Source organism: Maylandia zebra, linkage group LG7, assembly GCF_041146795.1.
Source record: "Maylandia zebra isolate NMK-2024a linkage group LG7, Mzebra_GT3a, whole genome shotgun sequence".
Taxonomy (NCBI): domain Eukaryota; kingdom Metazoa; phylum Chordata; class Actinopteri; order Cichliformes; family Cichlidae; genus Maylandia; species Maylandia zebra.
In genome coordinates, this window is record NC_135173.1 from 40276310 (window position 1) to 40420488 (window position 144179).

Sequence of the window (144179 nt, forward strand, 5' to 3'; positions counted from 1 at the left end):
CTTTCCTTGGGGTAACCTCACAAACTGCATGGTAATATATTTACAGTCTCTGGGGTCTCACCGATGGGCTACAACAGCAGAAGACCACACCAGGTGCCACTCCTGTTAGCTAAAAACAGAGAATTGAGATTAAAAGTCACTAAAACTGGACAATGGAGGATGAAAAACAATGTCTGGCTTTGTTGACTCTTGATATCTGGTGTAGGGACTATTTTCTTGTCACACTTAGTACCAACTGAGCATTTTTCACGTGCCACAGCCTGCCTTATTATGGTTGCTCACCATACCAATCACCCTTTATCGTCACACTGTACCCATCTTCTGATGGCTGCTTCCAGCAAGGTAACACCGCATATCACAATGCTATCAAACTCACAATCACATCAAACTGGCTTCTTGAACAAACAATGAGTTCCCTGAACTTAAGTGACCTCGACAGTCACCAGATGTCAGTCCAGTCAATCATCTTTGGTATGTATTGAAATGGGAGATTCACATCAGGGACGGATGACAAATCTGCAGCAACCATGCAATGCTATTGTGTCAAAATGGAACAAAATCTCTGAGGAATATTTCCAGCATGCTGTTGAATCTATGCACAATGAATCAGGATGGTCATGAAGGCAACAGGAGGATACAGCATGGTGCTAACAATTTAAATTTCATATTTTTGGAGGAGTTTTCTTTATGCTGCGTTTTCTGTTTCCTATTTTGTGGGATTTGTTAAGAAAGTGCAGAGAATTAACCATTTAAATTAATGATGACATTTTGCAATAACCTATGAACTAAATACTCATTGAGACATTTCTGTATTTAATAGGGGGAATACTAAATTGTAATATCTTGACTTAGACAAATATCTGGTGAGATCAAAGGGTGGCACTTTTTGCTGTTTTGATGATTTGGTTTTCTTTTGTAGACATGTGACTACGGTATCTCACCGAGTCAACCAGGACTTCCTCTGAATACCAAAAAGCATTCACAGTCAAATGTGAGTCTATATGTCCAAAAGCTAAAGCTTGGCCACAACTGTGTCACGCAACAGGATAATGATGTATGACTATGTCATGTATCAGGAACTCTACAACAGAATAGCTGAAAGGAAAAAAAATAAACATATTGCAGTGGCGTAGTCAAAGTCCAGATCTCATGCTGTCTGACATGCTGTGTCAAAATTAGAGATGGCACGATATCACTTTTTTATGTGCAATACCGATATCAGAAATTTGGATATCTGCCGATATAAATATTTATATATAGGGTATTTTATAATCAATAAAACGTTTTTTTTTAAATATCTTGCTGCATTTTGTATAAGTTCATACTCAAGTTTAAAAAAACAAAATAAAACTAAAGCTATTCTGTTATACCTGTATGCAAAAAATACACTGCACCCAAAATATTTCATGGTTCAGCAACACTGATCAATCTAATAAACTTAAACCTACACCATCCTTCCTATTGTGGTATTTTAAAGAGTACTTAGTAGAAATATTAAGCAACCTAACTAATAGGGTTGCCAACTCCTAGCAAAAAGAAAAAAAATAGGGAACCAACCCCTGCCCTCCGCCTCACAATGCTTAATTGACGTAATCAACCTTAATTTAATGCACGTGTAAAGAAAAAAAAATGCACAGAAATCAATTATTTTTCTACAATAATTAAATAGATTCTATATCTTTCTTCAACTGAACTGCAGACTGCACAGATGGTATCTTCCCAAAGGAAAAAGTGTTATAGCTTACTATGTTATAAATTTGACTTAATAGTTCTGATATACAATAATGGACTTCTATACATTTGACATCAGATGAAAACTTTGGTTGTAAGATTCAGATAATTATCACAGACGCGGACTACAGCTTTCTTGGCTGCTGCCTCAAAGCACATTGTGCGCTGTCTATCTTGCGTGCTGCACAATATCGTTTATTATTTAGTATCTACTGATATCTACTGCTAGCTAGTTTATTGTGATGGTGCTGTTTTTTTTATTATGTTGCTCTTTGTTGTTTGCTTTCTCTTCTGTTTTTTCTCTCCATACAAGTGACCCAGGTGTTTTGTTTTTTTGTTTGTTTTTTTTCTTTCTTCCCCCCCTTCTCACCGTCTCTTCTCCCCTTTGGTTTTCTTTCTCTCCCTCTCTTTCTTTCATTCTTTCTCCCTGTCCTATCCCCCAGTCATGTCTGTCCCGTTTGTAGCAACTGAAAATAAAATAAATTCATAATTATAATAAAGGTAAATCAAATGGACCAATATGGCAAGGCCATGATGATCCACTTGGTAAAATAAATCCGCCTGGCATCTTTCTTGGCCTTAAGACAACAATTCTGATGGCTAAAGATCCAAACGGGACACAAAAAAAAAGATTCAGATAATTGTTTATTAAAAGCTAGACATGACAATTAGAAAGAATGTATGTCTTTTTGCCCCCCTTTCCCTGTTAATGCCCTACCTGGCCCCCTGGCAAAATCTTGCTAGACCCGCCCCCGCACAGTTACCAGCCGTCAGCTACTTAGAAAAGGATCCTGGTGCTGATCGGCTGATCAGCTGATCATTGATTAGATTCATGATTGAAGTAGCAGCAGGAGAGGGAGGGAGAGAGAAGAGGCAGTCACTCCATATATCGGTCGTTAAGCTTAACGTGGGAATGCTTTATAAACATTCAGAGATGAACTTACACACTTGCTTTACTTCTCTATGGGAAACCTTTCTCTGAGATGAAATGCCGGTTTGGTAGCGAGGCTACAAATGCTCAACCAGACCCCCAACAGGTCTTGCACGCCACAGCCGCTCTATCACGTGAAGCATACTGCTCCAACGGCTAAGGTTATGAGCTGAGTTACGCCATGTCGCAAGTTTTGTGAGTTGCTTTTGTGATATTTAATGGATCGGATTACATTTTTTATTTCTCTCTGATATTCGATCCAGTAATTTAGGTCAGTATCGAATCGGTCCATCTCTAGTCAAAATTGAAAAATATAAAACGAGATAATATGAAAGATTTATATTCTCACTGGACACCACCTTTTACCTTGCTAGCACCAGGTTATATCCATTATTGCCTTCATAACTGGCTTGATTCTTTGAGAGCTGAATAAATGAATATCTGTGAACCTCACACAACGATGTGACAGAAGTCATACAGAAAAGATTACTTTAAGTTATTACTGCTGAAGGCGTTTCTACAAGTGTTGTGTACTTACTTTTGCACATCACTGTATATTAAAATTTTGGCCTCATTGTTCACTAAAGTTATGCACAATCTAAAAACTCAGTTCCAAAATTCAAAAATTTTCCTTGGATGATATTGCTACAGTTACACCTTCAGAATGACTGAAAGTAACATAATATGATGGCACTGCTTTTTCCTGTGAGGTCACAAACAAATCACTGCAGTGCAGGAGCAAAGCATAAAACATAAAACAATTATTAATAATTATTGTAATGTGTAGTGCCTGTGTGTGGTCAACAGATAATGATTGTTACAACAAGAGTTGATGTTACTCATGTTTTATTGCAAAAATATAGATTTGATAACACACTACAAAAACATCAACACAAACATAATACATGACAGTCTCAAAAACAAACCAATAGCACATCAGTAGCTGAGTATTTTTACTGTGCTTTCAATAAATCACAATGAATTTGTTACTCAGTCGCTTAAAACTGTATGTGTGAACTGATAAAATAATTACATTTGAGCTGGGGACAATTGATTAATCACATACTTGTTTTGTATGTTAACACTTTGTGAAAGCTGCACATCTACATTCTAAGATCAAATACGTGATAATCAAATAAATGTACCTATTTTCCACTTCCTGAGAAGTTAAAAACACAAATGCAAGTAGACAGTGCCGTTGGAAACAGTGTTTGTCCCACTGCAAATATGCATTTGAAGAATTGCTTTTTCTCAAAAATGTTACTCAACAGGCAAATGCCGTGGTCTCGAATTACAATTGTAATTTTATTGACCCACATTAGTCTTTAGGAGACATTTTTCCCCCGTCAGTGTGGTTTTCTATATGGCACAAAATACAAATCCTATGCACTTCATCAGCTGTTGCTAAGATGAAGCTGCCCACTAAAGAAGTGGAATAAGTTCAAGCTTATTCCAAACATCTTTTAAACCAAAAATAAGTTGTACAAAGTCTTTGACTTTATTTGCACAGTTGCTCCAAAGTATAAGAAATGCTGAAACGACTAATCAAAAATAGTAGTAATATTAATATTAATAGTAGTAATGGAAGAATGCTAGAACTGTGGGCCCTGATACAATTCAACTCACTTTCAAGGACTCCTAAACCTATTTTCAGTATGTTCACGTCTGACAACCCCCCCCAAAAAACTTAATCAGTTAGTGCAACCTTTTGTTGTTGTTACATTCCCATGCATTTGTGTATGCAAAAATTAATTTTGCAAATAATGTCAGGTCACATATTGCTTTTGGGTCTTTCATAGAATCCAGTCAAACTGGTATCTACTGGTTTATCACTCAGAGCCCCAGAGAGCAGCCATTTGGCTTTTCTACCTTTAAGCGGTGCTGTAATTTTGGAATAAACCCCCCAAAAACTCATGTATGAGTGCAACAACTTCTAATGGACATTTCTGCCTGGACCAGTGTGGCTAACTTAGATTACATCTTCTCAAACTCAAACAACAAAGATGTTACATAAGACCGGTTGTCTTATGTAATTTGACGCAACAATTTTGTCTCCTGCATAAACACTGCATGGCTGACGGAGTTTCAGCTGACAGTTACTGAAGAGTAAAACCACATAAATCTTTAGTATTTGCTGGTTTGTTGTGCTTTCTTTTTTTTTCTTGGCTAAATGTGAGCAAAAGATAAAGTCTTGCTATTGGGAAAAAGTGCTGAGAATAAAGTATTTGAATTGATGATTTGATAATCTGAGCAGAGCATATAATTAGCTTGACTGTATATTTACTATGGTTTGCAATGCCAAGAAATCAATACCTGTTCTCACACTTTTGGAATTAACAGTGTTGATGCTAAAAAGCTGTCAAGACTGGCTGAGGCCTTGACATCAAGGATTAGTGCTCTGTTGACTTCTTGTTAAAAAGCCAATAATTCACCTTTATTCTAAAAGATGCCTGTCAAACCCTGTGTTTACATCATGAAAGTGTATTGTTGTGCCATACACTCGAAAATATGGTGCTCTACATCAATGATGCTCATATAACTTTGATTTGTATTACAAATATGATTAATTCTTGTGCTTAACTGTAAAAAAATTATGCCATGGTGACCAATGGGAGTGTGAAGGGAACACAGTAATTTTAATAATTAAATAGTAAATAATAAGGATACACTTGCTGACAGTAACATGTCAGTCATCTATCGATATTTTAGTCAAACAAAGGGCAACAGAATTCTCATAAAGTGCAAATTAAATTAGTTCCAACAAGCATATTATCTGACATTCTTCTTATTGCCTGTAGACGTTGTTGGCAAACATGTATAGAAAGTTGAACAGCTGGGGCATAGCATTTTGGCAGGGGAGTAAATAACGGTGCTCAAAAGATGAGAGGCACTTATAAGGGTGTCGTATTCACTAATTTTTCATGCCCCAAGCATAAATTTTAGTTTGAAAATTCCAGTAAGCTGAAAGGGTGGTTGTAAAAAGCCAATAACATGACAACTAGGGAGGGTCAAAACACTGCGAAACCCAAACTAAAAGCAGTATTCGTGAGACTGAGGAAGCCTTATGACTCGCTGGGTCGTAAATAAAAACTGCCCAACACAACTGCTTTTGCTGTACAGTACATGCCTTATATTTTGCACCATGTTACTGATGCCTTCCCCTGCTGAATGAAATACCTGCACAGCCACAATAATCTACATAGGCATGGATGCCAGTTTTACTGCCAAATGTTGCCTGCTGTTAAATGCTTGACATCACTAAATGCATACAGTTCCCCAATAATATGCAACATAGCAACATAGTTTATCAATGTACAAGCCATAGACTAAAGAGGCTATGCAGATATTTATCTTGTACCAGACTTTCACTCTGTTAGAACACTATGACTTTCAGAAACACATAATAATATAGAATATTAACCTGTGACCATTCCCCACTTTACAATCTTTTATGGAAGCAGTCAAGAAGTTTGATCTTGACAGCAGGTGGAAAAGCTTAAATGCCATTACCTAAGAGGGTCCTTACCACCATTAAGGACTTATCCCTTTTACTTATCTTGAACTCTGTGGGGGGTCTGAGTGTTTCAAAGTGAAAGCATGTTCTTTGAAAAAGTGAAATGCCCCTTTAAAACCTTTACATTCTTCTTGTGTGCTTTTCTATACCTTTCATACAATCAGGTGATAACACCTCTTGAACCCCCCCCCCCCCCCCCCCCCCCAAAAAAAAAAGAAACCCTACTTCTACAATCTCATTGCATTTCCATCTGTATACCCCAACACTAGCAGTACACTAACTGATACAAATATAAGCATGTTAGCACAGATATAATGTGAGAACGTAGCTTCTCTTTAGGTGAACAATGCAGTGAAAAAAGGTCAAGTTTTAGCAATAAAGCACTGAGTAGCAATCTACGTATAACATACCATACCAAAGAGAAGTAAAGCAAGGGCTTGATCATTGACATCATTGTATATGTTTATACCATACAATACACCAGAAATTCATCAGTCCCTGTTCATAATTCTCATCTACTTCTAGTGTCAACAAAGCTTTTCTTGCTGCTCTCATTTAGGGCCACTGAAAAATATTTCTAGGTCTTGCACCAAAAAAAATGTAAAATGAAACATAATCACCAACAACATAAGATAAATATTTGCTCTTTTGCATACCCTTCTGGGGACCCTTATCTGGGGACAGTTGTGCTGGTTGCCCCCACTCGATAGCGGCCCAGGTCTATGTAGCAGGAATGCCGATTCAGAATATCTGTCACTATTTACTAATGTGTTCTACTCTGAGATGACTGGTCAATATCCACTTGTCCACATGATAGCAGACAGAAGAACAATGCTCCCTGCTTTAAATATATAATACATTATATACATGAAAGACATGTAGGCAAAGCTGCTCAGTAGTCCAAGAGAGAGTATTATTATAAAACACAAACTGTCCACATAACTTTTGCTCTTTTTTCAAACAAGTAGAAATAAATAAACGATTATCAAGTAGATGAATATTGCCTCCTTATTTTCAGCAGTCCTGTTAGAGTGAGGTTTATTGTGGTGTTGCAGACATGCGTGTGAGAGATTCTCCGCGGCATGGTAAACTGAACAGAGTGCTGATGGGTTTCTGCGGTACCTGAAGTTTGTTGGTTCTAAGTGAAGGCTTGATGAAGATCCGAGTGCACTCTTGAGAGAAGGCTGCATTGAAATCCTTGTAGAAGTTCCCTTAAAATCTGAGGAAAATGTTCCATTAGAATACCAGTAAACAGTCTTGTTGGAATCTTTGTGATCCCTTCCATGAGAATCTGAATGGCAGTTCCATTATTACATGAACAAATGTTCCATCAGGATTGAATGAACCTTTGACGAGTGTCAGTTTGTTCCAGTTGTATTCTACTGGAACCACATTTAAACATGAAGTGGAGTTTAATTTGAAAATGCGCGATCGATGAATGGATGTCAAATTAAAAATGTCCAGTTCCAGTGTGGATCCTACCTTAAGGTTATTTGGAATCTGGATGAAAGATTTACTCATAAGCAAATGCTTCTTTTGAATCTCAGCAAAATCTTCTCCTAGACTTTGAAGTGAAGGTTTTTAAGCGATTTCAGTGTTCCATGTGCTGCTTGCCTGCAATCTGAGTGAATATTTCACTAAAATATGTGTGAATTTTTCAGCTAATAGAACAGTTTACAATTAAAATATGCATTGCTTTGTCGTAACTTCACTGTAAGTGAAAGGTCTTACACATAGAGCAAAGCCAGCTGAATAACATACAATCAGTGGCCTCATTCAGAAGCTGGTTTTAAGGACTAGAATGGTTTTATTGCCACATTGTAGCAGTGCTATACATTCATCCAGAAGAACAGCTGTAGAGAGTATATTTAAGTGTAAATCTTCATGTCTTTATTTGTTTGTTTTCACTTCTCTTTTTTAGGCTCTGTAAGAACCATTCTTAAGATCTAGTATTTTAAAACAGCAAAGGTCAAGTATCTATTCTTGTCTTTCATTGCTTTGGAAGATAATTAAGTAAATGACAGTGAATATGAATATGGATGATTAAAATAGATTTTAGCTTCAGTTTTGCACATGAAGATGTGGTAGAAATGGGTAAAAATCAAAACCACAAGCACATCAGCATGTCAAAGCAAATATTGACATTAATTTAAATAATGATAATGGTTCAATATATGGAAATTAATTCAGTGAAACCTGATGGAACGGTAATCTCGATGGAGAAAGTTGCCAAAGAATCAGCAAGTACTTTTTTTGTTCCACGGGGCTCAGCTCACCTGAGACAGGTTGAAAAGGTTCCCTTCGAGCCCAGTGTATAAACTCACATCTGTGATACAGCCAAAAACTTTATGGTTGCTCTCAGAGTTAGATCTGCTGTCTGTGATTTAGGTATCCAAAACAGTGCCAAGAGGATCCCCAGAGTCATATAATTGAATAATTAAAGTAAAACCATTACTTAAGTTCATATTGAGCTCACCATCATCATCCCTCCAAGTAGCACCACTCAGTCCAGTTCAGTTTGGTTTTAGTGCTGCAATATCCAATATTCCCAATGACACCAACGCAAACTCCACACACAGGAACCAACAACATGTGGATCCTCCAGTTTAGATCGGTAGAACACTGGGTATCCTCGTCCACAGAAAGTGCTAAGCCACTCTAGGTCCAGTACATAGTAGGTCCATATATTGTTTTTCTGTGTTTGTGTGCGAGTGTACGAGTGTGCATGTGTCTGTATGTTTGTATTTCACATCATATGTTTACAGTAGAGTTGGTGCTGTTCATATGGACCCTCATCTCCTGAATGCTAGTAATAATTTTTTTCTGGTGTCCAGCCAAGTTCACGCCTACTCTTCGCAAATCCCTGAAAAACAGCACACAGAAAACAGGGCACTATATTTAAGCATTCTGCTAACAAATAAGGCAATGCATGAGAAAGTTGTTAAAAATAAGCCTGCATTTTGGATTACTTACATAAATAAATTCATTTTTAATGAATGTGATAACCAGTCTTTTTTGTAAGTTAGAAATTATTGTGTGTTTGGGCTTTTGGATACACACTGACTAAAGAGATTTTGCTGTTAAACCAATTTCTCAATCGTCCTCGAGTTATATATGACATTTTTACCAATGTTCTGTAGTTATATTATCTTTATATGAACTCTTAGTTCAATGAAGAGAAAAAGCATTTTGAAGTATTTGCACAGACTTGCAATCTTGTAATGCAGTGCTTACCAAATTTATTAGACCCCCTGTAATAAAAATGAGAAAACACAAATATTTTAGAAATCTATCAAAAACATGTTTAAAAAAAAGTTTTAGGCAAATAACAAACTGAACTCACATTTTTTTATCCAAATTTGAACCGGCAAACTCTTCTCTGAGAGGTCAGAAATTAACCAAGTCTAAAATTCAAGTGCTGAAAATAAACTTTCCTGTTCAGGAATGCAAGTAAAGAACTGTAATTTGGCTTTACTATAATATGCTTTACACTAAATTTGAAAATGAATGGAAAACAACAATAATTATAGCTTAGCATTAAAAATATAATTTTGATTAAAGAGCTTCTGCATAGAAACATACAAAAATGTGGGTAATTATGAATACCTTTCATTTAGGGCAGCACTGGAATAAAACTTACATTGGGTGATGGTCTAATAAAGTTGTTAAGCACTGTAGATAACCTTCAAACCACTTTGTGTGTTCATTAGAGTGTTCATTACATTAAATGGTCTACGGAAAAAACATCTGTGATGCTGTTTAAACCTGGCATTAACATGTCAGCTAAGGACATGAGTGAATAGACCCAGTATACACTGACAATGCATTCAAATCAGATCGCTCAAACAATATGGGATTTGGACTGGGCTCAGTACTGGACCACAGTGTCTTCTGTGTAAGCACAATCTGTAGGTAACTGTTTATGCACTACTGGCGTACTACTCAAGTGTAAACAGACATATATCACCAAGATGTGTTTCAAGCATGTTTGGCATGTTTGACTGGGTTTTTCCTGAAACATGCCAATGAATAGACCTAATCTTGTTTTCTTCTTATAACTTACAACTATAGCAGAATAGGCACATGAAGTGCTTTGCTGCTTCTCACCAGTAAAGAAACAACTGGATACAAATGACAGATATATTAGATTCAATGACAATTGGTCACTGATGTAACTCAAAGATACATTCTAATCCTGTAGATGAACTGACATACTCTGAAGTGTCCACTTGTAAATACCCAGTGGACAGCGATAAAACCCATGTTAATGCCTTACAAATGATTTATATTAAAACCAGGGGGAATGAAACTAAACCTTAAGGTAGACGTCCTATCACCTATGCATTTATATGTATGTGTGCATGTGCATAAGACTCTTACTCTGATGTCATCTGAGCCACTGTTTCCAGTGAAGAGTAACCTCCTTCCATAAACAGTTCAGTGTAACGTCCCATCTTGATGGAGTCAAGCCACTCTCCTACAGTCTGGCTTTGAGTGCTACAGTTCCCTTCTACGCTGGCATGCTCCACTAACAGGTTGGAAACTCTGGAACGTGGGAAAACAGGTAAAGAGAAAGCAAAATGTTTGAACATGAGTCTTCATGAAGCTATTTATGCACCATTACACAACTGCAAATGTTGTCCACTCAAAAGTCTTTGTCATTTGGCTCACTCTTCATGCTTACAAATAAGGCTCTCTCTTATCAAACAGAAATATTTATGCCAACTAACAACATTCTCCACACTATAACTAGAAGAGGCGTGTGGTGTGAGAAAAGGACAAGCATAGCTTGAGTCATTTTAATCTTGACGCCCGTCATATGTCATTGTATGGCTGTTAGATAAGGTGTTGCTTTATTAAATGCGTTCCGGTGTGTGTTTGTGTGTGTGTACAAAAAGAAAGAGGAAAACAAAAGATCTACCATTATTTCATTATCTCCGCAAAGAAAATAACATAATGAAGTGTCTGCATAAATGTCTGCTTCAGAGCAATTATTGCCATTTCATACCATTATGTACTAATGCACTGCACATACATGGAGAGGAAATACTAACTGAATGTTCAAATGTTACGACAATCAAAGGACACCCCACTGACTACATTTCAGACTAATGCTTCATTCTAAGAAAATTAAGCCACTTTATTTCTCTGCTCTTTATTGCTAGTGTGCAGCAGCCAAAGACTACGTTTTAACTATGCTGCTACACAGGACTTCAGTAAGACTCTATTTACATTTTATCTTGAAAGATGAAGTCTATTAGCTTAGAGTGCTGAGCCTAATTTGCTTAAAAATGAATGTGTAAATTAATACACTTCATTTTTAAGAGCCAAGAAGCAGAAGCATCATCAATAAGTGTTTAGAAATGTTTAACAGAAAGCTAACATCATTTCTTAACAAAGACAATAACACCAGCCATTTAGATGATATCATCTGTATGTGTGCGTGCTTGTGGAATAAACTATAACTAATATATATTTTAAATGGTGTGCAAAGTACAGTGTTACATCCTACCTGTGTGAGGAGTTGACAAGCTTTTTTAACGAGCTGGGGTTCCGGATGAATTTGTCTAGCAGGCAAACAATCTCATCAAACTTGGGACGGTTGCTGCGTTCTCGCTGCCAGCAGTCCATCATAAGATGGTACAGGGCCTCAGGACAGTCCATAGGACCTGGCAACCTATAGCTTTCCTCCACTGCTTTTATTACCTTCAGATAGAGAGATGAAGAAAGACAGGCAGGTTAGCTTTACAAAAGCAAACAAACAAAAAACAAACCTGTGTATAATGTACAAACAGTTATACTGTAAGAGCAAAAGATAAATTTCAATCATCTATGCGAGTAGCATAGCTAAAGGTTGCTTTAACTTCATGATTATTGTCTGATTGTAGAGTTTAGGAAGCAGTTTCTTCCTCCTCCCCTATCATCATCAGGGGAACAGATGTTGGGGTGACGGATGAATCCCTAGGACTACACATAAACAGCTAACTCGACTTGTACAGGAACACAGATATTGTCTTTAAGAAGGGTCCAGAGTTGCCTGTATCTTCTTAGGAGGCTCAGGTCCTGCAATGCCAAATGCCCATGCTGTCTATGTTTTGTTACTCTAAGGTTGGACATATGACTATATGGCAGTGTGTTGGGGCAGCAGGGTGAAAACAGCTGATGTCAGGTGTCTGAAAGGAGGTTGCTAAAGAAACTGCTCAGCATTATGTACAATCCATCCCACTATACATTCCTCTCTGATTGCTCACCACAGCACACACAGGAAAAGGCTCATTGCCCCAAGGTGCAGGACTGAGCACTACAGCAGATCCTTTCTACCTGTGGCTATTAGATTATCCAACTCCCATCTGTTTTGATAGTTCAAACACTGAAAATACCCCAAAAAGAGCAAAAAAAGCGAAAAAGAACAACTACACATTAACAACATTAACACTCTATAATACTATAATTTTATACCTTCTCATCTGTTCTTTACGAGATGGAAGGATTAGTATTACTACCATAGTATCACTTGTAATTTATTCTCTGTTATCACTTACTGCGTTTGCTGATGGCATTAATATAATTAACACTGTTCCACTTTGTGCCTATGCGCACTCCTGTACTGCTTGCTGATACTTTTATTTGTGTTTATATGTCAAACTTTTGTCTTTGTGTCTTTATTTTTAGTAACTGAGATTTAGTTTGCTGTTTTTATGCTCTCAGTTTCTGTTCTTATTGCACTGAGCATGTAAAAGACACAATAATTTCAAAACACCATAATCAGGTTTGTTCAAAAGATTCTGGTATGCTGTCCCCGAGGAAATAAGACTCCAAAGCGACTATAAAATGAAAATCTATAACATGGATATATATTGAAGTATGCAGAGGGTACATCCTGTTTGGTGTATCCTGCAATATTTTTTTAAAGGCAGAACCATGACACACTTCAGCAAGGCAAGATTACTTTCAAATTGAGTTCTCCTGAGCAAGATCCTGAATTCTGATACTTGCTCTCTACCCGACCTTATACTCAAATATCCATGAAGTTAGCAACCCAACACCAATGGCCTGTGTGAATCCAGCAAAATAACACAACATTAACACAACTTTGTTTATTTCACATGCCTCATAACCCCGTTAATCATTTCTGCAAGTAACAGGATGCAGTACTGAATCACAGAAATGTTTTGGTGGGGGAAATTGAATTGGATGAATAATAAATAAACCTTAGCTCCCTCCGTTAGACCCTGCAGTGGAAAGCAGGCTGCAGTTTTCAGCCTAGTTCTGCCAGTGCAAGACACTACAGGGAATTGATTTGTTGAGTTTATGACAGCCTTTACTTGTGTCAAATTCACACAGAAGACAGATGTGATGGCACTCCAATACGCTTGCATGTATTAAAGCGCATGCATATGTACTCTTGCACTCTAGCATAAGAGAGAAGCACAGCAGCAAATCACTGCGTGCTGAGGGGGTAGAAAAACTGACTGGCAGGGAGGAAAGATCAGAGGAAGGGAATGAGAGACGAAGTGGGGGAAGAAAGAGAGGGCGGACAAGACGCAAAAAAGTGCATTTTGTAGAGACAAAAAAAGGGACAAGAGAAAGAAGTGAGAAGGAAGAGGAGACAGTGGGCAACAGAAGGTGATAGCTGAGAGAAAGAGAGTGTGAGAGCCTGCACTTTCTTGTGCAGATCAGAGAAAATCCAGCATAACGCTTTCAATTAAACATCAAACGTCTTCTCCTCTCCTCTCCTTCTCATCCTCCTCTCCTTCCCCTCTCTAGATTCGAGACAGACAGCCTAACAACCAAAAGGAGGGTGGAGTCTGAAGTAGGAGTTGGAGAGGTCACTGGAGGGCTGTGCGTGCATATGTTGCCTGTGTGAGTGGGTGGGTGGGAAATTGATGCATGTGTGTGGTGATGAATCAAGTACTGCAAGCTCACACATCACCATCTGATACGACTGCAGTTGTAAAATCCAGCAAATACTACATGCGTTACTCACAAGATTAAAGAAAACTAACTTTTCCTTAAAATGTCTTTAAAACTTACGTCTTGATTGGACATCTCCCAGTAGGGCCTCTCTCCGTATGACATCACTTCCCACATGACAATCCCATAACTCCACACATCGCTAGCCGAGGTGAACTTCCTGTATGCAATTGCTTCTGGAGCCGTCCAGCGAATGGGAATCTTTCCGCCCTGTAACAAAATGCAGTGTTTACCAGATGATCCAAACACATTGAAGCATTTAACGGAACCTGGGGCTTGGAAAATAGAACCTCAAATTTTCGTGTGTTGTGCTGCTTTATTATGAAGAAATCTGATATGTTCACATAAATAAATAGACTCGAGCTACGCTTGTCCAGAGCTACAGCAGTAAATACAGCTGCCGTCATTCAACATTTTCATCTTTTGTGTCATGAGGATGGAAACCAAGAACAGACCTTAATTGAGACACTTCTTCCGCATGTGGTCCAATCCAAATTTCCCCTAATGGATACCAATTTAGGAACACATTCATGATACCAAGTTTCACTTTCTTATACAAATTCCCTATCCTAACTGTCGGGGGCCCTGTGATTCCTCTATTTTTTACTCATCTTCATTATCATGCTTTCATTGCAAAGATAAAAAAAAAAGTTCACAGAAAGACTGCTGAGTTCCACAGGAAAGTGTGTTTTCAGCTGATGAGTGGTGAAATTAGCTTGATGCAGTATTGATGAACACAGCAGCAGGATATCTCAAGCTCTGATTATTTGAAGGGTGTGAATTATGTTATTCTCACTGCTCTGTCAGGGAAGGAGACCCAGACAGTGATAGAGAGAGAGAGCAAGAAGAGATGTAGCCTGGCAGTGAGAGGTGAGTGACAGGATATTTGGCACTAAGGCAGCAAGACTCAGTGCTAATTGAGTGTTGCAGAGACTGAGCTGAGTACTAATTGGACCTCCTCCAGCAGGAAGCAGGCCATCTCTGGCTGACAGAACGCCACTCAGCCTGGGATATACAGCTCAATTTAAGGCCTGCTGCTGTTGTCTGTGTGTGTGTGTGTGTCAGTGTGTGTTAGTTAAAGTGTCTAGGTGTGTATTTAGTGGGAAGACTATTCTGTGTGTCAGTTTTTCACTTAATCCAAAGTTTGATAAGGCAGAGTCATGCTCTGACACAACCCATATTAAATGTAAATAACTTTAAAGACAACAGTGTGCTGCCCTCTTCCCTAACACCCACACTGAGGCAGTCAGGTGATTAATTTATTAGTTGATCAAAAGAAAATTAAGTGAATGCTACTCGCTTGCATGCACCTTTTAAATATCTTTGCTCTGATATATATTACAGTCTTATGTAATTTAAATTGAACAGACTTTGGGCAGTTAGCCTGACAAACAACTTTAAGATATGTAATAACCACTGGCTTCAGAAATTTGTGCAGCTTTACCCGCGTGGTATATGCAGCCTCCGGATCATCTTCCAGGACTCGGGATAGACCAAAATCAGACACTTTACACACAAGGTTACTGTTGACCAGGATGTTACGAGCCGCTAGATCACGGTGGACATAGCCCATGTCAGACAGGTATCTACATTTGTCAACACAAAGGGAAGAAGGGTTAAACACAAACACTGCACGTTAATGAGTTCGAAAACACAGTGTGTTTGTTGGTTTTCTTTATACCTCATGCCAGATGCAATCCCACGCAGCATACCAACCAGCTGGATTACAGTAAACTGGCCATCATTTTTCTATGTAGAAAGAAGGGACAAAGGTGGAAAGACAATCTTAATATTTTGCTTTGGTATCTTTATCTAAACAATTGAATATAGTGTAAATAAATCGAGTCTATAATGTATCACATACGATGTACCACATATGTATTAACAAAAAATAACACGAATAGAAATGAAGACATAAACAGATAAACCTTAAAAAATGGGGCCTATAGAGAGTTTATAGAGCTGGCCTTATAAAAGCTGCCAGACAGGACAGGATAGTGTAACTCTATATATGTCTGTGAAGGTTCTCAGTCATCCAGGTCATCGCAGTCTAAGGAGCTTGGAAAGAAAAGCGTCTGGAAGTTGCTTGAAGACGTTTCACCTCTCATCCGAGAAGCTTCTTCAGTTCTAGGGTCAAATGGTGGAGAGTCCCAGATTTAAACCCAGTGGGAGTTTCCCCCCAAAGAGGGACAACTCTATATATGCACCACATAATAATAATAATAAAACATGTGAACATTTCTGACTTTATTTTGATAGGGACAGTGGGAAGAATGGCAGAAGTAAGCACAGGGGGGGATGACATTTAGCAAATGCTACCCAGGCAGCATCTGCACAAATTATTTACCCATGTTGTATCAAACTTTAGCACTTAACTACTGGTCAACCCTGTATATGTTCTGTTGATTTTAAACCGTGTAAACCTGCAGACCTGGGCCAATTACAAGATAATATAAAGAAAGATGGGAAAAGGCTCCTTTTCAACTTCTCCCCCTGGATTTTGTCAATGGCTGTTATGGTGCCACTGCAGCAAATGTTGGGATTACTTTTTCTGTTTTTCTCTAACACCTACCAACCAACAGCACAGGTTGTGGATCGTGAAGCAGGAAGAAAGATTAAAAGCTGAAATATATTCTCCAGTATTGGTTTGGTTGTAGCCACATAATCACTGATCAATACAGATCTGATTAGCCTATTGTGTCAGCAAGGCAAGTCAGCTTATCTAACCCTAATGCTCTAGTTTTATGTGATAATTATAGAGAATATCCATAAGCACTTTACTCTGAAAATACACTTAATTTACATTTATATATTTCTAGTATTTAGCTCTGGAGCTCACCATTTTCCCTCTATAAGTGTCAGTGATGGTCATCCAATCAACTATGCACTTCAAGTCAGACCTCCTGCTCTATGAAATGACCTAAAGCATTAATATTTCCATGAATCCTGCCCAGAGTTCAGTGTCACCCGGCTGCCTTGAATCACATCATGTTTTATGAAATGACTGTCTCCTGTACAGACGCGTGTCTCCCCAAGTAATTCATCTTTCCCCTTCCTCCCTGCAATACCCGACTTAACCTTTCTGGTACTCTCCCAATCTGTATAGAAGAATGATGCTAAATCGGTTGTTCAAGATTTGAGAAAAATGAAGCATGCTTTTTGCCAAAGAAATAATTAATTCAAGCAACAGCATTGGATGACAATATTAGCTTAATTACTAAGTGGTAAGGTATTACCACTTAGTAATTAAGCTAATATTGAAAACTGCATACACAGTGATGGCTTTTTCCCTGGTATGGAAGACTCTTTCACTAGATTTCCTCTTAGCTTTTTCCCCTCTCATTGGTAGGCTCTCATTGTTAGTTTAAGCTTTTGCTCCTTCCAATCCAAATGTAAACTATCAACATTCCCCTCATCCACTCTTCACATTTTGACAGCAGACATGCAGCTCACAGTTTCAACAAATAGTTTTTTCTATCCACTCGCAGCAGAACATCCCACTTACATGTGAAATGAGATGTTAAGCCAAAGATGTGAGTTAGCAGCCTCACAGTACATTGTCCATAGCTGTGACAGCTAATCCAGGACCCAGTCCAGCCTCTGGTTTTCAAATAGCTGTGTCATTTATACTGGCCTCAGTACACCAGCCATCCATGTAATTACTTCTAAGGGTTTTCTGTGCTGCACCGTCTGCTGGTGGCCCATCTTCCCTGCTTCCACTTTGCCATTCAGGTTTATTCCCCATGACACACAGGACAGTCATATCAGCAGTTTTCACTCACCACAGCTCTGTAACACACACTTATCTGTATTTTTTGTCTCACAGCATCCCCCTTTTCCATGCAGCCAAAATGAGATCATTCCCTTCAGATGAGATTTCTGATTGTTCCTGTCTGCAATGCCTTTCAAGCAAGTAAACCGACACCTCAAACCAGAAGCATTTTACTCTCCCCTTTCCTCCGTTGTTGTTGTTTTTTTGTTTTTAAAAAAACACTTTAACTCTCTTCAGTGCTGAATCCTGATTGAATCTTATGTATTTCATCTCTTCATTAGCAAGACTCTTGAAGAAATTTATAGTTTTTCTCATGCAGGAATTAGACTTGTCTGCTACCTGAGCGTTGTGCCACTGTAGGCAGTGAACAGACTGTTAAGTGGTCTGAAGAGGGAATATTTATTTCAGCCTGCCTCTTCATTAAATTCCACATTCTACTCGCGATGAAGGCAGTACTTTCATTTACGCAGGAAAGGCATTATTCCAACTCTGAAGGCTTAGTGACTTTATATATTCTGGTGAGGTGATCTGTGTCATAGTAAAGGTGAGAAAGCATTTCAATATTTAAATGTGCCTTAAATCTGCCCCATGCAGATGAACTCAGATTCTCTGATTATTCACTACTATTTTGTGTTTCTCATCATGTTATCTTCCTTCCTTGACCTTATCAATGCAGCTGGCCTCTCCAATTGTCTAACCAGGGTCTCCTAACTGTCTCTCATTCTGATTTTAAAACCAGCTGACCGTGCTTTTGAGGTTGTTGCACCCAAACTGTGAAACAGACTTCCTCAGTCAGTCAGGTCAGGCGACTCTTATTTGTTTAAAATGACTACTGAAAACTGTGTATAGGTTAGCGTTCCTTTAATTTTACCCTTTAATTTTTTGCCATAATTTGCGACTTTTTGCATGTATGTTGAAATGAAATCCTGACCGTATGCCTGTGTCTGCATGTTTGAACATGTATACTTATCTTCAATTTGTGGCTTTTATTTGAACTGTGAAGCGCTTTTTAACTCTATGTTTTGAAAAGTGCTATACAAAATACATTACTATTAGTAGGAAATATTACTTTCATCGCCTGAACACATCTGTATCTGTTTTCTGCTTAAAAGCTGTTATAAAACCTGCTTTAACTGCCATCTTTCTGTTATGAACCACTGTTGTCTCAATGTGTGCACCACTGTCTGTTTCCAGCATCCTTCAGTCCATTGAGATGTTACAGACAACACTAAAACTGAGATGATATAATTTCTTGTTAATGAAGCTACGAATTCTGCTTAAAAAACTCTTTGGAGATTTTTGGAGAATCAGAGTGGGTTTGTATTTTATCCAGGGTCGTTTTTTAAGTATTTCTTCCCTCAGACCCTTCTCCTGTATAGTTTACCTTGAGAAAAGTGTCCAATGAGCCATTCTCCATGTATTCTGTGATGATCATCACCGGCTTGCCTGAGAAGAAGAAAAAACAAAATCAACAATAAAATACTTCACGTTAATAAGCAAATATTTTGAAATCATAGTTTTGACATAAGATTTTGTTTTTACCATTTATCTAGATAGCAACACAAAATAAAATATCCTCTAATGATCTAATTCCAAAGTTTATATTATATACAAACAAAACAAAAAAATAGAATAAGGACATATCATGTGTGCCAATTTTTGCTTGAAATATGGCTTACTTCTCAGTTAAAATAATCAATTCTTTATCTGACTTTGTGCATGCAATTTTCCAAAATTTAAACTGAGATGTAAACATTTCTACGCATGAGAACAACCCTTAACAGCAACTTATACGGTGGCCCTGAGAGGCCAAACGGACTGCAGAAAACACCAGCAATAAGAAAAACACTGCAAAAGCACACAAAACACAATGGAAATAGAAAAAATGAAAACGGAAACTGGAAAAAAGAAAACACAAATAGAAAAAAACAAAAACAGAAATAGGAAAAAACTGATTTCCAAAAGCGCAAGGGAAGTGTTTCTGGGGAGACAATAATCTGATGGACCAGGTGCAGGAACCAAAATATGCTAAGAATTGTGCTGGGAGACACTTAAAAGAAGTGGAGGATCTATCGGTTTTGTGAGGAAAGAAAAGATGAGAGGTAAGTGTGTTAGCCTAACTATTAGCCTAAAAATCCATCATTAGTATTATATGAATCATGAGATTAAAACACACACTCTGTCTCCCCAGAAACACTTCCCTTGTGCTTTTGGAAATCTGTTTTCTCCTATTTCCATTTTCGTTTTTCCTTTTCTGTTTTTTTCCCCTATCTCCGTTGTGTTTTGTGTGCTTTTGCATCATTTTTCTTATTGCTGGTGTTTTCTTAAGTTGCCTGTTTGGCTTCTCGGGGCCACCATAAACTTAGCAGCTAGATCAACACTCAGTTATGCAAAAAAGAAAAAAGAAGAAGAAAGAAATATGTTAATCTTCATGAAGGTAAAACAGATTATAGGGTTGAAATTGAATTGTCAGCTTTCCAGTTGCTTTCAAAAGTTAATATATTAGATACTGTTGAACTTGACAAGCAGACTATGACATTAACTAAGTGTAAGTCAGAAAAAAAGTTGAAAAGGAAAACCTGTTAAACTACAGGACTGATTAAGTACAGCATGCAAGTTTAAAATGACATAGCACGGCTTAAGATTCCTATATATCTACACCAAACAACTGCTGTGAGTTTTACTTACATTGTGACATCCAATATGTGCTAGATCCTACAGGATGCAGTTTCACACAAAACACAGTGTATTAAACTTAAATAGTGATACACATGCTGATAACTCACTCTTAGTAACCACACCCTCCAGACGGATGATGTTTGGGTGGTTAAACTGGCCCATGATAGATGCCTCCCAAAGAAAGTCACGTCTTTGCTGCTCTGTGTAGCCTGCTTTCAAGGTCTTAATGGCAACCTGGATCTCTCGTTTCCCGGGCAGCCTCAGCGGTCCACTGCACACTTCACCAAATTCCCCTGAGGGAAAAAAAGGTAAACATTAAGAGTGGCATCAACATTTCAGTTAAACCTGACCTGTAAAAACTATTATGAAATGGCAAATCAACCTTGAAGATACAGATAGATTTTCTTTAAGTAAAGCTGAAATTTTGTGCCTGACACACTGTGTTCGTACAGCTTATATTCTTTACTTTAAGGGGCCAATCTTGAAATTGGCTAAAGCGCTTGAAGCTAATAAATGTGGTCAGTCAAAATTTTTGTCAGTGGAAACATTATTTATGTCTGTGCACAATGTTGCTTTTAAGCACACTCTTAACTTATGCAAACTTATGCAATTATGAATGTGACAGGTTTATGAAGGTTGTAGAAAATACGATACACTGCAGTAGTGTTAATGAGAAAATGTTTCAACACTACAGAAGGCAGAATTAGGCTCGAGTCATTATGCTATTAGTCTATGTGTTTTAATAAGGCATTTTGTGACGTTAAGCTGTTTCAGGGCACCGATTAAACAGGTTTACCTTTGTGGTTCTGAATTAAGGATAACACAGACAGGCTTAAACTGATGCTCCAAATATGAAACAGTGGATCTCCAAGGTGTACACACACAGATGCAGACATTATTTTTTACCCACCAGCACCAATGATCCTTTCAATGGAGATGTATGAAACGTCAATCTCCTGGGCAAATTCATGCACTGCCTGGTTGGGATCTTCATAGGTGAGGGGATCGATATAAGTACGCACCCCTGGAAATTTTACTGCAGAAGCACACACAGAGCAACATTATTATTTGAGTACAATAGATTCATACGCCTAAAAAAAAAGATACATGTATTAATTAGTGCCATTAATTATTCCCAGAAGACAACCATCTTTTCATCCATCCTGCAAATTTGGCATGCAGATAATAAACGCTAATTTTAAACATTTTATTTCACAGTCCAAATCAATATAACACTATCCCACATGGTATTATTTTCCGGACTACTCTGGAGTTGATATACCAATCACAGTTGGCTTTGATTCCATACCAAAAGATGGATAGAGGGTGTCATGCCAAAAATGTGGACAAATATATTAAGCTGTCACAATCTATAAGTCATCATAGCTCTATGTGTTGTCTGCCAACTGTGTGTTTGCTGGTAGCTATGAGCCTGGTTTGTGGCAGTGCCATTCAGTGAATAGCTACTCTAGCAAAACACTGTCAACTGTACTTATAGTACGCACATGCCAAAGGAGATAGCATGACCAGACATGACCGCTGTGTGAACCCTGTACTGTACATGTACTGTAAACTTTGGATGAACTTAAGCCCACATACATAGACACATACAGAACGAGTCTGGGCTTTAACCTACTGTGGCCATTGTGGAAGTGCATCTTTTCCTCTTCGGGATCTTGCTTTGCTTTGCTATAGCCACAGCGCCTAAGGAAGAAGTGATCCAAAAACATTAGTGTCAGTGTCATGTCAAAGTGCTGTTAAATACACACATGTAAAGTCAGCGACTAAGCAATGTTGTCAAATGATACTTGTCTCAATGACACATACACTGAGGGGGAATAACTAAATCTGATGATATTTCTCAGAATGGGACTTTTATTTTGAAATAGCGCAAGTATTTTAACATTTATCACCGTCTCCAAGGTAGACTGAATGAATTCCGGCATTAATGCAGTTTGAGATGAAGGCAGTAAAAAAGAAATGATCCCTGTGGTTTCCTCTCAAAGTGATATCATTTGGCAACTATTTCCTAGTACAAACTAGTACAAAAACACAGGAAAATATACTTTTTGAATAGTGATCTCACAAAATAGCCCAAGCAAAGAAAAGCAAACCCTGCCACCTCCCCCAAGAATCTAAGTGCAAAATAAGCTTTATATTTTCTCACTGAATCTGCTAACCCATCTTTTAAGGTTTTCAAAAATATTGCTGAAAAGAAAAGATGTCAGCAAAGGAATGCAGTTTCCACAAAATATCAATAACCAAGAAAGCCCTTCTCGACATATCAACTCTGACTTTTGCAACAGGAAAAAGAGATCTGTCACTTTTTAAGAAAGGCCAGACTGAAAACAGAACTTTTGAAGCCGCAAGGCTTATGTTTATGTCTATATCATATTCTTTTCCATTATGTCTGTGTAAACCTGGTGGATTAAACCGACATTCATTTGTATGTTTGTGTGTTTGTGCTTAAAACGCTTCTATAAGTCAATATTTTTACAACTGGCATCAGAGATAATCACAGATAACCCAGATTAAACATGTGTAATGAATTTAAACTTGATCCTATATGCAAACACAAAAACACACCACGCAACGAACAGATACAGAGTAACTAATTAAAATATCTGCAATGTAAATTTACTGTTTTATTTTAGTCATTTGTCAAACAAGTATTTTTGATGGTAGAATTTTTCCTATCTTTTAGTTCTTGAAGACAGATGAAGACACGCACACACACACAGCGGGGCCATGTCCAAGTCTTTCCCATCGGACCTCTCTGTAGGGTAACCAGGCTTGGCTAGAGGGGTTTGTATGGGCAGCTGGAGAGGGTTGACTCTGTGTGTCTGTATTTGTGCGTGTGCGTGTTTTGTGTGTCTGCCTGGAGGGTGTTTAGTTTGCTGGATTTGTTGAGTCAAGGGGTTTGAGCATGCCCTCCAACTTCATGCATGTGTTTGCGTGTGTGCGTACATGTGTGTTAACCCATGCATACACCAGTGCGTATGTGCTAGGCTCCACACGTGTTCTGTGCACGCGTGTGTAGTCTGGAGAGTCATGTATGAGTGGGTGTGTGGGAGATGCATTGGTGGGAGGGGGTTGTGGTGCTTGTGCCCTAAATCCATCGTTGGAAAATTTGGCATTCTTCCATCTCTCCTCCCCCACACACAAAACCCCGGAATGATCCGCAATCCTCATCTCTGTTCGGCTAAACCAGAAATCAACTCTGTATCGTTCTGATTTGTTTCTGAATTCTTTCCAACATCATAATTTTATGTTCAACATTAAATACAGTTTTTTAAAATTGTGCATTTACCAAACCTAAACTGTTTAAATGATGACCTAATACTGAAGGAGAGAAGAAAATTTCGTAAATGAAGCAACAATATGCATCTGGGAGAAAAACGAACATGTATTTTCATTCTTAGAAAACCTCAAAATATAGTAGAGAAACTGAAATGTGAGCTTTGACTTAACTACCCTGAAGAAACAGAGGAATACACGAGTTCTAATGATTTTTTACTCTGGCTTTGACTATTTTCTCTACTGTCTATTATCACTCCGTCTGCAGTTTTGTGTCTGCACGTGGGGAACATTCTTTCATAATTAAAAAAATTTGACTTTACTGATAAAGTGAAGGTCATATGCACATGGGGGCATGCGAATGTGACAGACTTGTAGACTGAAAAATGGTAAATGCTTATGAGCAAGGTTGTGCTACCAGATGTGAGGAAAATCCACTTGACTGATATGAATCCAGCCTGTAGTTATAACCTAAAAAGCAACCCTTAATCCTGACCTATCACAAAAGTCTTACTTCAAGCTATGTGTCTAATCCCATAATGCTGCTCAACCACAGAGAAATATCTGGGACAGAAACGAGATTTACTCAGCATAAGGTCAGAAATGGATAAAGTGATGAGGGACCATTATTGAACTAACGTACAATATTGTACATAAAATAAACAGAGAAGAATATGCACTATTATCTGCTTTATTTATTTTTTTTTTTAAATAAGGAGAAAATAAGAAAAAATTGTCTTTGACCTCTTGGACCTCTTTTTTTCTTCTTCCATTGAACATTTCAAATTCTTAAACTGCACTTTCATAGTCCAGTAACAACAAACTTAACCTCAGCATTAAACTTCTCCATCTAGGGGTTAGCGCAGTGGAACATCTGCCTACATTTGACCCAATCCCATAAGCTTCCTGTACCATTCCAACCCTTTGCATGTCCTTCTTCACTAGATCCATCAAATCTCTCTGTGGTCTTCCTTTTCCCCCTGCTTGGGAGCTCCATATTCAGCATCCTTCGCCTAATATCCACTATCCTTCCTCCTCACGTTCAGGCGATCTCAGCCTTGCTTCTCTAACTTTGTCTCCAAACTGCTCAATCTAAGCTGTCCCTTAAAATTAAAATGAAATGAAAGATCATACCTATGCTTCTTCATGAAAGAAGCAAAAATGTGAATGAAACATACAATCCAACTGGCATCTGGAGAAAATGTCCTAGAAAATGTCCAAGCCTCATCTTCTGAACCCAACTCAGGGCTCAAACACATGAAAACATGCATAATGTACGTAAACATACTTATTTATTCCTGATATCACAATTAATTACTGACATGTGACTTTCCCGTCTAATCAACAACAGCTGGTAATAAGTTAACACCATGCCAGATAATTTTAGGCTCGAGTGTCAAAAATATCACACTTTCATGCTGATAAACAGTTTGATTGCCTTCTCACATTTTATTCAACAATGTTTGAGCCACTCCAAAAAAGTTTTACTAATGCCACTGGCAGGAGCCAACACCGTCAAAAACAACAGCACTTGCCACCAGAAAAGTTCAGGATATCCTCAACAACTCAACACAATATCCCTGTCATCAGACAACAGCGAGCTTCGCTGACTCATCAACTGCTGTCGGACTCCTATCCCTAAATTTTACAGCCACCTCAAGTCCAGAGCTGTTTGTCCTACAGTGACCACCGTAGTTAGGATTATGCAGGTAAATTGGGAAGAAAACAGAACTCCGTTGACTGCAATCTACTGACATCTACTGGTTAGATTTTACAGACCGTAACTTTAATTCAATATTTCCAGTAACAGGAACATTATTAAAAGTAACACAGTAGCACTCTCATGCTAATATTTTGTATTTGTTTTTATTGCCATGTGCATGTGCGTGTATATTGGTGATATACACGCACATGCACATGGATATACTTTTATATCATATTTTCTTTTGCAGGTATATAGGTTATGCCTTACCGCCCACTGAGCAGGAATCCAGCAACCACTGCCAGCAGGACCAGAGCCAGTGTGATGGCCACCGCTACTATCGAAGCTTGAGCACGCTCACTAGTAGCAGTTACTGCCAAAGACAAGACATGGGATTACACACAGTACACAAACACAAAACCACACCTGGCATCTGTTGTTGATACAGCCCCAGAACACAGGTGGGAGTTGTGTACAAGTTAAACTTCATTGTATTGTCATTCTCTCCTTCTCTTTGGTGTACTCACAGTAAGGGCTGGTCTGGAATTCAAAGCGCCGGCTAAATGCACCATAGCCTGCTGAGGTCCTGGCTCGTACCTGTAATGCATCATATCATTCATGCACCATACTTCAATTTAATTCATTTGGATTTGCTTGATCTTAGGCAATACTGACAAACTATTTTGTCATTGCTACATATTTAAATATTTTTTCCTTCCCTTTTGTCATCCAGTTCCATTATCATTCTCTTAATTTGTGAAACCCATTTCTGACCTGGAAGATGTAAGCTGAAGAGGGCTTCAGGCCTTCCACCACCATTTCAGTATCCTTGGATTTTATTATTGTGTAACTGGAGTCCTGTTCCTTTAGTTGAAGAAAGAGAATGTTAGCTTAATTTATTCATGTGTTCTACTAACATTTTTGTACTTTTGATTGTCAAAAATGTGTTGCCCCAATAATTGTATTGCCAAATTGTATGCATATAGCTTATTGCTGCTTTCTCTCCGCAGCTACCTGTGGTATATGCGAGCATGAGTGTGTCTAAATGCCTGTGTGTAGGGATCACTTTTCCAACTGTAACCACATCAGGTTTTAACTCAGCTAAATGCTGCCTCCATTAGCCAGATGCCATTAGCTCACCACTGACCACAAACCCTACCCTGCTCTCCAATGTACCTTTATTGTGACCTTAGAAAAGAAGACATCAGAGGATTACAGGCAGAAAAGAGGAAGGGCACAGGAACAATGATCTGCACAGAAGCATCAAATTGCTGTCCCTACTTAAGTCCAACTTAACAAAAAAGGGGGGGAAAAAAGCTATTATGCTGTTACAAAGACTTTTGAAGTCAAAGTTTTCTCACTGGACCCGGCTTAAAACACAATTTCAGTAAGATACACACATCTGTAGCTGTAACAAATTAGGTGTGTTATACAGGGCAAAGGGGAAGTGCTGCTAGAGGTTGTTCAAGCATGGTCAGTTTCTTATATATGGTCAGTTTCTTAAATATATATATATATATATATATATATATATATATATATATATATATATATATATATATATATATATATAGATACTCTTAAAAAAGGTCAGATACAACCAGTGTCACTAGCTATGTACTTTGAAAATGACATTTATCAACAGAAATGTTTATATGATGTGTGTGTGTCTGTGGACTAAAGTCAATATGATATCTATTGTACAACTAAAAGCAAAAGCTTGAACAAGAATAGCCCTACAAATGAGTTTTCTGTTGTATAGTACATTTAATTTCATAGTACATATTGTTCAAAACTGTATACATTAAAACACTAAACTGGAAAACCAGTGCTTTTAAAACTGAAACCTCTACTGTACGAGAGGTTCAGGGAGGTACTAGGAAAACACAGCTGGCCCAAGGGCAGTAGACAAAGGTACACAGCTTTGTGAAAAGATTTTTACCTTTTCAAAATACTTGATCTCATACTCTAGGATGATGCCGTTGGGACGATCAGGCTCTGCCCAAGAAAGGGCAATGCTGCTCTTCCCTGTATGACCTTTCCTCACCACACTCACAGGGGACGGTGCTGCAGAAACAAAGATTCAAAGAAAATAGTACGGTTTGAAGTATCAACATAAATAGCACAATCCAGCAGTTAAATATGATGCAACCCATTGCACTTCTCACTGCATTTCACATTATTAAAACTAAATAACACAGGCATAAAACTCTAATAAACCGTGGCACAAAGGCACGTGGCAAAGTGTGCCAATGTTGTAAAATCTGCTGGATCCCATCAGCATTCACAAGACATCATTCTTTTGAGGACACCTCATCCATTGATGTTTACATGCACATAACTAATTGTCATGCATGCTGTGATTGCTGTAAATCATGAAAAATTTAACTGTAGATTAAAAAACCTAAAGAGGATTTTAAATTTGGCGACAATAGGAAGAGGTTTTTCATGTAACAACTTACACAGTAACGGATATCTATCTTTGCTGTTTGGTGATTTCTTTCAAAGACATAATTTGCCATGTTTTTTCTTATGAGTTTCATGTTTGGAATTTAGGCTCCTCTCTGAGGTTGTTTGCTTTTGTCTGTCAAGCTCCAGCTCAAAAAATGTTATTTTTGGTTACCAAGCAGCTCTGCCTCAGAAGCATGTTTGCAATTTGGCAACAAGGTGCACCTGTGTCTAATTAAACCATCCCTTTATGTCTTGCTGCTGGCTGAGCATGTGCTGCCAGAGAAGCATATGAATTCAACTGTTTAAGTCTTCACATTTGAGTGTCTAGTGTACCAAATTTGGCACACATTAAAGGTTACGAAATACACTGTAAAACTCTTCTAATGTAGAATCAACACAAACAACAAAATAACGACATAAATGTGTCACTTTTATGCACAAGATATTTGTGTATTTCGTTCTTTTCTTTGTATTTCTTTAAAGCTTATATTTTCATTTATGTCTTTTTTCTGTCATTTATCCTTTCAGTTTTGAAGTGAGCTTTGTTCTGCAAGTTTACATCAATTGCAAAGCCATCCTGGTGTAACCTGATCTATTGGTTCATCTCTCAGAGGGACAATTGGAGAGTCTCTGACACATAAAGAGCTTTTAACTAGGCAAAATGCTCCCTCAGGCAACATCCCTATAGCCTGTGTGTGTGTGAATGTTGATGCGCGTGGATGTGCATGTGAATGTGTGGCTACTGCAAATGCTAAACACCGTTTAGGTTTCAATGGCCTCAGCAGAAGTCCACAGAGAATAAATCATCGCTACAAACACAGTAACTGTATCTTGAGTGGATGGTTGCACAGAAGTGTTATCTGGAATATCTTAAAAGCCTGAAACCAGAGACCGAAACTCACACACATACACACACTCAATGCTTAAATGGTATAAAGCCTGGATTCAATGATGAGAGAGAGGGTTTATTTTCCCAGCAGCTTTATGGGTAACAATACACCAAAATCTAAGTTTACACCCTCCAAAAATGGATGCAGTTTTCCATTCTATATTTAATCAAATGTTTTGAAAAGGATTTGTAAAGAGGGTACAGCCTTTTACCAAAGCTAGTGATTTTTAGGGTTATATAAATCATTCTTAGATTTGAAGTAGGGATTTTGTCTCAAAATTGTCATCAAAAATGTTGTCAAACATTATTTTTCACAAAGAAACAATAAGGACACTAATTATAGAGGTTACGTTCCTTTAATGCCTTTAAAATCTTTATTTATCATCATAATCCATCCATCCTTCCATTTTCTTCCACTTATCTGTGGCAGGGTCGTGGTGGAAGCAGCCTCAGCAGAGAAGCCCAGACCTCCCTCTCTTTAGCCACCTCCTCCAGCTTGTCTGGGGGAACACCAAGACGTTCCCAGGCCAGCTGAGAGATATAATCTCTCCAGCATTTCCTGGGTCTGCCCCGGGGCCTACTCCCAGCGGGACATGCCTGGAACACCATACCCAGGAGGCATCTAGGAGACATCCTTGTCAGAAACCCGTTCCTCCCAATCACGCCACTCCAGGTCTCACTGTCATTGCCCACATGAGCTTTGAAGTCTCCCAATAAGGCGACAGAGTCCACAGGGGGAGTACCCTCAAGTACCCCACCGAGGGACTCCAAGATGGCTGGGTACTCTGTATTGTCCTTTGGCACATAAGTGGCTCATCCGGGTGGTGAGCCTACAAGAGGGTGGACCCATGTCTCTTTTTCGGGTTGTGCCTCGCCGCGCCCCATGGACTAAGGCCCAGGCACCAGGCACTCACCGTTGGGCACCCTTAATGGACCTGGCTCCAGGGCTCCAGGGCAGGCCTCGGTAACCCTATCCCAGCCAGGGTGAACTGTTTCCTAGATCTTTCAATCATAGGGATTTTTGAATGACTCTTTTTCTGGTCCCTCACCCAGGACTAATTTCCCATGGGAGAGCCTACCAGGGGATGAAAGCCCCTTGTCAACATAGCCCCTGAGATTACTGGGACACACAAATGCCTCCACCACGACAAGGTTGCAAACTCGTAATTCTTAAAAAATAATTTTTCTGTCAATTTAGACAAACTAAAACTGTTGACTTTTTCTAGACTATAATCCAAACTATAGCCATTCCTATTTTAGTTAGTTGGAAGTATGTGCAAGCTACTTTACATGCTTTCACTGAGCTGTTGCTTTACTTAATGCAAAGTCGGTTTACATTTGAAGCACACATAAAAACAGGAAATGTTGGTCTGCGGCAAACACAGCGATTAAACACTTTTTGGCTCACTTGGTTCTGTCTCTTCCTTATCACCAAATACAGATATATACAATATCTGTATATACCAAAATAGCACTCACACTCAAACAAGTGCTTTAAAACCCAGATTTTCAATCGAGACAGAAGGAGAGGTAATAGAAGAGAGAGACGGGGAGGAGGAGGGAATGCAAGAGGCAAAAAAAAGTGAAAAATGAAAGACGAGGAGGAGACATGTTGAAAGAGTGTAGACGGGACCCAGCAACACTTTTATTTTAACAACAGGGTAAACAGTGTAATGACACTTCTAGCTTTAAACACTTCCACTGCGTGTTATAACTGCTAATGAGCACGTACAGTATGCCAATGAAAACGCAAATGAAGATGAACTCCTGGTGTTTATGCCTGGTGGCTGGTAATGCTCTATTTGCTATCCGTCTGATACTTTTTTTTTCTACAAAGAGTGAGTTTAGAAAAGGTAAAACCCATTCACTGGAGGAATACAGCTATCCAATGTAACAAATAAAAGCAACATTATCACAGTGCTAAACATAAATCTCCCAGACCACTATCTGTCTGCACATCACCAAAATCAATACCGGCTTTCAACGATCTCGTTTTTATCTTATAACTACCCTCTCGGAATGACTGATAGATAGATTGAGACAGAATGAATTGGAGATAGGGGACAGAGATGTCTTCACTAGGGTTGCAAAGTACAAAAGCTGCTATCATCTATTTTGCGAGGAACTTTAAAACTTTAATCTGCCTTTTCTTTTGATGCAATACATTCGATTAGTGGCTTTGCACCAATCCAGCATCTTGCCACAATCCACTTCCCTATCAGCACATCAATATTGACAAAAAAATATAATAGCTGGAATATTTTAATTGTGGCTTGGAGATTTAATGCTGTGACCATAAACTGCTCCAATTTGGTGTATTTACAGAATTTGCATTTGTACCATTCCCATCACTCTCCCTTTATTTTATAACATTTATTTATTGTTGCTGGATTAATTAGGATATAAATGGTTTTTTTTTTTAAATTAGAGGAAGTAAATGAAAATTAATGCACAAACAACTGAGCTATTGGTGCCTTTCTATATTTTGACAATACACACCACACTTATAAGATTCAGTTTCCTAAGTTATATGTTAGAAGGCTTTTTGTTCCTTTTAAACCACTAAATCCTTGAGTTAACCTTCACGACCTTGGTGGATGTTAGCCAATTTGAATGGATTGTTAAAATAAACACACTCTACAACCCTACAAATCTTTTATCTAAATTCATTTAGTACTTTTTGAGCTATCATGTATACAGACAGAAAGAATGCAATGCTACCAACAATATAACCTCTTTGCTAAGATAGTGTTGGGATTGTTGGGAGCCACAATGTTGGGTGAAGAAATACTATGTTATACCTGTCAAACAGTGTGATCTATGGCATTAATCATAGTTTCAACTAAAGAAATAGAAACAAATGATGTGTTTTTGCAACAAAGTGTTCGGAACAAAGTGATTAAAGATACAATTTAAAGTTATGTGTAGAGAAAACGCACTGGCTCATACCTTGAGTTGGGTGTCTTTTGATAATTGAATGACTCATAGGTCAGTGTAAGTGGCTTACAAACAAAAACGATATTCATATGAAAATAGTCATGCACAAGGACTGAATGGGAAGTCTGTCTCCCTGTTAGAAACATCTAAAGAAATGAAAGGTGGTTCAAGACTTTTGCACAGTATTGCACGCTCCACATCAAAGTAAAATAAATAGCTGCAGTGGCAGGCAGCACATTTTTACCACACGCAAGCTAATGTATCATGGTACATTTGATTAATAGCCAATAGCAGAAAAAACGTATTTGGGAGCATTTACTGTGCAAGTGGCACTCAATGTGCCTACAGCAGGAACAAATAACCTGAAATAAGATATTTTAAAACAGACAGAGCTATCCTAATAAAACAAAGCTGTAAAACTTGTGCTTATTAAATACAAAAAGAAACTATTTAGATTTCAAAGCTTCCTTTTTGAGTGTGTAGAAAGAGCAATATGCTAATTGTTTCCACTCAAACATTCATCAATGTCTGAGCAAATACAGAGCTTAAAATGTAACATATGGGAAACAATCACTGGGTTGCAGGGAAACTTGTATGAGCATTTTGGTGGCTTACTTTTCTTTTCAAAATTAATTTCTACCTCATAAAGGCAGGTGCTAGCAAGCCACCTTATCAAATGTATATACCAGTGTGTCAAGGAACATCAAAGCAGTGAAAAATATGTGGGCTTCCATGCTCCAACAGTGCTCTTTGTATTTTTGAATGTATACAAGCAGTTAATGTCCAGACTCTCACTATTGTCTCTTTACTTCCGTCCTCTGCTTATCTTTCCTGCTGTTACAGCTTCTTGCTGTAACCTTTTCTTTCCTTATCACAAGCATCCTATCATTTTCCCTCCACATTTTGCCCCCTCTGCCCTGTTGTTCTCTCGTTCTCTGTCGTACATTTCTCCCGTTTTTCACCTCTCCTGATCTCCTCTTCCCAACAACCAACACTTTATTATTCAGCAGGGATTCGCAGGGACACTGTGAAATCACCTATTTCACGGATAACTTATCGTGTGTGACACTTTTCACACATCAAACAGCAGATCCTCTGACTCTATCTCTCTCCCTGCCTAAGCCTTAGCAGTAGTTTTGTCTCAGTACCTTGTTTTTACTGTCAGAGAGCAGAAGCACACTCTAGACCAGTCACATACGAGCACAACAAAAATGCAGGTGGTTAAACTGCTGATTGAGGTTTTCACTTAGTAATTACATCTGTCACTAAAGAGCAGATGGATCAGAACATTTTAAATCAGTCATTACAATTACTGCCTCAGGATTATTGTGAAAATGATTGTTCCAAATAATGTTAGTCACTTGATACACAGCCTTCCAGTAGTTGAAGTGCTCACTTTGTTGGTTTTGTGAGTCGCATTACACAAACAGCGGTTGGTGCACACTGCTACAAAGAGCTAGGAGCTGTATTCAAAAAACATCCTTGGGCTAAAAGGATCTCTTATTCCTAGGGGTGGACTTACTTCTAACTTTAGTACTCTTAAGTTCATTTGTTGTGAAATGATTCACAAATAATTTTGGTTTTAAAAGCAGATGCAACATCTAGAAGATGTTAGAAAGTTTTCACTCCTAAGTCAATATAATCTACATAAAATCAGCCAAAGCAGCTGCAGGCAACATTCACTGCTGTTATTATTTTACACAAGTACAATGACATAGCACAATTACACAAGTGGCTGTGTCATTATCATGACATTGAAAAACGTTGTAAATGAATCCAAAATGCAATATTTAAAGCACAGTTTCACAGTGTTTAGCATCATAAACTGTATTACATAAACAAAGATGGCTTTCTAAGTGGATTCTTACCTAAAACTAAAATTCTTTCACTAACACAGACCTGTTACTTGTCAATCAAAAGACAAAAGTTCTTTCTTTCTTTTTTTAAATATTTTTGCTTCCAAGCAGAGTTCTTCCTTTCTTGTAATGTTTATTGTAGTGTAGTAGTTCCCTAGGCTTTCTGAAGGTCTTTGGACACTCATCAGAAATGGTCTTATTCTCAAGGATAGAAAACAGGGGGAAAAGGCTGCGGTATGCCAAATTACACAAGAATTGGACTGAAATGCAGTGGCAACAGGTCTGATTGTATGAAATCTTTGGTTCACGTCTTTGTCTAAGATGTAAGGAGGTCAGGGGGGAAATATAAAAGTGAATGGGGTTGAATTTCAGCCAGGACATTAAAAAGAAAAACTGCCTTGCCTTTTGCCTAATATATTGTATTTCTATGTATGTTTACACATGCTTCAATAATTTGTTGCACCGTTTTTCTTTTTTTCCCTAGAAAAATATTAAATGAAGATTGGGTTATAACCTTTGCACAGTTAATGGTATACGTGAGTCTTGGTGACATCTATAGCATTAGGGCCATCTCTCTTTACTAGCCTACTAGTTTCCTCATTTTTTTATTTTTCTCAGCACCTTTAAATACTACTTCAAATGGAAAACCCTACACATGCTGGGAAAGCACAAGTTCACGCTTGAGCCACCTTTCAGAATAGGATGTTGCTATGTTGGCTAATGAATCTAGATAATAATTAGCTGAATAATAACACTGGAAAGAGGTGTTATATCTACTATTTTCTACTTTCTACTATTTTTTTTTACACAGAGTAAGGCATTTAGAGTGCATTTCAGATGGCACGGCCAGGTTGTACATGCATGCTTGTTTATATTTGTACTAATTAGAACTGTTAACCACCAAGCTGCTCTCAGTATGCTCACACGATTCTGTTTTCAAGGTAATGTTAAAAAAACACCCTCACTTACAGTAGCATGTACCAGATACAAGCCAAAGTACAGCAGACTTTATTGGTCTGTGACTCTGTCAGCCATGTGTAATCTAACGTAATCCCTAATCTCCACTTGGTCCAGTGACTGCCTAACTTTAATCCAGCTACAACTGAAATAAACTGCATTTGAGTTGTGTAGTCTGGTGTAATCCACTCAGTGTGCTGACAGCCACAGTGACAACACATTTAGAGGACTGCCAGTAGTCTTGACTGTTAGACAGCCATCTGCCTCGCTCTTTTTCCTGTCCTCCTAAACACAAACTGTACCTTCCTGATTACTTGTACAGCTCCTCCCATTGATACTACTAATAATAACTGCTATTCTTTGGCTGCCAGTAAACCATCTGTTTGGATGGAACAAACACATTCTTTCGACATAGCTTTTTTTTCCCCCCTCTTGCCTTTTCTCCTGACAGAAGCCTTGGGGAAGAGAGTAGTAATTTTGCATTTTTCTCATTGCATTATGCTTTGCGCTACCCATTTCATTACAAGCAAATAAAACTAAAACTAACAAAAGCACATAACTCTTAACCCATAAAAAATAGGTTCCCAGTGGAGTGTGAATCCTAATCTTCATTTAAAAGGAAGCTAACAAAGCATCCAGTATTTACAGCTATGTGAAGTAGCTGGACTCTTTCATTATCCAATATGTGTTTGGCCACTTTAGTGGTTTTCATTTGGTGCTTAAGCTGACTTCATGGTTACAAAGATCTGCTAAGCTGCTCTGGCATCACACATAATGCATACTCCCAAAAATGATGAATGCTGAACATCACACCAGCCTAGGTTTTGTTTTTTTGTTCACACTTGAGCAAACATAGCCCTCACCAACCTAAAATTCAAATGTAAACTTGTATGGCATCAGCATGATCCATCACTGTTGATAGACATGCAGAATAACACCTGCTGCCACGCACGACAGCCCATACACATAACAGAGCTTTCATTATGCCACAGATTCCTGTGAATCTCATTGATGCGCCTAATTGAGAGGACCAAGCTGCTTTTTCGATGACATAGCTGGATGCAAAAACAAAAAAAAAGGCTGTCCACTGTGTCATGTTCTCTCCTTCGCTGCAGGGATAATGCATAAGTGAAAATTAATACAGCAACAGATTTGTTGGACAAATACTGTGATAATTTGATCATCTGGTGTCTTTGTTATCAAACCCAGATTGTCATGCGATGAATCTGGCATGCCAGTTGGTCTGTGGCATTTTAAATAAGCGTGGAGAAGAAGCAGTTATGACAAAACATTTGACTTTTGCTGGAGAATTCAGGATAAGTTCAAATGGAGGAGTGGACAGGTATGGTGAATGTGATGATGAGTCAAATCTGGCGGAACATACCTGCCTGATTGGTTGTCACATTAAGTGACACATACTGCTTTGCATGGCCTTTGGCTAGGTCTGACACTCCGTTGACGGCTTCCAATAAGAAGCTGTAGTTGGTGTGTGACTGCAGGTCAGCCACCATCACTGAGGTGTTCGACAGGCCAGTGCGGCGTGGCAGAAAACGTACATTGGGACCGCACTCTTCCAAGCCCCTTCCGTCTGGCAGGACCTGTCTACAGATGACGTTATATCGCACATCCTTCCTGCCACCTGTATCCATAGGAATGGACCACTCCAAGAAGACGCTGGTCTCGTTGACATTAGAAATAGCATTACGAGGAGCAGATGGAGGGCCTGAGGGAGATGAAAAGGGCTTAGAAGAAGATACAGCTAGAAATACAAAGAAGCATTTGGATAAACAAAAGCCTTGACAGTGAGCATGAGCAAATATAAAGGGGTTATATCCTCACGTGTGCACGCCATATTAGAAGGGTCAGAGTCTAGCTTAAAGTATCCGTCTTCACAGCTGCAAGCAGTGGCTCCCATCTGTCTGGCCACACTGTGAGGTGGACATTTACTACAGGCCAAAGACTCCAGCAGCGAGCGGTAAAACCCCACTTTGCAGACTGAAAGACAGGGAGGAGAGAGGATGTTTGGGGGTGGATAGGGAGATGATAAAAGTGGACATATAAATAGAAAGGAGAAAAGGGGTCACAGAGAGAGGTACAAATACAAAAAAAAGTGGGGGAGAAAAAGACATGGTTATTTCTTTTGAAAAAAAAGGAGGTCAGCATCACACTGGTAGGAAATTTTCCCTGGGTGGTTGCGGTTGTTTTGAGGTTCCTCGTCAGAGATATACAGCAGTTTCATAGTTGAAATTAAAAGAAGCATTTGGCACACTTATATTGTTTCTTTTGAAGTCTGATTTCTTCTTATATCCCTCCGGGGCTTATTTCTTTTAGTCAACCTGTATAACCTTGCTTTTCATGTTTCACTGTTTAATCAAAAAGTTTTCCTCATTGAAGGATTTCCCTTCTTGTATTATCTTCAGTTCAATGATTTATAACCAGCACCTGATTAAGTTTGGACTTGCATCTGCTTCCCAATATCGGTGCCATATGTGCAGCATTTACAAACAAATACGACAAGAACACAAACAGGCAAAATTTACTTTCCTCCCACACAAACACACACACAGACAGATCTCAGGCTGATCTAAGTGGGGCAGGTAGACGGGATGCTGATGCACTGTGAATGTTAAATGGTACTCATACATCAACAGTCTCACAAACCAGCTTAACGAGTTGGCTGTTGTCATCCAGATAAGTTCTGATAAGTGGAGTTCTATAAGTTATTGCAAAGTCAGTGGCATATTTCTATATAACTAAGCAGGACAAGGGGGAGAATTGAGGAAAAAAAGACTTGTCCTCTAAATTTAGGAGCTGGTGTTTCCCCAGTTATTGTGAAGCCCACTCAGATCACAGCTATGATTAAGAACTACATAATTAAACCTCAGGTAGGAGGACAGGAGGACAAAAACTAGGAAACGGAAACAATGCGTGATGGTTAAAAACAGAGATAAGGTGAGAAAAGGAAATGATAGGAGGAGAAAAGCCAAGCTTACAAGGATGAGACAAGGAGAAAGAAGAGAAGAAAGGACGAGACAAAGGAAGACTGGTGGGATGGTTTGTGTGTATGTCTGTGTGTGTGTGTGCGTGTGCGTGTGTGCGTGTGCGTGTGTGTGTGTGTTTCAGTCGTTAGGCAGCAGTGGCTCTGATTCACCTTGACGGAACCTTGGTCTGTTGTCATGGAACATTAGGCCTGAAAAATTCTCCCTCTGCCCTGGATCACTCTAAGTCTCACCTTTGCTTCGCGCACACACACACACACACACACACACACACGCACGCACGCACGCACGCACACATACACACACACACACGGAAACAGGCATTTTATAAAATCTGTTTGGCATTTCGAATGCCTCACATACTGTAATTATAAGTTGGGGCTCAAGATAATGTTTTTGACACATTTATGAAGCTGGCGAAGCTTCAGGACAGGATTACATCTGGTGACATTCTCTATGCTTAACTGCCTTTGTATGGCTTGTTTCATTCAGGTGTTTAAGACAGTTATTCCATGAGATACATTTTTGTGTATTTTTGTTACATGAAGCATTTTAATGTTTCAGCTTCTGTACTGATGGTTACTCCCTTACTTAATGTGCTTTGTTAGGCCAATGATGTACTACCCTCAACATGGGTGTGCGAGCCAGGGCAGTAGGACACACCTAATCTTTTTGTGAGCCTGTTACCACACACACACCTACACACTTGTGGTTGCATATAGATTTATTGCCATTGTCTGGTCTCTAGCTCTCCTTGGCTTCATCCTCCAAACCCCCATGGTCAAATCAATAAAAATGGGATGGCAGCTCATTTCACATACATAGACAAGCATATTTGTGCCCAAACAGTGAAGTAGAGTGTTGGAGAGTAGAGTCAAAGCAGAAAATAAATAAATGAAAAAAAAGAAAAGAAAAACTTCTTTAATAATTTCTGATACTACATTCAGGTATAATGCCAAGATGATGGATTATCTTTATTTATTTTTCATCTCTTTTTGATTTGGTAAGCTCTCATCATCAGGCGTGCGTGTCTGTAACTTTGTGTGCGTGTATGTGGCGCTCCCCAAAGATCACCTGTCAGTCAAACAGTATGGTGTGGGCACAGTGTGGTACTATGATGGCTCCCTACTTGGATTTCCTGTTCAACTCGTTTTGACATTCTGGATGGTTTTTTCTTTCTTTCTTCTTAATTTGTCTGTTGGCCACCGTTGTGGCCAGCTGTCACTCAAGAGAATACACACATATATGATCTCTAATTGTTGGGAAATAGTTAAACCACTCTACCATAATGAAAATCAAATAAATCATTGTTACTTTGACATTTACTGCTTATGCAAAATAAATCTATTTGTTAGCTGAAAAATAGATATATTTTTCCTATTCCACGTTTGATAGACTGATAGACTTTTGCTCCCAGTGTGGCGTCAAAGGCGAGATGATGCGCTCTGATTAAATTAAATTAATGTATGGAAATGTCTTTCCCCTGGAAGTTGTAAATGATTATGAAAATGATATAAACATTTGCAATTAAAATGTGCAAACTGGCATGAAAAAAAATCCATTGGATGCCACTTTAATAAAAGTCAATTCTAGTTGACTAATCACTACTTGTTAAGGTATTTATTATCATTAATTCTACTTCATTTCCATTTCCATTTAGGATAAATAGATTACCCATGCTCTACATGCAAATGAACAAAGAACATGCAGAGAAATTAAGTCTATAGATGCGTTTTTTGAATTGTATGAGTACAGCTGACAACATATATCATGACTACATATCAATATCACTCTCTTCACTTAATTATGTGTTAAAGGATTTGAATGCAAAGGTTTGTGAAGGTCAGAGAAGCAAACTGGAGGTTGGAAATAGGATTAAGTGCTTAAAAAGCCACAGAGAGTAAATTTAAGAACACTGAGAGCAAGAAACAGCTGAGGGGCAGCCTTAAGATCCACAGTACAACTGTCTAGATAGGACTGCATAACATGCAAGCGGTCTACATTAACTTTACATGGCAGCTTGATTACTAAAGGTTTATTAAAAAATAAGTGCTATTTTTAAGTGATTTTTTTTCACTTCATTTATTTTACATTGCATTTACTGTCTGTTTTTGACCAACTCACCTTTTGTATTTCCACAACAATAGCGAGGGACATGCAGGCAGCTGGATTCGGATGAGGTGCTTTAATTCTTTAACCATCTTAAATGCGCAAATAACCGAAAACACATATGTATACACACTAACAGACACACTTCCTGCAGTGAGATTAGTTATGGTCATGCCTGGCTGACTGAAATAGCTCATTCCTCATTGTGAATGCAACCTGACTAGACGGCGTTGGTGGTATTAATGTACGTGTGTACGAGTATGTGTTGCCCTTGGGCAAGCTGTCTTTCTGATGCCACGCAGCTCTTAATGCACAGAACAAAGGGTAATAGGTAATTAATATGCAATACACACTAATGTGCATTTGTGTGTGTTTGACTGTAAGGTTAATACGTAATTAATATGCATCATACACTGGCATCCCAGGCAATTAAGGATCCAGCGGTATCCGTTGATGCTTCTTAACGAACGTCCTCTTTAATTGGAAACATTTCACTGTAAACATGTTGATTTATATGACTGTCTGTCGTTTGGTGGGATTAGAGCGAGTAAGCGATTAAGGCAGAGAGAAGGAGACGTACTGAGATAAGGACTAAAATGAAAGAGAATTTAAAGTTAAGGACCACATACTGTGTCTGAACACTGGATTTAAATTCATTTATATGGGCTTAGAAAACTGTATGGATGCAAATATATTAAAAAAAAGATCTCTTATGTATAATTACATAGTATGTTAATGGATTATTACTGATCATACCAATGCATCAGATTGCTGGAGAACACTGCATACCGGACTACACAGTAAATTGTATATGTAGCTGTTGTAGTTGTTTTTACTGCAGTTATGTTGCACCACTGAACCACCAAACAGCCATAAAAAGATGAAATGAGGATGGAAACACAAATGGCTCACACCATTCTGTGACAACCACTTACGTTTCCATCTTTCCCGTCACTCTTCCAACAGCACACACAGTCAGCAGGACTGACCAAAAAGTAAACTTTGACTGAAGAAATCCAAATACTCACGAGGCTGAATTTCAATGCACTGCCTATATTGTTAGCAGATACTATTGTGAACTAATAAACCAGCTGAGGAAACACAGTAAATATCCTGTTCCTGTGTTTGTCCCACAGCAAACTACTGGCCTAACAATCATAAACACGTGTTTCAGGGTGTGCATGCATGAGATGTTTCATACCTTTATTATTTTTGTATTGCTGTGTTTGTGTGCCTCTGCTTGTGTGCATGTGCCAATGCATGCTCATATTTGTGCATGTTTCTATGTGAACACAAACAAAGAAGGATGATAATACCGTAATAATACACAATCGAGTGAATGGGGTTTTCCTTTCTGTTGGTTGACAGAGGAGGCCATTGTTCACAACTCATTTATTCTCACAATCAGACCACGAGCAGAAACCCAAAGGTCAAGCATCCAGGTCACAATAGCTTTCGAACCAAACCCAATGTATTGGCTCAGTAAGTGTCTAGAGAAAAAGAGTAAATATAAGAAATGTGTGATAAATCATAATATGCTGACTGGATGTCTTGGGAAAACAATTTAACTAGCCATAAAACATACTATAGTGCCCTTTCACCATTTAGCTGACATTAATTTACTTCCAAATATTAGACTCCATCAATGGACCAACAAGCATGAAGAAAAATTGCACAGATCCACAAACTAGGTGTACAAAGGTCGGGATCTCAGTTGTACAACCATGCTCTTGCAAAAAGGGGATAGGACAGTGATATGTGACGTGTATAAAATTAGGTTGTGAATTTCTTATGACTTTTAATTCACAAATTTGCATGTATGGTATAATCCACCTGACTCAACACAAAAAATAGCATGCCTGCATTGCATCATTGCTGTAGAGCTATGATGGTTTTATAAAACGGGTGAAACTCATCACCTTTCTTAAATGCATTATGGGTAATATAGTGCCAAAATGATCAGTACTAAGCTTCCACTGGCTCGGACTCTGGAGATGGCCAGGCTTTCATGGAAAGAACCTTGCTGCTGAATGAAGCATTTTATGAATATTTCAGCAACTGCAGGAATGCGTGCGTGTGTTTCTGCGTGTCTGTGTGGGTGCATGAGCGTTTGCTCTTCCATCTTTGTGAGGACAAATGGCTGGCCCATTTTCTTCAAAGAGATTTTCTTTTAGGGGTATTGTCTGAGTGAGGATGATGCATTTGTCTGTTAGTGTAACAAATGGGATTATGCAACTTGCTATGCTGGTTATGGCTCGGGTCAGAGGTATGGTAATGACAATGAGTCAATTAAGGTCTTCACAAGTATAGATAAAACCATGTGGGTGTGTATGCTTGTTAACAGGGGCAAGGGTAAAAGAGAGGAAGCTCTTCTGGGAAAGTCAGTTTACCCAACAAGCACTCAGGAAGCACTTTAGTTGTCATGACAGCATCACCACGTGGAGATGATGGGGGGAAGGGGGTGGGGAGAAAGCTGGAGAGAGAGCATGATGCAGGAGGAAAGAGTTCAATGAAAGAAGCCATTAGCAGATTCCAGTTGAGCAGGATCTAAAAGGAATAATGGTGGCTCTTTCCTTGATGAATCTAGTCAATTCATAGTTTAGGGGATGATGGTTTCCTGCCACTTGATATTTGCACTCTTTATCTTTGACTGTGATGAGGGATGGCAGAACATTTCTGTATGGGAATCTGAATACTCTAAACTCATATGACATGAATTAAAAAGACATAGATACAGGCTGGAAAGCATCTTACTTGAACTACTGGATGTTTTGGGTCCAGTGAATTCTGATCTAGTTATCAAAAATGGACAACAGAAGTTAAGAAAAATGTTGTCTGTCATCAGAATCTGGTGTAAACAACATGAAAGCACCTAAGTAAGGCCAATCCTACCATCAATGTATAAAGGGTTCTAGCTGGTGGTGGTGGATGGTGTAATGATGTGCAGGATCTTTCCTGGTTAAACTTTGGACCTGTTAGTACCAACTGAGTACAGCCTAAACGAGTATTGTTGATGACCACGTCCATCTGGTTATTACCAGTGTACTCATCTTCTGATGGCTGTTTCCAGAAGAATAACGTGCCGTGTCACAAACCTCAAATAATCTCAAACTGTCTTGAACTTGAAAATGAGTTCACTATAGTGAAATGACCTCCACGGTCACCAGATCTTAATTAAGGATACAGCAGTGATTCATATAATTGATGTGCACCAATAAATATGCATCAGCTGCATGATGCTATCATGCCAATATAGACCAAAATCTCTGAAGGATATTTCAAGCATTTGCTTGAATTTCTGTTATGAAAAATTAAGGTAGTTTTGATGCAATAGCGGGACCAACTTAGTACAAGCAATGTGTTGCTAGTAGCATTCCCTCTTCTCCTGTAGTTTTTTTTCTTATAATCTTACCACAAGAGAAAAAAAGTACTACTTGAAATGGCATGGGAGATGAAAGAAAATGTTCTCCTCTCCTTTTAGGATGTAGGTCTATGCATTACAGGGAGCGCAGAATTATTAGGCAAATGAGTATTTTGTCCACATCATCCTCTTCATGCATGTTGTCTTACTCCAAGCTGTATAGGCTTGAAAGCCTACTACCAATTAAGCATATTAGGTGATGTGCATCTCTGTAATGAGAAGGGGTGTGGTCTAATGACATCAACACCCTATATCAGGTGTGCATAATTATTAGGCAACGTCCTTTCCTTTGGCAAAATGGGTCAAAAGAAGGACTTGACAGGCTCAGAAAAGTCAAAAATAGTGAGATATCTTGCAGAGGGATGCAGCAGTCTCAAAATTGCAAAGCTTCTGAAGCGTGATCATCGAACAATCAAGCGTTTCATTCAAAATAGTCAACAAGAAGCGTGTGGAAAAACCAAGGCGCAAAATAACTGCCCATGAACTGAGAAAAGTCAAGCGTGCAGCTGCCAAGATGCCACTTGCCACCAGTTTGGCCATATTTCAGAGCTGCAACATCACTGGAGTGCCCAAAAGCACAAGGTGTGCAATACTCAGAGACATGGCCAAGGTAAGAAAGGCTGAAAGACGACCACCACTGAACAAGACACACAAGCTGAAACGTCAAGACTGGGCCAAGAAATATCTCAAGACTGGTTTTTCTAAGGTTTTATGGACTGATGAAATGAGAGTGAGTCTTGATGGGCCCGTGGCTGGATTGGTAAAGGGCAGAGAGCTCCAGTCCGACTCAGACGCCAGCAAGGTGGAGGTGGAGTACTGGTTTGGGCTGGTATCATCAAAGATGAGCTTGTGGGGCCTTTTCGGGTTGAGGATGGAGTCAAGCTCAACTCCCAGTCCTACTGCCAGTTTCTGGAAGACACCTTCTTCAAGCAGTGGTACAGGAAGAAGTCTGCATCCTTCAAGAAAAACATGATTTCCATGCAGGACAATGCTCCATCACACGCGTCCAAGTACTCCACAGCGTGGCTGGCAAGAAAGGGTATAAAAGAAGAAAAACTAATGACATGGCCACCTTGTTCACCTGATCTGAACCCCATTGAGAACCTGTGGTCCATCATCAAATGTGAGATTTACAAGGAGGGAAAACAGTACACTTCTCTGAACAGTGTCTGGGAGGCTGTGGTTGCTGCTGCACGCAATGTTGATGGTGAACAGATCAAAACACTGACAGAATCCATGGATGGCAGGCTTTTGAGTGTCCTTGCAAAGAAAGGTGGCTATATTGGTCGCTGATTTGTTTTTGTTTTGTTTTTGAATGTCAGAAATGTATATTTGTGAATGTGGAGATGTTATATTGGTTTCACTGGTAAAAATAAATAATTGAAATGGGTATATATTTGTTTTTTGTTAAGTTGCCTAATAATTATGCACAGTAATAGTCACCTGCACACACAGATATACCCCTAAAATAGCTAAAACTAAAAACAAACTAAAAACTACTTCCAAAAACATTCAGCTTTGATATTAATGAGTTTTTTGGCTTCATTGAGAACATGGTTGTTGTTCAATAATAAAATTATTCCTCAAAAATACAACTTGCCTAATAATTCTGCACTCCCTGTATATAGTGGAAAAAATGTAATGTACTGAACAATTTTGAAAATACACAGAAAAAAATAAAACACTCAGAGTATTCATGTCACACTCAGATCCTTATCGGCACATGATGGTAATTCTACTAAAATGACAGATGCTTCATGATCATGTGTGTATCTCTGTGTTATGCAAGAGACTGTAATACCCTTGTCACCACAGCATCAACCACAAGCCTCACACTGTAAGTGTGAGCTGCTTGTTCACTATCCCCATAAATCCCTAGAGGGAGAAGGCAGAAAGCTTCTTCACATTACTACGCCAGTGAGACTGTTTTTGATGGCAGCATCACGACTGTGGCCAGATCAAGTTTGACATATGCTGCAGTGACGTCTGACAGGCAGGCAAACACAGAGGAACATCAGGGGAGCCATGGCACTGAAACAAAGAATCGTCAAGGGAAATCCAACTCTACCCCTGACACTTAGACAACTATCTCCAAACAAAATATTAAAAAATGTTGAGATGTATCCTGAAGATGCAATATCCTTCCAGTCACAACCAGGTTTTTTTTCTTTATTACAAGTAATTCTGTTAATTAAGGATACCAGTAGTCACACTTGTTTTAATTTGCATCCCGTATCTGCTGTCTTTCTCCTCATCCCCTCCCCCGACATCCCTTTCTCTCTCCCCCAACATTGCTGCCCGTATTGTACCTCTAAGTCTTTCTTCTTTTGTCATGTGAAATCAGTGTAGCCCAAATCCAAACATCACAAAGGCTCAATCCTGCTTCAGTCCACCTTTTTCCCCTCATTCTGAATCCAAAGCATTTAGCTCTTTTTTTTTCAACATCCAACATCCTGGTCATCCTGAATTCCCTTTTCTCCACATTGAATCTAGCCCTTATTCTATCACTGCACGCTTCTTTCAATATTTATTGCATCATTCCACTTCATCATTTTACTCTCACATATACCATTATTCCATTATTTACTTTCAATGCAGCCAACATTCCAGTCAATCTCTAATCATTGCAGCTGTAGATGAATTTCTTCCTATATGAATTTCACTCCAAAAACAATTTATTCAAATATATTTCAGGCCTTATTCCACCATTTCAACATCTCTCATCAACAATTCAATCATGATTGTGTTTTCAAGTATGTGTCCACCATATTGGTGACTGGACTTTTGATCATCTTTCTTGGCTTTCTGTACAAGCTAAATTATACTATGGCTTACTTGTATTTTTAAAGAAAACAATACTGTTAAACACACCACACTTTTTTTGTGCTCAGTTGCAGTATCCAGATGAAATTCATAATCATGCCACACGATTCTCAACCAACCACAATTTAGTAATTCCTCGTGTTAAAAGTAACTTTTTGAAAAACTCTGTTATATTCAGAGCATTGTTTCAGTGGAATAAGTTGCCTGAGGCAATAAGAGAATTGGCTTCAATTCATAATTTTAAAAATCACCTAAAAGCCTATTTAGGCAGTTTTTAATGTATTTGTAAAAATTGTAGAGGGTAATATCACTTGTAATGGAAATTGTGTATTTTGTTTGAGTGTTTTGTTTTGGTTTTCTGCTTTTATATAATTTTTAATATTCACATGTTTACATTTCAGTATTGTAAAACTTTACTGTAGATCTAATTGTTGTAACATTTTATTTGGAGATATTTGATGGCTTGGGCCCCAGGAAGACTAGCAACCACTGTTGTGGAAGCTAATGGGGTTCCTTATAAATAAACAAATAAACAAATCTTATATAAGACTGACAGATCAATAAGTTATGCCAACATATCTACATATTTAGGTTGAGGCCGTCCAATTAGCCTCTGCAGGCCTTTGCTCTGATAGTGGTTTAGCATGGAGGCTTCTCAAACTGTTCTGATGATGTCAAACTTTCTTGGGACTTGTTCTGAAAAATAAATTCAGTTTCCATTGCCATTTCAATATGGTAATGCAGCAAGACAAGGCCATTAATGCACCAATTTAAACATTTGTTTATGTAACGTTTTCAATGTTAAACATTGTTAATGCACATCAAAAATATTTTGCTACATTGTATATTCCAATAGCCAACCGGCTCAAATGTGAGAATTTAATGCCTCCTCTTTTTTGTATGGTTACTGTCATATAAAATAGTATCTTTTGTAAACAAGACCGCAGACTCTAAGGTTGTGTAACTTTTTTGTAATTTTTGTTTTCTGACATTTTGTAGACTAAATAATTTAAATATAAATTGGGTTTATTCTTAACCCATCTGAGGGCTGAGTTGATGTAAAAAAGGAAAATGTTAATTTTACTAACCCGATTTGTGTGACATGTCCTGACAAAGCTAATATATTTGCCTTTCTATTTAGCTCTTATTTAGTTAACCCTTAATTCAAGCATTCTTCCAGTGTTTCTTTCTATTCTCTCTAGTATTCAATCAAACAGGCCTCATTTCAAAGACTAAGTCAGTCTACACCCTCTTCCTTCTTTTCTCTCTCTTCATCCATCTGCCATTTCTATCCACAGTTATCCATTCTCTATCCCCATCACCCCTGGAACAACACTCATCCATCTCTTTGTCTCCATGCCCTCACACCCTGTGGTGAGAAATCTCCAATTTATCTTGTGTCCCCTTGTTTTGCCTTCACTTCTCTCTGTACTCTTCTCATCACTCTGTCTATCCATCAAACCATCTACCCATGGATGTGCTGCCCTCCTCCCTTCAGTCCTATTAGGCTTACAAAGCTGCAGGATAGCAGCAAAAAGGCTGAATGTACATTCATATTTATTATGATATACCATATGTATGAGTATCTGACAAAATTTGTTCTTTTACAAGACATTTATTTATAGAGTGTATACATATATATATATATATGTATTTATATGTATTTTTCATTTTTTTGTGCAGAAGCAAAACAAAAAAACTGGATTTTATGATGCACGATGATGCATAATTTAATGATATTAAGTGTGCTGTCAAACGTAGCACAAAGTTGGACAGTAGCAGAATGGAACAATAAATAAACTGCAACAAATCCAGCAGTGCATGGCCACACAGTTGCTGCTCCACAGGGATGATGCACCATTTTCATAAATCCCTAAGAGCTCAGATTCTCCTTTACATGCTACAATTGTTTGGTGACTGAGTTATTTCCACAAATAGAGATGAACTTTTGAGAGAAAAGTATATGTGTGGGTGCTGTGTGTATGTATCTCCCAGATGCAGAGTAAAGACAGTTGTGTGATGTGTTGATAGTGAAAGAGGCAGATCTTTTAAACTGAGGAAAAAAGTGAGGGAAGAGTCAAAGACAGCTGCAAGAGCAGGAGAGTGCAAATGCACTGGATAGCAGAACCTGAAAAAGAAAAAAGTAGGATGGAGAAACAATGAATGATAGGCAGTCAAAGAAGAAAAAGAAGCAGACATATGAAGGGTTTAAGAAATGCAAGAGCAAAATGACCGGGTAATGGACAAACCAAGGTACAGAGAAAGACACACACCAAAGGAGTGAGAAAAAAATGGACGTGTGAATGAGATAGAGCAAGAGAGGTGAGAAAGATAAAGACAAAAAGGAGGATGAAGAGCTGTCCATAATGAGTTTTGTCCTACATTCACAAAGGCAACATTAAATCATGCTCTACTAAGCAGCACACACACTGCCAATACAGCCAGGGTTTACACATCTTCTCACTCACTGTAGTGTCCTCTGACCTTCAATCCATTGATTCACTGTCTACACATAAAATGTAGTTTTTACCAATGAGGCATCTCTCTTTAAAAAGTGCTATTCGTTTTTAATAGCACATATCCACTGAAAGAGCATACAATTAAAATTAAGGTTCTAAAAATCCAGCTCAACAGATCTGTACGACAACCATTTCTTAGCTAGAAACTACTCCTGTGCTGTCCATAAAAAGACACCAAATATGACTTCTAGCAGTATGGAGTCCAGGAATTCTTTCAGTGTCTGAAAAACAGAAATCAACACTTTACACTCCAATGTGACTGACTGAAATACACATGAAAAAGTGTTTACTAAGGCAGAGAACACATATGGTTACAAACCTGCTACTGAGGAAACCCTGCCATGTTTCTCTCTGTAGACATTTTCAAAGGGTACGTGTCACTCTAACAGTTTCATCTGTATACAAAACTGTAAAGACAAAAAACATCCCCCTGTAGCCTAATTAATAGTGAGGAATCTTTTCTACTCACTTCACTTCAGCTTGCTGTAAATATGGACTACAATTTGCGAAAAAAAAGAGATAAATGATATTACTGCGAGCTCCCGAGATTTGTTTTTATTCCAGAAGGTTTAACTAATGGCAAAAATTTGCATATCACACAACTTCATCTCCTAAGAATTCAGAACACTCCTTGGAGCTTGGAAAGACACCATGAAAACCAGGTAAACCCTGTAACTTTGTTCTGGCACAAGAAGCAGAAAGAAAGAGCCCGTGGAGGCAGTTAGCTGCAAGACAAGGCAGGGTCAGATTTTATTACAGTCACATCAAAATAACACCTCACAACCCTTTACAAAAGTGCACAAAGGGAGTGCTGCTTTTTGACTGTTCTCTTTATAGCTCAGTCTACACCACCGAAGTACCGTTTTAATCTTTTGTGCTGTCCAGGCAAGCTTCATGCATTTGCAAATCCCTTTGCAGTTATATGCTTGCCAAGCCATTTTGGGTGGAAACCTTTTGGAATTCATAGATTTCTTTCTTTCTTTCTTTTTTTTTTTGTATTTTAATACTCTGTAATGATGTCACTGTCCTGTTACTTTAAAAAAGTCATCAAAAAAGTTTTCCTTTGTTTTGCATTTTGTTTTACTTGCAGAATGATGAATGTGAATATGCATAGCATGTAGAGAAAGTGCACAAGGCTACAGAAGTTTGGGAGCTTCCCTCCAGCATAAGGTGCAGCAAAGTACTTTGATGACAAACCCTTTGTAGCCAGGCCTCGTACCAGAGACCTCACAAGACAAAAAAAGTACAAGCTCATGTTTGGTGAGGGCCCGTTTAGCCCAAGGCTTATAATGTTTCTTTCTTAGTTTAGCATGTTAGCATGCTAATATTTGCCTATAGACGGTACTAAGGAATCAAGACTACACCACTCAGCAGATCCTGAGTCAAGTCTTCACATCATTATTTAACAATCCATCAAGTTTTTAGAACCGACTTGAATGCCAACAGCAGCATTGTTAGCATGCAAAAACACAGCTGCAGTCTGTTTAATAAACTAAAAGCGTTAGCGTGACCAACAACGAAAACAGAAGTAAATGTGCAAGTAGGTGTTAAAAAATTTAAGTCCTTGAGTCAAGCATCAAAACATGTAAAATATGTTAACGAGGCACAAGAAGTCACAAAAAGTCTGCGTCATTTTTCAGCGAAACTGCTGTACTTACAGTGTACAGTAATTTTGAATATTCTCCAGGCTTCAGCTGACACAAGTGGTCAAATCAAAAGTTATCAAATGGCAGAAGTCTGTAAAGCATAATTAGCTGTGTATAATTAGGTGGCAAGCTAATGAGTGGTAATCACAGTACTGTAGAGCCATTCTTTTATCTTTTGCATGTGCATTCCAGTCAGTATTCATGCAGTAGTACACAGCAGTATAGCTTCAAAGATGATCCTTTTATTTTAATAATACTGAGACAGTAATTGGTTCTTAATATTCATGATCACAAAAATGCTGTTCTGGAACTTTTTTTTTTTTTTTGCCTTCTCAGCCTGTAACCGTAACAGTAGTCTGGCTGTCTGTACAGTCTGTGGGAGAATGACTTCAGGCAGGCCAGTGGTCTACTGACAGCTATTTCCTAATGATCTCCCCACAGATATTTCATATCTGACAAAGTGAAGCTACTGTAGAGCTACTGGAGAGATGGTTCACTTTTTTACCATTTGATTATTGAGAACTAATCAAAGCTTAGTTGTCTTTTGGTTCTGAAAGAAAAAAAACCCTACTATTAGACCTCTTTCACATATTGTCATCTGCCAATCACCCTCCTTTAACATTCAATCCAGTTTCCACATGCACATATCTAAATCAGAAAAGCTAAAGAATAAAACTTCCACATCAGTAGCTCACAAACAAATCATGTATTTAATCACTAGAGACTGGTACTTACTTGGGAGAAGACTGTGTGAAAATAAAAAGCACAAAGAGTGACCAAATCACACATTTCACTTTACTGTATCACATAGCGTCGTGCCATTGTAACGAATGTTCTCTGAAATTTCTTCTTCTTAAAGTCCACCATGCCGTTCAAAGCTACTCTCAGTTGCATAAGTGGAGTTTAGCGTGCAAATAATTGAGTAATTTAAAGGCAGCGTAGGGGAAGACTGAAGAGGTTGAAAGGAGAGAAAAATACATAGACCCTAGGTACCCATGGAAATAGCAGTTAAGGTCAGTGGTGGGAATGTTTGGGCACGAGCTGGAGCAGAACAGTATGAGAGCAGCAAAGTGCTGCAGGCCACAGGGGAATACCCTCCACTAAGCTAGAAAGAAACACTCACAGACTCACGCAGCAACAGCGTAAGAAGCACTCTTGCTAAAAGAATAAACAGATCCATGCACACACTCAAGCACACTATACTAAAAATAAACATGTGCATGGATATGAAAATACACACAGGATGAAGACAGCAACCAAAACAAACAAACATGTATGTGCACCCACAGCCCTAAAAAGGTAACAAAATAATGTGATGACTAGACAGATTAAGAAACTGGATCTTTAACTTCAATTAATCATCTTAAAAGCTGCTGATTTATTCAAAATGATCTTATTAGCTCAATTTCACAACAAACTTTACCCTCTCACCTTGACAAGATCCGTTGATTTCCTCAAATCCCGGCTGGCAAACACACTTCCCAATGGGCACCAGCCACTCTCCCTCTGTGCTGCAATGCATCCTGGGAGGCTCGTATAAAGGCAGGGAGTTATTGACACAGCGGCCCACTACCTCTACCAGCTGTGAGGCTTCTGAGCCTGGGATTGTGTCAGGGAACTCAGCCAAGCTCTTCACCAAGAATGGGCAGCGTTTGTAGAAAACCCTCACTGAGACTAAAGCAATGCAGGCCCCTAAATCCTGAAATGCCAAGTAGAAGCCTTTCCGGGTCAGAGGACCTAAATCGCGGACTTCAGTGTTAAGCTTCATCACACGATCCCCAAGGTCCAGCTCAGTGAAGCTCTCATCAGCTGCTATGGTATCAATTTTGATGTACCTGCTCTCCTTCATTGCCCTGTCTTCCTCTTCTGTCATCCCGGTACCATCTCTCATCTCTCCTTCCTCCATCTCTTCTTCGTCCCCATCTGTTTCATAGTAATACATATTAAAAGTCTCCTTGCAGGTCCCGACACCCCCTGGCAGGCTGTTGCAGTCTCTCAGGGTGAACTTGAGCTCAATAAATACCCGCTGGGCACCCTCAGTCAGGATCCAGTTGGTGTGGAGCCAGTTGTTCTGGTTTTGCTCCATCACACGGCATACTTGGTAGGTGTGGATGGGAGCATAGTTCTCGTCTACTTCCCCAATCTCCTCCCACTGAAAAAGAAAAAAAAACCCCAAAATATTAGTGGAAAGACCTTGTTCCTTTCAAATGATTAAATGCTTAATATTCCCATGCACATCCTGCATTCAAAACATCACTAAAGTCAATTTTACAACATGCTTAAAGTACAGAAAAATGTTTTGATGAAATGGCTTTAAATTTGTTATATACAAGAATATTTAGTAGCTAATGCATCAATGTGTGAATATTACTTTACTATGGTCACTGCTTGAACCTCCAAAGAGTCACAACATCAATTTAATAGGTGTGTGGGGATAATCGTATTTTAAAACTCAAATTTATATCGGTAGTTTTTAGCATTCTGATTTTTTAAATTAATCCATTAACAGTTACCAACAGTCAGCCCAACTACAGTTTAGTCTTAAACTTAATATTAATATTAATAATGTACCATCTTATTCTAAAAATGTAAGAGTGTAACACACAGTACAATATTACCAAAATGTATAAAGTATAAAACACATTTTTTTTTCAAAACCATAAGTCATCCTTAGTAACACACTTACAGTATTACATCATAACATTTTCAGTCTACTAGGACAAACTTGTCTAATTAAGCATGCTTATAATTCTACATATAACAATGAAGTAAACAGTAAATTCTAGTATGTTGCCTGTATTGTTTAAAAATGTGAAATTATACTCATACAGAGAATCTGACACCGTGGTAATACTTTAAGAATGAGCAACAGAAATGCTTTTCTGAAAGGATTAACGCTGGTGTGGAAATTTTAACGGTGTGTTTGTGTGTGTGTGCATGCATGTTAGTGTGTGTGTGTCAAGGTATAGATAGCAAAATAATCCTCATCACTTCCACCTCATTTCCTCCTACTGCAATAGAGAGAAAGGAATGAGATCGTGTTAAAGGGTACATATGCATTTACCATGAGTGAGGGGTGGCGTTCTTGTCAGCAAAAAAAAAAAAAAAGAGGATTTAACCTGCACCTGTGTGTTCATCTGTAGCACCATATCTCTAAAGGAGAATGTGTGTGTCTGTGTGAATCCATTTCTGCATGTGCATATATGCAAATTACCTTGTCAGCATTCAAGTGTGTGTGAGCATATGCATCCATGCATGTGTGCGTGTGTCAGACAGCAGCATTAATTCCCTCTGCAGGTCTCGTGGGAGATGGCTATTATCTGCATCACTAGCCCTCTCTCATGACTAATATAGGCGCTTCATCATGTCACTGTAATATGGCCAGAGGGACCAGACTATGATCTGGTGTTATGGCTTAATAGCCCATATTAATCAATCCTTGCTGATCCATTGTATACAACCCTCTGTCTTTATCTTTTCGCTCTCTTCTCCCTGTCTCGTTCTCCAGCTGTCTTTTTTTTTTACACTTTCCCTGATTAAGTGTGTCTCTTTTGTTTTGTCTCTTTTGTTTTCTGATTGTAATTATTCAGTTTCAGAATCATTTGATAATGGATGCAGACATTTAAGTATTTATAGATATTGTGTGCACACGCAGTGTGTTAATAGTCTTGCACCTTTATCTTTGTAACAAGCAATTTCACTTTTAGTCTTCCTGAAATTGTTGGAAAGCGAATCATCTTATGCGATTTACTAAAACGCTGTTTGAGGATTTAAACTTTGTTCCTGAGTTCGGCTTAGACCTAGGTCTTGATTGGTGGTTTGAGTGTATTATGCTAATGAGGGTCTTCACATATATGGAGTGCAAACTATTCAAAGATATCTGTTTTTAATTGTGTGCCAGTCCCCATCTCCACCAGACCTCAGCCCAGTCAGTCCCAGTACAGACATTAAGCCTCTTACTTGTTAGATCGCACAGATCCACAAGCCTGCTCTGAGATTTACACAGCTTAACACATACACACACACACAGAGCCACACAGCGTCATTATTGGTATCCCAGCGGGGAGTTGAACAGACGACCTCCTCTCACTCTGCCTTGAACAAATTGGTTCGGCATGTGTGCTTGGAAGTGGTGTTGCCATTGTTGCAATTGGGAGTCCTCCCACTTTGTAGCTCAACTGTATTTATAGAGTTTAATTACTAATGTAAATAGGATATGATACTTGAGCTAACACTTTAAAGTGAATAATCAAACAATTATTTAGCATAACCCATTTACAAGCAAACAGCCACTAAAATGAGTAACAAAATGTTACCAAGGTTCATCCTTTGGCTTTCCAAAAAATGCCGCTGATGTAGAAACAGACTGCTCTAAGACTTTTTAGTTGCACCTACTGGAGGAACACACTTTGATCTGTGCACAGAACAGCACAGCAGTAAGGTTGCAGTTGCAGAACCACATTCATAATGTGAGGGAATGTATTGAAACAGTCAGTCTAAAAGTTAATCACACAATAAACTCACCTAATGCTAGATCTATTTCAACTTTACTTTCTTCCTTCTCAATCACTCCAGAAATAACCTCTCGATTCAGTGCATAGACCTAACTTTGTGTGCAGACTGCCTCTTCATGATGTGAAAGGGGAATGATTTTCTATCCCCACCGACAGTAAACTAGTGGATTTACCAGGTCATGTTTTTCAGAAGACTTAGACAATATCCTAGTACCTCAGAAACAACTGTGACCAATTACATCAATCAGGACAACTTTATGTTACATTGGTTTTCAATCTATTTTCACAAAGCTAATGGTAAGCTAACAACAATATATTTTGTCAAGCAGCAGGGTTTTGAGAAGCACATATATGTCATTACTTTGTCACACTAAAGCACAACTATCTGCATGACTTGGAATTTTTTTTGCCAATTTGGAAAAGCTGCTATTCCTGTAGGAGTGCAAATGGTCCCAACACTCAGTCTAAAGAGATTAAGATCTCTTTCATTTGTGTGTCATTTCATCTCCACTTTGCTCCAAACTAAAAAAAAAACCAACTCCCCTATAGGCATCCTTCTAGCTCCTCATTAGTGTGTGTGTTTAGTTTTGGGGGTTTTTGGACTGTTATATGTGTATTTTTGTGTGTCACATCTAGTCTGAAGACCCCCTGTGGTTGTGCTGAGTGCCTTTCCGGCTGCAAGTCTACAACGCTGTAACCAACTTATTATTATCACCCATTACTGCTGACCATCATGACACTGTAATAGAACTGGCCCTTTTTCTTCTTAACACTACCAGTGCCACTACTCCCCACACACACACACACACACACACACACACACACACACACACACACACACACACACACACACACACACACACACACACCACCTCTTTCCATCTATGGCCTCCTCTCTCATTCCCCTGATTTATTTTTTTTCACCCATGTCTATCATCGTTTTCCCTTTGTGTCCTTTATTCTTACTTTAATTATACAATCTTAAAGTCTAACAAAGTGAATGCAGGTTGCCTTCTTCCTCCTCTGACTTCTCATCTTCCAATATTTCCCTGATTTCAGTTAACCTCTCTAATTTTTTCAAACTACTTTGTCTTTCTTGCAACACTGCAACACTTATTTGGCTTCCCCATTCACTTCAACTTGTCCGCTTTCTTTTCTTTCTAACTCACCTTGTCTTCCTTTCATCTTTCTACTGTAACTGGAAAGAAAATCAGCTAAATAGTATATAATCTGCTGCACAAAACAAGCCTGCTGTAAGCTGTCATTGGGATATCATTTAGCATCTGTGCTCAGCCACAGTTCTTGAAGTCTGTTCGGTACTTTTGGCGTTAGCCTGTCTTTATCTTCGGTCAATTGAGCACAGTGACTCAGTGGATACAGCTGATGAAAAAGAGCTCTCTAACTGGCTGTTCAGCCAAGGGAATCAGTGATTACATCAATTTAGTCTGGTTTTGCTTTTTTTAAATTTCACCTCATAAATGAAACTGTATGGTAGAGTTGAATGACTCTCTGATTACCTAATCAGTGAGCAGTTAAACGTAAAAGATTAATTGTACAGTGTGTTGTTAGAAACTGAAAAGTTCTGAATCATGAACTTCAGAGTGCCAAGTACTGAAGCTGTTTATAATTTCATAAGACTGCAAAACACATAAACAAATGAAGTATTTTGTCACTATAACAAGCCAATTATAAAAGGTATCAGTAATTTTGGGTGTAATAAATATACTTAAATAGCAGTTAATTATGTCGAGGATACCACAAATATCTTGGCCAGTTTCTCTAATTATTATGTGCCAAAGTTACAGTCCTATTCAAAAGTCTGAAACCACCCCTCCTGCCTTTATATTTTGCTTCCAAGGAGTCTGAGGTTCTTGTAATTTTTTTAAAGTGGTCTTGAGCAATTGTTCTCCAGGCTTTCTGAAAGTTTTTATTTGGAAAATGGATACCTTTTCACACATTTTCAGTCCAGTTCTTGTATTTAACCACTGTCAGAGATTTTTTTTTGTTGTTGGTTTTTTTTAGCCACTTAAATCTCACCTATGAATCATTCAGGCAAAAAAGGTCCCTATCTGGAGGAATAGACCAGTGTTTTGTCCACACATAACAGATCATTTAGCAAAGAATTAACTTTAAATTCTACCTTTAGACACTTTCTTACAAGCACCCTGTTGCAAAAACACACAAATTTCTAATTTATTTAGTTAAAGCTATGAAAAATGTCAACAATAACACAGTCTGACAGGCATAAAATAGTAACAGTAAAACAAGAACTAGAGGAAACAACAGCAGATGAACAGTATTTGAAAGTCCTTAAGAAATATGGAACAAGGCCCTTCCCGGGGGTGGCTGTAGAGAAGCCATTCTTAAGGAAGGGAAACAGGGAGAAATGGTTGAAGAATGCTAAATTACAAAGGAACTGGGCTGAATTACGTAGAAATGGGTCTGATGGAGTGATGAATCCAAATTATAAAAAAATGACTCAAATCACAGTCAACACGTAAGAACGAGGTCAGAAGAGAGGTACAACAGTGAGTGTCTAACATGGTGGAAGCTCTGTCATAGTTTGAGGCTGCATTTCTGCCAGCGGTGTTGGAGATCTTGTCAAAATTGTGTGGAATTATCAACAAAGAAATATCAATACTATCTGGAAAGCATGAGAGGACTTTTAAAATGTCCTTCAAGAACCCAGAAGAACTATTCTTGCAGACTACTTAAAGAAATTACAAGGGAACTTGCCTGAGGCTGTATTGAAGAATAAAGGTGGTCATACTAAATATTGACTTTCCAGCTCATTAGAATTGTACAAACTCTGCTTTTGCATTATATATAATGCATGTATGTTTGCACATTTCAATAAAACCCTGCACACACTCCCCATTTTCCTAGCAAAACATAAAGAATTGGTGGCCCAAGATATTTGAACAGCACTGTGCGTGGTGGTCTTTTTTTATGTAGAGCACATAACTAGAATTTATTATATGACCCTAAACATCTAAACATAATTAATTAAACATAAAAGTCATATCCAAACTATCAGTAAATGCTCCTCCACTGGCAATAGGGAGATATACAGTTGATATCAACATTGAAAAAAAGTTCAAATGTTGATGAATCAAAACTCCTCCATGTTTAGCCTCAATTACGACAGCATTTCTTGCTCAGTCTTTTCATGTGCAAACAATTGTCAGTCTCTGGTGCTGAAAAATGAAACCAAATAGTGCAGTTTCTTCACTGGCCAGATGAGGCTTGGCCTCAAGTCAATCCTAATAGAACTTAGGGTAAAATAAGCAGAAAAAAGTAGCATGTTTACAGCCTGTTTTAAAAAGCTGTTTTGGTCTTTCCCCCATTCACATGAACACACAACACCACAACAAGTTCAATAATTGCCTTATCATCCGCTCTCTACCTATGATTACATCCCAGTGAAAATAAAGCTACTATATTTTACCTTTTAGATTTCCAATTTCCAATTGCTATTGTCCTTATTTCGGGAACTTTCTCCTCTATCAAAAATAGTTTAAGATGAAAGCATTCTGTTCTCGAGATCAAAGAAATACTGGTTTCTCATGCTTCTCATGCATATCTTCATCTGGAAAAATCCCATTTTATCGTTCTATATATCCAGTTCTCCCTACTTCTCTTTCCATATTGCCAGAATAAAGATCCAAGTCTCAATAAACAAAAATAACTCTGGGTACCAGCCAGCGAGGCCTGGTGATTTTTTTCCCACTTAGACTTCCAAATTAGATTAGAAACAGCAACTTCCAGAGGTCTTTTTAAACTTCGGTTAATGTTGAGCTTGTGTATAGAGAAAAGATGTGGATAAAGAAGCGAAGAAACAACAACTCTAAACAACAAAGTTCAAGGAACTCATCGTAAACACAAACCAGCTTTTAGAAACAGGATTTTATAACACAGTATTCATGATTTTCCACTCCAAGTATCCAATTTCAAGCTACCATGTAAATCACTAGAGTGTTTCACTCTCCTACTTCAAGACATTTATCTGTTACAGTAATTATGCTGTGTTTGGTGTTACTGCATTCTCTGAAATCTGTCCAAGTTTTTTAAGGTCATCCATCACATTTTAAGACACATTTAAAGCTCTTATTTTAATCCCTTTTGTTTAAATTCAAGTTTAAAAAACTGTCAAATCTTTACTTTAAAAAAAAAAACAATGCCAAAGGAAGCAAAGAGAAGAGTAAGAGTCAAAGGCAAGTAGAGGACAAGAATAAGAAGAAATTGGAGATGAGGAGTCTTGCACATGTTCAGGGACATGGAAGAATGGAAGTAAAGGCAATGATGGGGATGAAGGGAAGAGGAGAAAACCAGGAATAAATCAAGCCATCTGGAACATGAGACTTAAAAAAAATCATTAAATAAATAACTTTCGTGCCTTTTCAAGTACTTATTTAGCCAAAATTTGAAGTGTGAAAGTGTGTGCTTGTGTGAAAAAAAGTCCAAGACTGCAAATAGTGTGCTGTTGTACCAACACTGAACACGTTATAATGGCCAACTGGGAAATAAAGACATGTTTGGTGTGTCTTTGTTAGACAACCCCCCAAAACGAGTCGTCTTAAAAAGCAGCTGAATATAAACATAACAACTAATTAAGACATCGTTAAGGGATCCTTGGATTGTCTAATGAAGTCCTTTATTTCCTCTCTCCATCTCCCCTAAACGTAGTTATTTATGCAGCTGTACTGTTAAAAACCCGCACGCCATAATGAAATCTTCATTAATATGATTGCACATACGGCTGCTTTTGTCAGCACTATCTTTCCCATCTACATACCGCCACAGAGTGGGCTGTGATTTGAATACTCAAAGCTAAGAAAATGCTATGGTCAGCACTATTGGTACGGTGTGTATAGCTGCATCTTTTCAGAGAAGATTTGCCAGTAGGAGATTTTTAATGTGGATCAAATCGATGCACAAAACATTTCTGTTTAAATAAGCCACGGCACTGTAAACCCCCAGATGTTCCACACTTCCATTTTTCACGTAAGTATGACAGACTCAGTTGTAGCTTAATGTCTGATGTTCTAAGGTAGTATTGAAAATCGAAAAGACATTAATCATTTTTAAAGCACCATTTTTCCTCATTAAAATACACTATATAATACCATGAAATAACAATTTAGTAAGTCTAGTAAGTCATTCTCTAATTAGCCTTCACCTTGGGAATACTTGGAAATGGAAAGTCAACTCCTGGCTTGAGAATAAAATATTCCATGGTGACTTTCGATATATTATTCATGAATTCAATTTACCCTGATAATGAACTGAAAGTTCTTGGAAATAAAATGATCTTTCACCTTGATAAAACAAAAGAATAACTTACAGTATGCTTCAGTGTAAACTATAATTATAAGTGTCTTTTGATTTACACACAAATGAGTTTACTTTCCTAATGGGTAAGAAAAAAAAGATCACTAATCATGAATCAAAAACATCATAATTGCTAACAGCTGACTGCAGCATCTGTAAAAATGGAGATTTAGTATTTGCCTAATCTCACCCACACTTTTATAAATCAACACCTTTTCGATACATCTTAGAAAGAGGTATACTCACCCCATTCTTAGGGTAGGCCACCCATCCCAGGTCTCCCATCACAGAGCGGGAATCCAGCAGGTTCACTGTTGAAGGTTGGGAATACAAAGAATTGTTAGTAAAGATGAGCAACAAGCTGATTCATTAGAAATGCAAAAGGAAGAAGAAATATAAATCCTCACTTTGTTTACCCCTCCCTTATTATACCAAGTCACCAAGATAAAATGATTTACACATATTCAGCTAATGAAGGCCAGGGCTTGCTGCATCACAAAGCCTGATTGGTGAATAGACTCAACTGGATGTGCTAAGAACTGATGACACCTTAGTCACAAAGAAATGCTTAAGAAAATAGAAGCCAGACATTATACCTATTACAGATTCATTCATCAGAGCAAATATTTGCCCATGTCAAAGGATTTCTATCCACATTCATTTGTCAAAAATAATTCCACATATAAAATCTATTGAATTAGAATGTGTGCGTGAATGAGAATGTGGGATCTTGCTAACCAAAAACTCCCACACAACTTTGTACGCACAATTCAGTGTCTGCAACACAACTCAAACTCAAACTAATCCATTAAAAAAAAGGAAAACCTCCCTGCTCAGCTTCCCGGCTGAAAGCTGTCAAGTGCAATTACTTGATCACTTCAAATCCTTAAAGTGTGTTTCCATCAACTCTTGTGCAAGACTGGTAACAGCGGAATCTCGCAAGTTGCGTGTGTGCCTTCACATGCTTCTTCCGCATCAAATGCACAACAGGTCTTGACAAAAGAGCCTCTCGTGAAGGCAATTGTCATCTCAGTTTTTTGACATATTTGGAGGCACTAAACAATATTCTCTTTAGTGGCTTGTTAGTTTTATCTCAACAAAAGCACATGTCAACATCTGGAAAATATTAGATGTTTACTGAACCTAAGCTCTCATTATAAACATACTGGATATGGCTGAGATAGGCAGATGTTAACACCCAGGTGCAGAATCTGACTAAATCATTGTGGCCACATGACTGGGCGAGAACAAAGCAGGTTAACACGTAGTATATTAATGATGTGACACAGTTTACAACACCGTATGCTGTCATAAACTGAGCTCATATTCTGTTAAAGCAGAGTTCAGTTTTCTTTATCTCCTCTACGATAACATTTAGCTTGTTCTTTGTTTGATACAATGTGTACTCAAACAATAAAAGAAAAGTCCAACCAAGTGACCCATAGACAAGCTTTTATACTTGAAGCAGATTAAGAGATAGACATTAGAAAATATTGCTAACTGAAGCAAACATTATCTGTATCTACCTACAACAGCAGACAAAGGGGATACTTCTCCTTGCCGCGTCTCTCTACCTGTTTTTATGACTAAGTAGTTCATGTCTAAATTGAAGCCTTTATTCTATTTTGGTTAAGCTCTGTCACATGTTTAACTTCATAAGAAATCTTTTTGCATCTATGTTGTAAACATGAAATCTGATGATGAACAACAAAAAATAAGACTGGAAGTGAAAAACAGAAATTGCATTTGAGTCTAGCAGGGGACTGATGGACACACTATGCATTAGGAGACATTTTTCTTTAACCCATCACAGCTTAGCCAGGTTGGTAAAAACAAATCTTTAAGACTTAACCTCCTAAAAATCTTGGATAAGGTAAAACTTCTGCTGTTCTTTAAAACAGGTTTTCACATGTAACATTTACACAAACCAACCATTAATGTATGTAAAAAAAAAAAAATATCAGCCAACTATCCAAAAACACAATTTCAGAAACATTGGTGACTTTCTGACCAGCTGTTGAGTGTAACATTTACAGTTACATGTGCTGTCATAAAACAACCAAACTACACATGAACCCTGCCCTAATGTAAACAAAATGATAGGCATCCATAAATAATCTGCATCACAAGGTGTACTGGTGTATGCAGCGTTGCTCAATATCTCAGACACAGACGTTCTGCAACCCCGAGCACCACACAAACACACAGACGTAGACACACCTCCTGTCTTACTGTCTTCACTGTTCTACAGAGAATAATAAAAGATGTCCTTAGGAGGCGATTAGACAACTAATTAGGCCATAAAGAAGAGATAAGTGATACTGAACTAGATCATAAGGGATATGTTACCTCTTTCCCTCTCTTGTTCTCTCTAAGGATTAAACCACCTAACAAGTTAGAGCTCGGCTATGACAATGATCTATAGCACTTATTATTAAAAGTCATCTCAGCTAAATGAATGTAGTGATTTAAAGTCTTGAGTGACATTACTTCAAGGATACATATTTTAAATCCTTTGAAGGATGCGGATTTTTAACATTGGAAATACTGATAAAATTCTCCTCAAGTTAAGTGTTGTTGCTGTTAGACAAAGGACATTTATTTTCAGTTACACTGAAACTATGCAGTTTTACTCCTTGACCTAAGTTATCTTTAACAGTCTCGTGTGTAACCATATCTTACCTGTTACTTTTACCTGCACATATGAAATGCGCAATTTTAATTAATGCAGTCCCCTCATCTTTTTTTCTTTTTTCGCTGTGTGTACCTTGTGATGTTTGATTTTGACAATTTACGTGTTAGCTCAGAGTTCTCTGGGATTAATGGTCTGTTTTCTCCTCCCACACAGAGAGAGGCAGACAAATATTCTTTCTTTCAAGCCATTTGGTGTAATTACTCCAGATTCACCATTTCCATTTGATCAATGCCACAGCCAACAAAAAGTAAAGTGAAAGCTTTTAAAATCCGTTTAGGCTCCCAAAACCCCATATCTTCCTCGTGTCACACATCATGATTAATCAAACACAGTAATAATGTAACAGATGTGAGGCTCTGGGATGTACTCTGAATTTCATTAGTTTTTTAAAAATGAGCTGATTAGTTTCAATAGACGGAATTTTCAACATGGTAATGTGTGCACAACTTCCTTTTTATTTATTTTAATTTTTGAACAATTGTATCCTGAGTAAGTCATTTAAATGTACTTAGTGAGACTGGCGAATAAGTGAAAACCAAACATTTACATGAGGTTAGTAGCATGCTGTCAGATAAGAACTTCCTCTTTTTCAAAACAAAACCTGAGATGGGCAAGTGGCCAAAATACCCAAATATTTTTCAAATTTGTCTACACAAGCAAAAAATAAATTCCTTAATTGTATTTTTTTTTAACTAATTACAATTAATTAGTCAAATGAGAGAAGAGGCTAGTTTAATTATGGGCTTCACTCACCTCTCCAATTATGCATGCAGTGCTATGGTGATTATCCTTTGCAATGCAAATATCTGTCAAATGAATCTAACGTTGGTTTTAAATGGTTAACCTCTGGTAAATGGTTCTTGACTGGCTGGGTGTTGAACAGCTTCATTTCTGGTGTTTGGTTAAGTAAAAGTTTAATATCTTTTCTCTGCAAATTAGAATGAGATGAACAGGTTTTAACTCGATAGTTGAAGACAACAAAGAAAACAAATGTCTGCGTATATGCCAGATGTGAAAGATCAAATGCTGGCATGTTTTTTTATTTCCCCTTCACTCACTTCATTGACTCCATCCTGAAGCTTGGCTTTAAAAAGGCTTTGGCTTAAAAAAGGGGGGTATTCAAGTATTTTGACAGCAGGTTTTGATACTAATGACGAATAAATGTAGGTGTATTTTAACCACATGCATATTTTCATTATTTAATGGAACAGTGCACCTTATCACATTAAGGATATATTCATAAATTGAACACGAAACATCATGATTTCCTGGATTCAATAAAAAAGAAAGAAAAGAAAGAAAGATATAATATAAACAATCTTTGTGAACTTTTCATGTGCTGGCCAATGACGCCCTGCTAAACGCTCCAGGACCCCTCAGTGTCCTGTGGCCAAATATTGAGAACTTTGGTGAATATAAACTTTTACCAAATAAATCTGCCATGTGGAGAATATGCTGCTTGATGAATGTGCTCTCTTTCCCGGATAATGCTGTCTAATAGCTCCAAACAATGGTATTCATCTGGAGCTATTAAAATGCTGCTCATGCAGACAATGGCGTGGGAACAGTATTTGGCAGACTATTTTACACTTCTTACTCAGTTTTTTGTGCCTACATTGTCAAATATTTATCCTTATTTTATGCCACTTTACAGTTGCCCACTTTTCACATTTAGTAGGACAGTGTAGGTGTGCATTTGTTCAGATGATAAGAATATTGCAGGTATTTTGCAATATACTGTGGAACTGAGGAAATTTATGAGCGGTCACAGATTAATCTGACATGATAAGTGCTGAAAGAACCAAACATGAACAAACCTATAAAGGAACAAGGCAAGCCCAAACTAAATGAGTTTTCAGGGAAATTAAGTTATTGTCACACCTAAACGTCAGCATTTTAATAAGTGGGAAGCCAAGCGGTCAATTTAATTTTAGAGTCGTTTTACAGTAACTACCGAGAGAGAAAATAAATAAATACAAAAATAAAAATGTGAATTTGCATTCTTCGTCCAGTCTATGGTGAGCACCTTACACGCTAAAGACAAAAATGCTAAAGAGTGATACGGAGATTTTTGCAGCGCACTGTGCGTCTGTTGGCGCTGCCATGTCCTCAGAGGAATGGTTATCAGAAAGAGACATGTTCTGTCCAAAGGTCTTTTTTTATTCGACCCTTTACAGTTTGGGAACACAGAGTCATTGCACACACGGGGCACACAGCTGTCATAAAGATAATCTGTTTGTATTAATATTATATACGACCTCTTTCTGCCGTCAAACGGCTCCAGAAACGAATAGACCAGCCAAGGAGTCTGAGACCGATGGTCTGGGCACCAGCTGTGGTACGAGCAGACCTTTAACCGCTTTTCGGCGCCCGTTAAAGCCTAACCAAACAGCGCTGTCAGTAACCCTAAATCCTTCCTGTTTTAGTTTACCTTCGTTTGCGGGAATGCACCACGCTCCAAGAAATGCCAGGCTCCAAATCCATGTCCATGTCACCAACCGAATGCCACAACTCCACCAACGAGATTGCATGGCGCATCCAAAAAAACCCAAAACCAGCAACAAGATTTTTTTCTTAAACAACAGCAGTTTCGGTCAGAACAGAAGGGGAAAGCGTAGTGAAACCATCTGTCGCGTTATGAGTCCGCTCAGAAAGATGGGGATCATGTTATGCGGCGGCAAGAAGGAGGCAATGAGGAGCCGAGTGCGCTCTGGTTTTGGGAAGGCGGGCAGCGCGTCGGGAGGCGGAGTGAAGCTCAGTCTCTCCAATCACAGACCCTCCACAGGTGAACCCCACTGCCGCTGAACTCATTTCTCCAATAATCGATTACCCCTCACTCATTACCTCTGTTGACCGTAAAAGCATTACTTACCGTTCGTATTAAGTTGCCCTCTCCTGCTCTGCGTTTCTGCACGATTGAGACTTGCTACAAAATTGGATTTGTAAAGAACACAGGTACTTTGAGGTGTTTTTTAAAAAGAAAAAAAAAAACATATCCCCGTTGTTTCAGTCCAGCTGCATTGCTTTCAGTTATGTGGGTTATCAGTGCTTGTATTCAGTTTTTGACAACATGTTTATAACGCAACAACTGCCGTTTTAACTACTGAGAGAATGTTTAAAGACGCATTATTTGACTGCTGCTGCAGCAGTGTTTGCTTTATAATCTTTCAGTAGTTCTTGGTGTATCACGTCAGGGAACAACAGACTGTAAAAGCAAAAGCAACCCTTATTTAGTAGGATAATTTACTGGTAATACAGTTATTGTAGTATTGAACAGGATGTGGATTTCCAATAAATATTGCCTCTGGGCAGCATTTCCAGCCCCTGTGTCTCATATAATCACTGTGGTTTGTGGACTTTATAGATCATTTTCAGGCTACAGACAGCTGACAATGATGGTCTGTCTCGCTCTGTGGTAGCCCTGTGTTAGACCAGTGACTGCTTCTAGTCCTGTGATAGCTGGGATAGGATCCTCCACACTCGTTGACTCTGGATTGGATCGGCGGAAGAAAATATTTTTAACACTATATTTTTTTTCATGCTTGGCATGCAAGACAGTTCTTGACAAAGAGCTATACATCTATGTTGTATCCATCAATGTTGAGGGTTCTTTAACTGATGGTTTCTCACCCCTGTCTTCTTCTTATTTCTTCTGTGTTCTGCAACGCTTTTAGCAGTAAAAAAAAATTAATTAAATATTTTTTTTAAAAAAGAAGAAAGAAACTACTTTGTAACCCTGATTTTTAATAGAAATATACAACTTAGTTTTACATAAACCTAAAGTATGAGTCTACAGGTATACTAATTGTGTAATCACTGATTATCCCATCTAGATGAAGACTTCTTTCTTAAGAGGTTTAATTCAAGGCTTTCAGTTTACTTTTATCTTTTATCTTATCTTTTAATGTCAATTCAGTGTACTAAGACAAACTGGAACAGTCTCCAAATACTTTTTTCATTTTTCATAATATTTTTTATTGAGTTTATTTGCTCCAACTAAAAACACACAAACAAAAAAAGTGCACCATCAGCCATCTCGGTACAATTGTCTTGCTTTCCAGTTAAATGTGCTTTGGTGTATTTGAGTTTTAGTTTCTTATAATCTGTGTTGTAAGATTATAATTCCTCAAACTGCCTAAAATCAGTTCATAATTTTTGAATGTGAGACTTTGAGAAGTTGTATGTTGATTCTGTGATGTGAGCTTTCCTTTCCTTTGTGACCATCTTCTACATTTTCTCTGTTACCTTTATCCATTTAGACCAATTAATGCCGTATCTCTTTGTATTTTTATCTCTGTTACTTATTTGTGTTTTCTGTATGTGTTTTGCTTTTCACTTTTTCTTCCTCTCTCTCGTTCTCTGTGGTGAAATTACATTCTTTAATCACTAAGCAATTCGTGGTGTTATTCACATGTGTTACCCTGCTGACACCTCCTACATTCCTTGTGTATGCACACAGATCTACGCATATATAACACATGGATAGACACAGGTATTGATTTCTCTCTCACCCCAACTTGGAAACACATCAAGATACTCAGTGACCTCGCTGATAGGCGCACAGGGCCCCACGTTTTGTTTTTGCTACAGAAATTGAACAACCTCGGATTTTAAATATTGCATCCTTTTAAATATGTGAAAAAATTGTTTGCCAAGCACAAATGCAACTGTAGGTGTAATTCCAAGGTGGTAGTGTATTGTAGACGTGTAGGGGTCTGATCAGCAGTGACAGCGGGTGTGGAGGTGGTTCTGGGATGCCAGAAACTGTTGTTGTCTCCTAGAGGTGTCGGTTTAATTCTATAAAAGGTCTGTGGAGGAAAGTGTAAGAAAAATTCACCCCGCAAGGAGCCTTACCATCAGATGAATCTTCTCATTTTTGTTGGTTGAGAATGCATTTTTGTTGTTCTACGCCTGTTTGGTAAATGGGTGGAAAGAGTGAGGTTTCACTTTTAGATATTTTTAGGTCAGCAATAATGGAGTTATATAAAAGCAAGGATGGACAGGTGGAATTCCCTAAAATAGACGATGCAGGAAGTGGTAGGCATTCTCCAGATGTATCAGTTTTAGGATACAACAGCTGCACTCAGACTAAGATCCTCAAACAAGATTAGATTAGCCATGAAAATAATAATAATAAAAAAAAGAATTTGTATATATTTTTTTTCTTTTGGGGAATGCAGCATTCATTCCAACATTTATGTTTTGTGGGTCTCTACTAGCTCTGTCCTTTTAGTTGCTAAATACACCACTAAGTTCAGCATCTATTTGTTGACTCTGTGTGTCTTCCATTTCGTGCCAGACAGGCAGTGTACAGTTCATCAGAGCTGTTTTGCGGCCTGTGACAGGCTGGGCTCTGCATGGCAGAGTAATAACTCTCTATGTGACTCTGAGTATCTGTGCTTTTCCTATTAGCAAATGTATATATGGCCAGTTAAAGATATAGAAAAAGACAATACTGCTTCACAACAAATTGCAGATATTGTCCTTTTGATGTCTTGTGAAGTTTTCTTTAATAACAGTATGGCCAGTAAGTTCAAATTACACATATTAGTAAATACACATGCTAAAATAAATAAATAAATAGGCATGCCATTCATCTGAAAACCACAACCATTTCCCATTTTGTTCATTGGTGGCAGAATGTCTTTTTTATCACTACATGGTAGAGCACCATGAAGCATTTTCCAAAACCAGTGGCTTGGTGCAATCAGATGTGATGGTACCTTGGGGGCTGAATAGTCAGCTGGGATTTTGTGTCTGCTCACTCATGACAGTAGGGGAGGGAAAGGGAAAGCAAGGTCAGAGAGGGTCAGTGCAACACACACACACACACACTGTAAATACTGTAGAGGTTTGCCTGTCTCCTCCGCTCTCTCTCTCGCACACACACACACACACACACACACACACACACACACACACACACACACACACACACACACACACACACACACACACATTTGTTGCAGTGAGCGTCTTGTTGGCACAGTACACATTAAACACCTTTGTTGCAAGCCTAGGGAGTCGAGACTGGCCTGGCCTTCCAGCTGAGAAGATCTCACTTTACAACTAAATAGCTGACTCTAGCATGTCTTCTTTTTTGTACATATTTACTGCCGGACCATTTGACATAATATTTCTAGTATTTACAGTAATCCGGTTGGAAGGAATCTAAGCTTTTCAACCTTTTAAGCTGTCCGTATGTAACCAAATGCCTTTTACCCATATGAACATGCAGTCCTATAATTGCAGTGATTTCTTTTATTCTCGCCATATTACTAATATGAAGAACATATAATGTTGATGTGTTTTTCCCAGGGTGTAACCATAAAAAAATAAGTTTATAAATGCATGCACGTTATATACAAACATGACATTACTGTGTATTTTAACCCCAACACAAAGATTCATGCACACACATACAGTATTATCACCCAGTTCCCCAAATAATCAGCTTTTGGACTTGACCAGCTGGCCCCTTGTTGAAGGGAACTCTGGGATTTTTCAGAATACCATGACATTAAATAGTGAAACACTACAACACATTTGGCTTTAAAGGGATATTTCAACTTTATTACAGTATTCCTTCTAGAACATTCCCACCATGATGTGTAGAAACTGTAAGAGAATAGAAATGTTTCTGTTTAGGGCTCAAGAAGAGAATGATGAACATTTTTACTTTTCACAACAGCAAGAGTATTTCTAGTTACTATCATGAATTTTGGCTGCCTTTTTTGGCAAAGTTCCAGAGGCCTTCTGTTGTGCATGCTGGCACACTCGAGCACCTACCATGAAAAAGAGGCACCATCATGTTAACAGCTAAACTTTGTCTTTCCCAACTGCAGAAGGGTACACTGCTAAGCAAGCTGAAAATAGACAGGTTTTCTTTGCATTAGCTGGCTCAACAAAGTAGTAAGTAAGTAAATTAGATCCCAAAGTTATAGTTACAATGGTGAATCCGCAATTTATTTGTTAACCAAGGTATTTTTTTATGTTATTGTCCTCTGCACAATATGGACTGATCAACCTCTGAGGAATTGGTCACAGGGCTGGAAAAAAAATGTTGTAAATTTGGAAGTTGGTTTTCTGTTGCTTCTGAGAAGTGGTTAGCAATGTTTTATAGCAAGAATGTCCTGGGTTTGAGTCCAGCTTGGGCTGTTCTGTGTGGAGTTTGATGTTTTCCCTGTGTCTGCTCGGGTTCAGTCTGAAAACTCTGGATACTCTCATAGTCCAAAAACATACACGTTAGTTTAACCGGTAATTCTAAATTGGCCATATGTGTGAATGCAAGTGTGAATGGTTGTTTGTGTCTCTGTGTTAGCCCTGCAATAGCCTGGTGGCTTGCCTACAATCTGAAGTTGGATCAGTTGTTAAGAAAATGGCTAGATTTACTTCTACAACTTAACTAATATGTATCAGTTTTCTAATGTGGAACATCAGCACAGTGCAGACCAATCAGAAATATTTATTCTGTTCATCTACTGAATGCATGTTAATTCCCCTGTCAAACACACATTTGCACTGTAATTGTATTACTTCCATTTACGGCCTCACAAATGTACAACTCAACAAGCTTGCGAATATAATTTTCTAAAGTTGGCACGTTTTACTGTTGAATTAATTTTAAAACTGAAAATAACCTCCACCTGAACAGGTGAGGTACAACATACATTACTGCTGGAGTCATGTGAAAAGAGAATATTCTGGCTTTAGTCTCACCATAGCTCCCTAACCCATTAATCTTTTTTCATATTACACCCCCAGGTCTGCTACAGGTTCCATAGAGGAAGAGACCTGTCCTAACTGATGCACTGGTAGCTCCAACGGGTTGCTCAGGTTGACTGTTCATTCAGGAGAGGACAAACAATCTGGGAGATAGTGTCAACATCATTAGTTGTTCAACTCTCACGGTGAACCTCCTTGCTGTCAGGTAAGAAAAAGAAGCTGACAACATCATCATGACTCTGTAGAAAGAGCGGGCAGGTCTGACAGATGTTTCCTTATGGCACCGTGCTGTCTAAAAGACAGTTAAGTATCCAACTGTCAAGCGACCTTCAAGCACCACAAATGGACTCCAGTGTAGGGAGGAATAAGGAATAACAGAGCTTCTTCTTTCTGCACTTTTGATGCAAATAAAACAACCTACATTGCCTTTCATAGTTTACTAACTGCTTGAGTAGTTATCTGCCCTCAAACAAAGTTATACATTTCAAATTCTCTGGCCTCTCTTTGACCCCGAAACATGGAGCTCTTGTTTGGGCTTATAAAGAAGGAAAGCGCACAAAAAATGTACACACACACACTCACACTGACATGCACATACGCACACATACACAACCCCCTGGGCATCGTTAAGCCCTGCTTAGCAGCTCAGTGAGGCTGGCAGGCAGGGCTGCTGATATTCTCCCTCTATTTTGGCTGCTCCCCTCTGCATGCTGCTCCAAATCCTACTGCTCTCTTTTCACACTTTTTATCTCCTAACTCAGGACCTACAGAATATATACTTTATATTAAAAAGTGTATGTAGAGGCTGAGGAAGAACTTATTCCTAGTGAAGACTGAAGAGAAAAAAGGGCTCAAGGATTTACTGTAAGATGAGCTGTTGCATAAACACTAAATAAAGACAGTACTTTGATTTATGGTCTTGGTATTGGTGTAAGTCTTACAATGCAGTAAGACTAAAAGTGAAACACCCGTATTGCCGAAAAAGCACAGGAGACAGAAGGAGGTGGGAGCTACGGCATTGTCCTCCAAACTACCAGGGCTAATGCACAGGAGGAAATTAGCAACCAGCCACACTTTGAGAAATACTTTCACAGCATTCTCTCTGGTGAGGTTTTTACTATTGTTCTTACTCTTCTTGAGCTAATCTGAAGGCCACATTAAGTTTTGAGGTCTGCACTGACTTTGCAGGCACACAGTGAGCCTCAGCATCCACTGACCCCGCTCTGTGATGGCCTACCACTTGGTGGCTGAGTAGATGTCATTCCCAATCGCTTCCAGAGCAAATGCAAAGCAAGAGTGGTCAGGCCGTAGTGCGGGTGAGTCCTTCTGGCTGCATACAGGGAACGAATGCTGGGAGAAGTGGCCAGATGCATAATGTGGTATGAATATAAAACATGTGCATTATGTAATACATACAAGTTATTGTGTACCACGTTCCATAAAGCAGTCAGTAGCAGTAGATGGTAAAAGATTTCATTGTGAAGGTTCCTTTTGTTGTTTGTTTGTTTCTTCATTTGTTTTTACCCTTAAATTTTGGGAGGCTTCAGTTCACCTCAACTTCATGCAGTCTAAGTCACAGGACACAGTGTCTTTGTTCTGATTATACAAAAATCAGCTTGGAGGATACATGAGGGTGCTTCAGAATTCAGATTATTTTAAAAATCAGAGCTACCATTTTGAAGTTACATAACACAACCCCCACTCCCTCACCCCTCAGTATTTTGATATATTTTTACTATGGCTTTTCTCCATTTCCCAGAGGCACACCCAGCTCCCCTATCCTCTTTTATCTATTTCATCCTTTTTGTCTTTTCCAGTCTACCCCCTCTTTCCCTCTCTTTTCAGTCAGTCTTACCCCACATCAGTCCATGTACTTTTCTGTCACTTTGCTTTCCTCTCCCACAGCTTTTTCTCCAATACATCCTATGTTATACTCTTACTCTCTTTCTCTTTACTTTGTTCTGGTGGTAAACTTTCTCACTTGTTTTCCCTTCCTACACTTCATTGTCATATCACCACACTTCAAACGTGGTCCTCCAAAGATTCTATTAAAAAACATAACCATAAGCAATGTCTCGAAACCTCTGTGTTTCTGTAATCAGTTAAGAATTTAGAATTATGAAAGCAAGACCAAAGATATAGAAATTCAATTACTTCTGAAAGAAACGGGAAATGTAAAAAGTAAATGACTTCTAAATCGCACCCCATTGTTTGAGCTTTGCATAGACATGTAGCCTTCAGAAGTATAGATGATGTAGGCTCACACACACACACACACACACACACACACACACACACACACACACACACACACACACACACACACACACACACACACACACACACAGAATCCAGGGTAATCCAATCAATTGTAAGTCCAGCTCAGTGGCGTTAACAAAAGGCTGCCGTCTCTCTTTCATTTTATGTCCATCTCTTATCTCTGTTCCCTTTGCACATTTCCACCAAAATACAATGTACACAATTTATCAGCTGCTACCTGAGGGTCAGATTTTCTGATATAGAAACACACAGAAAATCTTGCCCACTAACAGAATCATGTGCGATCATATATTTGAACATTATATCAGTGACAAAACGTGTGTTCATGACTGAATGCTGCTGTTTAAACAATATGAAGTCAGAGGCGCTAGCATTACAGTACCCATAGGACAAGTTCTTTCTTTCTCTCTTTTAATTTGCTGTTAGCTTTTAGGCATGTAGAAGTATCCAGGCATGTCTGAGAGGGAATAAGCTGCATTCAGGCAAACATTAATGTAATGCATTGGCGTGAATGCAACCTTTAAATCACAGGCAGGAAGCAGTGCACGGAACAGGAAGTGCTGCCCCGGATATCAGTTATCCATTATCCAGACATCCACTGTTTTCATCAGAAGCCCCAAAGCTTTAACTGTTATGCCCACAGGCTGCGTTTTCAGACAATTGCCACTGGGTTCCCATACTGCAGTATTAATAGCATTGATCCATCTACGGAACAACAATAAGACAACAAAAATGTGTTCAGCAAACCTCTTATACGTACGTATATTACGTATATTCCCATATCCTATCATGGGTGTGTTTTATGTTTATATTGTACAAACTTAAAAATAACTAATGCCAGTTTTAAAAACTTGAGTAGATTAAAGATTAATTGTGAATGAATTTCTGAAAATGATTCAGTTTAATTTTATTTCATTTATGCAGCGCCAAACCATAACAACAGTCACCTCAAGGTGCTTTATATTGTAAGGTAGACCCTACAATAATACAAAACACTAAAAAAAAACCCAAAAAAATGATGCTGCTTCTTTTCTTTTGCCATACCAGACAGATGAAATAGTGCAGTGTGGAAGTGATAGCGAACAGAAAGCAACAAATCACTCTCAAATGAGCTTCAAAAGGGTAAATGAGAATACAGAGAGTCGCCTCTTGAAATTGCATCACAGCGTTACACTGGAATAGGGGTGGAAATTGTGTCGACCCTAATTTTATGTTTCCATTATTGCTTATTGGGGGCGTAGCCCATGAATACCTTTGACCACAGAAGAATCAATTGACCTGGGAAAGAATGCTGACTGTTCTCTTCCCCACGACAACAGAAACCAGATGTCAGCAGGTGTTAGTGGGGTTATGTCCAATATGGAAGGGGATTATGGCAACACCATCAATACAGCACGTGCCATGGTCCTGGTTTCCTGACTTGTTTTTCAATGACTAATTATTAATTTGAATTTTGGGTAACTACATTGACACAGGCCTTAAATAAGAGCACAGTTAAATGGAACTGCAGAGATTGCTATTAGCATTTTCATTAATTATGAATAATATCTGCATTAATAGCAGATTCATTCCGACCCTCTAACCAGAAGTTAATATTCTAACAATTGGTAATGGGAAACATTTATGGCTTTGCTCCAGCTAGTGTCAGTCACATGTGGGATTGGATCACAAAGGTTCACTAGAATATTCACATTTGTACTGCTTCCGTTCTACTACCACCAACTAAGACAGAAACAAGTATCAACCCCTTGGTTACACATGTACACGTAATGTTAAATCTGAATGTTTCAGGAATGAGCCCCTATAGAGCAGAAATAAACTTGCTGGCATGCGTAGATGCATATAAATGAGGTAACATGAAAGACGTTCCCTGGAGAATTACCATATATTACTCCTGCTTTCCTGTTACATAAAAAAATGAAATAAATCTTATACATGTAGACTTAAATATCTATATCTGATATATATGGTCTAGACTCTTGAAAATGGCTGTTGAATTAAAATGTCTTTAATATAACCTAAACAGCTGGTAAGATTTATATATATATATATATATATAAAAAAACATAAACGAAGCACAAAACGATAAAAAGAAAAGAAAAAACTGAATCAACCAAACAGAAAAAAATTACTGATTACCAATAAACTTCAAAAGCCTGTTTAATGCCTATTTCCCCCCCCCCCCTTTTTTTTTTGAAGTGAGGCATATGAGCATTAAATACACTACACAAAATATACATTTTTTTTACCAGCAGAAATGGGGTTAGAGCCAGAGCTCTTCAGTGACTGTGGTGTCTTGCAGTTAATAATAACACTGTATTTTGCATTTGTACGTATATGAATAAAATGCTTTTACAACAAATCTTTCTGAGAAGAAGTAACCCATGAAATTTTCTTTAAAATACAAATTTGACAAGGTATGTGGTTGTGCTATTCAGACTAGAGACTCCCCCCTAGTGCAACTGACTACAATTTGTCACACTTTGGGATTTTACTATGGTCTTATATCCAGGGTGTCCCTCATTTTCACAAGGGACCAATATTTTTCCATACTTTGCAGAAATGATTCTTTGTGCGTCTATGCAGTATAAAATGCTAGTAATTAAGGGCACTATAGCCAGGTCAGGGGCAATCTTTCTCAGCAGAATCACTTCCTACCTTGCTATTAAAAAAGAAAAAGAAAAGAAAAAGAAAAAAAATCTTTTGTCTTACAGTTTTGCATGTTTTAGCCAACCTTGCATTGCTAGAAATAAGAAAGAAGGAGAATGGCTGTATTTTATTCCCGTTGACTGCACGTTATTTCATAAAATGATGTTAAAATATCTGTTCTTTAAAAAAGGAAAATAAAATATAGATGGATGGGTTCAGTGTATCACCAGATAACTTCTTTGAGAAGCATGATTAAAGCATTTGCTCTTCATATCTGTGGATAAAGCAGAGGTACAATGTCACTTTAAAGGAGGACATATATACTCCGCTGGTGTTGCTCTCTGATGCCTGCATACACAGATGGTTTTGTGAATATGCTGCCTGCCAGGAAAGAGCTGGCACAGCTGGTAGACACTGCAGAGGTTCTCTAAATAACATCTTGTAGATGGGCTCACTTGATCTTCATAGTGTAACGATGCAAAAATAAATCAGTTTTGGTTAATAGCTCGTTTATTACCCTCAAATTTACATCCTTTGGCAAGGACTGGCTTTATAATGAATCCAGTAGTTGAACAAACTGTTAGGGATCAAAAAAAGTTATTTCAGAAGCCAAAATCTGGCAGCATTTTTCATATTAAACTTAATACGTATTACATATAAAGTGAGAGTTATTACAGTATCCTCTAAGGTGAAAACACTAAATGTCTATTGTGTTGAATGTCTGGTTTATTGACCATGCCAAGGATTCCTGAAGGTCAACACCATAAGAAATCTCATGGTTGATGTTGTCTGTGCCATGGTCATAACACATTACAGTACTCATATTTTATGTGAAGAGCAAGAATTTGGGAGGCAAAACACATTTTTTATTTAAAAAGCTGACATTACATTGCTAGCTTGTTTCATCAGGCCTCATGATTTACCTGTCAGGGGAGCAATTGCACAGCTGGCAACACTACAGTGGAGCTGGGAGACCAGCTTGCAGACAGACATATAGGATAGCAATAAAAAGAGACGTAAAAAAAGGACCTGATGGCTTTATGTGTTTTTCATGTACTGCAGGCACTGTGGCCAAAAAATGCTGAAGCGACAGATTTCTGATTGTACACTGATAAAACCTTATAAATGTCAATGGTTTTTGAAGCAGACAATCGCAAATTGATAAGACTCATAATATGGTAATTTTTTTTGAAATATATACAATTTGAAAATAATTAAAATATATTAAAAATAACATCATATAAAAAAATTGAAGAACGGAAAAAAAAATTTAAGTTGTCTCCTCCTTCCACAAAGTGATGGAGTACTTGTTCTAAAAAAACTGTATAATGCACAATAGAATCAAGTTTTAACACGCTTTTTGCAAATCTTTAGGGACCTGTGCCTGATATCCAGCTAATACTTACATAAAAGAAGTGACTTATAAGCTTGTTTTTCCAATCCTTTCCCCCAGAATAAATCATAAAAACATCACAATCCACAATACTTAAAACTATTTACACTGCAGTTATTTCTTATTCCCTAATTCTAGTGTATCGCCTGGTAAGTTTTTGAAGGTAAATATAATTACATCATAATTTGAGCGAAAATACACAAATTCCAAAGTGCTAGCTTTTTAATTTGAAGTCCTCTTATTGCATAAAAGAATCGCATAAAGATCAGTATTCAAATTTCCATTAGACATCATAAAGGCAGTATCTTTGCTTTATATCCACAGTTCTTTGGAACGCCAGTTTAAAAAAGTCTGCTTTCTGTAGTCCAGTGCCTGTTTACAAAGTATATATGCATTTTATTGGCTGAGAAAGTACTGCATTAGATGAGTTGAGACTTTAACTGTAACATAATGAATATCACGTCATTTACTGCTTGAATTTCTTATGTTTTCCTCTCTCACATACAGCATACACAACTAGTAAACATGAGGAGAGGGAAATTGGAACTTCAAAGAAGTATAGGCTAGAAAGAAAGACAGCAGAACCTCCTTCTGTGGCACAAAGCACCCCTGGTAGTTGCCTCATCTACTTAGTTCCAGCACTATGACAGCTCTGTTAGATATTTCTGTGTGGGAAGGTGTTTATGTATATTTTGGTTTATTTCAGTGAATAGTTATGGGCAGTTATGGGACTAGAGGACTGACTCTTGTAGAGAATCAGTTCCCAGTAGTCAAATTCTGAGGCATCGATCTGCCTGAGTATCAATACCGCTTATGGATTCTACTTGCACTTCAGCTACAATCAGCTGATTTCAGTTAGTGTGTCAGAGTAGGGCAACAGCAGAGCAGTCTACAGCGTGGATATGGACATATTTTTATTCCACAAAAGGACGGTGCAGCATTATTCTGCTAACACAGCTTAGGCTCTTTGCAAGCATGTGTGCAGACGGCATGCAAATGCTAAGCTAGCCAAGAATCCATACTAATATCAAAGCTGAGGGAATGCTAATCCTAGCACGGCAGCTAGATCCTGAACTTCAACAGGTAACACAAAACTAATGTAAAGAATAGTATAATTAATTACTTTTTCCTGAGAGTAATTAAATAACAGAATTGAACTGATAAGAAATTGAATTGATATGTGATATCGATAATGGAACTGGAATCACTAAATTCTTACTAATTCCCAACCCTATGTACATGTATAGCTACATGTATATACAGCAGGTTCCCTTAAATGCCATTTACAGTCTGGTAGCTAAATGCTGTTTATCCTGGTGAGGCAGCTCTCGTTCACCATTTGGGGGGAAGAGGCTTTTAACCAGTGGTACACAGACAGGCCCTGTTCCTAACAACACACATTTTAAACTCTGCAAACCCTCCATTCCTAAAAAGAGGTGAAGGAAAGAAAAAAAGATAAGGGGAGGAAATCACTAGGAAAATTCAACAATGGAGAAAGAGAGATGTAACAACTTAAAAAACAAATACAAAAATAAATAAACATATAAGAAGACAGAAAGGGGTGGGGGAAGTGCAAGAGAACACAATTTCGGTTTTGTGATTCATTTCAAGAGAAAGAAGACATAAAAGAATCATACAGCAAAGTAGTGCAAAGTAGCAAGGAGGGGGGAAGTCACTGGGTTGGTGACAGCTTTATTAAGGCTTTTGTGACTCTGCCAGTGGTAATATCTACACAAACTCACACAGAAGCACAGACTGCCAGACAGGGAATACTAGTGCAGAGGAAGTGTGATGTCAGTTGACCCCAATACAAACAAAGACCCACCAGTGTCAAATACATTCACGTGCACACACTCACACACAAACACACACTCACACACACACACCCTTGGGGCACTTGGCAGAGCCTGAGCTTCAAACTGGAAACAGCCTGATACAGGAAACGACTAATTACAATTAGCACGCTTAGACACACAGATACATTTACATGCACTCATTGACATATGCATAATACCCATGCCGCTTTCAAAGACACATACAGAGACAGACAGGTATTTCCAATAACTAAGCAATCATTTGAAATACTACATGGCATTTTCTTACAGGGGCTGTCAACCTACCGCCTCACAGTGTTAAAAAAAGAAGAGACCGAGACATTAAAGACGGAGGAAACAAGCAGACAATGCCACAAGTTAAACTTAAACCTGTCAAATAAATGAGTTCTAAATTATTACTGTGTGTGCATTGCTGTAGACATAAAGTGAGAACAATGTGAGAATCTTTTCTAGTCTTATGAGGAAGACAGAAGAGTATATGATTATTTCTACATCTTTTTGTGGGTTTTTTTTTTCAGTTTGAAAAAATCACGTTGACTCTAAAGATCTATTAGCTGCTTGCTACCGACTGGACAAATCACACCCCAGCAACACCAAAATGTGTTTTTGCTATTTATTTATAGCTGCAGAATAAGATTCTGTGGTAAAAACAAGCGAGTCAACTCTTCTGGAGCTTTAAATATTATATTGTGATTTGCCATATTCTCTTTTTCCTTTCTGCAGAAAATCAATACCAGTGTGTCATTTCTCTGAGGTATGGATAAAAGGGGGGTTCTGACTGGGATTTTCTATTTTTCTGGAATTGTAATTTACAACATTCATTCCATGAATCCTTTAACTCTCGAACAACCTAATAATGCACTGTATTTACTATCAGCTTGTAAATATATTTGCAAATTAGTTTACACAAAAGTGATCAAGGTTCTGTAAATACCTTCTGTTGACATGGGATGTGGCATTAAAAGTGTTCCCTCAAGTTGAAGACATGGCCTGGTTTTGGAAGTCAGCCAATATCATCTAACGCATCGTTAAATTAATCTAAGTGAACTTTGGTATTATTAGATGTTGGCCACAGAAAGTGTAATGGACAATGCAATTTTTAAATCCAGGTGAGCTCACTATTTGTCTATCTGTCTTTTTTCTTAACACCTTAAAGCCTGAAGTATAAAATAACTGTCAGAAACATATATGTATATATATTTTAAATATATATATTAACCATCTGACAAATTTGTTTAAAAAAAATTTAATTTGCAACATATTAGCTACATCTGGCTTTGCCTAAAAGCTAGATGTAGCAATTTTTAGCCTAAATTGCCTAAAAATGTTTTGTGCAATTTAATTAGGATTTTTGGGGAAAACAATCCCACTAATGATGTAGAAGTCTCAAAAACTGTATATATCAAATATATCAGACAGACAGCAATTAATTGTTCTACCTAAAAGAAATAAGTCTCTGATAGTTTTGCATCATTTTGACCTACTAAAATTTTAGGGGCATATTCTTTTTTCTTTGCATATAATGAGAAATTACAAAATACAATGACAAAACCCAACACTTCCATTAAGTGATACTATTGATCTTTAAAGGTGGCACTGTCTCACACTATTGATTTCAGATGGGTGTGTTCCTATCCAAGGCCTTCTAAAGTTTCTGCTGAGTGCTTATCCAGGGGTTTTAGGTGAAGTGAAAAAGAAATATTACTTCTTAAATAACATACTTAAGAAATCAAATTGGAATATATTTTGCTTCTGACCTTGGGTGATCCCGCTTTCCAATGATCTGCGACGCAAGATGACCCTTTCTACCTCTCTTATAGATGAACTGTGAATTAGAGTAAATTACTTTTTTTATAAATGGTAAGTATACATATCCAAGTAAATGACACACCAACGGGCATTACATCACTCCTGCCAGACCTTTTTTTGACTTTCAATAAAATCACTGCTTTTTACTTCAGATTGGAGCGTATCAAAATATGTAACTGCTTTCAGTACTCTACATGCTTAAAGATTACTTCACTGCCTTTAAGGGTATTGATTGTAATTTTTCTTTTTTTGCAATGTGTTGATGGCCTTACAGATTTACTTTGCGTGTAACATACACTGTAATATGAGAGACAAAGTACATCACTGTATTAAAGAGAAACAAGAGTGATCAAATATATGAATGAGTATTTGTTTATTCTCACATAGACATACTAGGTTAGGATTGGGGAAAAAACATAACATTATTAACATACATTGACACAGGTAGAAAACTGACATACAGTGCTGTGAAAATGTATTTGCCCTCTTCCCGATTTTTTTGTTATTTGACAAACCTGTTGAATCAAGAAATCGCTTAACCCTTGTGTGGTGTTCGTATTTTTGTTACTCAGCCAGTGTTCATGGGTCTGGTGGACCCGCTAGAGTTTTGGCTTTCCAAATTAACACTATCAAACAATTTTATGTTAAATTACTCAACAGATGTTTACTTCATCCCAATTACAAGACATATGAACAGCAAACATGGTTAATTTTTTCCCTTTACCTTTGTTAGATCACATTTATGAATTAATGTGCTTCTCGTTTTTCTTTTATATAAAATGTTATAAATAAATCAGTTATAATCAAGTGGAGTGAGTGGAAAGACACAACACATTTACACGTGAAAAAATAATTAATTGTTTAATTTTTCTTTTGAAAGAAACTGAACACGGGTCTCACAGACCCGAACACCATACAAGGGTTAAATAGAAACTTTCTGACAAAGTGAAGTAGGCTAGTAGGATATCGGAAAGAAACACATCATGCCACATGCTAAAGACACTCAATAACAGATGCAAAATAAAGCCATTGACATCTAAGGCTTTGGGCCTGCAGTGAACCACAGTGAGAACCATTATCCACAAATGGAAAAATGGAAAACGGAACAGTGGTGGATCTTCCCTGGAGGGGCCAGCCTATCAAAATTACTCCAAAATTGACTGATGACTCATCCACGAAGTCACAAAAGAACCCAGAACAACATCTAAGTTAATATAAGATTTAACAATAAGAAGGATGTTTAGAAAACTGTGTACTTATTTATTATTTTTTTATTGGCCACATGGAGGCAGCAATAAAAACGGTGCATTTGTTTTGTAAATAAAGAAGGACTATCTAAATAACACCCGCAGAAGACTACAAATTAAAAAATTAATACATTAGACATCAAATAAAATAAAAAATTAAATATAATAAAAAGTGCCTGGAATGCTTTCCAAGATAGGTACCAAGTGGTAAAATTTGCATGTAGAAGGACTTTAATCATAGATAACTCAGTTTACCAGTGTTTGAAAGATAATAAGGATTTGAAACACAGATTTTAGCTGGCTCAAAAACACGTCATAATGGTGTTTCCTATAGTTTTCTAAACTCATTTTAAAAACATATTCTAGCATGTCTGTCTGTGTAAATTTCTAAAGTCAGTTGTTTTGCTAATCACTGTGCAACTTTCTGCTTTATAAAGCAGAAGGTTGCACAGTGATTAGCTCTCCGTGTGTGTGTGTGTGTGTGTGTGTGTGTGTGTGTGTGTGTGTGTGTGTGTCTGTGTGTGTGTGTGTATGCTACCATGGTGGTATGTCATTGCCACAATTTAGCATTCTGTTCCTTTTTCCTCAGCTCCTCTAGGAATTCTCAAGTGACACATGACCGAGCCTCCAGTATAGTAAAAATGCTCTGCAATGCGTCCGTCAGTTTGCTTAGTCGTGCTGTGGTTCCCCCACCACCACCTCAGTGCATTCTTCTTGTAGGTTCTGAACAAGAATACTATTCCTGGTGTGCTTCCACCCAACAAGCAAAGATGCACACACACTGTCACAGCTGCTCTGTCTCAGTCTAAAAAGTCATTGGAATTCAGATCATGCATGTACTTTGGGGTCGTGACTTTCTGCTGTGTACATGGCTCAGAGCTATATAGCAGGGGAAAAAGTGCACACTCTCTGTGATCTCCCTCTCTCTCTGTTTTTGCCTGTCATCCGTCTCTTCCTCAAACACACATACACACACAGGGCTGTTTGAATTCTGATCTTTTTTTGCTCCTAATACCAGACCAAAGCGAAGTGGGCTAAACTTTCGTCTCGTTCTTCAATCAGATAATTACACCTGTCTCTTTCTTCATTTACGTCTCTCATCTTCCTCTTTCTTGGAGATTCAGACAGCACTGACCACAAGTGGAAGATTGAACTGTTTTACGTCAGATGTGTTAGAGAAGCTTTGCTAGCAAAGCTTTCTAAAGACGAAAATTAAATGCAACTGCATTAAGGAGAATTTCTCCTGAGCAACCTATTGTCAAGTTAAGAATAATAATGGAGTTTTCATGACTATTAGATCACAAGATGGCTTCTCCTTGGTATAGATTCTGTGGAGAAAAATCCACAGGAAATCCATTTGTCTCACCACCACAGCAGTTAAGCTCAAACAAATGTATTGCCCCTTTGCTTTGGTAAAACGAAGCACCAATGATAAACTTCTCTTTTTACTCTAGGCTCCACCCCCCCTTTGCCTGATAAAGATGTCTGTCACATCAGCTAGACGCAACCTCCTCCCCTCTTTTAAGCTCTCTTCCCCCCCCCTCATCCCTATCTCTCTGTTGCTCTTCTTCTCCTGTATTTCAATCTTCCAAATTCCATCTTTTTCTTTCTCTGTGGTGAACTGGAACAGGCTATGCGGCATGTTTCCCCACATTTCTGTAAACCCAGATCCTGTTGCCTCTCTTCTTCTCTCTCACCTCCTCATCCTGACACCCTCTGTCTTCATCCTTTTCGTCACCCTCTTTCTCACTCAGCCCTCTCATCCTTCCCCCCCTCCTCTACCCATTTCCCCCCTCTTTGCCTGTATCTCACTCTGTCCTAGTTTCCACAGCCTGCGTTATGAATTATGTGCAACTAGCTTGCCTCATGAAAGAATCATCTTGGCCAATGAATAATAGATGTTGAGGAGAATAGAAGTGTAGGTTACAAACTGTGTTTACCCTCACTGCCTCATCTACTGCCTTATTAATTTCATCGTAGTTAAACAACTGGATAACTGACTCCTTTTTTTAGATGACTTGTTAATGCTAGTTAAGAACAGGAACCCACTATGCACTCAAATCTGCTATAGATGGTAGGGCTAGTATACTGGGTCACTGCTTCACACATCTTTGATTTCATCATATAAAGGACTGACTGATTCAGTTGAGTTTATATTCCATTTAATGCTGTGATTCCCAGTGTTCCGAGTACCAGTTGCAGAGTTAAGTATTATATCAGACAAACCTGTGTTTACTCATTTTCTCCTTCCCTAAAATATTGGCTGAATGTCTCAGTGTATATCCGTATGAGGAGTGAGTGAGAGTGAGAAGTCTAAATTTCTTCATGCACATTCATAGTAATGGGACAGAAATATTTGACAGTTTTGAAAAAACATAATTATAAAATTATAACATTTATGACAGGGGAACTAAAATGTTCATTCAAGGTAAGGAAAAGATTTTGGTCATGGCTGATAACTACCATTAAAATGGTTATGGTGCATGGCACGAAACCTGTACTGCATGGCATTCCCACTATTACTGCATATTTCAGTATTCAAACTCAAAGAAGGTAGAAATACACTAAAAAAATAAATAAAAGGTTTACACTCTAATTAATTTTTAAAAACAAAATATTAGTACAATAAAACGAGACAAGACAGGATCTCTACATCCTCTAGCACAGCAGTCCCCAACCCCCGGGCCTCGGACCGGTACCGGTCCGAGGCCCGGGGGTTTATAACGTGTGTTATAAATAAATCTTCTTTTTTTGGTACCTGTACTAGTTTTATTTTGTTGTATTTATCCGCGACACCTTAAAGGCCGGTCCGTGAAAATATTGTCGGGCATAAACCGGTCCGTGGCGCAAAAAAGGTTGGAGACCGCTGCTCTAGCAGACCATTACATGGGGAAACCTTTTGAATACAAGTGTGCTGATCCACACAGGTGTGCACACGGGTGTTCACTGTTCATAGACATAAACTACACCTTTCTTGGCTGCTATTTCCAAGCACATTGTGCGCTGTCGGTCCTGCTTGCTACACAACAACATTCAATATTTAGTATTTACTGCTGTTTACACTTAGCTAGATTAACGTGATGGTGTTGTGTTTAGTATGTTGCTCAGGTTTTTTTTGCTTGTTTTCTCTTCTTTTTCTCTCAACAGGTGATCCAGGAGATTTTTTCCCCTCTTCTTTCTCTTTTTAAGTGCCTTTTCTCACTGTCCCTCTTCCCTTCTGTTTTTCTTTTCCTTCATCTTGCTTTCTCCCTTTCCTATCCCTCAGTAATGTCTGTTCCGTCTGTAACAACTGAAAATAAAATAAAATAAATAATAACAACAAAGGTTGATCAAATGGACCTATACGGCAAGGCCATGATGATCCATTTGGCAAAGCAAATCCATTGGGTATCCTTGTTGGTCTTCACACAACAATTCTGACGGCTAAAGAACGAGAAAAAAAACAAAAAAAACAAAAAAAAAACAATAAAACAAGACAGCTTAAAATTACCTAATTATGTTAGTGAAGTAAAAGTCAGAGAACCGGTAGGGTCAATAGGATTCTGACTTCAGGGATTTACACAGTTTCATCCCAAGAAACATTTCAGTCCACATAGTAATAGGTATAGAATGAATGAATGAATGAATTGCCCAGCTAACACTGTGATCCCCACTGTTCATCACTATCGTGGATGAAAAGGTGAACATTTACTGCAGACTTGTCAGAATGAAAGATATAGTCTTCTGTATGTGGACTTAGACTAGGCTGACACCATTACGTTCCATCTCACTAGGTATCAAAGGCACACAGAGACTCAATCTCAACGCATTCCCATGCCTTCCCCCAACCCGCTCCCTCTCCGTTTGCACACTTGTATGGAGAGTCTGCTACATTAAGTGCTATTCCAGACCAACTAGTGTTAAGTGTTGAGAGCATTATAAAGTCCTCCAACAGAGAGTCTGCAGGCCTAATGACCACAATTTTCAAAAGTGCAGTGGTTATATATGTCTAAAACAGAACAAAATGCTACACATAGTAACACTTCATAATAATGGCACATTGTTAGCTCATTAAAGTTTATTTGCTAAATTTCTTTTAATATTGACAATAACGACTCAGTTATGTTTACTAAGTGTTTAGTAGATTTTTTTAAGTTATCTCTCAGCATAATTTTGATTCTTTACAAAGTTGTAGCTGATATTCATGAGAATTATTTTAAATTGGCAATGTACAAATAGGCAAGTAAGCAGATCAACAGTATGAACCTCTAGCCAGTGGTTTGTGTGCTGCTTCTATTTCTGTTTGGCTTCTTCACTTATAGCTTACTTTTGGTTTTGCAGATGTTTTTATGGCCTAGTCACACTAGAGAAAAAACAGGATGGCAACCTCCTTGTGACTGAGGAAAATTAGTAGTTGAGCAGTGATTGCATTTAGTTTTTCTTGGAAGTAGTTGTGGCATCTAACCTGCCAACAGTACTTTTCCAGATGTTGCTCACTCAATCTGCGAGTTACCGCTTTTGACCACAAGGCGATTGCACAGGTGGCCTACTATAAGGCAACTTTATAAGGATCATCATTCCAAGCAGATAGTGTGTATGTGCTAACTTGACTCTATTCAGTCATAAACTGATAAAAGACTGATGGCACTTACTGTTGTTTAACCACCGGCGTGAAAACACCAACGCTGCTTTGAAGATATGAAATGACTGGCAATGAAAGGCAATGAGTCTGCAAGTTTATTGCATGGTTGCAATAATTTTGGCAATATTATGGTCTCCAGGCCACTGTATTGCTGAATGTTTGAAGTTTGGCAATACAGCTGTGACAAAACTATATGACTGAAACACTAAAGTCCTCTCCCTTATAAAAAGAAAGTGAATTAGAGCTGGACTTCACACACACCACAAGACATTTTTGGCAAGCTAGCTTCTTGTTGTGGTAGCGCTCCCTGGTCTCTCTGGGTTGTGGGTGAATGGCTACATTTCTCTTAAAAATATTTTCTAGAACAAACACCACCATGGCAGGTAAGTGTGCATTCAAAATTTTACTCAATGATCTCCCCAATACTCAGAGCATGTTACAATCTAAAGAGTCCCACCATAAACACTACCAGGTAGGAACCAAAATTACCTTTCATAAGGAGTTATAATAAATAACTTAAATGTTACACATACATTTTAAAGTGCAGTAAATAATAATGAATTAAATATATAATGCAAAGTCACAAAATAATATTGTACAGCCTAATATGCAACATAAGTTCATTTCCAGTCTACATAAATTAAATGATACAAAATTGAAGGGCAGTAACTAAAGTTACACTAAGATAACAAGCTATCATTAGAAGTCGTTAGTTAAATAAGGAAAAGGCACAAAATGTTGCCATAGATATAAGACCTGCACAGTTGGATATGCAATTAGACAATTAGGCTCCCTGTGCACAGAACATTACCTTGTGAGCTTTTATGAAAATTAAAAGATGTGATGGCAGACATCATGTATTCGTTCTTGTTTATTCAATATGTTGGTTATTCTATCACACACTTGTCATACATATGCTCAACAATGATGCATGTATCCTGTGTACAATCTGAGACTGTCTGGCAAGTAAGCAAGGAGAAAGGGAGCCAGGGGTAGAGAGAGTTGTGTGGTAATTATAGATCAAGAGGATGGTAATTCTACTGAGTCTCTATCCCTATAGATTGGGGGTGGGGGTGAAAAAGGAAAGACAGTAGAGAGGAGAAAGAGGGAGACTCAAGGGGAGTGAAGGAGCGGAGAGAGAGAGCACAGACTTTGGGAGAGAAGTGAAAGGGAGGAGAAACAGAAAAGTAGATCAGCGGGAAGAACCAAAGTGCAAAAAGGAAGGGCGAACAGGAGTGGTAGGAAGTAGAAAGAGGGGAGGTGAGAACAATGATCATATAATCATTTAAGGATATTTTCTTCTTTTTTTAACATTTGCACTTTTCTACCTGTCAGTTATTTGGCTTTTCATTCTGTGACGACACCATTTGATGTGACATAACTAAAAATATCAATGTATGAACTCATTATCCACCAGAGTGAAGGGCACACATAATTTCAACCACTGCGGGTACTCTGACCTTCTATAGGGCCTGTAATAAATTGGCCTATGTTTTTTTTGTCTTTTGGTTGTTTGTCTTACACACATACTGACTCAAGCTTCAACCAAAAGGATTAAGGACAATTTCAGAGCCATTGCCAAAAGATCCTACATTCTAGCCTTTGCTTGTATTATCCATGTCTGCCATAACCTTATTACAAATAATATATCTTGGGTTCATCAGTGGCAAAGTATTTTCTTAAACAATACTGACCAAAAAAAGAAGAGATAAATCTTACTAACCTTATCCCAGATGAAACCAGGGTCATACTGTATGGTATATAAGTCTTCCTATCATAGTCCCTTGACATGCAGCCTAACTTTGTAGGGAATAATATCAGACAACACAGCAAAGCCTTATTATAGCAGATTGGACAGAATCAGACAGCCACACATACTGTAGATATCTGGGATCATGAAAGCAGCTATGTGTTGTATGGGTTGTCATTACATTGTCAAACAAGGTGAGAGAATGTGTATAAAAATGTTAAGCTGTCCATCTGTTTGGGCCCTTTGAGGTGTGACATGGTGGCTGTGACACACTTTGCAAGATAACAAGACAGGGTAGAAATTGTCATACCCAGCTCTCAGTTATGCTCCTGACACATGAGTGCTGTTGATCATGCCATTATCAAGTTAATATTATGCAGCCAGACTGTTGCATAAGGGCGGTGTGAAAATTTAATCAATGATCAGTCTATTCCACCTAACTCATGTCAGTGTGTAATTTACATCTCTCTGTTGTAGGTGGTAAGAAATAGTTTTAACTTTCAGTTAGTTTTGATTAAAATTCTGCTTGTTTGCTTTGACATTTTTGGACTATTTAAAAAAAACATTTGTTTTACTCAAATTTTTTAAGCTGTTAAAAGTTATAATGTGTCTTAATAGCAACACTGAAGGCATTAATTTGCTGTTTATGTAACAAAGTGCTCAGAGATAATAGTTTCATCATAAACAGATTTCCCTTAGATTGTTTCACAATTATATGCACGCTCTTTGGTTCTGTCCACCAGTTCAGAAGTTTTGGCGCGAGATATGTGAAGACTTATCAAAGTGTCTGAAATGTAACATTCCAACTTCCCCTTTAGTGTGTTTGTTGGGCAGCTTAGATAATGTCACTACAGAAAAGAATATCGCCCATTTGGTTTTCACTGCCCTATGCATAGCCAAGAAAACAGTCCTCATGAACTGGAAAAATAAAAATAATCTTGATTCCAGTCAATATAGAAATGATCTATTAGATTACATTAGTCTTGATACAGCCTCTGCCACCACATCAATTGCTCTGGGCTCCTTTGATCAGCTCCATCACCTAGTGGGGGTGGGGGGTCATAGTTTGGTCCCACCTTCGCTGTTGTGATTGGTGTGGGGATAGGGACAGGCTTGGGGCGTCAGGGGATTCCCCAGAAGCGTCTTCCTTGGAGGGCTCAACCCGGGGTTGCGGTCATGGCCTGTTAAGGGCTCTGTTGGCTCTTAGGTGACGGTTTCCTCGTGGCTGCGTGCAGCGGGGCTAGGGGAGGGTCTGTGCTGACGGACGTGGGTTACTGACCTGGGAGCCTGGCTGTCTCTGGGTGTGTCCAGGGCAGGCGGGGTTCTGGGGGTGCTCCGTCTCTGGGCTGGGGCCCTGGCTGGGCCTCGGGGGCTTGGGTCCTGGTTGGTGTGTTGCCAGGGTTGTGGGCGGGTGGGTGTATGGGGCCCCAGTCCTGGCGCAGGGTGCCGCCGGTGCATCAAGCCACCTGGGGGGCTCTTCTACTGGTGGGGGAGGTTGTTACATCTTGCAGGAGCTCTCTTCTCTTCAGGAACTCACTCTGCAGGAGGGGGAGATACAGGAGAGGTGGAGGAAGATCTCAGCCTGGGCGTCTATTGTCTTGTGCAGTTTGGAAGATGAGTGGATGACGGGGTGGGTGCAGTTTTCTCTGTGGTGGGGTTGGGTGGACTCTCCCGGGCTCTGTGGGGCCGGGCGGCACTGCTGTACTGGGTCCTGGTCGGGAGGGGCCTGGGCCCCCTTTTCCCTGGCAGGTTGCAGAGTATGGGGGTGCCTACTGGGGTCAGCAGGGGAGCTGGCCCCAGGGAGGGGTCACTTGCCCCTCCCTTCCTTCCCTCCCCATCTCCAGCTTCCTCCCCCTTCCCGCGCCACCACAATCACCCACACATGCAGGGCCTTGGGGTAAAGATGTGTCACCAAGGTGCAGGGGAGGCATCCCCCCCCTCTGTCCCCTTCTGGCTGTCTCTGCCTCAATTTTATCCCACAACTTAGACATTCACATTACTCACAATCTCATAACACATACATATAGGATCTTGGGGGTGGGGGTGGACACCTCACCCCTGGCGTCGTTGCCCACCTCTCAATTTTAAATACACGTAGACATTGAGGGCTATCAGGAGGGGCTATGCGCTTACCTGCTGCTCTCTGGCAGGTAGCTCCATGCCCTCCTGGGTTTTAAAGGCACCTTAGAACACACATGCATCAACATTACATAAGAGCAGGCGGAGGGAGGTTTGGAGTCTTCACACACCCCCGTTCTCTGTGGGGCCTCCCTGCTGCTGCCGAGTCGGGGCGGTCTGCTTCTCCCCACCCCAGGGAAAAGGGTAACACCACCTGGGTCTGGGTGCAGTTTCCCCCTCCAGGGGCAAGGGTACATAGACCCGGGGCTTAGAGTACGCTTGGGGAGTGTGAATGTATGTACAGTGTCTCTTTATGTCTGTCTCCACGTTGGGTGAGTGCTGAGTAATTGCATATGAGAGCATGAGGGTGGGAATGGATGTTTGTATCTGTGTGTGCCTGTACAGGGAGTGCAGAATTATTAGGCAACATCCTTTCCTTTGGCAAAATGGGTCAAAAGAAGGACTTGACAGGCTCAGGAAAGTCAAAAATAGTGAGATATCTTGCAGAGGGATGCAGCAGTCTCAAAATTGCAAAGCTTCTGAAACGTGATCATCGAACAATCAAGCGTTTCATTCAAAATACAGGGAGTGCAGAATTATTAGGCAAGTTGTATTTTTGAGGAATAATTTTATTATTGAACAACAACCATGTTCTCAATGAACCCAAAAAACTCATTAATATCAAAGCTGAATGTTTTTGGAAGTAGTTTTTAGTTTGTTTTTAGTTTTAGCTATTTTAGGGGGATATCTGTGTGTGCAGGTGACTATTACTGTGCATAATTATTAGGCAACTTAACAAAAAACAAATATATACCCATTTCAATCATTTCTTTTTACCAGTGAAACCAATATAACATCTCCACATTCACAAATATACATTTCTGACATTCAAAAACAAAACAAAAACAAATCAGCGACCAATATAGCCACCTTTCTTTGCAAGGACACTCAAAAGCCTGCCATCCATGGATTCTGTCAGTGTTTTGATCTGTTCACCATCAACATTGCGTGCAGCAGCAACCACAGCCTCCCAGACACTGTTCAGAGAGGTGTACTGTTTTCCCTCCTTGTAAATCTTACATTTGATGATGGACCACAGGTTCTCAATGGGGTTCAGATCAGGTGAACAAGGAGGCCATGTCATTAGTTTTTCTTCTTTTATGCCCTTTCTTGTCAGCCACGCTGTGGAGTACTTGGACGCGTGTGATGGAGCATTGTCCTGCATGAAAATCATGTTTTTCTTGAAGGATGCAGACTTCTTCCTGTACTACTGCTTGAAGAAGGTGTCTTCTAGAAACTGGCAGTAGGACTGGGAGTTGAGCTTGACTCCATCCTCAACCCGAAAAGGCCCCACAAGCTCATCTTTGATGATACCAGCCCAAACCAGAACTCCACCTCCACCTTGCTGGCGTCTGAGTCGGACTGGAGCTCTCTGCCCTTTACCAATCCAGCCACGGGCCCATCCATCTGGCCCATCAAGACTCACTCTCATTTCATCAGTCCATAAAACCTTAGAAAAATCAGTCTTGAGATATTTCTTGGCCCAGTCTTGACGTTTCAGCTTGTGTGTCTTGTTCAGTGGTGGTCGTCTTTCAGCCTTTCTTACCTTGGCCATGTCTCTGAGTATTGCACACCTTGTGCTTTTGGGCACTCCAGTGATGTTGCAGCTCTGAAATATGGCCAAACTGGTGGCAAGTGGCATCTTGGCAGCTGCACGCTTGACTTTTCTCAGTTCATGGGCAGTTATTTTGCGCCTTGGTTTTTCCACACGCTTCTTGCGACCCTGTTGACTACAGGGAGTGCAGAATTATTATTATCTCTGCGACCTGCTGGAGCGGGGGGGCAAGGAGGAGTTGGCCGTCCGACTGCGGTCTGGAGTGTGGGGCCTCCCTACTGCTGCGGAGTCGGGGCGGTCTGCCTCTCCCCACCGCAGGGAAAAGGGTAACACCACCTGGGTCTGGGTGCAGTTCCCCCCTCCAGGGGCAAGGGTACCTAGACCCGGTTTGTAGAGTACGCTTGGGGAGTGTGATCGTGTGTACAGCGTCTCTTTATGTCTGTCTCCACGTTGGTTGAGTGTGGAGTAAGTGCATATGAGAGCATGAGGGCGGGAATGAATGTTTGTATCTGTGTGTGCCTGTATGTCTGTGTCTATATGTCAGGTTGGGTATCAGACGCCACCTCTCTGGGGACATCTCAGGCCCTCCAAGGTTTGGAGGCCTATCTCCACCCACCACCACTTCCCCTGCCAGTGGCGGACTCCCTCAGGTGTCGGTGCGTTGGTGGCTCTTTGTGTCTGGGGGTGGGCGTCCGGGCTCACTCCTTGGCGGCCGCTTATCGGGGCCTGGAGCCTGGGGCTCACTCGGGCCACTTCGGAGGTGGGGTGCCCCTGGCTTCTGCTCTGCGGCTGCTGAGTGAGCCCTCATCTGGGACTCTCCTCAGCTCTTACTGGGACAGTGGCGCGGCTGCCCCTCTGTTGGTCTTCCTTGGTCTCTTGTGTTCTGGGGGCCTCTGGATGTCTGGAGTTTTGATCTCCTCCATACCTGCTTCATACCCTGGAGGACGGGGCTGTGGCCCCCCCCCCACACTCCCTAGCAGATCGTTACATGGAGAAACCTTTGGAATGCAAGCATGCTGATCCACACAGGTATGCACACAGGTGTACACACGGGTATTCACAGACGCGGACTACAGCTTTCTTGGCTGCTGCCTCAAAGCACATTGTGCGCTGTCTATCTTGCGTGCTGCACAATATCGTTTATTATTTAGTATCTACTGATATTTACTGCTAGCTAGTTTATTGTGATGGTGCCGTTTTTTTTATTATGTTGCTCTTTGTTGTTTGCTTTCTCTTCTGTTTTTTTTTCTCCATACAGGTGACCCAGGTGTTTTTTTTTTTGTTTTGTTTTTTTCTTTCTTCCCCCCCTTCTCACCGTCTCTTCTCCCCTTTGGTTTTCTTTCTCTCCCTCTCTTTCTTTCATTCTTTCTCCCTGTCCTATCCCCCAGTCATGTCTGTCCCATCTTTTAAAAAACGAAAATAAAACAAATACATAATTATAATAAAGGTCAACCAAATGGACCAATATGGCAAGGCCATGATGATCCACTTGGTAAAGTAAATCCACTTGGCATCTTTGTTGGCCTTCAGACAACAATTCTGATGGCTAAAGATACAAACGGGACAGGCAAAAAAAAAAGAAAAGATTGTTTCGCTTTTATCTTGAATTTTGGCAAGAGCTTGTTCAAAACCTACTGGTTTCAGCTAACTCACTGAAATTTGATTGCTAATGGATCCAAGAAATTTCTGTAGAAATCATTTTAGGTTACTTGTAGGATGATGAACTTGTGCATCTCCTTGTACAAAACAGAAAAGAACAGAGGAAGGAAGATAATAGTAAAAAGTGAAAGCCAGGCAAGAACAGAGTGCACCAGAAAAAACATGAAAGAGTTGAATGTCAGACATAAACAATCAGAAGTGGAAAAAACCCAGTAAAAAGAAAAGGGGAAAGGCTCGGGTGTAGAATGGCAGAAAGAAGAATGATCAGCGATATGGGGTTAGCTACAGTGACACAGATTGAAAATGCAATAGAGAGAAGAATGGATAGAGAAGGTAGTAAATGAGAGATGAAATAGCAGAAAATACAGTGAAAGCAATCATGGGCAGGCTAGAGTCTGCCTGCTCTCTTGTTTCTTTAGGCTGAGATATCTCAATATTGACACAGCTACGTGTACACAGAACAGTCTCCTTGGATGGAGTCAGGAAGATATACCGCAGCTTGCATCCACACTTTAAAGCTCGAACACCTCATTGATGTTTTTATCCCTCCAAGGATCGACATCAGGACAAAGCCTGAAGTCTCACTCTTCTTCAAACCGAATATTAAAACTCTTTCTTATGTGGCCTGAATATGAAAATCAGATCAGATACCTGGCCTCTACCTCACCTCCTTAGAAGCAACTAGCAACAACTCTGTCCTTTCTATTAAGATCTAATTTTCCACCTCATCTGCAATGTTAAAGATTGAGCATATGTCTAAAGGAGAGATTCTAATATATATAGTAAAGTTCACCTTTGATGTATTTGGAAGTAAGAGTTTTGTTTAACTGTTACAGTTTTACTCAATATATTAATGTAAGTTGTATTCAGTGTATTATGCTACAGTATTTAAAGTGTATTTGAAGCAATTTGTTTTGAATAATTTTGGCAAAAGGGATGTAATGTGTAGTATAATCATGGTACATAAAAAAGTGGTAAGGAAGGTTAATAAGAACTTTGTACATAATGGGGGAATAAGAAGTGCAATAATCGTACATGATGAAGATTAAAATAATCTGGAAACTGTAAATACACTGATACACAGCCAAATGCTTGTTGAATTGTTTCTACCAGCAATTGATTTTCTTTTACTCTCTGCTCTCCTCACCTCTCCTCATTTCTCCCCTTTGACTGGTCAAAGCATCACCTCTAATCCAATGGCTTCATTAAATGATAAAGAATGGCTTTAATGAGCTCCCTTGTCCATTCAGAGGAAGAAATAAAGAAAGAAAGAAAGACAGACAGAAAGAAAAGAGAAGGGAAGAGAAGGTACGAAGGAATGTGGCTGTTATTAAAAACTTGACCAATAATAACTTTAAGGAGCAAAAAGTTTAGTGTCTTATTAAATCTTACATGTAGCTGGACAACTGTTCCTCACAAAAGCCTGCATGCACGACATGACGTCAGTCCACGCTTCATGACACTCCAGCCAGACCATTAAATACCTCAATAGTCTGGATCCGAAGTGATAACACCTTCATTAATACAAATCCAGTTCTCTTTGTCAATACTAATTAGCAAAGTTTGACAGAATTGTTACAGGACAAAGAGCCACAAACTTGAGTAAGGCAAAGTATTTCTGTGCTTCAAAGTTTGTTGTGTTGGGTGTGTTATTTACAAATCAGTTTAAACTCAGAGATGCTTTGAAGTCAAAATCAAATTCACAGTTTTTCTAATACATAAAAAATTGACTTGAAGCCTTAAATTCTCCTTCAGATCGCAGTCATGCATGTGAAGTGTGAGCCGTTAAAGTTTCCTTTAAATAGGTCTGAGAAAGACAGATTGTAAGTTTAAGGTGTAAAATAAATATCGCACATGGGTTCTGACTTGGCCGTGGGTTCTAAGCAAACACAATCAACTGTGCGGACCATGTTCTTCTGTATTTGTATTTGAAATTCATTGATGCTTGTGCAGTAAGTATGTTTAATGTGTATACCAGTAGAGTAATCAGCCCAGCAGTATTTGTATTTGTAAAGAAAACCTCTCATCTTCTCCTGGACTTCTCACCATTGCCATATCCTTGAGTATGTTATGGTCTGCTTGAGTCCCTGTGATGTAAATTTCATCATCACAGGGTGGGTGAGAGGCTAGTATTTGGTCCTTAAAAAAGAACTACTGTGGTGTCTTCAGCAGTGTACATCTGTAAGCAAATGTAATCCCAGCATTGGAGATTCATGCAGCAGGACCTCTGAGACAGTTTATCTTGTGAAAATGAACAGAATTAGGAGCTCCGCTTAGTCGGGGGCATTGTTCTTTGACAGGATCACATATGTTTGCATCCATCCAACCATCAATTTTCTTAACTTCTTATCTAATTTAGAGTCCCAGCAGAAGCTGGAGCCTGTTTTTGTTGACATGGGGCAAGAGGTGGGGTACACCCTGGACAGGTCACCAGAGCAGTCCTAATCACTGCAAGTCACTGAAAACAATGATCCCTTTAACAATTTGATAACACTTATATTAGGAAAACTTTGCTCACATAATCAAGCGTGAACTTGATGCACTAAATTTCCCACACCAACCCTCATTCCCATGTGAAAAAAGAAAAACGCTCCCTCCTCCTAGCCATACCTCTACCTCATTCCTCCCCTTTTGTCTTCCTTGCTTGGGAGTGATGCAAAGGTCTTAAAAGATCAGGGCAGGATATAAAAGAAGAAACGTTGCTCATTAATTAAAGCTACCCAAATCGGATTGAATAATAATGGACAGTGAATACAGAGGGCCGCTTGATTCACCGGATGACAGAGCAGCTGGCCTGAGGTAACTCCCGTGGCCGCCATGTTTGCGTGCAAACTTCCACTTAGTGTTGATGTTCACAGCAGTGTAAACGCACAGGCTAAGGCATGCCTCGGTGTGTGTACAGTCGTCGGGTTTGCGTTAGTGTTTGTTAGATTGTGTGTATGGCGGAGTTCATATTTTATTGACGTAAACTCCTTAGAGGGCGGCTAAAGCTGGCACTGTGTGTGCCTACAGAGAGCTGTGTGTTTTGGCTGAGGGGAACTGTAGCAATCACACACAGATAAAAACATCACAATACAGAGAGCAAGGATACCTCAACGCAGTAACTGAGGGGGATAAGAGAGCATGGAAGCTGTGGTGAGGGTGCACCAACGCACATGCACACACACGTAGACACACCAAATCTGGCTCTGCAGACTTATGTGCGGATACAATTTTACAGGCTCTTGTTATAAAAAGATGGGCGTTTGCATTAAGTACACACACACATAAGAACAAAGATGCAAACACACATGCAGTTACCCATAGGGAAGAGCGTCTTTTCTTCAAAGAGATGCAAGCACACAGTCAGTTTTTATGTAGCATGGACACAAAAAACTTTCACACTCATACATTCTGCATGAGGTTTATCTGACTTTAATAAATCCTCAGTCGCATGCATGGGAAGTTACATAAATCTCTCTTCTCCTCTCCTTACTGCACTGCATGCTGGGAATGTGAGTGAGTGCATGAAGGTTGTTGGTGAGTGTGTGAAGCTGATGACTTGGGACATCTGGACTGCATGTTTTTTCTGACTTTCATTCTTTACACCTGCTTCTTGATGAACTGTAAATTGTAATCAGAGTGGTACTTATTAGCAGAGATGGGCAGTAACGCGTTACTGTAATCTGATTTCTTTTTTCAAGTAACGATTAAAGTAAGGGATTACTATTGCAAAAACGGTAATTAGATTACCATTACTTTCCCGTAGGAACGCTGCGTTACTGCATTACTAAAACCGTGATTTTTTTGCGAGAATGTCTCATGACAATGACGTTAGCAAGTGCGACGTTGTTTGATTCCATAAAAAGTGACAAAAACATTAGTGTCCGTTGTGTGTGGGAAGAAAACTTCTTTGTACAGCGAAAAAAAAAAACCTAAACAAGCACCGAGTGCGCTACGACGTAATGAGAAATTCACAGAGAAACTCACGGATTCTTCCACTGACCGCTGCGGCACACCTGCACCAGGGTAAACCTCCGCCTACCCTACTCCTGCTTTACAGGTGAAAATAGAGCAAAAGGACCGCTAGTCTTTGATGTTATTTCTTTTCTGCTGTGTTTTACTTGCATCTATTTGAAAGACTGAGTGTAAACACAAAAAATATTTTATTTTATGTGCTGGAATGTGCAGAAAATAGGTTTAAATGTTAAACAAATTTCTTCAAGTCAGAGAATGCTGCATATAATAAAATTTTTGCTTGATGCATAAAGTTAAAAGATTAAAACTGATAAAACAAGTTTTAAAAAGAGACTTTTCCATTTGATTACATTTTGTATGATGGATTATGTAGAAAAAGTAGAATTGGGCTGAAAGCTCTATCGCTTTATCACCTATTCAGATTGTAAATCGTGTTTTTAAAAAGTAACTAAGTAATTAATTACTTTTGAAAATAAGTAATCAGTAAAGTAACAGGATTACTTTTTTGGGGAAGTAATCAGTAATTAGTTACTGATTACTTTTTTCAAGTAACTTGACCAACACTGCTTATTAGTGTCCCTTCTACTCAGCTGAGCACTCAAGCGTACTGTCCTGCAAGTGTCATTTACCCAATCACATATTCACACACACATTCGTGACCGTGAAAACATTTCAATAAGGAGAGGCCATTTGGTAGAACTGAACATGATTTATTCAGATACAGAATTCAATTAAGTTATTTGGCTATTAGGCTTAGGTGACCCATCATAGCAGAACAGGATCCTAGCAGGAGTTAGAACAGTATCCTCTGGAGCCTAGACATTGGTGTTGATGATGCTGACAGTGATGAGCACTGAAATTTAAATCGTGCAGAATAGAGGCTGATTAGCTCCCAGAAGGCAGGCAAGAAAATGATTGGACTAGAGTAATGAAGTAATGAAGTATTTATATAGAGTTTGAAAGCATGGAAAAGAGGGAGTGAATAGACTAAAAGCCAGGAAAGCAGCCAGATGATTTCAGGTCTGCCTTATTGAACTGGGGGTGTCTTTCATAGTTAAATACAAAAATACAACACTATTTATGCAAGCTCGAGTAGTATGACATGTTTTGAATTTGGTGTTCAAATTGGGGGGGCGGCTTACTGAGCTTAAGCCCGAGTCATTTTATGAGAAGCCCGGAGTTGTTTGGAGTGCAATTTTTTTCATAGTTAGATGCCTGACTGACAACTGTATAAAACAAAAACTACACACAATATTTGAAGCACATAGCGTACAGTCGTAAATTCCTCCTAATTTTGGTATGATCCGAGCTCAGGCACTAGGCCACTGAGCACAGCACTTACACATGTGAGCGAGGGGGGAGAAGCTGCTGCCTGCGAGTTTGCTGTAGGAGAAGCGGAGCCAGGCAGACAGAGGAGAGCTTAAGTTTGACCAGGTACCAAAGCAAATCATTGGTACTGTACAAATAATGTAAACATGACGGTGTATCGCAAAAGATTGATATCAAACTGATCACTTGACCCATATTACGTTACTTGCTCTTGGAGTGAATCAACAAATGGCGAAATGAAAAAACAAGCAACAATGCTGTTTTTTTTTTTTAGACACTCTTAGCTTACATATGTGTTTATTTCATATTTTCAGTTGTTACCCTCCATGGCTAAACAAAGCCCTCTAAATCGGTTTCAGTAATGTACTGATATACAACAATGGACATAAGGAGCTTCTTTCAAAGAAAAAACTCAGGGAGATGTTATTTTATATATTATTCTTTGTATGTTGTTCAGTATATTTCTATGCAAAACAAGAGGAATTTCAACACACAGCAGTATATTCACAGTTGAATATTTACATACACTTTAGGGAAAAAACATAAAAACATTTTTTTTTCGGTTAAGCATCAATTTAGAGTAAACTTGTTTTGTTTTAGATAAATAAATATTGAAATATCTTTTGAATTAGTTAAATGTCAGAATAAAGAGAGACAGAGCTGTCTATTTTTTATCACTTTCATCAAATTTAGGAGTACATATAAACTTAGTTTATTGTTAATTAATAAGAAAACGACGATTCCATTCTGATAGGTTAGTAGAGTCCATGTGAGTAAATTGGTGGCACACCTGTGGATGCATATAAGGCAAAACACAGAGCCTGTTTCTTTGACATGGGAAAATCATGAGATATCAATCAAAACACCAGTAAAAGAACTGTGGAGCTCCATAAGTGTGGCTCAATTTTGAATACAATTTGGGTGCAATTTGCAATTAAGAAATACAGAGTTTCTCTCTTTACTCTTAAATTTAACAAATATGTTTTTTATATTTATCAATCTAAAAAAAAATAAACATTTAGTCTGATTTGATGTTATAATTAAAAAAGTGTATCTGTTTTTATCTGAAGAGTGTGTAAATATCTGGTTTCAACTGTATATTTGATGATGTTGACATTTAGGTTCCCTGATATCCACCATCATTGCAGAAAATGGTCTCACATTATAGACAGTATATACATGTAAATGTCTCTTAAAGGAGTTTGATGGCTGCCAGGCAAGACAGATTTTATGTCAGTTAAGCATACAATAATAGTTTAGTTAATGCAGCAATATTATCCATTGGTTTATTTAGCTAACTGGCCCATGGCTTTTTTCTTCTTTTTTTTTTTTTGCTCTGACTTCTGGAGTCATTGAAGACTAAGTACAAGAGACAAGACAATCTAGCTTGATCATCATTGGTTGTACACAAAACACAGATTATAACATTTTACCAAGTGAACACACGAAATAACTCGAAATAACTGCTGCTGATTGTCTGGGGTTAATCGACTTCCTGCACAATTTTAAAACAAATTCTGAATTCTTTATAAGCATTTGTATGAGCTTTATCTTATACTGTAGACTGCTTGATTTCTGAAACCTTAACTCTGAGCTGCACAAGGGAAGAGACTATAATGGACAACTTGTTTTTTATCTGGGACATTATTGATCTGTCCAAACTCCAGGAGAAAAAGCATTTGATAGAGTGATCATTGTTCAGAACATTTGAAGACTTTGTTTTAGAAAAGCTTTTATTTCTTGGATTAATGTGTTGTATTCACGTGCCACTGTTTGGCTAAAGGTGGGGGAGGACTTAGCTGACCGGTTCCTGTTCAGAGAGGTTGCCCTCTATCTGGGATGCTGTATGCTTTGGGCATTAAACCCCTCCTAAACCAGCTCAGTCAAGGTCTCATAGGATTGACCTTTGCAGGAGAAGTACAAAGCAAAGTAAGCTTGTCAGCTTGTGAGAACAACCAATATACCAACTACCTTTAACGAAATGGAGAAGGGATGAAATGTGTCTTGCTCGGAATTTATGATTATCATTTCAAGAGAAAAAAATATATATTTTGGAACTCATTATTTATTGTGTTTTTATGTTCATACAGCAGTCTGATGTTTTTGCTACAGGAGTATTTTTCCTTCAGTATAGGGCTTTGGAGTTGACGTCACGGCGCAATGCATTATGGGAGCGCAGCGCCATTTTCGGGGTCTACGAATCAAAACAAACACACTGTGTTGGAACGAAGACGACAAGAAAGATGCTTAAAAGCAGCTCAAAAGAGAATGAACTGTATAGAGACCGATTGCGTCCAGAGGCGAAGCAGCGGTACTTGCAGAAAATAACGTGCATTGGAAATGTGGACCCGTATGAAATAGGGCCGTGGAGTAGAAACCCTGAAGACCAACCGCTATTGATGTAGCCTGACATATTTTCGTACCTTGTCTGTGGAGTCAGCGCGTACAAGTCGTCATTCAAGCAAAGGTAAGTCAGCTTGAGTACTGCGTGTGAAATGCGTTTGATTTCCCTGCAAACATTCAGATTAGTGCAGCATAAATTCATTCATGAGGGGAAATTACAGTGAGAACATGTGGAGGCTGTTAGGTGGATAACATAGTGAGTTCAGTGCATTGATGTGACATTGTCCTGAAGAATTTAGTTATTCTTTATGGTTAAAGAAATTGCACTAATTTATTCATATTTATTATAAATAATCCTAATTATGCATCTTGCTTCCATGTTTGTATCCTGTGTGACTAAAAATACATTTTATTTTACTTTTATACATTGATTAATGACCTGCAGAATCTCCTTATCATATTAAGTGATTCATAATTGTCACTTTATGCTTTCTCCATCTTGAAAGTGATTACATCCTTGCGTGTTTAATTTTACTTTTCCTTTATTTTTTCACGAGCAGCACTTGTCTCCTTGTGTACGACCGACAAACCTTACTGGACATAAAAGACGGTCTTTCTTATAACTTTCCGGAGTTCAAGTTTTGCAACACGGACGCTCCGTTTGCAGACCCCCCATTCATCTCACCTGAGACGCCTTTGTTCTCTGGCCCTGGAGGCCGCAAACGCCGACGCAGAGGGAGAAGATCTGGCGTTCTGGTTCGACTGAGACGGCGCACTTACAGACCACCGTTACCCAGTTTATTACTGGCTAATATGCAGTCTCTGGAGAACAAGCTGTGCGAGCTTCGGGCACGGATCTCATTCCAGCGAGAGATGCGGGACTGCTGCGTGATCTGCCTCACAGAAACCTGGCTATCGGACAAAGTACCGGACTCCGCAATACAACTGCCGGGGTTCTCTGTGCACCGCGCGGACAGGTCACAGGATCTTACTGGGAAAAGCAGAGGCGGTGGTGTGTGTTTCATGATCAACAACAGCTGGTGTGATTATGCGAACGTGCACCCGGTCAAATCCTTCTGCTCACCGGACCTGGAGTACCTGATGATTAAGTGCCGGCCATTCTGGCTACCGAGGGAATTTACAGCAGTGATTATTACGGCTGTTTACATTCCCCCACAAGCCGACACTGACCGTGCACTCAGGGAACTGTACAGCGCGATCAGCAGCGAGGAAACCGCACACCCAGAGGCAGCGTTTATCACAGCCGGAGACTTTAATAAGGGAAACCTGAAGAAAGTCTCACCAAAACTCCATCAACACATCCTTTTCAACACACGTGGAAACCGGCTACTCGACCACTGTTACACCTCTTTCCGGGATGCGTACAAAGCCCTCCCCCGCGCCCCATTCGGCCAATCAGATCACTGCTCCATCCTGCTCCTGCCCGCCTACAGGCAGAAGCTGAAACAGGAAGCTCCAACCCGGAGGGCGGTGCACTGTTGGACGGACCAATCGGAGTCTGCGCTGCGGGACTGTTTTGATCACGCGGACTGGGAAATGTTTCACGTGGCCGCCAGAGACATTGATGAATACACAGACTCAGTCTGTGGATTTATCAGGAAATGCGTGGAAGATGTCGTCCCATCCAGAACAGTCAAATCCTTCCCAAATCAAAAACCCTGGATTAACGGAGATGTTCGCGCGGCACGGAACACCGCCTTTGCCTCCGCGAACACATCGGACTACAAACACGCACATTACCAACTCCGGAAGACGATCAAAGCAGCCAAACGTGAGTACAGGGACAGGGTGGAGCAACAGTTTGACAACCCTCGGAGTATGTGGCAGGGACTAAACACGATCACAGACTTTAGAGGGAAAACCAGCACACCGCAGACCACGGCCTCTCTATGTGAGGATCTAAACGTATTCTACGCTAGATTCGACACAGCGAACACCATGAGACCGGACAGTGTGCGCACCGCGGATGACGTCAGTGCGCACACTGTGTCTGAGGAGGATGTGCGGAAGTGCTTCAGGAAGGTGAACGCACGCAAAGCTACTGGTCCGGACGGGATTCCCGGCCGCGTCCTCAGGTCATGCGCGGCTCAGCTGGCTGGAGTGTTCACGCACATCTTCAACCTTTCCCTCTCTCTGTCTGTAGTCCCAGCCTGCTTCAAAATGGCCACCATCGTCCCTGTACCCAAATCCTCCACCATCTCATCATTGAACGACTGGCGACCTGTAGCCCTGACCCCCATCGTAAGCAAATGCTTCGAGAAGCTGGTCAGGGACTTCATCTGCTCTGCACTACCCGACTCACTGGACCCTCTACAGTTTGCATACCGCCACAACAGGTCCACTGATGATGCCATAGCCCTGACACTACACACTGCCCTGTCACACCTGGAGAAGAGAGACACGTATGTGAGGATGCTGTTTGTAGATTACAGCTCAGCATTCAATACCATCGTTCCCTCGAAGCTGGACAGGAAACTGCAGGATCTAGGACTGAGCAGCTCCCTCTGCAGCTGGATCCTTAGCTTCCTGTCTGACAGACGCCAGGTGGTCAGACTGGGCAGCATCACCTCATCCCCCATCACACTGAACACTGGTGCTCCATAGGGGTGTGTACTGAGCCCTCTCCTGTACTCACTCTACACCTACGACTGCACAGCCACTAACAGCTCCAACATCATTGTGAAGTTTGCGGACGACACTACAGTGGTGGGTCTTATCACCAACGGTGATGAGACGGCTTACAGGGAGGAGGTCAGCGCCCTGACCCACTGGTGTCAAGACAACCATCTCACCCTCAACGTCGCAAAGACAAAGGAGTTGATAGTGGACTTCCGGAGGTGCAGAGAAGTACACACCCCCATCACCATCAGCGGCGCTGCTGTGGAGAGAGTGAGCAGCTTCCGGTTCCTTGGAGTACATCTGGCTGAGGATCTTACGTGGTCAGTACACACAAACAAAACAGTGAAGAAGGCGCAGCAGCGCCTCTTCTTTCTCAGGAGACTGAAAAGATTCGGCATGAGCCCCCGCATCCTCAGGACCTTCTATCACTGTGCCATTGAGAGCATCCTCACTGGATGCATCACCACCTGGTATGGCAACAGCACCGCCTACAACTGCAAAGCTCTCCAGCGAGTAGCGCGGTGCTCTGAACGGATAATTGGAGGTGAGCTTCCCTCCCTCCAAGACATCTACAGGAAGCGCTGCCTGAGGAAAGCGGGGAGGATCATCAAGGACTCCAGTCACCCCAGCCATAAACTGTTCAGACTGCTTCCATCAGGAAGGAGGTTCTGCAGCATCCGGTCCCGTACCAGCAGACTGAGAGACAGCTTTTTCCACCAGGCCATCAGACTGCTGAACACGTCATAGACACCTCAGCTTCACTACTGGAACTTCAACATTATGCACTCCACACTGTATATAAATGCCACTTGTTTTGCACATATTCAACTCTGTATATTATATATATTTTATTATTATTATTATTATTATTTATTTATTTTTTTTTACTATTTAATTTGTAAAAATGTGTATACACACACACACACACACACACACACACACACACACACACACGTAGGAAAATATTTAGTATACACATCCAGAAATGCATACACTATTATATATTGTACATATATTTATTAGTTTCAGGTTGGCCATTCTTGTATTTTGCTCATTTGTGTTGTTGTGTTTGCACATCTCTGTTGCTTGTGGGGCTCGCACACAAGAATTTCACTCGCATGTGCTGTGCCAGTGTGCCTGCACATGTGATGTGACAATAAAAGTGATTTGATTTGATTTGATTACATACTTTAGGTTCATTTTCGGCAGGCAGGTTTCTGACAGAGAACAGGCAGATTTAGAATATAACATGCAGAGTTCTATAGATGGATACATAAAAAAATGAAAAATTACATGTATGTGCTAACTTTCTAAACACTTTGTTACATTTATGATAAAGTAGATAAAACACATTTACGTCAGCCATGGCTCATAGTTCTTGTCTTTAAATGAACTTTGTCTGTGTGTGTTTCAGGTCCTGCACTCTCAAAGACTGAATGAACCAGCATTGCAGCCATGGGTCACTGTGAGCATCACAGGGAAGGTTGAAGCCGCCCACCGCACCTGTATGGCCAGAGTCGCGGAGACCTGCACCCATGTACTGTACCTGCTCTTCTGTTTAATGTAGGAGCAACAGTGTTGATCCGTGGCACAAGGACTGTTACAGATAAACCTGTATACTGGGTTTTGCTGGGTAATATGACCAAGATACAGCCAGAGGTTGGCCATAAGATAGACTTCTCCTCTTCAGCTGCCCAAAAAAAGGCTCTTGATCAAAACATAAACAGACCATCCGTATTGACAGGTAAAAGGAGCCGTCCTCAAAACAGAAAAATCCCACCTGCTACTGTGGAGGAGTTGTCACTGCTATTGGAATCTTTGCTGGAACACAGTAAAGCTGTGGGTTGTGGGAATGACCCATAATGTTTTATCTAGGGGTCTAGATTTATGCCTGTAGTGCACTGCCGTGTAAATAATTTGCATTTACTGAATATGTACTGACTGAGTACCACGTTTCAAAAGTTGAATAAAGAAACAAACTAATTTTTGCCTCTTTTTTTTTTTATTAAAACCACTTTATAGAACATCACATCAGTTACAGTGTAGAATCCATGTCATTTATAGTTTATAAAGGACAAAATGTTTACACAAAATCATGAGTGTTTACATGACATCACCCACTACTAACATTACTTTATTTACTGTATCTTTTGAAAAAATACAGCAATTTTAACAGCACAATACTTAAGAATATTTAACAGGAGCAGGTTTCATTTTCCCTGGTTTTATTATCACACTGTTCACCAAAACTCAGCAAACCTTCACCGTCTTATCCAGAAGGGTCACCTCTTCACCCTTACATGGAAGAAGTAATCTGATTGGCATGGTGGTATGTTTGAAGCAGGTCCCTTGTGTAGCGCTGGAACCCAGTCATGATGTTTCATCCATTTCATGGGCTGGTTTGCTGCAATAATGCCAAATAATTAGCAACTCTATAAATAGAAGGTAGTTCTGCAAAATCACTCAGTAGGATGTTTGTTCTAATTTGCTATGACCTCAGAGCGCATAGAAAATAAAACTAATAGGCTATAAAGAGTGATATGAACATATTTAGAACTTACCGGAATGAAAATGTCTGGAGCACCAACAGATATTTGGAGATGGAAGAGAACAGGATATCAGCTCGTCTCACAGCTGCTATCCAGGCTAGACGCCTTCATTTGGTAACATCCGATACACGAGCTGCCTCATGTTGCTTCCAGGTTGGGAAAGAATGAAAAGATAAACCATTTTCAACCTTATTCTCTTGCCGGTCGTGTGATCGAACACTGCAGCCGACCACACAGCAAATACGAACCATGGCTGTTGTGTGTGCCTTCGCTCCCTTTTCACTTGCGCTAGACCCCCAAAATGGCGGATCGGGCCAAAATCCTTTCCACGCCCACCCCCGTGACATCACGCTCCAAAGCCCTATCGCCATAACCATGGTCCTGAGCCTGGCCCAGTGTTTTCAGTTGCAGTTTTGTAGTCTTAGTTAAGAGTATCCTTAGTTTTGTATTTTTCTTTAACTGTTTTTAAAGATTTATGATAGTGGTTTTTAACTTTTGAATTGTCTTCTCAGTCTGTTTCCCCAGTCATGTCTCGGTCTGTCTGGTCCCTTTGTACTTTATTTATGTAGTCAGTCGTGTCTCTGTTAATTCTCCCTTTGTGTTTGTCAAGTCTGTGGTCGTGTCCAAATTCATGGGCTGCATCCTCCTGAGGCCGCATTTGTAGACCAATTACGTCACAGCGACGCGCCGAAGGCTGTCCAAATTTGTAGACTCCTCCGAATGCAGCCGACAAATGCGTCCTCCTTTTCCCCGAATTTGAAGGATGGGTCGGGTGTGTCCTTCGTGGCCCACCATATCCCAGAATTCATAGCGTGGCCCAGCCAAACGACAGTTTCCAACAATGGCGGCCGCTACTAAGTTTTAAAATTACTCATACTAATCTTTCTGTGTCACAAAATAAACTTTTAACATATTTTCAGGCGAGAAAGTAGCTGTGTAAACATCAAATATCTGCTCGGTTTATCAAGATATCGCATATTTGCAAAAGTGCTTCGACGTTTTCGGAGACGTCTGCTACCCACCAGCTCAATAGCTAGCCGGGAGCTTGAGGGTCACTGATGCGGCCGAGGACGGCACAACTCCCGGCACATCATTTTCAGATCACCGCGGACTTTCGCTACTCGGGTTAAACGTAATATATAAGTCACTTAGACAACCTAAAAATGTTATTGTTGGGCTTTTTTCAGTGTTTTGTTTGTTCGTGAGTAAAGTTACTCGGCCAAAAGTTTGGCTGAGATTAAAGTTATTAGATTAGATAAAATAAAACTTTATTAATCCCCCGTGTGGGTTCCTCCTTGGTTTTTACACAGCTGACTAAACGTCAAATAGAAAACTGATTAAACAGATGGTATGTTATACCAGTGTCCTGTTATATTTTAGATAGCAAGGAGCAGACGGCTGAGTTTATTAAACTCCACCGAGACAACGGTGACGCTAATCAGAAGGCTAGACCGTCCAATTTCCCCAGCCGTTTACTTCCGGCCTACCCGACCTTCTGAGGACCCGGCCCACGTAGACTGCAAAGGCCGGGTCCTCAGGAGGATGCAGCCCATGAATTTGGACAAGACCTATGTGTCTCAGTCTTTATCTCTTTGTTGGTTTCCTGTTTTATTTTGATAGTCTCTTGTCTCATCTGCATTGTGTTTTATTTTGCTTCCCTTTGTGTTATTAAGTGATCAAAATGATATGCGAAAAGATGAGTGAAAAGATCTTTAGCAGATTAAATATTAGCTAAGATTACACATATATTTCACAGATGGGTATCTGGAGTTTACAGGCCAAATCCTTTCCATTTACAGAGATTTCTCAAAGATGTATCCGTCAAAGATCCTGTGAGCATTCTTCTGGATATTGTCTGTATTTGTGATAAATACAGTACAAATGTATCACTACCTCATATAGTCCTGCATTTTAGTGCTTTTATTTCAGTGGTGGATGGTGAATGTGTAGAGTTGGTGGTAGGCCAAACTCCAGTGGTACAGAGAGAAAGTTAGAGCAAACAGACAGTTTTCAGACATTGTATCACAAGATGATCAATAATGTTACTTGTTAAAGTAGATCAGCAAGGTTTTAAACATGTTTCGCTGACTCAAACTCTGTACAAAAAGTCAAAAGATGGTAGGTTATAAGCACCTTGGCAAATAGAAAGGATTTTGGTTACAAAAATGACCAAACCGAGATGGAATTAAGCAAGCGATCGTAGCTAAACAGATAAAAACTATAAACATAGACATATTATTCCTACAAGAAACACACAGCTCTCATAATTATGCTGTTGACTTGGAAAAGGCTTGGAAAGGATTTATTTTTATTTAAAGTTTTTGTACAAACCTCAGGGCAGGTGTGGCTATCATCTTCTCATCTAATTCCAATCCCCAACTAATAAAAGTAGCTGGGGACTGGAATTGGATCACTGACTTATAGTTAACAAAAATTAAACAGTTGAGGAAACCCACCTACTTTCTTTTACCAATTTGTCTTCTGTCATAGCAGAAAATAACCTTACTTATAAAATTTAACCCACATATTAAAGAACAGACATGGGTCAAAGTCACAGAAAGTAATGGAAAGACAGCCAGATTAGACACAATTTAAGAAAGACCAATAAGGAATAGAACACAGGTAGTAGAAAGATAAGATTATTGCTTGACAATAAGACCAACAGTAGGAAAGGAAGCTTTAAAGGGATCTTTAATTAAAGAGATAGACAGAGCATCTTCTATTAACAACATAGTTCCAGCTATATATGGGTTTAAGTTAGAAAACAAGTCATAATTTGGTGACACACCCGAAGCTTCCTGATAGCCATAACAACTAATCTAGCACAGTGAAGGAGACCATACAGATCTACAGTGAATGTGAAAATTTTACTTTAATTAGTTATCATATTGGATGAACCAGCCAACTTGAATGGATCTCAGAAGCCTTCCATAGAGTCACTCCTTTTTTTGAGCAGATGTCTGTTGGTGTCCAGCAGCTTATTGTCACCGTCCAGCGGGATTCAAAGGACTTCCTGCAGAGTTCTACAAATGATTTTGATCTGTGTAAGAAAAAGACTTGCATGAGACTCACTGGGCTCTGGGACAATATCACTGAGCTGCACAAGGGCAGTTTTGTCACTACTTCCAAAAAAGGGGAGATCTTAGCTTGCTTAAAAACTGGACACCAGTGTTTCCCTTCTGAGCAAATGAAACAAAATCATTGTAAAATTTCTCTCAAATAGACAGAAAGGATAGAAAGAAATGTTTTGTTATCAATTACAATTAGACCTATTAAATCTGGGAAATGCAAAAACGGACAATTTGCAATATCTGGCTGCCTTGAAATTCTGGTATCGCTTCATGGTTGCACTAAACCTCCAAATGCATTGGTGCAGGACAAAAATAAGAAACTGGTTGACAATTTGGGGACCCTTACCATTAAATTAAATCTGCAGTACTGTTTTCAAAGTGATTGAAATTTGTAGTTGCATCACAGCTTTTTGTCTTTGGACTGCTCAGCATTTCCTGTACCACAACCCACAGATTTGGTCTGAAACAGCTTCTGTGCTGTGGGCAGTGTTGGTCAAATTACTTTAAAAAAGTAATCAGTAACTAATTACTGAAACAGTAATCCTGTTACTTTACTGATTACTTATTTTCAAAAGTAATTAGTTACTTCGTTACTTTAAAAAACATGATTTACAACCTGAATAGGTAATAAAGCAATAGATCTTTCAGCCCAGTTCTATTTTTCTGCATAATCCATCATATAAAATGTAATCAAATGAAAAAGTCTCTTTTTGAAACTTCTTTTATTAGTTTTAGTCTTTTAACTTTATGCATGAAGCAAACATTAAATTATATGCAACATTCTCTGACTGGAAGAAATTTGTTTAACATTTAAACCTATTTTCTGCACATTCCAGCATATAAAATAAAATAGTTTTTTGTGTTTACACTCACTCTTTCAAATAAATGCAAGTAAAACACAGCAGAAAATAAATAAAATCAAAGACTCAGCAGTCCTGTTGCTCTAGTTTCACCTGTATAGCACGAGTGGGGCAGGCGGAGGTTTGCCCTGGTGCAGGTGTGCCGCAGCAGTCAGTGGAAGAATCTGTGAGTTTCACATTCCCGTGGCAGTATACTGTCGGTGCTTGCTCGGATGTTCAGGGGGTTTTTCGCTGTAAAAACGAAGTTTTCTTCCCACGCAGTGAACAGCGGACAGTAATGTTTTTGTCACTTTTTACAGAATCAAACTCAAAGTAAGGTCAGTACTTCCACGCTTTAAACGCTGCACGGTCATACTTTCTCCTGCACTCGATATATTATCCATTGTTGATCTGCACACAGCTGTTATCACGAACGTCGCACTTGCTTACATCATTGTCATGAGACACTCGCAAAAAAATCACGGTTTTAGTAACGCAGTAACACAACGTGCTTACGGGAAAGTAACAGTAATCTAATTACCTTTTTTGCAATAGTAATCCCTTACTTTACTCATTACTTGAAAAAAGTAATCTGATTACAGTAACGCATTACTTGTAACGTGTTACTGCCCATCTCTGGTTGTGGGATCAAAAAAATTGACGGTATGGCTGGCATTCCCGGTGTCTTTTGGTGAGCATTAACTGTAAGTTCTGCAGAAACTCAGCCACTGGTTTGGACTTGTGATGTGTCGGTTGCGAACGAAATGGCCCTTAGAGCCGGGTCTTTGACGTGAACGACGCGAGCCGTGGGGGTTTTTTCTTTTTCTTTCTCTCACCCTCCCTCTCGCACTTTTTTCCCCGCTTCACTCTGCACGTGAGCCTTGTGCTTGCGCTGGGAAGAGGGGGAGGACGGTAGTTACAGTCGCAGTAGCACAGGAACAGAGCCGGAGGGAGAGACAGAGAAAGCGAGCCAGGGACAACAACGTCACATTAGAAAGGTATAGTAATCATCCACAACTATTTTCAGTTGCGGATGATAAAGGATTCAGAAAGTTTATTCATGCGGGCCCATATGACAGAGAATGTGCATCTTCTTTTTGTTTTCATATTTGAATTTATATTTAATTGTGTTGTGGTTTGCAGTGTTTTGTGTTGTTTCACTTTAAATTTGTTTAAAAGGAAAAAGCTGAAAATTTAAATAGTTAAAAGTTGAAATGTGAATAGCTGGTTTTTGTATTATATGATTTATTTATTACATTTTATGTGGAGTGAATAAATAAAAGTATATTTACGGTGGCTCCTAGAGACAAAGCACGTACAAACTCCAAAATACGTAAAAACTCCAAAACACGTATAAAAGACAACAGAAGTGCTCCAGGATGCTAGGCCCAGTGTTGAGCTTTTGCTACCTAGTGGCTACACAAGCCAGCAAGTACCAACGACTGGATTTGGTGTGTGGTAGTAACAGGTAAATGAACATTTTTTTAAAATTATTTGACTATAAATGAATGCTTGTGTATAAATACACAAACAATACACATATGCTTTCAATTGTGTAATTTAAGTGATCTAGGTAGCTGTTTTGGAAGTTCAGTTAACGCTAGAAATGTGTTTTGGAGTTGGTACGTGCTTTGTCTCTAGGGGCCACCGTATATATTTATATATAAACATATATAAATAAAGCCACTTTTTTTTACATTAGTAATTCCTTTTGTGCATAATTTTATATTGTTGTTAATAATAAATTAATTAAAGCTTAAGAGCTGGAAATCCCATCACTAGTTTGTTCTGAAAGGTTCTATTGTAGTGTTTACTGGCAGGTATAGGGTGAGGTCATGAAAATGTACAACAGTGTTAAGTAAGTTGTATGTTATAGCATATTTAAGTTTTTCTCCCTGCAACTGTAAATAAACTGTTTCATTAAAAGATTGGTCAAAGGTCTCCTCTACTCTCCTCTAACATCTGTGATAGCAGCTGGGTGCGAATTCGTTCTGGAATAGCTGCCTAATATAATCACAGCTAATAGCATTATACTTCACACTATTTACATACTCACTGAATAAATTTCATCGTTGCCATCAGAGCTATGAACCCTCCCACACCTGCATTTGCTGCCTTCTTCCCTTTATCTGTAATTCACATCTTCATTCGCACATTCTACTTCCTGCCGTCTTTATTACCACTTTCACCATTTTGCTTTTTATCTGTTTAAAATAAAAAAAATTAACAAAAATCTAGACTTTTTAGATTATAGCCTATGATCTAATATGGACCGTAATGGAGCAAGAGACACATACAGTGATGAGAGATCTTTGCAGTGTTCTGTTCTAAAGCAGTCATCAGCAATATGAAGCCAGCAGGTAACCAGGTTATAGAAAAGAAGATACATGGCACCTTGTACGTGCTGGTGTGTATATGAGTCCACACGTGTCCTTGTCATGGTAAGGACCCAAAAGCATGGCTATTATTGATGAGCAAAAGGCACAGGCAGGCACGTATGACTTCGCCGGTTTCAGCTGAAACAATTTCTGTGTTTCAAACCATTTTCCAGGGTTTTTAGTTCACCATTTATGAGTTTTCTCACAATACTCAAAAGATCAATTAAGGTTGGTTTATTATTTTGTTAGATAAGTTGGAAAAAAATAAAGTTAAACAAAGAAACAAGTAAATAGAGGAACAAGGTAAAATGAGGTAAAAACCAAAAGAGAAAGAGGAGCGAAACCCCCAACAATCCCTCTCTGAGCAAGCACTAGGCGACAGTGGGGAGGAGCAGTCCTGTTCAGTATTGCCAACTTAGCGACTTTGTCGCTATATTTAGCGAGTTTTCAGACCCGCTAAAAAAAGACGTGAAAGCGCGTATCTCTTTTACTCTCAACAAGCAGCGGGTGCTGTAACGCAGTTAGTTCTTCTTTTACTCTTTTACTCTTATGCTGTTTTGTGGATCACAAGGTTTAAAACTACTTATAAACACACACACACAAAGTAACTCCACCAGAGTGCCTATTTCGGGTCACTTGCCGGTCCAAGCCCGGGTAAAGGAGCAGGGTTGGAATTGTGACATTAAAAAAAACAATAATTGCTAAAAGAAATTTAATTTGTAGTTCTAAATAAACTCTAAATGCATTTAAAACTTTTTTTACTCACTTTATGTCTCTTCCACGATGTTATTTCTCTCTCCAACAACATAGGTTACAATTAGATTAGCATGACCAATTATGCAAATTAGGCGATGACGTCATTTAGCGACTTCTAGCGACTTTTAGGAAAGCCAATAGCGATTTTCCTTACTGAGGAGTTGGCAACACTGGTCCTGTTTAACTCCTTTAAACAGGCAGAAACTAGTGATGGGTCGTTCGTGAACGAAATGGCTCTCAGAGCCGGCTCTTTGACGTGAACGACACGAGCCGGCTCCTTATCGCGAGCCGTCACGTGGGTTTTTTTTTTTTTTCTTTCTCTCAGCCTCTCTCTCGCACTTTTTTTCCGCTTCACTCTGCACGCGAGCCTTGTGCTTTACGCTGGGCAGAGGGGGGAGGGGCGGTAGTTACACTCAGTAGCACAGGAACAGAGCCAGAGAGAGAGAAAGAGAGGCAGGGACAACAACATTAGAAAGGTATAGTAATCATCCACAACTATTTTCGGTTGCAGATGATAAAGGATTGAGAAAGTTTATTCATGCAGGTCCATATGACAGAGAATATGCATGTTCTTTTAGTTTTCATATTATAATTTATATTTAATTGTGTTGTGGTTTGCAGTGTTTTGTGTTCTTTTCACTTTAAATTTGTGAAAGGAAAAAGCTGAAAATTTAAATAGTTAAAACTTGAAATGTGAATAGTTGATTTTTGTATTATATGATTTATTTATTACATTTTATGTGGAGTGAATAAATAAAAGTATATTTACGGTGGCCCCTAGAGACAAAGCACATACAAACTTCAAATCACGTACAAACTTCAAATCACGTACGAACTCTGAAGCATGTACAAACTCCAAAACACATACAAACTCCAAAAACACGTAAAAACACGTACAAACTCCGAAGCATGTAAAAACTCAGAAGCATTTAAAAACTCAGAAGCACATAAAAACTCAAAACACGTACAAAAGACAACAGAAGTGCTCCAGGATGCTGGGCGCAGTGTTGAGCCTTTGTTATCTTGTGGCTACACAAGCCAGCAAGTACCAACGACCGGATTTGGTGTGTGGTAATAACAGGTAAATGAACTTTTTTTTAAAATTATTTGAATATATATATGAGTGCCTGTGTATAAATATACAAACAATACACACATGCTTTCAATTGTGTAATTTAAGTGATCTAGTAGCTCTGCTTTGGAAGTTCAGTTCATGCTAGAAATGTGTTTTGGAGTTTGTACGTGTTTTGTCTCTAGGGGCCACCGCATATATTTATATATAAACATATATAAATAAAACCACTTGTTTTTACGTTAGTAATTCCTTTTGTGCATAATTTTATATTATTGTTAATAATAAATTAATTAAAGCAACAAAACAACCTGAAGAGCCGGTTCGGAGCCGAAAGAGCCGGCTCTTTTTAGTGAGCCGAACCGAAAGAGCCGGATCTCTAAAAAGAGCCGGAAATCCCATCACTAGCAGAAACCTCTGGCAGAACCAGGCTCAGGAGGGGGCGGTCAACTGCCGGGACTGGTTGGGGGGTGAACAGAGGGGGAGGAAGACGAGGCTACATCAGGTAAGGAAGCAGCAGTGTTCTTCCTCCGGAGCAAGTGGAAGCATTTTTTCTTCTTTTTCATATGAGCGCTTTATTCTCCAGGATGAGGATTTTCAACTCATCGATTGTTTCTGCGTTTTGCTTCTCAAGTTTCTCGCATCGTTGTTCCACTTCTTCTAATGTTGCTCGTTTTTCTTCAAGCTTTTCTTTCAGTTCTTTGGATGTTGCCTCCTGTGTTAGCTTTGCATTGTGCAGGTCTGCATTACTCTGTTGTACTTCTTTGTGCATGTCTTCTAACTGCTGATTTCTTCTCTGGATTTCTTGGAGCGTACACTGCAGGTCTTCATGTATTTTGTCTTGTTGTTACTTTTGCGCCTGCATTTCAGTATGTTCGTGCTTCAAGTTGTTGAAGGACAATAATATCCCCTTAATGACCTCTGAGTTGTTTCTCGCCATTAGATTGATCCTTTTCTCCATCTGTGAGCATTGTTTTTCCAGTTTTTCCTTTTCTCCTTCCAGTTTAGTTGTTTTGTTCTTCAAGTCATTACAAAATTCTTGCAGTTTCAGATTTTTACTATAAAAAAGTTCTGGAGAACAGGTTCTTCTTCTTTCAGTCTTTCTTGCTGTTCCTCTTTCTCTTGAAGAAGGTCTTGATTTTTGCGCACTGTTTAATCCAACCTTATTTTCAGCATTTTGTATTTTTCCTCCATGCTTTTGACACTGGATGTCTCTTTGCTTGATATCCTGTTTTTCCTTCTGTTGGAGGATCTCTTTAGTTTTTTCCACAGCTTCATCAAGTTTTCCTTGGAGGACTCGATTCTTTTGTTCCATGTACAGGGAGTGCAGAATTATTAGGCAAGTTGTATTTTTGAGGAATAATTTTATTATTGAACAACAACCATGTTCTCAATGAAGCCAAAAAACTCATTAATATCAAAGCTGAATGTTTTTGGAAGTTTGTTTTTAGTTTTAGCTATTTTAAGGGAATATCTGTGTGTGCAGGTGACTATTACTGTGCATTAGTGGTGTGCGGATCGATACTGAAATATCGATTCTTCCGATACCAGCAATTTATGTTCTAGAATCGATTCTCATATTATAATATCGATATTTTAGTACTCTGGGGTAAATTTGTAGTTTTTCCATTAAAATGAACGCAGTGGAAAGAAACTATACCATTCGGATCGTCTAATTTGGAAGGAACTACTTCCTCTTACGCCTTTCATAGTCATATGTGAAATACGGCTGTATAAATGTGTCACAGCCCCTGGCCTGCACACTCACAACAATGGCTGAGCGCAAACAGAGTCATGTGTGGACGCGTTTTACCTCCACAAACAGCCCAGACGCAGGTTTGTGATATATGTGGCAAGACAGTGAGGTGTTGTGGCAACACCACTGACCTCGTCAAACACCTCGGAGTAAATCACATCACAGAATATGATGAGCTTATGTTGAGGCGAACTGAAGAGGAGGACAGGGACACAGACGTCTCTCGCAGAGTCCTTTAGTGCTGCAGGCAGGCAACATGCTCAAATAGCGCACAACTTCAGTTTTTTTTTTTTTTTTCTATATGATTATTCTGTATTATTAAGCAATAAAAACAAGTTGTCTGATGTCCTCTAATCATTATGAAGCAATATGGTTATGTTATTATTACAATTACATCATAAAATTATATATTGTATTATGAAATGCAATGAAACATTAAGTTTTTGTACAGAGTATCGGTATCGGATCAGTATCGCCTGTTCAGAGAGGTGTACTGTTTTCCCTCCTTGTAAATCTCACATTTGATGATGGACCACAGGTTCTCAATGGGGTTCAGATCAGGTGAACAAGGAGGCCATGTCATTAGTTTTTCTTCTTTTATACCCTTTCTTGCCAGCCACGCTATGGAGTACTTGGACGCGTGTGATGGAGCATTGTCCTGCATGAAAATCATGTTTTTCTTGAAGGATGCAGACTTTTTCCTGTACCACTGCTTGAAGAAGGTGTCTTCCAGAAACTGGCAGTAGGACTGGGAGTTGAGCTTGACTCCATCCTCAACCCGAAAAGGCCCCACAAGCTCATCTTTGATGATACCAGCCCAAACCAGTACTCCACCTCCACCTTGCTGGCGTCTGAGTCGGACTGGAGCTCTCTGCCCTTTACCAATCCAGCCACAGGCCCATCCATCTGGCCCATCAAGACTCACTCTCATTTCATCAGTCCATAAAACCTTAGAAAAACCAGTCTTGAGATATTTCTTGGCCCAGTCTTGACGTTTCAGCTTGTGTGTCTTGTTCAGTGGTGGTCGTCTTTCAGCCTTTCTTACCTTGGCCATGTCTCTGAGTATTGCACACCTTGTGCTTTTGGGCACTCCAGTGATGTTGCAGCTCTGAAATATGGCCAAACTAGTGGCAAGTGGCATCTTGGCAGCTGCACGCTTGACTTTTCTCAGTTCATGGGCAGTTATTTTGCGCCTTGGTTTTTCCACACGCTTCTTGCGACCCTGTTGACTATTTTGAATGAAACGCTTGATTGTTCGATGATCACGTTTCAGAAGCTTTGCAATTTTGAGACTGCTGCATCCCTCTGCAAGATATCTCACTATTTTTGACTTTTCTGAGCCTGTCAAGTCCTTCTTTTGACCCATTTTGCCAAAGGAAAGGACGTTGCCTAATAATTATGCACACCTGATATAGGGTGTTGATGTAATTAGACCACACCCCTTCTCATTACAGAGATGCACATCACCTAATATGCTTAATTGGTAGTAGGCTTTCGAGCCTATACAGCTTGGAGTAAGACAACATGCATGAAGAGGATGATGTGGACAAAATACTCATTTGCCTAATAATTCTGCACTCCCTGTATTGGAGATCCCATTGGATCTTTCAATAGTAGCTTTCCTGTCTTGAAGCTGGTCGGACATTTCTTTTAGTTCAGCGCTCTTTTGCTTGTTTTCTTTAATCAGGAACACAATCTGCTCTCGGGCTTGACCAAACTTTATTCCCCAGCTCTCATTAATAATTTTAATGTCAGGCTGGTGTTGCGGTCTTTCTTCCAGGTGTTTATTTTGGTTTTCGATTTGTCTGCACTTCTCCTCCAGTTGAAGTTTCTTGTCTTCAGTTTGTTTAATTTTGTTCTGGAGATGATAGTTTCCTTCCTACTTTCCTGTAATGCCTTTTGGAGGGATAAGATGCCATTTGGGAAAATTGGCCAGCCACGCCAGGAAGGAGAGGTGGCATAATCTTTTTGTCTTTGTTTGGGTTGTCTTGGATACATGTTGGAGTTTGTATACGATGACTCTGAAAAGGTTTCCAAATGTTTCTCTGGTGAACGTTTGAAGGTTGCGAACACAACTGCTGCGAAGAAACGAATTAAAAATTGCTGCTTCTCACTCCTCTTTATGCAAAAACTTAAAAGGATTTAAGATTCTAAAGGTGTCCTTATGACATCATCACTGCGTAAGCCAATGAGATCACATTACATTTTGAAATGGGGATATATATTTTTTTTAACTGTTTTCAAATTTAACTTACTATTTTACCAGTTGGTTAGTCCACCCCCCCACCCCATTTAGTCGACTAAGAAATTAATTCCACTAACATCCCTAATGTTATGTTGGTTTTGCAATAACAAACAACTGGAAAGAAGACTTGTTTTTTTCTACATAATAGAGCTATAATACATGTTTTTTAAATTATCCTAATTTTATGAAAGGGAGCATTATTTGAAGAATATGTATCTAATAAAAAGATATCTATATTTAGCTAAAGGGCATAACAAAGAGGGTAAAGAAAACAACCTTTTTTGCTTGATTTAATGAAAAAAAATAACTCCAAGCAAACTAGTGACAAAGATACTTTGGCAGGTTGTCATATTGTAGAACTATATAAAATAGAGATGCACCAGGTGGAAGCTGTGGCTGAATATAGTATTCAAGAAGTAGGAATGTAATATCTAAAAGGTCTGTGCTCATCTGAGCTTCACAACTAACTGAATTAAATGTACAGTCGAGGCATGCAGTATGCTCACCACTTTTATGTGTTCAGTATGTGGATCAGAGTGAATGTGGATAGACAAAACATATAATGACTTGTGAAGGCAAAACAGGAAAAATGTTTTTGGTACATTTAAGTTAAGCACCAAAGGCATGACATTCTCATAATAAATCAGATAAAATACTGCAAATAATTATTTCTGCATTTGTGTGATTGAAATGAATTGAAAATGTGTATGCAGTGACACCATTTGAAAGATTTGGCCTAAATAATTTTGGAGTGAATGAGCCTAAACATGATGACCTAACTATAGTGACACCGTGTCACTTGTGACACACACACACACACACTTCGGCTTTCTTAGTCAGTGAGCCAAAGTCTTAACTCTTAAACGTAAACAGTTTTGATACTTAAAAAGAAAATGGGTAAAAAAAAAAACCTTTCTGATGGAGAAAATGCTGAGATCTAATGGCTTCTTACTCACTGTTGACATAGTTTTGATATATTATTTGTGCTTTCTTTGTGAATTTTTGATGTTGAAAAAACTGAATATTTAATCACTGAAGGTAGCAATGAGACGTGCGTCAAAGCAGGTTTTGTGGGTTTTGATGACACTTTATTCCTTTAATAATGTAACTTTTCTGTGTTTATGATAAACGCTTAAACTTTCAACACCATTCTAAAAGTTTATTGCAACATTTTTCACACATTTTTGCTCATAAACATTTTCTAAAAGTTACATTTTACATTCTAAAAGTTATATTTTATTATATGTCATAAAACACCAGAACATGAGATTTCATTGATATACATTTACGTCTCTCCATCACAATTTAGTACAACAGTGTATCTGATTTATTCACATCAGCTTGTTATTCAGTCACAAAAGGCTATATATATTTGGAATAGCTTCTAATACAACAGAGAAATAATATATTTCTAATTGCTGTCTCAGTCTGCTTAACAAATGTCTTGTTATTTGTTAGATTTGTATTGTTGATTGTCATTTATGCTTAGAAATATTTACTTATATATGCTTAGAGTTTTGTAATTAGTTGTAGATTGGTAGAGGTTTTGATCCTTGATAGTCTGCAAACTTTGTGTGTATTAGACAGCACTTTGGGAGCATGAGAGGTCATACCGTGTCTTATTGTTTTATGGTAGGATTAACGTAGTTGCGTCTGTTCTAGTCTAAGTGCTCTTTGTTTAGATGAACTGCAGGACTTCCTCACCGTGTTATCTAGGATGAACCATCTAGGGTGAGGGGGAGGCTACCCTCTTCCTGACCAAGGATGTTTGACCCTTTGATCAGCAGTCCACACACACACACACACACACACACACACACACACACACACACACACACACACACACAGGCAAGGTACTCTTTGTGTGTATGTAGACGTCATATGTTAATGAACTTATGCATATTCATGTAACCTCAATGAAAGAACAGTGGTACGGGAGAACGGACGAGAGCAACTGGGGTCAAGCGAAGGAACGGTGCCTGTCCGGTTCTCTCCCGTGCACGAGAAACATGAAGAAGCTTGCCTACTTGTGTCTTGCTTTGCAGTGTAATTATATTGTCTTCAACGTTCCAGCGGATGGGTTCAAGCTACAAACCTATCATTATTGAACTGTGGAAAGTAAAAATAAGCCTAAAAAAATCACTTTTGAGCAGCAAGAAGACAAAATGACTGTTGTCAAGTCTGCATTATTTGTACTTCACATCAGTGTTTTCATACTAGACTGAAAGACAGATGAACAAAATGAATAATGACCACCTCAACAATGTCAGCCATTGTAGCAAAGCAGCCAGAGCCAGCCCTGCTGTCAAATTAACTGCTATGATAAATAATATCTTCATCATTCATAATAATCATTCCCACCACCCGAAACAAACAGGGCAGCTGGTAGGCTAGACATGGGCCAGACTGACCAATAGGAGCTGTTCATACTGAAGAGGCCAGGGAGCATCCAACTCTCAACTGTAATTATTCTCAATAGAAGCCTCATCTCTCATCACAATGACCTGACCTCCATCCTGACACTGTGAGTATGTGTGTGTGTATGCATGTGCGTTAAAAGAAGAGAATGAGTGTATAACACGGAAGAGTTGGTGCACAAGAGACGGATTTGGAAGATGACATGAATGGATGAGGCATGAATGGAGGTCCCAGGGTGTGAGGGAGACATGACACCTCATTATTCAGGTCTTGGTGTGTGTGTGTGTGGTATGTTGCACTAGAGGGTGGGGGGTTTAGGGATGCCAGATGTCTCATGAATTGAACAGAAACACAAATACTGTACAGCCACAAACCCCCTGCCCACCATTTTTGTTCACATACTGGTCTTCATGATTTGTAAATGTCTTTGAACAGTTTGCATGATGTTCACAGCTGCTCAGTTTGACAGAATACATGTTGATTTTCTGCCTATGGAAACATCTTCACATCTAGCCACACTTTAATGTCATACGTACAGTGGCCCACATCAACAATCAAATTCCGTCTTCTCATCTTTTGCTTTCCCATTGTAAAAATGAAACCTTGACTGGGGCTTGTTTAATATTGAGATTAGAATTACAACGTGTTGTCCATTCAAATACGGCATGAAAATAAAATCTGTCATGGTTGCAGAAACAGGTGTGAAACCATCTGGGTTTGTCAGAAAATATTAGCTTTACATCAGCCTGCAAGCACAGCTGTTCAGAATCTCAGCGCTGTTCATATTAGTCACAAACTGAAATATGCGATAGGTTGAAATTTTCAAGTGGGACTTTTAGGAATTTTCTCTGCTCATTTCCAGTGTAGACTGATGTTGGACTATCGTGCTGATATGCACCAGCAATATATGTGTGCGAGACCTGCACTGTGAATCGCATGTTCTTCCATCTGGTGTGCAATTTTGTTAAACAAACAGCTCTCAAATTGGAGGGTTGGTACCAAGACTTGTTGTTAGTGCTACTCATTAAGAGCATCAAATCATTACAGACATTACTGTCACTGTATGTCTGAGCAACATTGCTACTAAAGTCAACAATACAAGAAACAAACAGCAAAACAGCTGTTCTCTCTTATCTTTTTCTAATGTGCATATCTTTTTTTTTCATAACACAGTCTGGGGTGTCTACATTTCTACCAATTCCCTGTGCTAATCAGTAATTGACTTTAATTGTCTTCTGGCCTCTTTGACACCACAAGACATTTTGTATGAACCATGGAAATTGAGCCGTGTATCCTTTTTCGACTGGCAGATAATAGTGGCCTCACACACACCTGACCTATATTTAGATAAAGGTCTTACTAAGCTAAGTAGGGGATCTGGTGATGATAAATATTCCTCTCTCTTCAGGTCTCAAGATCTGTTTCTAATTATCAAACCAGAACACCTAAGAGCACGGCAGTCAACCACTGTTATTAATTACCCAGTTGTTAAATCAATGTTCAGTCTATAAATATTCTGTTTACAGAACAGCAGGACATCATCAACTGATAAATACATCCTGCACGAGTGGGTAATAAACAGGGTTGCTGGCTGAAGAATAATTGGGTCAACAAAGGAAAACTGTAAGGTGAAAAGTAAGAATAATAACATCTCCAGTCCATGACTTTTCTCCACTGGTTTTTCTCTGGAAACATTGCTGATTTAGAGAACTGTCTAGACAAACGTTTGAGTCTTTCACCTTAACACTTGCCTTTCAGTTTTATATGTGCAAGAATTTGTCAGTTTGAACAAATGTATAAAGAATAGACTGTGATTGCCCTCTACAGGCTGCTATAAACACTTTAAAAGAAAATTTATAACTTCTACACCGTTTATTTCATCAATAAATTGAACAGATATTATATATTATACCTTTTAGATGCATTATTCGTAATTGTAAACTCTGTGATTTTTTTTTCTTCCCGTGGAGATCATCATTTATTGTGCAACAGCGAATAATGATTCTCTGAGGAGTGATTAAATCACCAGCACACACTCACACACAGATACACACACACACACACACAAATCCCTTGTCCCTTTATTCCTCTCCAAGTCACATCAGCATGCCAGCTTTGTCTTCTACACATCTCACCGTATGCCCTGCCATCTGGGGACGATTTCTCCTCCCTTTGTTTCATCCTTTTTTGTCCCCGTCCCTGCCTCTCTATCTGCTTCTGTGAAGAAAACTGTGAATTTCCACCATAGAACGTTGTGCTGTGTCTCAGGTGAGTGTTGCCTCCTTCTGCAGGCTTGGCAATTGCCTATGAGCTCTCAATTTCCCCATCCTGTGTAAGGCTCTCCATCTCTCTTTGGGAACATGTTAATTGCTTCTGGACACTGATCAGTGTTCATTAAATAGGCCTGTATTCACCATAACAGATGCTCAGTCACAGTGAAATAATGCCTTTTTCTTTGTGTTTTTACTATCTGGAAAGCTGAAGTGGACCCGCAAAAACGCTCTTTATTTAAAAGACACATCATTATTGATACATGCCACTGTCTTGCCAAAATAACAAAATAGTGTTTTGTTCACCAATTATATATGTTAAAAACGGTGACAAAGTTTGATACAGTATATAGAAAATGCCATGTAAGACACATCAAACTGCATAATGTGCATATAAAACATCATCATTTATATTCTCTATTGTCTTCTACATCAGAACTTTAACAACATATTTTTTCTGCCTATCATTGTTCAAATTAATGTTGTTGTAATATAAAGCTCCTTTTTAAACTCAGTGGTTCTTCAAAACACTTTACAATGTGTTACACACGCACACAAATCAGGGTTGATGGTGCTTGCCTCCAATCAACTTATAATTCACCATGGGCTGTTTTTGAGTCATGCTACAAATTCAGGCACTAAAAGACAACTTTCTTTACCACCTAATTCAGTTCTAACTATATAAATAAACAGCAAAACAGACAACAGACATTTTATTAGCTTATTTTTGGTCACATCTAATTAAGAAGATTCATAATTGAGGTTTTGGGTCTTTTGTGTCTGCGCACAATGTGATCATACTTCAGAGAGCTGACAGGCATTTCCCAGATGACAGAAAACACCTGGATAGTGATAAATGATGATGTTGCATTGTGCTGTTATCTGTTCAACACACATGCTTACATCAGAAATGTGCTGATTGCAAATACTGGCCTTGGAAATATATAACTAACCTGCACTTCTTGTCACTAGAGCCCCAAAACCTTATAAGTGTACTTGTGTGCATATTTGGTCGGTCAGTAACTGATGGTCTTGGAGGAGATTGCAAAGAGATGAAGCCATATCTACTGGTATGAAGCCAATGCCATTCAACTTTTTTTTTTTTAACTTAGTAATTCTGCTCTTAAGCTACCCGACCTTCAGTCAAGTGGCACTTAAAAGAACTTTGATATTGCCTTAGTTTTTTTAATTTTTATTTTACCAGCATTTTAGAGATCACCTGGATCATTTGGATGGAGACCATAAATCGCCTGGCAATGAAGCAGCAGTTGGACTGAAATGGTGGACTGAGCTGTTTTATTGTATTACATTTTGTAACACTGGAAGATTGCAGTATACTGCTATCATGTAAAAATGAAATGTAATTCCACTGCAGATACTGGACAGTGCACACACAAGACGATGTTAAACTTTTGCCTGTTAAAAATGCCACTAACAATTTGAAGAAATGGCATGTACAAGTGTGAAACTAAACTTAACTCCAGACTACAAAACTTTGTTCATCCACCGTTAATGATGTTCTACAAAGATTTCTTCCTTTCTGGGTCAACTCCATTAAGAGTTCATGCTGACAGGCTCATCAACTGATGATGAGACCGTAGTCTGATTAGTGTCCAGGTAGATTACATTATATTAGAGTGGTATCTGGCTCTGAGTGACCACAGTAGTCATTAATGTCCCGATACCCAAAAGGGTTGAATTTCTTTTTCTGTGCTCTCCCCATATTCTTTCATGTGATCCTCCACTCCCAATCACATTGTCCATCAGTAAGACATAATTATCTTCCAACCCCTCAGGATAGTAGGGTGGATGAGCAGGTAGGAACATATCCTATCAAAGGTATATTAATAGTTAGATAATATAACAGGTTTTCTTCATTTATCATGCATCTCTGTCTCCAGAGCTCACCAATGTCTCAGTCCCATATCCCATGTCTCCTGATGAATGGCCTGTTTTTCTTCATCTTCAGACTTGGATGGAAACTTTGTCTATGGTGTAGAGCAGCAAAGCAAATGTTTGTAAGGCTGTGCAGGTGTTCATACAGTTTTTGCTTAAGTGTGTAAGACAACATGTTAACTGGCCAATAACTGACCCGAATTGTCAGTAACAGACAGTCGCTCATGCACATGCTGACACACACACTCACACACATTGACAAAGAGAGTGAAATAATGGCTCATGTTTCACTTCTCCAGATGGGCCTCTTCACTCTGCCTTTTAACTGTCACTTGAAACCATAAACACATGGGAAGACTTTCACACACAAATACAAACACACGCACACGCACACTCAACAACAAAAATAAAAATGCATCTATAAGAATACAATTTACATTCAAATGTCTTATATTTCTTTTTTGTTTGATTTGCAAAATGGCATTAGCTGTAAAATGGGCACTGCTAATTTCTAAAATTAGTAATAAAAACATGTATGCTCACCTATTAACATAAACATTGCTAATATACAGTGGGGCAAAAAAGTATTTAGTCAGCCACCGATTGTGCAAGTTCCCCCACTTAAAATGATGACAGAGGTCAGTAATTTGCACCAGAGGTACACTTCAACTGTGAGAGACAGAATGTGAAAAAAAAATCCATGAATTCACATGGTAGGATTTGTAAAGAATTTATTCGTAAATTAGGGTGGAAAATAAGTATTTGGTCACCTCAAACAAGGAAAATCTCTGGCTCTCACAGACCTGTAACGTCTTCTGTAAGAAGCTTTTCTGTCCCCCACTCGTTACCTGTATGAATGGCACCTGTTTGAACTCATCATCTGTATAAAAGACACCTGTCCACAGCCTCAAACAGTCAGACTCCAAACTCTGCCATGGTCAAGACCAAAGAGCTTTCGAAGGACACCAGGAAAAGTATCGTAGACCTGCACCAGACTGGAAAGAGTGAATCTACAATAGGCAAGCAGCTTGGTGTGAAAAAATCAACCGTGGGAGCAATCATCAGAAAATGGAAGACATACAAGACCACTGATAATCTCCCTCGATCTGAGGCTCCACGCAAGATCTCATCCCGTGGGGTCAAAATGATCATGAGAACGGTGAGCAAAGATCCCAGAACCACACGGGGGGACCTGGTGAATGACCTGCAGAGAGCTGGGACCAAAGTAACAAAGGTCACCATCAGTAACACACTACAACGGCAGGGAATCAAATCCCGCAGTGCCAATACGTGTTCCGCTGCTGAAGCCAGTGCATGTCCAGGCCCGTCTGAAGTTTGCCACAGAGCACATGGATGATACAGCAGAGGATTGGGAGAATGTCATGTGGTCAGATGAAACCAAAGTAGAATTTTTTGGTATAAACTCAACTCGTCGTGTTTGGAGGAAGAAGAATACTGAGTTGCATCCCAAGAACACCATACCTACTGTGAAGCATGGGGGTGGAAACATCATGCTATGGGGCTGTTTTTCTCTTGGACAGGACGACTGATCCGTGTTAAGGACAGAATGAATGGGGCCATGTATCGTGAGATTTTGAGCCAAAACCTCCTTCCATCAGTGAGAACTTTGAAGATGAAACGAGGCTGGGTCTTCCAACATGACAATGATCCAAAACACACCGCCCGGGCAACAAAGGAGTGGCTCCGTAAGAAGCATTTGAAAGTCCTGGAGTGGCCTAGCCAGTCTCCAGACCTCAACCCCATAGAAAATCTGTGGCGGGAGTTGAAAGTCCGTGTTGCTCGGCGACAGCCCCAAAACATCACTGCTCTCGAGAAGATCTGCATGGAGGAATGGGCCAAAATACCAGCTACTGTGTGTGCAAACCTAGTAAAGACCTATAGTAAACGTTTGACCTCTGTTATTGCCAACAAAGGTTATGTTACAAAGTATTGAGTTGTATTTTTGTTATTGACCAAATACTTATTTTCCACCCTGATTTACGAATAAATTCTTTACAAATCCTACCATGTGAATTCATGGATTTTTTTTTCACATTCTGTCTCTCAAAGTTGAAGTGTACCTCTGGTGCAAATTACTGACCTCTATCATCATTTTAGGTGGGGGAACTTGCACAATCGGTGGCTGACTAAATACTTTTTTGCCCCACTGTAACAAATAGGAAAAGCGGAGTGTTTCAATCAGTAGTATAACATAAGATAATTTTATTGATGTGTTGGTGTAAACCAGTAAAAAACTAAGAGTACAGAAGACGTCAACCACGCAGTCCTGAAAGGTGATCTAATCAGCCAAAAGATGAATACAGTTTGTGTTTTATTTGTTCTGGCAGAATATGCCTGAAAAGAAAAGGTGCCAAAGACCAGTAATTATTGTGAAAAAAATCGAACACGATTGAAAATCTTAGGCTGTTCAGGAGCTGTTAGATTAGATTTCATGGACAATTTTGTGGGCTTTGACCATAACTTCATTTCATAGAGAGTTCTTAATGGGGTTTTTTATATATAAAAATGCATTATTACCACTTTGAGACAACATTGAAGCATCCTCCTAAGACCATACACATGCTGATAATGGTCCATTCAAGTCCTTTAGAAGATCAGCCACTGACCTGACCATTAAATACTAATTGCATTCATTAATTAGCTCAGTCCAGTGAGATTCATTGCAATGAAATGGTGTGTCTCCAGTGTTGGATACATGTGTCACACATTTCTCATTTCAGTGAAATGTGCATTTGACTAGCACTTTTTTTCCCCTAATTACTATAAGTCAGAATAGAAAAGTCAAACTGATTAAAAGATGCAATAAAACAATCACAGGATATGGTAGTATTACATTCTTTGAATTCACACATAGAAATGTTGCAAACACCACTGAATTTCAACTGAATGATAGTCCCACTGGATGGAAGGGCAATATGAATGCATTTGAGTGATTACATTTACAGTGGGAATGGATTATGAAAAATGTTTTCATTCTAATAAATAAATAAATTAAAAACCGCAAACTAATTTAATTCTATTGTCAGGATGCTAGGATACTAAATTTCCATTAGAAGACAATCACATTATTAAATCTTGTCTGCTATTATAAATTGAGGTCCAAATGAAAATTACCAAGTGAGAAAGACTTTTGAAACATCTGTATTAAAAAACAAACAAACTCTTTTGTGTCACTAATGTGCCACTTCTTGAAGTAGCAGATGAATGTGCCTGATCAGGGAATTTCTTGGGTCACTGAAGAACTACCAGCACCCCCTTCTGGCAGAATAATGATTCTGTTGTATTTGGGCTATAAATAAGGAGGTGCAATTTTAATGTTATTTGATGCTTTGTTCAGTGAAGAATTGTCTATTTATCATAATAGTTTTTACCATGCAAATCCCAATGTAAAGTTGTCAAAGCTGCCTTATAATTAACATATATCAAATGAAAACATGTTTGTCTTGGCAGGTAATGATTATCATATCTAAACAGTAACATCAGTTTTGTTTTTGACTAAAGACTAAAAAGCAAAATTGTTTCAATTAAATTAAAATATATAAACACACACATGCACACACAAACACGACCAGTCAAAGGTTTGGACACACCTTCTCATTTAATGTTTTTTCATTGTTTTCATGACTATTTACATTGTAGAGTCTGACTGAAGGCATCAAAAGTATGAAAAGTATGAATGAACACATTTGCAATTATGTAGTAATCAGATTCTTCAAAATAGCCACCCTTTGCTTTGATTACTGTTTTGCATACATTCTCTCGATGAGCTTCATGAAATGGTTTTCCAACAGTCTTGAAGGCGTTCCCAGAGATGCTGAGCCCTTGTTGACCCTTTTGCCCTTACTCTGCATTCCATCTCATCCTGAACCATCTTGATTGGGTTTAGGTCAGGTGACTGTGGAGGCCAGACCATCTAGCACAGTGTTTCTTGGCCCAAACAAATGTCAACTGCTTGTTGTTTTTCTTTTGCAGTGGTTTCTTAGCAGCTATTTGACCATAAAGGCCTGATTCTCAAAGTCTCCTCTGAACCTACTGGACCTCTGTGTGGCATTTATCTGGGCTCTAATCTGAGGTGCTGTTAACTTGCGATGTCTGAGGCTGGTGAGCCACTCATATGAGTCATGTGAGTTAGTTTTGTCGTTTAACACTAGATGGTTTTTGCGACAGCACTTGGGAACATATTCAAAGTTTTAGCACTTTTCCAGACTGACTGACCTTCAGTTCTTAAAGTGATGATGGACTGTTATTTCTCTTTTCTTAAGTGACTGGTTCTTGTTATAATATGAATTCTAACAGTTGTCAAATAGGGCTGTCAGCTGTGTGCCAACTTGACTTTTGCACAACACAACTGATGATCCCAGCCCCATTAAGAAGAAATTCCAGAAATGAACCCTGACAAGGCACACCTTGCTCTTTGTAGGACAGTGGCCTGAAACAAGAATAAAAGAGTGCACGCACGCGAACACAAGCACCGTTTTATTCTTGTTTCAGGCCACCGTCCTACAAAGAGCACATTTCGTAATTTTTTGCTAAAATGTCCCTTGAAGCAGTGAGCACCGGTCTTTAATTACACTGCTGTCTTCTCTAGTGAGTTACACTGATGTAATTTAAGTAGCCCTGCTGCCAAGCTTGAAACGATATGCTAAATAAATTTAGTCCATATCAAAGTATTATGACACCAATTGAGTTTCATCCAATATTGTATCACTGGAGATTTAAGATTTCTTACCCTGCTTTTCTGTCACCACAAATTCTTTTGCACGATGCTTTTTGTTCATGCTTTAGATAACAGGATCTAAGGTAAGTATGGAGGGAAGATGTAACAAATTAATTTACCAGCTCACTGAAGATCTTTCCCCACCAAGGATTTACGAAGATCTAATATGGGACAATAAAAAACATTTACCTTTATTTAGCAGAGAAAATATTTCTTTCTAAAAATTTCTTCAGTCAAGTATGGCTTAAGGTTCTTTGTCCAAGTCTGTGAACTGGATGAACTGTCTACTGCTCACCAAGAGTAGAATTTACTGTTATTAAGGTTATACTGTGCATACTTTTATTATTATTCCAAGATATCCCTGCTCCTTAGTCAATGGTTTAACTGGGGATATCATAAGCTACAGCACAAGTAGTACAAATTAAATTTTAATAATGGTACGTCATAACTAAATTTCAGAGAGGGGTATCTCTTGTAATTTGCTTGATTATATTAGCCAAAAGTTTCCATTTTGAGAGGAGATGAAAATGTGTTTTCCTTTCTAATATTGGAGCTTTGCATCAGGTATCAACCATCCAAGATGAATTTATCCATCTATCCATTGTCATTCATTCAGCCTACAAATAGGAATACTAACTACCATCAGTGCAACTGATAATGTCACCACTAGATGTCAGAAAGAGCCAGTGTATTTAGTGTACAAGGCATACAAAACATTGGCCTGGTTTCCATCAGGGACTTCAAGGACTAGCCCCTGCTAAGTCATTATTCATGATACCCACTTCCCTTCCAAGAAATCAATTCACTGCTTCCATCCTATTTGAAATTTATTTATGTTAATTTCTCAGAGTAACTGTGCTTGCCTGGCACAAAAACACAATTTACTTTTGACTACACAACATGTGCAAAGGCAAGTGGTGAATTTGCATGCAGTGCAGAAGGGAAGTCCTGATAGGATTAAATCTTGAGAGTTTCACATGTAAGGGATGATGATAATCCCTTACATGTGAAGCACATGGGGACGTGTGGGGTAAAATAAATGATAAACGTCATCACCAGCACAACCACAAAGGAAGGAGAGAAAAAAAGGTAGTGAGAAAGGTGATGTAATGATAAAATGTATTTTAGTAATACTTCGAGACTTGAGGTTGCAGGAGGAGAAACAAGAAAAGAGGAGGAGAGAAACATTTTTCCCAAGGTATTTTGAAAATGAAACATCAAAGAACAAGTGATGGCATTTACTAATAGATTTATTATTGCAAAGGGGTGTTCTTACAATGTTATCTGCTGTATAAATTGAAACTCTCCACAGTTTGAAAAATAGTAGCCACACATGGAAAGAACCTTGTTTGGCTGCTCCATTAAACCCAACAGAAAACCTGTACACCTATTGTGCACCACTTTTGTATGTATTCCCCTACAATATACCTGACTGACCCAGTGTTGCAAGTGAAACTGAAAGCCAGAACTACAAGTTTACAGGCATACACATGCAACTACAACTCTGTCTTTTCTAATTATCCATCTCTCTCTAAATTACCAGCTGGTATTAGCTGCAGAAGCCAAACTCCTAACCACTAAGTCAGGATAACAACTGTTTACACAGACAGCAGGAAGCAGCATATGTACTTTTTTAAACACAGCACAATTTATTTCTGTAATTTAATTGCATGAGTCCATTTTTAAAATGTGACAGTTTGTTTCAGCTATACTAATATTCATTTGAAATCATCAACTGTCTTTTTTACCATGAGGTGGAGGTATGGAGGTGGGACCCAAATGAAGACTTTTGAGTCTAACTTGTCAGAGCAAAAGTTGAGCCTTTATTGTGGTCCAAATCCAAAGAAAACTCAGAACAGAACACACTAGGAACTACAAATCAGCAACACAATATGATGCAGCTGAGGACGCAGGGAGACCAGCCCTATAAATGCACAAGGTAACTAGGGAAGGGTAATGAGGCATGGCTGAATCTGAATTTGAAAATGTGCCACAGCTTTTATTTTATAATAAACAAGAATTTAAAAGTCTAAGAAACTCAGAGCCGTGCGTCCAATATGCAGGACCATGACACTTTTTGCAGAGATTGACATTTTCTGTAAATGATTAATCTCTAATTTAAAATATAATCAGTTTCTTCTTTAATTCCACTCTGTCTTGATCATTTCCCCACTCATTTCATTTTCTACCAGTCTTGGGTCTTACAGGTCAAGGAGATTATGTCCTCTGAAACAGAATACGTGATGACATTATTCATCTTTTCATTGAAATGATTTATTTGTTTATATCAAATAAACAAAATGATGCAAATCCATGAATCACTTCAAAGGCAAGAAATAACTTCATACATGTTCCATTACTATCGTTTATTAGTGATGATCAAAAAAGTGCCTACATATGTATGTTTGTGTTTCTTCCCTCTCTGATAGGGATAATAAGGCTTATTGTAATGGTCAGCCTGAGGTGGAAGGTGCTTACACAAAGCGTTAACCCTGTTGCACAAAGCACTGTGGAGGTTTCTTCTTTATGATGACGTTTTCAAACTCTTTCACAGTGAAGCAGTAAATGCTGCAACTGACAGTTTATCCCTTGACTCAAGCTGCCATATTAAATGTTTTTAATGTCACAGTAATATAGTACAGTTTTGGATTTGTGCTAAAATATGGTTTGAGTCATATTGATTTTATTAATAAAGTTGTAGTTTGCAGAGTGACATAGAACAGCAGCTTCCCACAACCATCTACTTTCTTTTGCCCCATTATAATTACAACAATCTCCACAGGGAACTGAAAAGAGTGTAAAACCTGCTCTTGGTACATAATTGTTACGGCCGAGACCGTCTTAGACGAGTGACAGGACTCAAATGCAGGACGCCGAACAGCTCGTAAGAAGATTTTAAGAATAATGTTTAATGATTCCACAAATATTCATAAACAAAAAGGTGAGTTAGACAAGTATGACATTCCACCACTGAAACTAAGTAACAATCTGGTCCGGGTCAGAGGGGACAGCTATTCCGGGGATTGGACTGGAAAGCAAGTCACATTAGATCCAGGAAAAGGTCGGGGTCACTGTAACAGAGTGCAGATGTTCAGATACGGATAAGGAGACATATGAATATGTTGTTGGTTCAGAATCCTCCTTCGTACTGCGTACTTGCCACAGGTGGTCGGAGATGACGTAAAGGGGTGAGTAGTCCGGATGTGTAATCCAAAAACTCCTGGCATGGAGGCAGAGAGGCAGGTAGGTGATTCGGGTAATAGCCTGTGGGACTGCCAGACGGTCCAGCATCCAAGTAGGAGCTCTTCGGCAGGGGTTGGCAGTTAGGTGTAGCTAAGAGAGAGGCGCACAAAAGACAAACATACAGTGAGGCAAGGAGATTCACAAAATACGTAGGGAATTATGGTGGTGGCCTGCACTGACTGATGTTAGCAGAGAATCTGGCGAAGAGAGATTGAGTCCCCGGCTAAATTACCCACAGGTGTAAGCGATCAGCAAAAACACTGAGGCCCCTCCCAGGGGTGGAGACGCCGGCTCGGAGGGAGACACACTGGCACACACCCGGACCATAACAATAATAAACTCCTTGCAAAACAATAGAGAACAATTTTACATGTATGCTGCACATTGTGTTACCAGCATGCCACCTAGGAGGACAAGGTATAAATGAGGGAAATTACTAAGCCAAAGCTGTATTTCTTAATAAGCGTCTATTCACTTTTGGTTAAGACTAACTCTGTCTCTTAAATATCCAAATATTAAACCTGTGCCGTTCATATAATTTTCATATTCTTTTTTTTATCCCAGTGATTTTTAAAAAGCAAGATAATTCAATACAGACAGAGAAACGCCTTTCAGACTGTCAGAGGACAACAAAAAACTGAGATATGACAACCATCAAACTCTGAACAACCTAAATTTGAGTTTGATCAGTGACTCAGAAGAACCTTTAGAATATCACACACCAGTGGAAATCATATGTCTGCACTTAAAATAATACAGAAAAAAAGCAAATGATCCTACCTACTTTGCCATCTCTGCAGATTAAAGAAAAATCTCAACTGTTTCCCAAAAGCAGATCAAAACTTTTTTGAAACGATGTCACCTTCATCAGCATGTATCACATGCAGCAGTGTTTAGGGTTATGCATCAGGGAAAGAAAGCTGAACTAAGTGTTACAAAGAGCTCTAATGAATATTTACAGAGAGAGAATAACTGAGGGGAAACATGCAGAGAGAGGTAGACAGAAAGAGCTCAAAAGGCTCCTGTTACTCTTCCTCTTCCTCCCACACTCCTCAAACACAAATAGGTTTCAGGGACTCCCACTAATCATACTTCTTCAGACGTATTAATATGTAAACAGTCTGAATGTGAACAAATAGCATGTGAGCTAACGGCTGTAATATTGGAGATGACAGCCCAGCACATATGAGCGCTGACAAAAACAGTGAATTCAATTCCGTTCAAATATTTGACTTCGTGTTTGAGGCATATGTGAGTTTAAAGTATTACAGTGCATGCCAGTGTTTGACTGTGAAGGGAACTAAATGACATTAATTCATCTCGACTTACGCTTGAGGTGTGTCAGCAGGATCCAACAGTCTCAGTGAGGTGATGACACCTCCTGTGTTGAGGATTAACTCCAGCCCCTATGGAATATGAAAGAGATATAGAAAAGTATATATGTGTGCGAGTGAGAGTGCTGCCGAGAATAAGTGAGTTACACCACAAAAGTGTGTATTGTACCTGTCCTTGAATACATGCCTGCATATGATGATTTTTCTTCTTCTTTTTTATTTCTGTCAAGATAACTGCACATACCTTGTTTGCTTAGTGGAGTTGTAACGCTTGTTTCTGCCAGTGTTATGAAAGTACATGATGTGTATTTAGTGTAGAACTCCTGTGTGTTGTGAACACACATTCATTTGTGTGTGTCTGTGTATACACATATGTTCTGTTACAATGTAAGCAGAGTAAAGGATGAATGTGTATAGAGTGTGAAATTTTGGTGTCAGGGTCTGAATGTTTGAACACGCATACATCTTTTCCAGTTGTTTATCTTTCTACTGCCTGCTGGTCAGTTGTTTATTTTTACTGGAGACATGTTTCTACCTAAAACTTGTATCCTGTTACCAGCAGATCAGGTTTGTTTCCAGCTGTCTTCAGACTACAAGATCATGTTTTGCAGTGACAGCTGCACTTCTCCTAGCATGTGGTAGTCAACGCAATGCATGTGAAAGTGATGGGTTTTTTGTTTGCTTGTTTTTAAAAAAAAAAAAAAAAAAGATCAGGACAGAGTGACTAAAGAAATGTTTCAGGTCACATATTCTAGTGGGTAACAGGAGATTTTGACACGTGTATTTTCAGCATATCAGCGTTTTACATCAACCTTTGTGATTTTTCCTCTTGATATTATTTTCACCTGCACTTGAATCGTTTATTTATACTATGAAAAACAAAAAAATTAAGTCATCACATTTTCTTTTTATTAGTTGCTGTTTTCTGTTTTTATTTATCTTGAGGAATAGTGCAAATACTTCAACATTAATAAAAATGTAAATGTGCCACTGTTAGCCAGTACTGTCTCACATTAATCTGCCTTTCTTTGTTACACTATTAAAATGGCAGTTGCTGCAAAGAAGCGTTTTGCATATTAATTACAGTTAACCACATTACATTTAAATTACAGAAGACCACAGCTATGACTATTGCCCGAGTTTATTTTCAAACAGGAAGATTAGGTAAATTATGAAACCAAATCCCCAAACAACTCATGTTTATTCGGCTCTTCCCCCACATGTGCGGATGTTTTTGTTTGTTTTTACATTTTTCTGTCATTTTATGTTTTTTTATTCCAACTCCATTTTTTATAAACTCTTGTCTCTGGATGCCTATGCATCTCTCTCTTGCTTTGTTTTACTCTTTCATTCTCTGTTTCTGTTTGTGTCTCTGTCAGTATCATTCTGTCTCTGATGATTTTCCTCATTCTTTGTGAGCCTTTTTTGAAGTTCTACGTGATGAGACATATTCCACCCATTCACTGCACCCCAGTAGCACCATGTTATTGTTTTTTTCTGTGCTTTATTATGATGTCAGTCTCAGTCTAATGCACTGACATAATAAAACTCCCAATAGGTAAAATTTAAGATGTAGTCAAATTATCAATGCAAAGTTTCCATCGTCTCATCAGCTTTGGCCATCAGAGAATAATACTGTTTTTACTACAGTGGGATCAAAATATCAAAAACAACATGAAAGAGTTTTATTTGAAATGAGAACATAATTTAACTACTGAAAACTACTGGAAAGTTTTTCACACTGAAACAATAAATGGTTGTAAGTGATGGCTATAATAATGTGCTTTTGTTAACCATGCAGAACCGTTGTCTGCAAAAGGGTTTGTATATGTTTCTTCCATCAGTGAAAGAAACACACAGCATCCTCTTTATGAAACATTTAAAACATACAGAATATAACATATAACAAGATTTTATGTGTTTGATTTAGCTTTACTCTATTGCAGTCAGACCTAGAGATGCCAAGACAGTACTCAGTTAGTGATGATATGTTCAGAATTTCATTAACTTGCTGTTTACATACAACTAGACCATTCTGAGGTCAGGGGTTGACTGACAAGTCCGACTGCCCTAAATAATCAATACAGAAAAGCAGGGTCTCGCCTCTAAGCTTCTTGTACATTCTAGATGAGTAGTGTGACACTAGAAAGGTTCAGTAAAGTGCTGCATGACTTTCTGTCAAGTGCTAGATTTTATATTCCCACACGGGGCCATATAGCACTTATGATGTTGGGTGACACTAAAACTTTCCAATAAATGACTAACTCTATTTATACTGACTAACTTGTCAGTCAGTATAAATTTATGTTTACAGCTCTTGGTTCAGCTGTAAAAAGCCAGCAAGGAGGCAAAACAGAACTAAAAGCCAGTGTTTTTATTTTTTTCTTGGTCAAAACTAAATTGCCCATACCCCTTCACACACACACAAACTCACACACAGTGTGAAACAGTACATGTTCAGTTTCTTTTGTTAGAGGTTAGGCATAGAACAAGTAAATGTGGAATTTATTAACAAGGGTTAGACAAGAAGACCTTAGAAAAGGCGTTTGATTAAATGTGGAGCTAACAAGGGCATGTACAGAAGGAGAGTTTGGGGTGCCAAATGCCCCACAAGATAGGCGATAGCCCGCCAGTGCCTTTGGACCTGTGTACCCTTATTCTTACAAGGAAAGTGTGACTTAGTACATTTACTCAAGTTTTGCTCAAGGTTTAAGGTACTTTTACTATTTCTATGTTATTCTACTGTTTCTGTGATATTTTTGGATGCAGACATTATGTGTACTCAATTTAGTTTCTTATTATAGCTGTTGACAGAGGCAACATGTCCAGGGTGTACCCAATGGTAGCTGGACCTCAGCACCTCCTGATCCTGAAAAGGGATGGGTGGATGTTGCACAATTGTGTCAAGGAGCTCTTATATCAATTAATTGTGTAGCACATTTAGGTGCTAAACAATTAATTAATAACTATAATCCAATAATGTCATATATATGACTGTGAAAGGGAAATATTTCATTATATAACTTGTGCACTATTAAGTTAGACTTATGTTTACTAGACTTTAACAACTACTGAAACAAATCTGTTCTAGGACACAGGGCTGAAAATCATGCTCAGTGTTTGCTGTACCTATTTACTATCTCCCTGTTTTTTAGGAAATGTCTGAAAAAATGGTGACACTGAGAACAAACAGATCAACGGCTTGCTGCTCTTGTATAGTATGTGCTTTACTGCACTACAGTTGAAAGTAGAAAACATATCTGTATTCTTCGAACTGTGAAATAAACATGCATCCACAATGTTGGTGTAGTTACTGCCTTTGTCAGAAGGGGGAGACAAAAGTTCTGCACTGCAAGTTAAACAACCCTCTGCATGTGATTAAAGCTCATATTCCCTTTTAAATGAGACTTTAATGCACTATGTTTCCCCACAATAACATACTGATTGTCACTACTGAGATTCAAATGGCTGAAAACCAGTGTCTGCCTTTCACTGCTTGTGTGTGTTTATGTTAGCAGAGCCTTGTGTGTACATCTGTTTATGCTGGCATAAAAAGGTTGCCTGCCGAGGTTCATTTATCTGTGTTTATTTGTTTGTGTGTGTAGCTAATCATTTCAGCTTATTATCTGAGTCTGCCAACACCTCACCTAGTCCATCTATCTATCTCTCATAAGGTATTCTTAAGTCCAGTGAACAGTGCTTAAAAAAATTAAAGGAACACTTAGAAAACATAGTCAGTGTCAGTGGAAAAAATAAATCATGCTAGATATTCATACTACTGGAAATAAAAAATATCAGACAACAGTGGACTGACTTCAAAGACATCTTAAAAATCGAAGTGAAAAAACTGAGGCGGGCTAGTCTATTTTCTGACATTTAATTGCAGCAACTCAAAATAATACTTAGTAACTTGTATGGCCCCTGCAATCTTGTGTGAATGTGTGACAACTTTAGCATCTTACAGAAATTCTGTACAGGGTGTCATTCCTGGTTACAGTTTTGGGGTCGCCGCCCCGAGTGTCTGAGTACCATGAAGACCACTGTTGGCATCACCTTCCACATCTTCTCTAGCTCTTCTTTCAACCCCTTCTCAAGCTTCTCATCTTACTGCCCAATAGAGCACTTTGTTGTTAGACTGGTGGAACTTGTGATTCATAGGGTATCTAAAAGTAGAAAGGGAGGCAGCCTTTAGGGGAGCCTTTAGCTTTCAAGACCATCCTTTGGATGCAGGAGACAGACACCCTCTCTACTTTTAAAATGACCCTTAAAGGTTTTGTTTTTGATAATAACATGTAGTTAGTGCTAGATCAGATGTCCCTGAAGAGCCTCCCTTAGTTATGCTGCAACACCCCTACGCTGTTGGCAGCTTTCCATGATGCACCACTCTGCCTTTAATCATTAGTTATTATCAATCTCTGGTTCTCTTTCACAGCATGTCTTTGTACTATCTTCCGCCCCTCAATCCCAGCCAGTTGATGGAGATGGCTTCCCCACTCTGAGCCTGGTTCTGCCCATGGTGTCTTCCTGTTACAAGGGAGTTTTTCCTTCCCACTGTCACTAAAGTGCTTGCTCATCTGATTGTTGGGGTATTTTCCATTCTCACTCTGGGCTGAAGTTGTCTTTCTCCCATGAGGCAGTCATCTACAGTCTGGTTCATGTGTTTATTATCTGAATGTGGATGTGTGGATGTGGATGTGTGTGAATGTGATTGCAAGAGAGAAACAGCTTCAGTATTAAATCGGTTAGAGATACAGATTTTCCTTTATTTCCTTTGGGATTTGTCCCCCACCTCTTTCTTTTCACCTGACATTTGTTTCCCCCTTTTTGCTGCAACCTTTTCCCCTTGCCTATTTTCCTACATCCTTTCCTGTATCGAACATTCTGTTTTTTTCCCAGTTCTAATTTTTATAGGCTCACCACCTTTTTTCTTTCCTCCCTCAACACCATAACCTTTCCTCTTGCCTCTTCACCCACATCCAGTGCATCAGACTTGCTCTCTGAATTAGCTTCCTTTCCTTTTGCCACTCCATCTCTTTCTCTTTATCTTGTTTTTCCTACATTTAATGTGAAATAAACATCAGTTGGCCAGGAGGAATCTGGATTTTACATCAGGAGAGAGGTGAGACTTCAGACATGATACACCCTGGCATAACACAAACATCTGCTTGTTCACCTGCACCTGCCAGATTACTCTCATTTTCCTTTATAGATTACGGTATTTTTCTTAGCTCTCTCCAGCTTCTCTAAAACCCAAACAGAAATCCAGCCATGCTCTCTTTATCCGTCTCTATATTCTGGTCTTTCCTCACCTCTCAAAACTGTCTCCGCTCTCTTTTCTAGTCTCACGATTGTCAATGACTTGTCATTTGTCAATCATTTTAAGCAGCTCTTCCAAACTAAACACAAACACACACACACACACACACACACACACACACACACGCACACACACACACACACATGCTTATACACAGCTGTACATAGTAAAATTCAATTTCACACAGCAACTACACACACAAGTAGATTGAAATGCCATGCACAATATTGTACAACCCAACACAAAACATCACAGTAGAACAACCTTGTTATAAGCAGCACCATTAACTTCCAATTCACCTGAGGTTAGGTCACAATAACAATGTAATCCATGAATGAGGGCTTGGCACCGAAACCCCATTTTACATTTTATTCATCATTTCTTTCCTTCAAACACACAAAGCAGTATGCTAAAACCACTCCGGTTATTAAAATAATTAGTAGAATTTGTCAACAGGTACTGATTCATTATTTTATTGCAGGGTTAGAACTTCAAGTCCAAATCAGGCAACCCATGTGAACAATGCATCATGGGGACAGGTACTCCATCTCTTCTGCCTCTGGGTCATCTAATTTTTCCTCTTACCGTGTCCCAATTCACCAGCTGGATATTTCACACTGTGTATGGAATACATCATGATGGGGGACAAATACTTGTCTTGTTTCAAATATGTAGTCTTATGCAGTCTCATTCGGAGAACATAAAACAGCATGTCCTGAGAAGACCTCAGTACATGGCAGTCCTGAGCCTTCTTATAGACACCTTTTAAGTAGTTAACTTGGAAATGTTGGATCTGACAAGCAGATAAGAGCACATAGCCGGCCCACACGAATCAGTCTATTCTTTCGGTAGTCTAAAAGACCAAAACTGCATATTTTACATGGAGGGTCCTCGTCTGTAATTAGATTAAACTCCTTATGCCTGTTTTCAATGTAAACCTTTACACAGAAGACATTTTGACTTGTCCTGGAGGGAAAATTGAGGATTTAACTAATACTGCTCCATCCCTCCAGAGTCTTCTTTTGAGTTCACGGTTTGTGTGTATCAGTAACGCACTGCATTTCTGCACTGCACTGTGAAGCGCTTGATCTGTACAGAACAAAAGGATGTGAGGGTAAAAGTTTAGCAGCATCTTTACAAATGAATTTCTTTTCTTTTTTTCTTTTTTTCTTTGTTATTCAGATTATCTACATATTAACACATTGTGCACAGGGCAGTTTGTGATGTAGTTTAGTGATGTGATGAATATGTGTGTGAGGCACCACTGAGGATCTAACAGCCTCTGTATGGGTTGAGCCAGGACATGATAATGTAATTCTTAAAAGTAAAACAACATTTTCGTGGGAACACAAGAATATATGTAATTAGCACTTAATTGAGGATCCAGATGTGTCCTATCCTGTTAGGACACATTCCACTAATGGATTTGAATTTGAACTTTTATGTCTTATATAACATTCAGCATGCTTAACATAGTGACTACTTGCCTTCTTCCTTTCAAATACAACATTTCTCCACATTTAGTGTAAACTACTTATATTTCATCAGCTATATTATATTACATATCTGTTTGTTCCATTAATTAGCTGTTCCCCCCCTTGTGTAAGCAAGGACAGGAAGGATTAAGGCTTAATGGGCCCCTGAGCTTTAGTGTCAAAGGCCCCAGCCACACATTACCTTTTACAGTCAAGCTGTTTGTGTCAACCTTAGTCTCTTCATTGCTGGGAGATATTCTAACATGAATGACAATAAATGACAATTTGTGTCACAGGAAATACAGTAAAAGTGTGACAATAATTCCATTAAGCACACAGAGGGAATTAGAAAGGTTAGATAATAGACAAGGTCACAGGGCTAGGAAAAGACAGGATTCAATAACTAAATAAACTGCATCTGTGAGGACCCATTAGTGCATGCAGAAAGCAGATTTATTGATTATAATCCTTCTGCTGATGAAATAGTAATGACCAGTTTGAGAGCATTGATTCTGTGTTAATAGACTGTCCTTGGACAAGACAGACTATGAATCAGGGATCTCTAGTGTTGACCTGTGTCACATAGTCACACAGAAATATGTGGGCATGCATGCTAAACAAACACCTACTATTATGAGCCCCAAAAGAAAAAAAGCCTGTTAAAATCAGCAGCCTCTGCACTGTGGAGCTCCAGTTTTACTCAATAAAAAATAATTTCCAGCATTACTGCTCTTCATTAGACATAGTTACATCATCTTAAATCACATTTCTAGTCAAATGATCCAGTCAGTGTCAAACTGGAACATTCGCTCACTGGCCATTTTGTTAGGTACAACTGTTGTAATGCTACAATTCACATGATGTCACCAAAATTGGGCCATAGAAGTCTGGGAAAGGACTCATCGGTCCAAATTTCTGCCTGCAACATTCAGGTGGTAGAGTCAAAATTTGGTATTAGCAAACTTCAGCCCCTTAGTACCAAACGACCATCGTGTAAATACTACCTACCCAAGTATTGTTGCTGTACCCGTCTTCCAGAAGAATAATGGGCTGTGTCACAAAACCCAGATTAATTAGTTGGTTCCTTGAGTTCATTGTAGTCAAATGTACTCAACAGTCACCAGAACCCAATCTAATAGAGCACTTTTGGGATGGAACAGAAGAGTCACATTGTGGATATGAAGCTGACAAATCTACAGCAACTGTGTAATGCTATAATGTCAACGTGGACTCAAATCTTAGAAAAATATCCCCAGCGCCTTGTTGAATCTATGCATGAACAATTAGGCAGCTCTGAAGGCAAAAGGTGCTCCAACCTATTTGTAGCAAGGTGCTTAATAAAGATTGTGGTGGTGTATAATTAGCCTTGCACTGATCAGAGAATTTCTGTTAATAAATGGCTGCTGTAATTGTGTGCATGATACAGAGAGTGTTGCTGTACAGAATATACTTTATGCATTACAATAACCTTACAATTGTACAACGTTCATCACTGTGAATAGTAACACAAGCAAATTGCAGCTTAATGTTGACTTTTAAGTTGCATAGAAATATAACACTGAACAATAAGATGTGCATTGTCACCATCAGGGTGACAGCATCAGTTGTGTCAAATTTGTGAATCTGACCTCAGACTAGATTCAGTTTTATTGTCCCTGGACATTTTAGTAAAAAAAAAGAAACATAACACTTTTCCCCTCACTGGTTACTGCACAACAGACCAAGACTGACAGACAGGGGATGACTTAAGACAGATGTTGCAGTTTTCACTATGTGACATTTGCCTCAGTGCCACAGAGCAACTCAGAAAGTTTAATGTCAGTTCAGTTCTCCTGAGATGTCCAAAAAATACATTAGCACATGTAAATAAATCATATTCTATCCGAACATCCACACTGGTTTGCACAAATTCCCAAAAGTCTATATTGCCAACCATTAAATAAACCACAATGATGCCTGTGTCTCTGCTTTTTTAAGACCCACTCCAGAATCAGTAACTTTTTAGTTTCAAAACTAGTATGCCTGGTTCTTGGTGTCCTTTTTGTTTAATTCATAATTTGTTTTTTAAAAAAAAGGCTCTACAACCAAGTAGCCTAGTTGGTAACTAGAAGTGGTTCTTAAATTTTGTATCAGGTCAGGATTCTTTTAAAAATTTTCCAAATTGGGCCTAAACATTGAGTATTCAATACAGATATTTTCACTCATAATTTAAGTTATATAACATATTCACAATTGCACTTACAGTTTGAATGTGTCACAATCTTCAAATTCTGCAATGCGAAGTGTAAAAGTTGAGGACCCGAAATGGAGAGACAGAAGGTAGCCAGGGTCAAACAAAAGTCAAGGCAATTATTTAAGCTGTTGCAGAAATCTATAAGCAGAAATGAAATTCAAGGGCAAAGCAAAACAGCAAGTTGGATAGAGAAAACAAACAATTCACATAATCCAAAGGGGTACTCAAGGAATTTAATGAGACACAGGTGAAACCAATAAAGATAATGACACAGGAGAAGTAAAACTAAATGGAAGACAGAGACATGTCAAGTGACTATGACTGTAAAACAGGAAATAACTAACAAATACAGTGACTGGACACCTATATAAGATGTACAGAATATACAAACATCTTTAAAAGCAACTAAAATAAAGTTCAGAACCACAATAGCAGAAACCTGAGTCTGAAAAATGAAAACTGTTTTAATCATCTCTGATTGCAATAAAAATTTTATTGGGTCTGCAATAAAGAAATATTAGCCAGTGTTTTTGTTGCTTAGTTACAAAGTGTCACACTAAACAATTGCTCTGTTTGCTTGGTTAAATGCATCCACTGTTTCTTAATAATTTTTAACACTGCTTGTGTTATTAATGAAGGTAGAACATCTACTGATAATTAGTTTGCTAATGATAGTTTTCTGCCCCATCGGTTAATGATAATGTATTCTTATCTCTATTGTTGTCCTGTTTTCACATCAAGACTCAGTGTTGGGGTTAATTAAGGACCAACACAACACAACAGACATAAGCTACAGAAGTCCTCTGAGAATAAATTTCCATTCAAAATGTAGATATTTTAATGTGCGTTCATGTTTATTTTTCTTTTTTAGT

General features: G+C 38.9%; 1 protein-coding gene and 1 long non-coding RNA gene across 5 annotated transcripts; both read right to left on the reverse strand.

Moving 5' to 3' along the window:
• Positions 1-3491: 3491 nt before the first annotated feature.
• On the reverse strand, positions 3492-65437 carry epha5 (EPH receptor A5). Of its 3 annotated transcripts, XM_076886361.1 has the most exons (20): positions 65179-65437; positions 60299-60363; positions 51639-52359; positions 36530-36685; positions 36075-36413; positions 27543-27667; positions 26375-26464; positions 26128-26197; positions 25871-25973; positions 22238-22305; positions 21512-21637; positions 20709-20894; positions 19307-19368; positions 15832-15899; positions 15595-15736; positions 14211-14360; positions 11689-11882; positions 10557-10721; positions 9411-9427; positions 3492-9039 (listed from the first exon to the last, which is right to left on the reverse strand). In XM_076886361.1, exons 1-20 carry the CDS (start codon positions 65276-65278, stop codon positions 9023-9025), a joined length of 2964 nt encoding a protein of 987 aa, XP_076742476.1. In that variant the 5' UTR covers positions 65279-65437; the 3' UTR covers positions 3492-9022. The 3 variants fall into 3 exon arrangements, with proteins under 3 accessions (XP_076742476.1, XP_004538418.1, XP_004538417.1); XM_004538361.2 differs by lacking the exon at positions 9411-9427 and having other exon boundaries at positions 3492-7395; XM_004538360.3 differs by lacking the exon at positions 9411-9427.
• A 67010-nt stretch (positions 65438-132447) lies between these two features.
• On the reverse strand, positions 132448-134346 carry LOC143419697 (uncharacterized). Of its 2 annotated transcripts, none has more exons than XR_013099710.1 (3): positions 134278-134346; positions 132862-133038; positions 132448-132776 (listed from the first exon to the last, which is right to left on the reverse strand). It is a non-coding gene; the product is annotated as an uncharacterized LOC143419697 (long non-coding RNA). The 2 variants fall into 2 exon arrangements; XR_013099709.1 differs by lacking the exon at positions 134278-134346 and adding an exon at positions 133129-133181.
• Between the last annotated feature and the right edge of the window lie 9833 nt (positions 134347-144179).

Excerpts from the sequence above, each read along its gene's own strand:
- epha5 (XM_004538360.3), bottom strand. The coding sequence starts at position 65,278 with ATGCAATCTCGTTGGTGGAGTTGTGGCATTCGGTTGGTGACATGGACA. Across the intron at positions 19,369-20,708 it reads GGAGGGTGTGGTTACTAAGA|GCAAGCCGGTGATGATCATC; the intron begins GTGAGTTATCAG and ends TCTTCTTCTCAG. Across the intron at positions 15,737-15,831 it reads GGGATTGCATCTGGCATGAG|ATACCTGTCTGACATGGGCT; the intron begins GTATAAAGAAAA and ends TGACAAATGTAG.